Below are 143813 nucleotides of genomic sequence, written 5' to 3'. Positions count from 1 at the left end.
AAAGAACAGTAATATATATATATATATATATATATATTTATTTATTTATTTTGTGTGTGTATGTGTGGTGGTGGGTCTTTTGTTTTAGACAAACCGATTATATGCCATCACTTAATAGGTTTATCCATTTCATTGAATCGCTATTAAATATAATTATATTATGATGTATACATCAACGGAATATTTAAGAGACATTTATTGGTCAATTTATGTATGCATTGCTATAATTTAAAAATGGTGCTTTATCTTTTTTATATCTGTTTATTTTTAGTCTTTAACCTTCCTCCCTTGCTAAACACCTGTTTGAAAAGAATCCAAGAATGGAGATATTTAACTAAAGGGATTTAGAGCTGCATATTTCAATTATTATTATGCATGATTTATCACTTTTCTAACCAAAAGGTTTGATATTTATACTTGCTGCAATAAAAGTATGTGTTAGTACCTTTCGGTCCAACATATTCACAGTTTCATTCTTACACAATCTTGGTAATTTTGTTCTCAAATTTCAATGACTCCAATATCATACATAATATCATATATATATATATTTATATTTTCCGATCATGCAAATATGGTTGATATGATATATTATTGTATATTGATGAATATATTTTGAATTATATTATGATATCAAAATTATACTTTAAAAATTTGTTCATGAGAATATCGAACTACACTTATTATATTGTCCATTAATATCTACTTTCACTTTTGAAATATATATGTATCTGAACTTAAAATCTCATTTTAACTAAGAAATAATACAATTTCATATTATCAATTTTAATATATTTTATATTCATATTCTGTGATTAATACAATATTTATTTATCATGATATTGCAAGCATTTAAAAAATTAAATATTATTACAAATCGATCAGTAATTGATACATTTATATACATGTACATTCTTACGTAGAGAACTACTCCCTAAAACTATTTAATTATTACGAAAAATAAGTTATAATATACATGAACAGAGGATATATGAATTGTCAAAATAAATAAAAAATGCAGGTGGTTTATTTGTAGTAATAATGTTACTATTAATTAATTTATTTATAATATAGATTAATTGTGTCTAAAAAAGGCATTAAGTTGGAAGAAAATATAAAATAAAGAAGAAAAAAGTAGAATATAGAATGGAGGTGAAAATAAATAAAAAAGTGATCCATGTTGAGGAATTAAATATTGATAGTTGTATATAAAAAAAGAGTAGAATAAAAAGAGGGATGGATGGAGAGGCAAAGTTGGAGTTTGAAATAAAGAAAAAGGTATAATTGATAAAAGCCAAGTCCAAATTATAGAATTGAAATGCAACTTGATCATCCACTTGCATGCTCAGCCTGCGTAAGAGATCAATCACAGACAATAACAATAACAACAACAACCACAACCTTCTCTCTCTACTCATTCACTTCCAATCCCATCTCCAAAAGCAAGAAAGAAAGAAAACTCAAAATAAGAAAACTCGTTTCAACAACAAAACTAATGCAACTTGTACTACAAAATTATTAACGCTTTCCCTCTCCAACACCTTCTCACTCTCGTATATATCCTTTCCTTATTCTCATACTCACCACATAGTTCCAGACAAACCCACCAAGATATTTTTACCTTTTCTAATTATTATTATTATTATAAATTAAATAATAATAATAACACTTACAATGCCTTCTTCCCTTCAGTTCGAAAGGTTCAATCCTGTAACCGACGCCGCAACCACCTGTTCCGCTGCAATCGCCAACGGCGTAAACTGCCCCAAACAGTCTCAAGCTCCACCGCCCTCCGCCGCGCGTCGTCTCCTGCTGCCCTCTCTCCCCGACGCGGTGGCGCGGCACCACGCGCGCGTGGCGGGGCCCGACCAGTGCTGCTCCGCGGTGGTCCAAGCTATCAGCGCCCCCGTCTCCGCCGTGTGGGCGGTGGTGCGGCGCTTCGACCATCCGCAAGGCTACAAGAACTTCGTGAAGAGCTGCCACGTCATCACCGGCGACGGCATTCGTGTGGGCGCCGTCCGTGAGGTGAGGGTGGTGTCGGGGCTCCCCGCGGAGTCGAGCACGGAGCGTCTGGAGATCCTGGACGACGAGCGCCACGTCATGAGCTTCAGCGTGGTCGGCGGCAACCACCGGCTGCGAAATTACAGGTCGGTGACGACGCTTCACGCTAGCGGGAACGGAACGCTTGTTATCGAGTCGTATGTGGTGGACGTACCGCAGGGTAACACTAAGGAGGAAACGTGCGTGTTCGTGGACACCATTGTACGTTGCAACTTGCAGTCGCTGGCTCAGATCGCTGAAAATAGCACCCCAATCTCTGGAAACCGAAACTGTTGATCACCGTCATTCATTTCCTCTCTCTTTTATTTTCTTTCTAATTTAAAACGGGTTGTCTTCCGGTTTTTTGTTTCATATTCGGGTTGGAACTTCGATTCAAGCCCGTATTTGGAATTGATATGCATCATGCATGGATGGGTAGATCAGTAGGGTTTTTCGGACGGCAATGGCTGAATCGATCAGTATGATATGTATATGCATAATGATATATGTTAATGTTCATATGAACGATCGGACGATGTAGTTCTTCTTTGCTTTCTTTAATTTTCTCCTTCTGATCCTTCATTTCTTCCTACCCTTCTCTTTCTTCTGTATGTGTATATTCTCTTTCATTCGTAACACGTAAATAATTATTAATTGTCTAATTATCTGTTTTGTATATGCTTTTATTAAGGTTGTTTCCTTTCGTGTTTATTAGGTATATTTTCTCCATGTATGGAAAATTGATGAGCTGAACACTGACACTGGTACACTAATACTGGGGATTTGTCAGCTCCTACACACACTACTGACACACTTCAACGCCACACTATTTTTCTTATATTTATATATATTTTTTTCAAAAAAAGAAAACAACAATTTATTTCTGTTTTCTAAAATTACATAATAAAAAATACTCAATTATTTCTTTTGCTTAATAAATTCAAGTAATTTAAAAGTTGTTTCCCAAATACAGATCGGACACTCTTAACTTTTTACTGTCTCGATGTTTGGGTTATTCCTGTTTGTTATGTGTTAAAAAGGACTTGAACCCTTAGTGGTAGTAAAAAGGCATTCTGGTACATATTCTGATACATATGTCAGTAAGTGTAATGCAAACAAGATATTAAATATAATTATATATCAATGGACACAACTATTTAACTTATTATTTATATTATTTGTAATGGGTTTTCGCGTATTATTTTTTATCTAATTAAAATCCATCATTATTTAATATAATTATTTAATTTATTTGTGTTAAGTGGTTTTTAGACAGAAAAAAAAACTTAATAATTTAACCACGAGATTTTAATTATATATATCTGAAAAAAGCATTGCGGCAATCGGACCTCTATTTGTAAAATTAAGAGTGATAGAAAAATAAAATAACAGCCTCCAATGTAGTTGGCCCTTAAATCACCCCTAGTGATAACCAAAATATATAAGAAATGTACAAAAACGTATAATACGAAAGATTTCGTGTAATATACTTAATACTTGGAATACCCTATGTATTTATTACTGGATTCCATGAGTTTTAGTAAACAATATCAAAAAGAGTATTGTGGAAATATGTTGTTAAAATTTATCACATAAATAAAACACGTAAAATAGTTCTTATTATAATTGTTGTTGTTGTTAACAAGACAAGAAGTCCAAGAAAATAATTGAACAGATACATGCATCTACATAAACAGAATAGTTCGTTTCAATATTCTCCATTTTAGAGTCATATTCTAAGGTGTTTTCTTTTGATGTAAAGCAAAGCATTGGCATTATACAGTACTGGCCGTATAAGCCGCTGCAAAGTTAGAATAGGAAGTGCGAAAGAAGACGATGGATGTGTAATAAGTGACTGAAAAGTTAGCGCGAATATAGTTTACGAACAAGTGACGAGGTAAAGTGTGTTATGTATTTGATTCCGCATGTGGAAATGAGAACATTATCGATATATATGTCTGAAAATTTCTAGGGATCAATGTTTAACACGATGTTTAGATTTAGAGAACAATACCAAGTTGCTGCCATATATGTACTTCACGTGTTTTCGAAAGCTGTGCCTGATATGATTCATTGCTAGGGGTCTAAAGCCATCTTATCCACCGTTCTGACCTTTGCCTCAAAGCTTGAATTTTTCTACTTTCGAATGGCTACCAACTACCAGCCATTTGAATTTAGCTACTTTTTTTTTCTTTTTTATAATTAAAATCACATGCAAATTGATTTTATTTTATGTCGACAATGCATTTATTTTCATTTAATGTAGACTGTACCATAGTTTTGACTTATGGAAAATTATAAAAATAAATAGCTTCTTATTGAATTTAGTTATTTCTCGAGCAATGGGACTTGTACTTTAAGAAATAATGTATACTTTAATTTTTAAAGTCAACAAAATACACTTATAAAAAATGTTAATTAAAACCAAATATTAAGATTACAGTAAAGTGTATATCTATATATATATATAATATATATATATAATATATATATAATATACATATATAATATATATATATATACATATATATATATACATAATATATATAGACATATATATACATATATGTATATATATATATATATATTATATATATAGAGAGAGAGAGAGAGTTTTAGTTCATAAGAACTTTTCAAAATTTTGGCTTTTTCATCTTTGACTTTTTTTTATAACAAATAGTTATGTTGGCCTGTAACTAATGTTTTAAAAATCAAGATAAAAATCATAAAATCTTCGAGAACTGAAACTACTATTATTATAAATTATGAAATTATTAAAATGTTAATTGTTATTTTTTTATAATTAACTTGTTAAATTCATCTTTACTCGTTTATCTTTTAAGCTTTTGAAATTTAAAGAATTAAAGAGGCATTCTCATATTTTCTTTTTTACAAGTATGTAATGTCAGAGAATATTTGTGTCATGGTAAACACGAAATATGAAAAATTCTCACTACTACACTGACTGCATTACTCTTATTTTGGACAGAATGCATGTTAAATTATAAAACGGTTACATCTCATAATACTATTAAAAAATGATTTATCCAAATTATATTTTATATCAGTACAATTATATAAAGATAAGACTATAATGGTATAAAACATATATATCCTAAGCTTATACGATTCTATTCCAAAATATATTTAAAGGATTTATTATCATTTCATTATTAAGAGAGTTACTCATCATCTCTTTGATAAAAACTCTATGTATAATCGTATACTCATACCAATAAAGTGATCATTATAAAAAAAGATAAACATAACACATACAGACAAACAAACAAGAGATGATAAGTTAATGTCTAAAATGAATCCTCATACAGTATAAATAAAATTAATCTCACATACTTAGTCAATCATATAAATCATTGGTAAAAAAACATAGCACATATAAAGACTCAAACAATACTCAATTATCCACATACAAACATTGATGTGCAATCTCAGGAGTCTTACTTGTTGTGGTATGTTATTTTGTAGAGTCATTGCCAATATATTTTATCCTACCACACACAAGTTTAATCCTTTAATACTTTTGGTCAAAGTAAAACTCCTATATTAGAACCTCATACACCTCATCACGTATTTCATTATACTCTACTTGCACTTGAATGGTTATTAGAGTGACAATATAACCCTCTAAATCTAGACTTTAACATCAATACATACACTAAATAAAAGCCACTATAGAATCTTCTTACGAGATTCCTGGAATTACACCAAACACATATGCTGCTCAATAGACATGATTACACATCAAGTTCCTAATACAAACAAACACACCAAAATTAATTCACAATTCAAAACCTTAAATAATCAATCCTATTTAAAATCACCAAATTTAGCTTTTCTCACCTGACTAAACTGCTCAAAGAGCTCTGAGACAACTCAACTTCTCCAAACTCCCAAGATAATCTATCTACACTTAGAAACATTACAAGACTGATCAGAGCTTATCATTATGATTATTGATCAATAAAGATTCATGTAAAAGACTAAAACGATGTGAGTAGAAGAAAATTGACTTGCAAGAGAAAATAGATTGGGTTCAAGAAAATATAGTAGAAAATCAACTCACTCAAACAAAAAAAGTTAATCAGTCCAAATTGAAGAACTTGTCACTTAGATATTCAATCAGACGCACAGAGGTTAACAACTCTTATATAAAATACAGAAATTCTAAAAAAGGAATTTTTAGATAAATAATATGTTTTAAAATAATAAAATTTATTATTTATATAAACCTTTTTAATATTAAAACAACTAAGTTTCATTATTTTTAAATTATTATCAATTTTAAAATAGTATTTTTTAAATCAGTATAAACAAACATATTTTTTATTATCTTTTTAAAAATAATAATTATGACTATATAATAGCCGAAAGAAACAATTGTTATTTTAAGAAACTGTAGATATATACAAGCTTCTTTTTTTTCAACACAATTTGTTTCGGGTATGAGGTCGAGTTACTCCAAACTCTTACACAATTTCTCCAATGAAACTGTGTAGTGCCTTGCTCGAGCCTTCGTCTTCACTCCATCGTCCGGAGGTGTACCTGCCAAAGGTTCTTCGATACTAAAGTCAGTGAATTGTCCATACAGTAGTTCAATGCAATAGTAATAAATACACAGTAAAAATGTCCTCTCTACTACTTACCTTTAACCTGTATTTATAGTTTTCGTGATGGACTTAAGATTAGTGAGATTTTAACTATGGTCCAATCTCATCCCAATACCCTTAAATACTAATTACCTTAATATTTGCGTATGTGACAGAACGTCCTATCCACAGCTGTCCGGCTGATATATAGAGTCTTAGTTCAATTGAATTAGTGTATTCTTTTTACCGAAGGTATTCGATCTAGTTTGACTTCGTGTGATTGTTTGTTCGTTCTTGGCCTGTTGGCTCTCAGTACACAATTTATTTTAAATATTTTGACATTTCATCATGCAATCTTTATTTCTTTATCTATCACCGGACATTTTCCTAAATTATAGTAATTAAGTACCGGCCGAAAGTTTTACCGAAACAGATAAGATGATATTTGTTATCTTTCGAAAGTAAATTAGGATAATCAGCCAAAAGAAAGAAAGAGAACGTTAAGCGTGGAAATCGGTGTGAAACGGTGGGCATGGGCATTTACAAGTTGCATTTTTTTTTTCTTAAAATTTACAACTTGCTCTGAAGCTTCTTTTATGCTTTCTTTGGATAGAAAGTTTACAATATTTGATTATAAAAATATGATTAAATTAACAATAAAAAAACAATTGATAGTAAAGTAATTTAATCTTATAATGGAAGGATACCACATTTGACTATAAAATGTATTGATATACACGACTGATTTAATTAAATTAATGAAGATGTGTAGGTTGTTTTTAAGTATAATATTACAATGGTTTCAAGGTGTATCTTTTAAAATATAAATACTTTTTAAAAAAAATTACTTCAGTTGAGATAATAAAAAATATTTTATAAAATATTAATTTCTTATAATTATTAGAAAAAATTGAAGAAATATTAGACATAGAAATAATCTAGTAATCTACTAAACAATATCCACAAATTTCAACTTTCTATGTATCTCGTATTTTCTTTTTCTCTTTCAAAAATTTTCTTACAACAAATTACCTTATAAAAATTCCTTACGACTCATCTTAAATCAATAATACCCTTAAATTTCATACATAGTAGATAATGTGTACAAAACAAATCATTAATTTTGTCGGCCCCAAATTGTACTCATGTACGTATTAGCCAAAGATATACAAACATGATACTAAAAAAATATATAATTTTAAATAAATGAAAAAAGAGATTTGTCATGATATAGCCATGCACGTATAATGGAACATATAAAATTAACAAGTTATAGAATGAAGGTCTGAAGTGCAACTTGGCATGGATGAACTCAAGTTGTTTGAGAGACAATGCATGTCAAGTTGTTGTTGTTTACCATACCATAGCTATTATTCTGTCTGATTATGTTATTAATATATATATATATATATATATATATATATATATATAATATTATATATATATATATATATTATTTGTATATAAATGTAAGTTGAGGTTGGAAAGAATGGAAGGAATTACAAGTTGGGTTGCAAGTGGGAATTCAAAAACATTGTTTAATGTTTGGTGAACCTTACCTTGTTTCGTTCCATGTACATTATACTGTTACAAAAACTATTTTACTACACAAGGACTTGGTCAAATGTACAACTTCTATATGTACTGTTTCATTTACTCATCAAAAAGATTCCTCTTTCGGCTTTCACCCTTTACTGTGTCTCTTATAGACTGTCATGTTTGATTCCAAAGATATTGTTTGATTAAACGCGTGTTCTTTGGTCAAAAGTTACAGTTTTATTCCTGTGTTGTAATTTTTATTAATTGGTTGGTTTTACTTCACCCGTACTTCAGCTTTATCAAGAGATCGTGTTTATTAATCATTTCCATATACCAACATCCTCCACTAATTTTCATGCCTTTTTAGGTATCTTAGTGCTCATGTAATATGATAGGTTATTTATGGACACAATTTGACGGTCATAACAAAAATTTGTTATTAATTTCAATTTACAAATTGATAATAAAAAATTGTTAATATAGTGATAGTTGATAAATTTTAGTGAGAAGTGTGAAATTCATCACTAATTACTTATTGTTATAAGTTTATTCATAAATTTTTTTTTTTGTAAAATTCATCGATAAAATGTTTTTTTTTTATTTTTTTTTCATTTTCTTCCCTTTCTCCTCTCCTTCACACTATTTTTATTAGTGTCGCCTCCTCATCTTCAACGATGTTAACGATTTCAATCATCAAAATTTTTCGATCATCAATATTCAATTATTACTTAATATTTATATAATTATATTTTTTTTATATTTGACATTGGAAAAAAATGTATCACCTCTTATATTGAATCTTAGTAATATTCTTTATTTTGATAGTTTTTTACATTTTGAAAAAAGTATTTAATTAATATTTAATATAATAAATTGATGAGCACGGGTATACTCGATGGAGATTAAATGACACACAAATTTCATAAATAGTTTATGGAAACTTTGTATAATATAGGAAAATATTTTTTTCTCAAATCTAATGATCAGTTACAATTCATTGTTCATATTATTGCCTTAAAGATGTTTTTATAAAGATTATTATTATTTTTCATAACTTAGGATCGACTATATTTAAGGAATTAATGCGTAGTGATTTAAAACAAGTACAACATTATAGTTGAATAAGAAGAATAGGAATGTTATTGAGAAGGAACTTATAAGGAGCAAGTTTGATTAAATTTGATTCTAAGAATATTTATCATTGACATTTTCCTTATTCACAGTTTTCTCAAATATTGCCTTTGAATAATTTTGATCTGAAAAAGAAAAAAAAAAAGAAGAAGCATGAGTGTTATATAAATATTAGCTAACGTGAATAGGTATAAAAAAACATAACTTTTAAGTTTCTCTAGGCACAACATTGTGAATGAGTCTATTAAAAACAATTGAAGACTCTTTAAGTTAAGCACAGAGATTAGCTCAAATGAATGAAAATGGCTTGGAATTTTTATAGAAGATATTAATGATGTTCTTTTAACATTAAATTTTCTGAATACGAGAAATCACTAACAAATTCATTCTAATGTACATAGCTATACTCCCACTTTCAAATCAAATTTCAAAAAATTACTAGTTTTGGGTGTTTTTCCATCCCAATTCTGATTGGCAGATATATACATATCTGTTATCATTTTTCTTAACATGATACTTAAAAGCAAATAATCGAGATTTTTAAATATTTTCTTTTCGTTTGATGAATCTTTAAAGGTTTTATGATATATATGAATTGTTTCTAAAAATGTTTTAATTTAATCAATCTATTTTGATCTTACAGTAATCATTGAATACTTTCTATTGTCATGATAAAAAAACACACACATATTTTCCCTTTTATATTTGATTTCACACTATCAACAGTTCAATTAAACAATGTGTTAACATTGTGCTAGAATGTACAATCTGCTCTTTCTTCAATGTTAACTACTACTATTATACATAAATCCTCTCTTTTTTTCCTCTATCAATTTGTTCTCTTCTATCCTATTATTTTATATACTTAATTTATTAAGGAAAAAATAACTTAGCAAACAAAAGTTCGTTCCAAGTGTCTTGAAGTCCTGGCAAACACCAATGCACACAATCAGCGTAGCTAGCAGGGTTAGCCAGTTGCTCTGATGTCAATGGGTTCCATTGCTTCTTGTAAATTGATGTGTGTGCATCTTTTCGATAGTTGGAAAGTTGAGTAATGTTGAGAAAAGTTATAGGTACTTTCGATTTTCCAAACACTTCTCCAATTACTTGCATTATGGTTCTTTTAGAATCAGAACCCCAATATGTTGGATCATCGATTGGTGTTGTTTCATTGTAGCAATTCCCTTCTGATTCTCCTCTCCACTCTATGCTTCTGCAATTTATATCAATGTGAATAATAAGTTAAGTATATAACAAATTCTTATTAGTATATATTTTATGTGTCTGAACCATACTCACTTTGCATGAGAAGGTGACATGCTGGTGAAGAATACTCTTGTCTTGTTGAAGTCCATGTTCAACTTCACCCATCTAACCATACTTTTCATAGCCATACGATAAGCATCTTCTGTTGACATCTCGACAGTCTTCTTTACTTCATCATTAAAAGATCCAAGCCTGAAAGTTTGAGAAAACTTTAGGGAATATTTTGCAAAGAAAAGTAAATAATCGGTTGAATAAAGAAAGGTATAGAAGCATACAAGATCTTCATCTTGGATCCTGTAATCCACCAAAGATAAGTGTTGAATACGATAATGTCAGCACCTTTCCAGTGACGACCATGAGTGTTGATTGAACCCTTTCTCACTATTCTATCAGTTACCCTATGGATCACAGCATTATCGGAGTTTGATTCAAGTAGAAAAGGTGCCCAGTAAAACTCAATTGTGGCATTGTATTCCTGGTTAAATAACACGATGAAGACTGAGAAAAAAAGAAGAAAGACACATGATTATGAATTGTACAGAAGCAAAGAGTGAGAGATATAATTAAGTACCTTGGCTCTAAAGATAGTGAGGGAACCAAGGGTTTCCATGGATTTGGCATGTTCAGGAATGAGGTGATGGAGAAGACATACCAAAGAGACATATTGACCTCGGTTGAGAGAGTCTCCAACAAACATCATCCTCTTCCCACGAACCTTCTCCAGCATTAAACTTGCATTGAATCTGTTGTTCATCTTAAATTAATGAATTAAGATTACTTTGAGCTTTCAATGGATTTAAGTGTAAAATGTTAAATGTAAAAAAAATAAAACTGGCCAAACATGTCTTGCAAAAAATTTTGCATACTAAATTTTGGTGTAACCTACGATTTTAATGACTTTAAAGATAACTGATTCATTAATTGTTGCATTGGTATGAATATAATGTCTCCATATTTTCTCATTGGAAACTTTTCCAGTCTTATCTGACCAAATCCTTCTGTAATGTGTGTCTGATATGAATGACCATGCTGAATTTGCTTTGCTTTTAAGATGAAATAAAAGCTACATAGCCCTCTCCCTCGTTAACAAGCATCGCTTGATCACTGTGGAAAACATGTGGTAGTTGTTTGTTTGCATTATTAAACGTAAATTTAACTTCAAAGACCCTACCAAAGAAATCAACCCAACCAACGCTTTTAATTTTCTTTTAGTTTCCACCACAATTCACCAATCATTCTAGATTTATTAAGGAAAAACGTAGCCACAGCTTTAGAATTTTAATTTTCTGTTTCAAGTTACCAATAATTTTCAACCCCAAAGCAAGTCCAAAATAAGGGCTTAAAAAACCAACTTCTAAATTAATTAAATTAATATATAAAATATCACAACACATTTTCAAATCTGTGTAATTAGCTGGGCCATCCTCGATTAGGAATAAAAATTAAAACCTAATGCATTTTCGGACGATCGAGTTTTGGTTTTATCTCAAACTATATGTTTAAATTCATATTAAATATATATTAATTGTAATTATATTTTAGTTTTTCAATTTGATATAATAAGATTAATATATTTAGGTGACAAGATAAACTACATTAAGAAATATTTTAAACAATTATATATGACACAATTTCCACTAATTTATATATTACAAATTTAGTTTATAAATTAACGTGTATCTTTGAGCTTGAAATGTTGGTAAATCTCGATCCAATTGATTTGATGTTGGTAAAATAATTAAAAATTTTGGATTAGGATGGAGTTAAAGCTGTCCTTGCAACACATTTAGTCCCACTGTTAAAAAAACACAAAAGGTCCTACTGCAAAACAGAGCTATAACTACAAGTGTCCAACTCCATCATTGCATGGCTTAATAGGTACAAGATTGTTGGTGCCAACCATTCAATTGTCATTCAATAAATGGGCAGTTATATTACGACTTCAATATTCACAGCGTTCAACCACCACACCATGTCACACCGACAACTTGGACCCGACAAAAAACACAACACACATTTTTTAACATTCCTTTCTAGCTATTTCCAAATTACTAGAATAATAAAAAAAATGTTGAAAAAAATAGCGAAGCACTTACGTGGGAAGATCGCAACCGTGAGGTTGCCATCGCCATCGTTGATACTCCTTCTCAGGCCGACCGTGTTCTTGACATGTTAACTGGGGCTGTATGTAGGGACAATCCGATTCCTCGTACAGTGGGCGAGTCAACTCGTCGCGTACCCACCTTCCCTGGAACACGTCACACCCTCCTTCTTCTTCTCTTTTCGTTTCTGTCACCGTCGTCGTGTTTCCTTCATTCGAAGACCAAGAACATGAAATAAGAAGCGATAAAGATGGAGATGATAATAAGAAAAAGAAAGAAGGAGTGAAACTCACGGGGTGTAGAGAAGAAGAGGGTTTGCGTTTGATCCTTAGGGTGTGGATGAAAGATGAAGAGAAAGTCATGACCAGAGAAGATCGCAGCGAAGAGAATGAAAGCTAAGAGGGTGAAGAGGTAAGAAGAAGAGCGAGGCTTCACTCTCAGAAGTGAAGGGAAGAAGGAGGAAGAAGGTGCCTTCATCAAATTTTGCATCCATAAACTATGCTTTTCATTCTTCTATAACACCAACCATTTTAATTCAGAAGCCATGGTCTTGGAGTTCTATACCTAAAATATGCTACTTTCTAAGAGATCAGAACTTTCTATGTAAACCAATCATCCTCCGTGATCTCCGTCACATTTCAAAATTATTTTTTTAAACTATTTTGTTTTTATTTATCCCTCCTTTTCAAAGCATAAAATATATAATATTAATTCTTTTTTTCTCAACTCGATATTAATTTTCACGTAATCTTTGATTAAAATTGATGGTGTCAAATACGCATATACTCCGTTTGAACAATTATCATAGTTAAAGACTGTACTCAAATTAACCGAACCTTGGAAGAAAAAGTTGAAAAAATAATAGTTTTCTTTGCTAGTATTTCTGTTATTACTACTAAGTACATTTAAATCAAATAAACAAAATGGTGTCACCAAATATTTTTCTGAATTAGGGTTTGGTGGAGAATATTAGGTAGATGGTGATTAGATGTTAGGTTGCATTTCGAATTCACATGGACACCACAACAATGTTGGATCCTGCAGGCTATAATTCACATATTTACATATATATAAACCAATAATTGCTAACATGAGCATAAAAAAAGATGTTTTATTCGCTAGTTTGGTTGGTTTTGTGTTCAATTGAAGTGTTGATTACAAGCAAAGGGAACTTTGAGTTTTACAAATGGTCCTTTGGATTTGGTCTTGTTTGTTCTTCTATGTCTGAGCGATATAGCAAATATCAAAAGCCTCACATGGATCAACTAAAGTGCAATATATGAACAAAATGCATGGAGAGAATAATACAATAGAAAAAAAAACTTTTTTTTAATGAAAACATATCAATAAATAAAATCATAAATTTAAATAAAAGACAAGGGTAATTCTTCTATCTAGTAAATATGACAAATAATTACCAAGTAAATATGACACATAATTACCAAGTCTTTCACACACTAAAAAACTTATTGAGTTATAATGGCAAAACTCAAATTGCACGTATTCAAAACATAAAAACTGTATTCACAAAATACTTACTGTTTCGGTTGGAAAGATCCGATGATCGTTCGTCCTTCCTTGCTTTGTTCTGCTTCGATCGTCAATCCTCTTCAAAACACAATCCACACCAATCAGTTGTTGACCTGCAAAAGACACTCTGATGCTCAAGTCAGATATGTAAGTCTCTATTTGATTATAATAGAAAAAAAAAAGTGTTTTTGGACATTAATCGTATATTTATATTTATAGGACTTATAACAATCAAGTCCATTAATTAATCATTAATCTCGTATATTCATATTTGATATTGTAATGAAATCATTAATACCTACTAATATACCTACTAACTGTCCATAAATGACCGTTACACTCTTAATTAGACTTTAATTATCTAAAGTGGTTGTCTCAAGCGATTGGCTACCTTTATCGATAAGTTGATTCTCATTGTAATACCATCCGGTATATTTCTTGTAGTACACTTATTAAGAAAAATACAATTCTTCTTAATAAATATTGTAAATTTTTCATAACACACAATTATCTAAGTTTTTCACAATCCTAGAAAATTTAATTGAGTTGAAGTATAAAACTCAATTCAATTGAGAGTAAATAAATATGTTGAAAATCTCAATTTAATTAAAAAATATCTCCGTTGTGATCAGGTATATATATATGTGTCGTTTTTTTCATAAGAGGCATAAACTATTTAGTTGAAGTAATATTTTTCTCATATATCTCATGACGATAAGGGCTTCGTAATGCAAACTTAAGCTTCTTTGTATAAGATGAGAAATATTAAAGACATACACATCATTCAAACTTGGTAAATTATTGGGTGATGAGACCCGAATCAAACTTTGCTAATCTCAACGAGCCTTTTTTACAAGCACAAATTCAATCACACAATCAACAATCAAACTCAGTTCATTAAGACTATGTTTAGATATTTAATATAGAAGACAAATGAAATAAAAAGAAATAAAGTATTTGATTGATTGATTTTTTTTTTATGATACAATAGAAAAAGAAAAATCTTCCCAGTACAAGCATTGGCTTTCAAAGACTTCTTGGTTCGCTTGGTTGTTTATCGTTCCTACTCTATCGTAGTCAACAACAACAATGATCAGAAACTCTATAAATCTATGCACATCATCATGTGACGTAAGTACCCACAAGAAGGAAGAATTAGAGTTGCGTAAAATCAAAGGCAGGATGAGGATGGGTTTGCATTTATGATGATCGGCCTAATGTGGCGTATAATAGTTATCTTGCTGCCTTGTCCATTTCAAAAAACAAAAGCAAAACTGGAGGCTTGCTAGTTAAGTCGTCACTGTCACTCTCTGTTTGTTTTAGAATCTTTTGTTAAGAATTATCATAAGAAATATAAGTCACGTCCATTTGATGTGGCCACAAATTATGAAGTTCAAATAATAATGAGGTATCAATGAAGAAACTCATTGTATTTTAGTAGAGTGATAATAAAATATATTCATAGTATTTTTATTTAAATTAATCATTGGATCCTATCAACAAACACTGATTCACAACAAACTAACTGAATCGGTAACTAAGTCTAATAAAATTTTACTGTCAATTCTTCAAAAGTATATTGTTCTTGTAAGGGGAGAATGAACGAGTGCTATTATTTTTTATAATATTATTTAGTTTTTATTTTAATTTCATATAACAGATAACACTACAAGAAGTACTATTCAATCATTGTCATCAATTAGGTTGTATAACTGTTACTCTCAGGGCAACAATAAAATATCTGAACATGTTCGTTTCATCTTCCCACGGCTGCCTTATGGAAGTCTTAGGTTATCTATTGCAGCTAATATGCGTATCACACAAATAGTGCTAATAAGATATAACACACTTCATTTACTATTCTCTAGTTTTAGTCAAATTATTGTTGGAAAAATATAAAATTACGAGTACAAACGAAAACTGAGATCACAAAATTTAGTAAAGAATTTATTCAAAAGTGTTAGAAATTGTTATTAGTTCTTGTCAATAGGTAAACATAACGTGGTGGTATGTACAAAAACTCGAGTATTACAAAAGCCAGCAGCGGATAAATAACATGGGATGACTGAAGACAAGAGATTAATGCTGACCATTGAACTTACATTTACTTTGGATATATTAGGCCATCTTAGGCAGAAAGCTAACAGCATTATGGCACGCCCAATCCATATTAAATCAAGTAGAAATGCAAGAATGGTTACAATATGAGAAACAAAAAATAATTAATGGTCAAACTAACAAAATAAAAGTTACAATTTCATTCAATTATCTGATTATCAGCCAAAGAATGTCTACCAAAATTATTAGATTAGCTCCATTATAATCAATCCCTCCTTTCTTAAACAATTATCCCGACTTTCTTTTTTGTGTTATCTTTGTTTTCTTCTTCTTCCTCCTGCTCTTTCTCCTTGTCTTTCAAAGACGATAATGATAAATTCATGGAGGGACAATCAGAAAAATAATTACAGATTTCTGAGGAATGTTGCATATCAAGGAAGCTCAGAACTGACCAATAGGGTATCTGAAAATGGAATTTTCTGCATTTGTCTGCAGAATGTTTGCCTCGTGTTTGTAAGATTTTCCGTAAGAAATTCACCAGATATATCCAGAATCAAAAATATAATCTCAGAAGTTCACAGGTGAATAGGAGCTCCGGTAACTTTCAGACGGTCCCTTAAACCTCCTCACCAAAGAAGAACACAGACTCTGCAAAGAAAAAGTAGATGCTTAGACTAAAGACGTAACTCCCAACCGTTGAGCTAAAGTTTTAAAAACCCATTTTATCTTTCCCTACCGCCTGATTGGAAAAACTAAAATTGAAGCATTCATGTAGAACAATACCTGTATTCTCCTAGGCAAGCTGACCCAGAAGTCCAAGTTAGGGATAATCTGAAAAACAGAGTCAAAGGAAAAACATTTCAATCCAAAAAGCAGTGAAGACCCAAAAGGGTGGATTTAGTGCTTTAAAAGAGTGCTGTGAAGGATTTGACATGAAATTAACATTGTAAAACATCATAAACCAACTGGGTGTTATTAACAAGCAATTTCCCGCCATTGAAGGGACAGCAATGAATTTGAGTTTCAGTATGGGATGAGGAAAATTTAGCAATGACATTAAAGTTACCCATACATAAATACTAAAGCCGACCAAGAAAGGCAAACAGAAGTGTTACACTATGCAATGTTGATTAAAAATACCTCAGATAATAATTAAATTAAATCAATAGAAAAAAAAAGGCCAATAATAACTAACTGAAAAGGGTTTCTTTTTCTCTTTTCACTTTCTAGGGAGAAGAGCAAGTATAACGAAACAATTATGGACTAGTCAGTTCTTACAACCTACATTAAACGCTAAGTATGACATTTGCTATAATATCAACTCGTTTAAAATTTATCATTTTAAAAATTATAAAAAGTATGTGTTTTTGGTCCCCAATGAGATGCTGCAAACAAAACTTTTGCCAAAAGTAGAGACTAAACAAAAATAAAATTTAAATTGAAAAAACCATAATTTAGAATAACATATTTAAGTGCAAATAAAATGAGCATGGATGCACATAATAATAGGACTATGGGAAAGGGGACTTAGATACGACAGTTGCGTTATTGATAAGTTAGTTAGAGGGCTGACGAGTTAAATAATTAGGAGGACGTAAGAGAAGGGATTGATTCTAGTTTGTATCATTCGTAAATAGAGTATTAGGTCTTTGTGAAGAGGAAAACCTTGGAAGAGAAGAGATTGCTTGCCTATTCCTTGTTCTTTTCATCCTATACATTAAAGTTTTTCTTTTCTTTCCTATTCCTAATTATTGGTTCGTAACACATACCCTACAGGGAAGAGAGTAAAAGACAAGTAAACAACATAAAGGTAGCAGAGAGCGTACATCTACACCACGGATCCCGAGGAAGAAAAATCGGTAAACTATACCAGCCAGGAGATATGCAGCAAAAAGGCACAAAACACTGGAATGAGATAAGATGAAACAACTATTAGTAATTTAGCAAAATCACAGTCCCCCATGATAATTCACAGACCCAGGAAAGACAGTAAAACCCTTACATGATCATTAAGGTGCCAAACCACCCCAACCCTCCTCCATGAACATTTATAATGACGGCACAACCAGATGGGTGCTTCAGCTCTGTAACCTGTTTGAGAAAATTAAAACAGACAGTAAATAATAGCTGTCTTTGCTTTTAAATTAATATCACCTATTGCCCTATGTTTTCCACTTTTTCCCAGCCATCATTCATATTCTTCTGTTCCATTACTAGACGTATATCAATGCAGGGGAATAAGCGATTGGATTTCTGTCCAACTTTCTTCATTTTGAACAGCAAAAAATTTAAGACATAAGAAAAAGACTCATTATCTTGTGTATTAAAGCTGAGAGCTTGTTAGCTTAGCTCTGCTGCTTTTTTGCAAAGTCAATCAATTTTCCTTCCATCTATATTCAACATCTATGGCTTCGAAAAAAATGCATTTTGACTGGTAAGGTCTTTGATCTTTTAATTTCACAATTAAAACTCCATTCAACAATAATACAGAGATAAAATAATTTGAGCACATTACAAAACAATAAATGTTTTCACATCATTGAGGGACATGGCAGTTGGTGAAGAAAATAGCTGGAAAAGGAAAAATATAAGAAAATCTTTCTTGGTACACTTTCAACTGATAAACTAATTGATAGAAAAAGAGAAAGAATGATAGCATGTCTGCAATATACGATAATAGTAAATAAAAGGAAGCCAACAACAGAGAATATACCACATTCATGGACAGCAATATCATTTGATAATATTATGAAGATTCTACTAGACGAAAAGGAAAATCCAACAAATTCAATCACATCCGTTGCTGATTCAAGAGACCACAAACAATATTTCCTAGATTTTCAAAAATTGTCATTAATTTACATTTTCCAAGTAGACAAATTAAAAATATATACTGCAAGAGAACATAATAGAGCTATAATAAATCTGCCTCATGGTATATCATACAGTAACAGATAATATGCAAGGAAGCACTAATTATAAAAGATATGCAAAATGGGGAGTGCTGGCTTGGTGGTAAAAGTGGAAGGGAATGAGTGGTTTGAGTCCCTCCCGCTTAATAAAAACCTAACATTAACAATTAACATTTGCCCAATCAAAAAAATAAAGTTTAATCCTTTCGAACATCCCTATTTATGTAGGATCGTCTCAAGTAGGTCCTCGTATTATAAATGTTCTCGATTAGGTCCCTTATTATGAAAAATTGAATCAATTTAGGCCTTACCGTTAGTTCCATACTAACACCGTTAAAGGGGGTGACACGTGTCAGCTCGTGGTTTTTTTGAATTTTTTAATTATATTTTTTATTTTGTTAAAAGTAAAATTTAAAAATGTCACGTGTCAAATTGATAGTGCCACGTGGCAATGGCAATGTGACATGGCACTGACAGTGCCACATGTCATTGTCAAGCAACATGTCATTGCATTAGTCTCAATTTGGTCCCTGTATTTTTATTATGTTCCAATTTGATCCCTGTATTTTTATTTTGTCTCAATTTAGTCTTAATTTTAAAAATTAAACAATTTTTCCCTCCTCAAATTCAAACAAAGTTTAAATTGTATATATTTAAATAACATAACATAACACGAGCATGTTATGTCATTCTTTTTTTAAACCCTTATAGATATATTTAAATAACATAATTAACATTTCTATGATTAAGTAAATATAAATATAATTAAACTTAATCTTGTTAAAAATATTTATTAAAAATATTAATTTTAATAAAAATATTTGTTAAGATTTATATACAATTTAAATTTTGTTTGAATTTGAGAAGGGAAAAAATTGTTTAATTTTTAAAATTAAGACTAAATTGAGACAATAAAAATACAGGGATCAAATTGCAACATAATAAAAATACAGGGACCAAATTGAGACTAATGCAATGACACGTGGCCTGACAATGACATGTGGCACTGTCAGTGCCATGTCACACTGCCATTGCCATGTGGCACACTATCAGTTTGACACGTGGCATTTTTAAATTTTACTTTTAAAAAAATAAAAAATAAAATAAAAATAATAAAAATATAATTCAAAAATTCAAAAAAACCACGAACTGACACGTGTCACCCCCTTTAACGGTGTTAGTATGGAACTAACGGTAAGGCCTAAATTGATTCAATTTTTCATAATAAGAGACCTAATCGAGAACATTTACAATACGAGGACCTACTTGAGACGATCTACAGAAATAGGGATGTTCAAAAGGATTAAACCAAAAAATAAAAGATATAAAAAATAAAGTACTCACATAATCACAGGCACCTAATCTCTCCAGAGCTTGTGGTCCCTGTAAGTAGAAGATTGATAAATGACACTCCATCCAATCATTACCAGAGTCATAATATCTCTTTTAATCAATTAAAAACTTAAAATAATAAATAAGTAAATAAATAAAAAAGCCAACCTGCACTCCATTTGAATTGCAAATAACAGATACAGCTAGCGAACAGTTGAACTTGGGGCCACTGTTTGACATTTTAACAATGACACCAGTATGGGGATTTTTCTTATCTGCCATTGAAATAGCCTTAGAGTCATATTTTCTAGTTAAGTTCATACTTAGAAGCATTACTCAACCACTTAAATCAAAATAGTGCATAAAATACAAAACAGGTGAATAACTGAAGCACCACAAATTAGCAAAAGCAAACCATAGACTAAAGAAAATAAGGAAACAGAAACAGATAGGAAAATTGGGCTTACCAATTATATCAACATCTATTTTTGGGCCACGTCCTATGGCTGTGCATACATGATAACCTGCATTAATTACTCTGTTAGAAGATGAATATTCTATCCTACCAAAACTTCACTCTTAGATGTGTAAAATAACTGACTTCAATAGGATATAGTTTATGTCTGGAAGGCTTTTAAATGGTTGAGCAAAGTAGAAGGGTAGTGCCAAAATTAACTATTGACCTAAAGATGATGAAGGGGGAATATTATTTCAAGCCTCTACTAAAGAACATTTCAGCTCTACTAGTTGCATTCTACAAGCTAAAACAATGTTAATAATGAAAAAAACTAAGTAGTTCATACATGAACACATTTTTTTTTCAGATTTTAAGTGCAAGAGTGCTAATGAACAAGTAGAAGCAAATGAGTAAATAGTTAAAATCAGCGGCACAGTAGAGTATAGGTTGTTCACATACCAAAAGCAGTTTACAAAAAATGAGAAACAAATGAAAAAAATAAGACAAAATACAAGAAATATTAATTAGCAATAAAACTTGTAGAAAAAAGTGTGATAATTATTTACTTATGTGTATGTGTAATTAGCTGATACGAAAAAGTTCAATCATGCCATCCCTTAATATAATATAAGGTCCTATTAGGAGGTTGTAAGCTTAAATTTAAAAAAAAAAAATTGTTTGGATAAATATGGGTGAAATGGCTTTTAAATCAATTTTAATTCACTTTTGGAAGCAGTAATTAAAAAAGTTTCCTAATTCTACTTCTAAGGTTTTAGAAATCATCTCATCTGTCTTGGTATTTTCCTGTATCCTTCTCCAACTCTTGTTCAGAGTCTCTCTGCCTCCACTCACTCACCACCAACTCCTACACCCTAAACCATCGCGCTTCCCTTCCCATGCCTATCCATCACCTACACACAGCCCTCTCCTGGCAGCCCCACCCCTCACCCACATTTCTCCCACCCACAATTCCTCTGGTGGCAGTTCCTCCACCTGCACTGACCCCAAAACTTCTGTCATGTCCATTGACCATGACCCCAATGCCTTTATCCACCTCCCCCTCTTTCACCCCATGTTTCTAACTTTCCATTGAATAAAATTAACCGGGTACCATATTGGATGCAGACGGAATATTCTTTCCTGCTGTGCTTCACTCCAGATCCTCTCATCAACACCTCATTTGAACAGTCTCACATCTTTTCAGTTAACGTTTTAAAGAACTATAAGATTGACAACATTTTAAAACTGGGTAAAAAAAACAACTACAATAGAGGACAAACTAAAACCTGGTTTTAGTTTTGAAAAATTGAAAATCATCCCAAATGGGGCCTAAACTGTGTAACGGTGGTGGTAGAATCAATATTTTTCAGCAAAAGAGATTTAGTAAAAGAGACTACAAGCAAAACATGACCTGAACTGCGTTTTTACTTAATGACAATCTCAAAAGAATGCTTCAGAATAAGCAATTATTCTGCAATTGGAGAAATCACACCAAGGTCCAACACCTACTAATCGTATAATTCATTTCAAAACAAGGAACTGTCCATCTTAAAAGGCACAACAACTAAACAAAGCAGCAGAACTGTCCAGTTGTTACCGCCACTGCCATAGGCATAAGCAGTAGACAGTGGACTCATTTTATGTACAAAAACAAGTAAATGGGAAAAGACAGATATGACAGGAATTCTACCTCCAACTTTGTTTGCCACCAGTGCATTGCACTGAGTCCCACAATGATTTGGGCCTCCACAATCCTAAAGCATACAATAGGACAATCAAATAAGCAGAAAACATTGCATAATAATGGGATAATAAATAATTGAATATATTACATTATTTCCACAAATTCTTTAAATAATTTACTTCTTAGTAAATGAGTTTATACCTAACCTAATTCATAAAATAGACTTATAAGGTGAGGATTGCATGCCACCTATATATTATACTTTGACCTTATTCCTAATCAATGTAAGATTTCCAACATACAACTTCTCATATTGAGGAATTAACATCTCGAACATGGGATTGGATATTTGTGGATGATGTAATAGGAGGTGCCATAGTAGTCTCAAAGAACTTGAGTAAGGATAGACTTTGCATGACTTTGAAACTATCTTAGTAAATGGGTTTATGTCTAACTTAATCTTATAAAACCAATTCATAAATCACACGAAATCATGATTACTGTACGTCAATCAAAATAAAGAAAAATAGCATCAAAGAAAAGAGAGAAACTCACCCAGCAATCAGCACATAATGGAGGATCATGATTGAAAATCATTCCATCGCAAAGCTGCTCACACAACCAATGCACAAAATTCAATTATAGATCAACATGGCACAAACTTTAAGCTACTACAAGACCACTGTTGCCTATAAACGTATATGCAGCGTTTTGAAAGTTCGTCTATTCATAGCCAGTTCAACTAAAGTGATTGACCTTGCATAGTTACATACAACAAATACCAGTTCACAAGAGGACCAAAATGAAGCAAGTTTCTAACTATTAAACCCCTAAATTAACGTCAATATTATATGGGTTGAACATTTTAGTACCTGAGATTTAAAAAAACAAACTTTGTTAGTCCCCGATTTTACAAAAGGTCATTTTTATTATCCTCTTCTACAACAGATTTCACTGCCGTTTCTCGTAAAAAAACTAAAGAAAATGACAATTTTAAATTTCCAGCGACTAAAATGGAAGATGCATACAATCCCAACGACTAATTTAGAAATTCACTCGTTTCTTCAGAGAGTTAAGGTATCAAAGCCCAAAAAAGAATAACAGATAATATTCTGTGTTTATGAATTATGTCAATGACCATAGACAACTAAAAAACATTACTGATGGATGGAAACGCTACTAGCCAGAATCCAAAGAAATAAGTGTGACCTGATGGAGCCAACCTGAAACCAAAGTGTGGTCTCGTTTACTGCCACTTTGTAAAATCTACAAGCACCGAAATAAATATGAAAAGAAAACCTTCAGTCAGAACTGCATAACTGCCATATCCTTACAAAGTAATCAAGAGTAAAGACAGTAAATCCCCTTTTCTAGATCGTGATTTAAGAACCGACGATACCGCCATTGCCAAATTACAGCAAAAACCAGAGAATCCAGATACTAACAGATAAAACATTCCAGAACACTAAATTCCAAAAACTCTAGCTATAAAATTAACAAACTAATCCCCGAAACTACCATAATTTTGAATCAGGGAAGACCGAAAAATGATAGAACAACTAATGAAAAGAAACCGTATATACCTTAACAGGGAAAACGATATTAAATCGGATAAAACGAAGAAAAGACGGAAAATCGTTAAATCAACGCAACAGAAAAACAGATATAGAGAGGGTTAAGGCAAGATCAAGAAGAGAAAGAGAGAGAGAGAGAGTACCCGTTTTCGCTGAGGATGCCGTGAGGGAAGTTGCGGATGGGAGAAGAGAGGGTGTAATTGTAAAGATGGTCTCCGTCGGGAAAAGAGAATCGGCAAGGTACGGAGGCGGTGGCGGAGGTGAGGGGTAGAAGAAGCATGAAGATGATGATGATGATGCGTTGATGCAGCATTGACATTGCGAAGGTTGAAGGTTGAAGAGACATTTTATTTCATTTCATGCTGCTCGCTGCATCGTATTGAGTTGGTTGAGCAGAAGAGAGTGAAGATTGGTTTGGAGAAGCGTGGAATGTGGGGGCGAAAGAAAGAACTATTGGCTATTGGGACCATCTTTAACCCACCCCACCCTTCTCCCCGATTTTACAACTGCTTCCTTTACCCTCTTACAAATAAAAATATATATATATATATATATATATATATTAGACTAAATTATGTAATTATTTTGTATCCTTTTCTGCTTCATTTTAAAGAGTTTGATTTTTTGTAAAACTTTTTCCCTTCTTATTCTTCATTTGACCTTATAATGCAACTCCAAAAGCTTAACAAAAGGTTAATGAAGGAAGACAAAATTGTATTATTCTTTAACACGTGCAGGTCATCAATTTTCTCAATTTATTTTGAACCTCAGCTCTTTCTTTATTCAACGTTGAGATATATGCCTCTTTGTTGAGTTTTTGTTTTTGTTATATTAGGATAACAAATAAGCTTTCTTAAATATTCAAAATTTCATTTTTGCGTGTTTTAATATTTATAGAATGTCAAGATATATTTTCTCTTATGGATAATGACCAACAAGAATAATTTACAAGATTCAAATCATAAATTCAATTCTAGGTAAAATTGAAAGTGTAACTCCAATGTTAATTCAAGAATATTACATATGTTTAGAATCAATTTAAGAAATAAAAGATAAATGAAAAATGAAAAAAAATGTGTAACTATACTATCAAAAGGCAAGATACATTACATTTGAAAATTCATTTCAACTTCTAACAACACCATGCATCAAACAATTAATTCTAAAAACTCATGAAGAAGGTGATGAAATCGTAATTGTTGGGCAATTATGTATTCAATTAACAAACAGTTAGAAATGCACTCAGTAAGATGATAATTTTACATGAATATCCAATGTTAATGGTTGATCATATAGGCTTTAAAGAAATTTGTGTTCTTGTATCACCTCTATCTAAGGTGATTTATTCAAACACCTTAAAAAGAATATTATGAAAAACTACTACACAAAAAAAAGTGAAACTAGTTGTTAAGAATTGAGGCGAGACAACATGACTATAACAACTCACTTTGTTGATTATTTATGTAGGTTACAAAATCAACTTGTGAGGTAATAACACTATACTATATTTTAATTGCAATTTTTATATTAAGTTTGTTATTCTTGACTAAATTAATAAAATTTGTTTTTAGTTTTATATATGTGTTTGCTCCTTATACCAGTGAAGTTCTTGCTAAATGGTTGAATGTTTAATGGATTGGAATTTAGATATAATTTTTTTTAATTTGATAATTGCACTATAAATGATGTTATGACTGATCATATTTCAGATAAGATTTCACTTAGGTTTCTTAATTTTGGGTGGCCAATTATTTTACATGAAATGTTGTGAACATATATTGAATTTGAGTGTGAATGATGATTTGTTAATAATTGCTAACATGGTTGAAAAGGTTAGAGAAATTGTTAATTTTTAGAAAGCTACACCTAACTAAGAAAATAGATTTATAAAAACAAATGCTTAATTAGTGATGGATTGCTTACTCTACATAACAGTAAATTATACTAAGATACTTTAAAGGCATTGACGTGTGTTCAAAAGTTGACTATGAACTAATATAAAAGGTAATTAAATGAACACTCCCAATTATACTTTTATATTCATTCAAATTATTAGTTATAACAAATGAATTAATTTTTTTTTCAAATTCTTCAAAATAAAAATAGACAAGATGAAACTTAATATAATTGTTAGAAAAGATAATTAATAATTTTAGTAGTTTTGTTAATATTTTATTTTAATTTTATTACGTAACTATGTTACTTATTAGTGACTTTATTTGGTATATTATTTGTTTCCGAAATTAAGTTGTCAATAAAATAATATTGAAAAAGAATCATTTGAAAGAATTATTTTTTATATTATTTATATTTGGATATATGTTTTAGTTATTATTAATTTAAATTTATATTTTAATTTTTTATTGAGTTGTTCAGGTACTTGAATTTAAGTTTTAATATTATTTGTTTTTTTACCGTTTAATTTAAATTTCATTTAAAAACTTATAAAAATATTTTCTTTTTAAAAAATATCTACACATATCCAACTAGTACATGTGAATTTAAAAATACACTCTTAATGTAGTGTAACTATCATATAAGAATGTAATATAAAATTATTTAAAATTATTTTAAAAAACTGAAACTTAATTTAAAGATAATGATAAAACAATAACTTAAAAATATTTCTAAAACTCTCTCCTTTCTTTAAAAGGGAAAACTCTTCAAATGTTCTAAAATCAAAGAACACATTCTCTCAACATGTTTTAAATGGAATATAACTATAAGATAAAGAAGAATTTGAAAAGTAATAATAAGAAACCGTTTTCATGTCTGATGTATAAGCAACAAAATACTGAAAATATAAATGAGAAAAAAAATGTAATTTTCCCATCCAAATTATGAATTATTGTAATCATAGTTACAATGATAAACATAAGATAAAATTAAAACATAAAACAAAAATATATTGTACTTTTATTTTGATAAACCCCTGAAATCACCCTAGACAACAAAAAAAAAAAAGGAAATTGAACAGAGGCAACGAAAACACACTGCACGGCGCAGCCATGGATTCCGACTTCCCGAACAAAGCGTTGACGAGCACGCGTTTTTCCGACCTAAATCCGCCCCTTTCCGACCCCGTTCTCCAAGCCCTATCACAATCTGGCTTCGACTTCTGCACGCCGGTCCAAGCCGCCACCATTCCTTTGCTCTGCAGCTTCAAAGACGTTGCCGTTGACGCCGCCACCGGTTCTGGAAAAACCCTAGCCTTTGTCATCCCTCTCGTTGAGATTCTGCGCCGGTCCTGCTCTCATTCCAAGCCTCACCAGGTTCCTATATACTCTTATTTCGTCGAGCAATATCCACTGTGTCCTATTATCACTTGATAATATGTCCATACCTGAATACTAGTTTATTTGGTTTTCATTGTTGTGGACTAATTGTTGTAGAAAATGTTAAATAGAGTGCTGGATTTTAGTGATTGGTGTTTTAGTTCCAATCAAGCTTTCAAACTGGGGTTGCATTAGTGATTTTATCGCTATCAGTGATGTTTTGAGAAATTGCAGACAAATGTGGTCAATGCGGTTGCACACTCAGGTTCTAGAAACCTTGACGTTGTGGCCGAAATAGGGGACCTTTTTTTAAAACCTTGGTTTCAGTTTATTTTGTTGGGCTACTATAATTGGGTTAATGGCAACAAATAATTAAAATCATCATTATTATGTGCGCATTGGTGTAGGTGCTAGGGATAATTATATCTCCTACAAGGGAGCTTTCAACCCAAATATATAATGTGGCACAACCATTCATTTCGACATTGGTGAATGTTAAGTCCATACTCCTCGTTGGTGGAGCGGAAGTAAAAGCAGACATAAAGAAAATAGAGGAGGAAGGAGCAAACATATTGATCGGCACGCCTGGGCGGTTATATGACATAATGAATCGGATGGATGTCTTGGATTTTAAAAACTTCGAGGTATGTGTTTCATTCTTAATTTTCATGGATATTTGTTTTATATACATAGGATAGGATACAATGTTTCACTGTAAAACAATGTTCAAGATTTCTTTGGTCGTGCTGACAAAATAATATTTAATTGATTCGTTCTGATGTTTTATGTATGCATTGGCAGGGACCACTGATTACTTACTTCATGCTTTAGAGTCATAATCTAGCTGAAGTTTGAAAAATTGACTGAATAGAATATTTGATTTTATGTCCCCGTAAATATTTTAGCTGGTTGACATTATTGTGACTACGCTCACAGATTTTGATTTTGGATGAGGCTGATAGACTCCTAGATATGGGATTCCAGAACCAGATAACTTCTATTATATCTCAATTGCCTAAGCTTCGTAGAACTGGTCTATTTTCTGCTACTCAAACTGAGGCTATTGAAGAGCTTTCTAAGGCAGGACTGAGAAACCCTGTGAGGGTTGAAGTTCGAGCAGAAACTAAATCAGAAAATGATCTTGTGTCATCAGAACAGCCAGAATCTTCAAAAACACCTTCAGGACTTCACATTGAGGTAAAGCTTGTGTGGTATTCACTAGTGCTGTTGATTAGATGGAACTTTACTATCCAATGATTTCGTTTTCTCACCTTACTAGCGGAGTCACTTGAATGTTTTTGTAATTTAGTAGTGGTTCTCTCTTAAATTATTACTTGAATCCATGTAATAAATATCTTGTTATTAGATGCATACAAGTTTATGTTTATCCTTTGGTTATATTCATCCTCTCATCCTTTTGAGTATGCAGTACTTGGAATGCGAGGAAGATAAGAAGCCATCACAGCTAATAGATATTCTTATTAAAAACCGCTCAAGAAAAATTATAATGTAAGATACGTTTGGTAATTAATGATGTGATTTATGCAGTAGATGAGTATTTAATCGTACTCAACATCATTCTGACTCTGATGCAGATATTTCATGACTTGTGCTTGCGTTGATTATTGGGGAACTGTCCTTCCTTGTCTTTCTGTTTTGAAAGGTTTCTCCTTGATTCCCCTACATGGAAAGATGAAGCAGGTATGATTTTAGGTGTTATCATTTTTCAATATTGAAACATAATATTATAGAAGTCGGCATTGTTTTTCTTATTTCCCATTATGTACTCAATGTTTTAGTGTTTATTACTTAATTTTTTTATTTATTTTGCTATCTAGTCTTCAAGGGAGAAAGCACTGGCTACATTTACATCCCTTTCAAATGGAATTCTGCTATGTACGGATGTTGCTGCGCGAGGACTAGACATACCAGGCGTTGATTGTATAGTGCAGGTAGCTATACGTGTCTATGACCTTGTGTGGATGATACTGTCTATTGACTGACGTGTTTCATTTCATCTTTTTTAGTTCTGCCTTTCTCTCTGTTGCTTAAGTAAACCATACACTGGTCGAAATGTTTTCTTGTGCAGTATGATCCCCCTCAAGATCCAAATGTTTTTGTACATAGAGTCGGTCGAACTGCTCGGCTGGGAAAACAGGGTCATGCTGTTGTCTTCTTATTACCAAAGGTTTGGTCACAAGTATATTCATGTTGTAATTTTTTTGATAACCCATACAGGATTCTTCAAAATTATTCATTTCACTGTAATGGAATCTATTTTCTATACAAATGTGTAGGAGGAATCTTATGTAGAATTCTTGCGTATAAGAAGAATCCCTCTCCATGAGAGAATATGTTCTGATGGTGCATTGGATGTTGTTCCTCAGGTTTGCTCTTGGCTTTTATACTATTTATTTTTGTTTTGCCATAATATTTGTGTCAACATAACAATGGCTAGTGATTAATTATTTCTTCTGACTTCTAATAGAGTTAACAAAAATAATTAGTGGAAATAAAATCCCCCTGTACAACAGCATACCAAAGTCCTGAATGCTACCTAGGCTGATGTTGATTTTCCCCATTCACTTGTAAAAGTTTTATTTTGATTGGTTGTTTTGGTAAACATGGTTACCAGTCCTATATTTATCAAATTGCAAATTATACATGTAAAAAATAAATAAATAACATTTTCCAATAAAACACTATTAATTAAACTTTCTTCAGATTCGTTCTGCTGCAAAAAAAGATCGTGATATCATGGAGAAAGGAATTAAGGCTTTTGTCTCTTACATCCGTGCTTATAAAGAGCATCACTGCTCTTATATTTTTAGGTGAGTAACATTAATTTATAATGTTGCTTTCACTTCATTGTGAAACATGATCTGTATCAAACTAGTTATTCTCACTTTTACAGGTGGAAAGAACTTGAAATTGGCAAATTGGCCATGGGATATGGCTTATTACAACTTCCTTCAATGCCAGAGGTAAAACATCACTCACTTTCCACTGACGGATTTGAACCAGTTAAAGATATCAATTTCGAGGACATTAAGTACAGGTAAAAATATTTTCAAAATTCATGGCATAACTTTTCAGGTTCTTGGATAAAATCATTGTGAAGAATCATTTATCCCCAAAAAAGCGTCAACTGTTAGGTGAAAACTTCTGAACGGCTTAACCATGTCTAACATGCCACATAAGCTTTTTGGGCTTCAAGCAAAGGGCCAGGTTGCCTGACCTTGTGCTGAAATTTATCATTTTTATTTTGAAGAATGGAGATAGCATGTGTCAAACTCTAGTTCCCGGACTCTTGGTCAAGAGTCTCTAATACCATGCCAAGAACCTTTTTCCCGAAAGGATCAAGTCGATAGGTTAAACTTATGAATGGTTGCACATCTAATAATAAGAAATGATTGTACCAAAGCTATCGTAGGGAATGAAACCATCATATAGATCTTACTTTATTGTAATACTTTTATGTTGTGGTAATTGAATGAGTACCTTAATGTGGTTTATATTGTTTGAAGCTTTCTAATGTGGAAGACTGGAGTTGGAACAGTATAAAATTTCATTAGTTTTGTCAAGATAGAATAATCATATGTTTTATAAAATCATGGTATGATGAACTTCGTTGTATAATTATAGTTTAATCTTTTATTATATAATCAAATTGAGCCTGAGCTTTGATGTTCTTTAAGCTTCTTCCTAATTTTTATTTGAATTATTAGTGGAAATTGAAAACTCATTGTAATCTACTTTTTAAGACGAGAGGGATCTAGAAGCCATTCTTTTGTTTACTTATTTTCATGTTCCTGTATACTAAGGGATTATCCAATTCCCCTTTTATGATGATAGAATACTACAAATTAATTGTCTTGTAAGATTTACAGTTTACTTTTAATATGTAGGTCTTGGATTCATATTGACTTTTTATGGTCCTAAATTTACTTTCCCTTTGTCCTTTTGAAACCAATCCTGATGGCTTAACTTGAATAATATAGGGATAAATCACGGGAGAAACAAAGAAAGAAGAACCTACAAGCAAAGAAAGAAGCCAAAGAGAAAGAACCAAAACCTCAAAAATCAAAGAAAACCCCAGATGCTGTCATGCGGAAGAAAACAGCTCGACAGAGACGTGCTCAGCAGACAATAGAAGACGAGGAGGAGTTGATGCAAGAATACCGCTTGTTGAAGAAATTGAAGAAAGGGACCATAGACGAGAATGAATATGCCAAGTTGACAGGCACTGAGGAATTACTTTGAAAGCAAAGTGTGCATGCCTGGCTGTGCTGTTCTGGGTATCATGGTTGGTGTTGTAAAGGTCCTTCATTCAGTACTGAATGACAGTTCCGATCACCACGATTTTGACTAGTAAATTACGACATCCTTGCCTTGTGGTTCTGTTGGCATCCTTTGAAAAATCTGAAGACAAATACATCTTTCACTAGAAATGGAGTTTGAAGAGTTCCGAAGACTTTGGTTGAGCCATGAATCCTTCAACAGTGAACTGAAATGCATTTACAGATTATCATACATGGCAAGGTTGTGAAAAGCATGAAGATTAATATTATACAGAATCGTTTGCCCTAATTAGTCTTTAGTATTTACATACACTGATAATGTGATTTTGATTAGTCTGATAATTTTGCAAGAGCTTCAGAGTAGAAAAATGTTTTAGGTGTTTGTAAGACTAAAAACTGGGTCATATATTAAAGAATCTTGCCGTGTCCTCTTTTAGTGAATGTTGATCTATCAAGTCCATTTTGTTTCAGCCCAGAGGTAATTCTGTTATGTCCATGAAAATGTTAGAATTAAACTTGGAGCATGTTTGAACGAATTTCACCATGAACTTCTTTTTGGAAAAAAAAAAAAAATTAGAATTAGTTTCTCTCCAAAGTGAAATTAGTTTATGCATAAACTAATTTAGAAAAGTCTTTTTTATATGATTTCTCTTATCTTTTTATTTTAATTTGTAAAAAAGTTAATTTATTTATTTTTTCTTGTTTTTCTTTGCCAACTTATAAAGAAATACGTCTAGCCTCTTAGATTAGGGTTCTTCGCTAATAGAATGAACTTTTTTATCTTTGGAAATCCTTTGAAGCAAGAATACAAAGCACTAAAGAGGTGAAGCTGAGAGGCAAGTTTTCAAATGCAAGGTTGAAAGCAACTGAATGACAAAGTGACCGACTGCTTCATTAAAACTTCAAAGTAACATCATAAATATCTCTCTATCCATTGAACTTTTTTGCCCCGTCTAAATCACGTTGATGATAATCAAAGTGAAGTACCTCGGTCGTGGCCCCACCAAGATTATGCCATAGATAGCACCATCGTCTTCCGTAACATGAAATTGCTTGGAAGCTGGGGCGTGGCAACCAGTATCTGGCACTGTCATTTTCACATGTCGAATAAATTAAACTTCTGAATTGATTTACGCTTAATGTTCTCCTCTAACGTGCCTAAAGTGAATGGTAACCATCTTAATTTTGCTTTAAACTTCCCCATTTGATATCAGATTTTCATCTAATCTTACTCAACAAAATCTCCAAAGAAAGTTACATGCACAAACTCGCAGTCGCACGTTGCATGATATTATATAACTTTTTGCTATACGATGAACTGGAGTTCACGTGAACGATCTTTTCTTTACAAAAAGAAAAAGATTTTTTTTGTCTGTAAATTTGTTTTTATTCCATATTCATAATTAATGTAACTAGCTGAGATCTTTGAATCACGATACGTTGGTGATACAACTATTCTTACAAAAATTTTCTAAAACTTGAGTTTATAAACTATTTTGATCAAAATGTTTGGTTCACTGATCAATAAAAAGATGTTTACAGTTGCGGAGGAAGAAAATCCACTTTCTTTTGAGGCCCTTAAACTCTAGCTAAACTTTAGCAATATAAAAGATTGCTTGGGAGAATAAATCCCAAACAAAAGAGAAAAAGAAAAGAATTTGTGAGAGAAATGGAACAAATTGAAGCACTGGCTGGAAACACATATTTTTTCTTTTATTCATTCTGAAAACGTAGATTAGAAACAAATAAGTTGCATGGAATTAAGATTACTCGAAATGTAAAGTGAAAGCAAGTGAATTGCATTGAATAAAAAAATGAGAGCAATTTAAGTACTTCGAATTTAAAATGAAGCAAACAAATGAAATGAAATGAGTGGTGCATGTGATGAATTTAAATGCCACAACAATAACCCAGGCAAATAATTAAATAAGAAGAAGTAAAGAACTTTAAATGTAAAATGCTTAGTGCTAAAAGGTAAAAACCCTTCAAAAAGTAAAATGCTCGAATATAGATGAAGCATTGAAAGATGCATAAGTTTCAATATTGATTACATGGTGTGAGTTGATATTAATCATAAATTAAAAATATTTTAAGGATCTTCATATTTGAGAATAAATTATTATAAAGAAATAATTTGCTTGAAAATTCGATAAAGAAACAAATCTGTTAACGCAATCTAGCAATAGGCAATTCTTGTTCACCATTTATTGGCATTACATTGAAATATTTACCAGTAATATACAGTAACAATATTTTCTTTCTACGATCAAAGAGATAAACGTAAAGTGAATGCTTGAGTTTAAGCATTTTCTTTTTCTAGAAAAAAGTGAAGTGAAGGTCAATGCTTAAGCTTAATCAGCGTAGGTTTGGATCGTGTAATGATTCCTCGGCTTCTGGGTGTCTATATAAACCGCCAATTCTTAATCAACGTTCGACATATCCTACGTTCCTTTGTTGCAGCGATTCAGACATCATACGATTTCTTTGTCATGTCCAATCCCAAATCAGAGACAGTGTCAGAATCCTCCGTTTCAGAGCCTCCACCGACGCAACCCTCTGTGCCCATTTCCTACCCAATCAAAACACTTGAGGAGTTGGAGTCTCGCTCGTATTTCGACTCCTTTCACTACCCTTTCAACAGGGCTTCGGTTCCCATTCTCAATGGAGGTTCTTCTTCATTGCCCCAGAGGCGAAGATTGCTTGTGTGCCATGACATGGCTGGGGGTTACTTGGATGACAAGTGGATTCAAGGTGGCACTAACCCTGATGCTTATGCCATTTGGCATTGGCACTTGATCGATGTTTTTGTCTACTTTTCACACAGTCTCGTTACTCTTCCTCCTCCCTCCTGGACTAACACTGCTCATCGCCACGGCGTTAAGGTTCTTGCTTCAACGGTTTTCTTGCTTTGCTTGAACAGAAGTGTTACGTTTTTAGCTTTCTGTGGCCTTAGAATTTGCTTGAGCTTAACTCAGCTCATTATACGACCCAAGTAGCCCGCCATATAGGCCCAAAACTATCATCACTGGAATAGGTTCTAATACTTTTTAAGAATTTGAGATAGTGTTTAACTCAATTCATGATACTCTCCAATAACACGTGGCCTTATAGGTCTGTCATGGATAGTCGGTATAGGCTTTGATGCTATCTTCGAATTTTGCCTTTGATGAACAAAACTGATAACGTTTTTATGTTTGATGCAACTCTTCGAATTTGGATTTTGGTCTAACTCTTCATTATGTGAACTGATAATAGGTGTAATATCTGTGTCTACGATAAGTTCTGATATAACATTAGAAAATGAGTTTGTACATGGAGTTACCTAATAGGTCTATAGAAATCATTAGAAAGCTGTAATACCATATTCAAATTTGAATTAAATTTAACTCATTCCTGAAAACAACTAGCTCATGCAATGAGTGCAAACCCCGCCTATGTTTCTACTCAACGTGGGATTTCCAACGGTGGTCACATAAAAGTTTGATCAATAATATATCCTCACATATAGATTTTAAAGTATTGAAAAACTATTTTCTTTTTTCTTTAGTTGCAATCAGTTTTTATGGTCATTCATTTGCTTATATAGAGGATTTAGTTCAAATGTTCAAGTGATCGACGATCGTTTGATAACTTTAAACTTCTTTTCTGGTTCTTTCATTGGAGCTCAGATTTTTGGTATTTTTAGTTTATTTCTTGCTTGGAGATGTTTTTGACATTATTTCATATGCTTTGATTAGTAAATAGGTTATTCTTTGGCTGTACTTGTTACTTAAATATTTCAGGTGTTGGGGACTTTCATTACTGAATGGGATGAGGGAAGGACTGCCTGTAATACATTGCTTTCAACAAAGGAAACTGCACATATGTATGCAGAACGTCTGGCAGAGCTTGCCGCTGATTTAGGTTTCGATGGGTGGCTAGTAAGTAATTCATTAATCACTGTGTGCTTATTAGTTTCATGTTCATGTCAAAGGTTCTATTTGAATTTTGTATAATTTAATTAAATAGATATTTGATTTATTCACTTCCTTTTATGAGTGATGAGTGAACTTTTGACCTGCACTGCCAGTGCATAAGATGCTCCAAATATATGTACAGTCTAAATTTAATAGACCAGAATGATTTAGTTCAGGCTCTTAAGTTGAAGGTGCATGGTGTTTCATGTTAATACTGCTCTGAATGTAGGAATAATTCTCCAAGAAAATAATGGTGGATAGTAATATTGGAGATATTTTTCTTGAACACCTGTGATTTTTTTAAGACTCAATTTTCTAACATCTACAGTTTTTAGAAGAGAAACGGAACACTGGGAGTATTATAAGTAGCCTCATAACAAATACATATTTAGACATTTACTTAATATTCTCAATGAATTGACATTAAGAAGTAAATCGTAGTTAGTTGTTCTATGCCTATTTATACTAAAAGGCAAACCGATACGTAACATTTTTCTCAAGCTTTACAGCCTTGTAATTCTCATATTCCTCTCAATTTTTCAAACTAGTATCATTTAAATGCAGATAAATATGGAAGTGAATTTGGATCCGGGTCAAATTCCTAATTTGATAGAGTTTGTAGACCATTTATCACTAACAATGCATTCTTCTGTTCCTGGATCGTTAGTGCTATGGTGAGTATTATTAGATAAGTCAGTAACTTTTTTATCGCAGTTGATTGTGCCAAAAGTTTACTTTGATGTGTTTTCTTGGTTCTGTAGGTATGACAGTGTTACAGTTGAGGGTAAATTGAATTGGCAAGATCAACTAAATGAACATAATAAGCCATTCTTTGATATATGTGATGGAATATTTGTGAACTATACATGGAAGGTATTGTTTATCTTCCCCTGGCATGCTGGTGCAACACTATTGTTCGATCAATTGTCATTTTCCTTGTTTAATTTTAATGTGTACCATGTAGGAAGACTATCCAAGGCTCTCTGCAGCTGTTGCCAATGAGCGGAAGTTCGATGTGTACATGGGAATCGATGTATTTGGAAGGAACACATATGGTGGTGGACAGTGGAATGTAAGTGGTTTGTGATATGCAATCTGCTGTCCCAAATTTGAACTTGTTAGGGATTAAATTTTTAGTTGTCCTGGGTGGAACTTATGTCAGAAACTGAGCTGAACATGCTAATTTGACATTTAATGGAATGTCATAGGTGACCTGCATGTTTTATTTCACTTTAAGCATAGTAACAAGGTCTTTCTCCAGTGTTCAAACATGCTAAAAAGCCCATCTTCAAATAAGAAAAAGAAAAAGTATTGCAAACAACAGCAACAACCAAAAACTTGTTCATCTCAACAGATTTAATCACTTCTCATTTTGGCTGCCAGACTATGGAATACATCATGTTCTTCAAATTCAATTTCATTACTAGGATTAAAATTATGATTAAATATGGTTTTGCACAATATTGTAGACATTTCAACCATCAGAATGCTTTGATTTCATTTGGTTATTGCAGAATATATATAGCAGATGCACTTTAATCTTAAAGTAATAACTTCCTTCAGAGAAGCTTCTTGCTACATGCTGAACCCCTTCCCTTGGTGAAGCAGGCAAATTTCCTTTCAACAGATATTATTTACTAAAAAGATAATCATGATTTATTTTTGTTTTCATACTGCGTTTTCATATTGCATGGTATTTTAAATCTATTTATGACAACAGTTGCTGTTGAATTTTTTTCGTGGGACATAAAGTTGTACAAATTGAGCTGCCAAATAAGTTTGGACAAGTGACATATGTAATTGGTGAAGTGAATATGATATCTGTGTTACTTCCCTTTTCTTGGTAATCATTTCAATTTTGCCTCTGGTCCTTTTTTTATTCTCATGGATATCTCAGGTAGATGTTGCTCTTGATTTACTAAGAAAGAATGATGTCTCTGCTGCAATATTTGCTCCTGGATGGGTCTATGAGACAAAGCAAGCACCAGATTTTGAGACTGCTCAGAATAGGTAATTTAGGTACCGATTTTGCAATACCCAAAAAATTATTGCTCCTTTTCTTTACAAGGTCAGCTGAGTCAATAATTTTGAAAAAAAGAATTTAGTGGCACAAGTGGCCAACATTGTATATATAGAAAGAACATGAAGCAGAGGATGCCACAAAGGCTGGAGATCCAATAAAAAATAATGATAAATTCAATCCATCTCTACAATTCTAAATATCTATAAGAAGGATCTTTTTGAAGAATGAGAAAATAAATTATGGTTGATCCAGAATTTGCACTTCAAAGGTTTTGATTTCATTCTGATAAGCTTAAAAATTATGTACTAATTACAGACAAAACCTTCCTTGGGTTGTTCTATTCTCTTTGTGATTTTCTTTGCTAAAATTTATCATATGACTAGTTTGGTATTTTGTAACACTCTCTAAATTATATTTCTCGCTGATCACTCTTAGAAAGCAAATATAAAATTTTATGTTTTGTTAATTTTAGAATTCAAGATTCACAATATGTTTTTGTCATTTGAAACAACCATAAACTATAATTTTTAGTAACTTCGGTTACAAGTTTATTAGTTCATTGATTCCCCGAGACAACCTTAATTTACAAAATCGGCACTTGTCTGATAATATTTATTTTTTTTTAACTCGCTGAAGTCACGTATACAAAATTCATGAAAGCAGAAATATTTAAGAAACTTCATTGTTTAATTCTATAATTCCCATCGCCAAAGAAATTCTAAAATATATCATGCATTTTCAAATGGGGTTTGGTGGTGGGTGCAAATTACATGGTCAAACTTTCTCTTTGTATTAACGATGGAGATCAAGTCAAACTTAAATTTCTTACTCAGATACCAGTATTATTGCTCTGCTCTGTTGTTGCAGTTGGTGGGGTCAGGTGGAAAAGTCATGGGGAGCACTGCGAAATTTTCCCGCACCATTACCATTCTACACTAATTTTGATCAGGTTAACAATTGCAATTCTTGCACCTTCGTAGTTTTTCTTTCCTTGTCTAAGGAAGTATTCTTTTTCCTTTGTGCATTTGGAATGTGCTTTTTCCCGTACATTCTGAATATAACTTTGAAGATATTTTTTTGCACATTTTATACCACCGGATTTATTTTTAATTTAATTTCAGTGAAACTGATTCTAAGACTAATTTGTGAATTGCAAGAGGCTGATGGTGGGTAGATTATTTTTTCCTTAAAGACAAATTTTAGCTCAGTGCAGATAAAACTGGCAAGGAAGAGGTGAACTGGTGAACAACCCAAATCTAGAGTGGAACCTTCATTAAAGAAGACCTCAGCAATCTTCTAAAATAATTAAATAACCTTACCAATTCCCCTTCTGAGCAATCTTACTTTAAATCAAATACTTGTTTAACCTTGTATTTCAAATGTTGGCATTCTGTCTCTAAAATGTATAATGTCTTTGTTACTTCCAGGGACGAGGTTACCATATTTCAGTCGATGGTGACAATGTATCAGATAGTACTTGGTGCAACATTTCTTGCCAAGGTTTCCAGGTATGAGTCTGTCGGGTGATCATTCTTATTGTTGGCTCAACTATTAACTGTATAGATCGTTGATTAGATGACCAATGAAAGATTATATGCCCCTTTTTTAAATTTTATTTTCATTTCTAATATTAGGGACTAATTTTAAATTACATCGATATATTAACTGGAAAACAAAGTTTAGTTTAACATTTTGAATTTGTGATACTTGGTTAAGAGCTCTATTGGAATCTAACTCAAATATTTGCGTGCAGCCACAACTTATGCTTGTTGATCCTTCAAATTCTATTCAAGTTTCTGTAGAGTAAGTGATGGTACATATCTAACATTTTAATATGTTCCTGTAACTGGGAGCTGTAATAGAATGCATTGTCACATATTACATCTGTTAAAAGTAAATATTCTATAACAGTGTGTGGCTTAACTGAACAGTTTGGGTGTGAAAGTGCCTGTAAAGAAAATTTCATCATAAGAATACTTTTACTTATTGAATCATTGCATTTTAGTTGTAGTTCTGACATGATCTGATATATGTATTTATTGACTTGCCGTCAAATTGCAGCTTGAAGGAAGCATCATATAGTGGAGGGGGAAACATTAAATTCAAAGGATCCCTCGAAGAGAAAATTTACCTTGAGAGAAAAATATTTCAAGTAGGGTTTCTTTTGAGCGAGTTGCCTGTCCACTTTATCTATACTGTAAGCCATAACTTCTTTATCACTATTGCTGAATAAACTGCACTTTAAAGAATGTCATCATACTCATAACCTGGAATAACCACCAATGCGTCAGTTTCATTCAATTCTTAGTGCAAATCACTGTCTTCGTTTGTGAACTGAACCTGGTCATGAATTTGAGGCAAGGAGAATTAGAGTATATTATCTTGATAATGGTTAAATGTGCATTCAGTCAAATTGACTGAAATTATATGTATGTATGTACTATCCCATATGAGTCTTCTTTTTCACACATGAAGTTAATGATTAATGCAGGTGAAATCGGATAGCAATTCTTCATTAGGACTTAAGCTCGAGTTCACCTCCACTGGCGATGGCAGAAGAGCATCTATGCTTCTTGCATCCCGGGCAGTGAATCACTTTTCAGACAAGTTCAGCAAAGTAATCATGACTCGTGAACGCAAGGGATTTTCTTCTGGATGGGTTATAAATGAAGGTGTAGTTGCAATGAGTGGATACACTTTAACAGAAATCCATGCAGTGTGCTATAGATCAGATTCAAATGACAATGATGGAATTGTGGCTTCCCCATCAGATTATTTTGCACTTCTTGGTCACATCACAATCAAGACTGTGGACTATAAGTCAGATTTTCCTCTGTCTTCTTCCTGGCTAGTTGATGGCACCTGCATAAAATGGACATCAGACCCTCTGGGTTCAAAGAACGTTGATGTTAAGATTTCTTGGAAATTAAAACATGAGAATAGTTATCTATTTCTGAAGTTCAACGTTTACTTGGTAAAATTATCAAAACAAGCAGGTGGCAATCCAGTTACAACATTGGAGGATGTAAAAGAGTACCTTGGAGTAGCACAAGTAAGCTGTTTCTATGTTTCTGACCTCAAAGTTCCTTCAGACACTTCTACTCTCAAATTTATAATACAAGTCTGCAGTGTAGATGGGACAATTCAGGAATTGGACGAGTCTCCATATTATGAATTGGAGGTTGAAGGTCCTTAAATTGTCATTAAAATGTAACACTATTTCTCCAATAAAAGAAAGCCTATATCGCCATTAGAATGTAATATTGTAACATTATTTCCTCAACATAAGACCCCAAATTGTCATTAGAATCTATCGTTGTAAAATTATTTATTCAATAATGAAAGACCCAAAATTGTCATTCAAATGTTGCATTGGAGTTCAACAATTCAATTAAAACTTCTCTATGAAGATGTTTTACCTAATAAAACCCTTCCTTCTTAGATAACATACAAGTAACTTGACCAGAATAGAACCTTAATTTGTACGAATGAAACTATTTCGAATCACTTTTGGACATCCTATAATAATGTAAAGTTAAATGTTACCTTTTTTATGGTATAAAATGAATATTATCCTCTTATTGAATATTTGTATGTTGTATCAACCTTACAAATTTTCATTTCAGAGTTACTTCCCTACGAGTTATTCTGACATAAGGTTTGGTCTTCTTTTTCTTAAAGTGTTTTTAAATTTTAAAAAATTGCTTATAATTTTTATAGTAATTGGATAAGTTTCAAATATTGTATTAAAAATTAGTGTTTGTTCATAAGTTACAAAAGCTTGTTTCTGAAACCATACTCTATCAAACAATGTATGATCAAAAGGCTATTTTCTCACCAATAATTAGAGATTTTTTTCTTGAGTAAAATGTAAATTTCATGTTTATCATCTTGTTTAAAGTACTTATTTATTTGCTCTTATCAAAATATTGAATAAATTATCATCAATGGTTATTCAATGAAATGACTATGCATATGCATAGCCAATAATTGAACACTGCAACATTATCTGGTGCAACATTATCTGGTAATTAACTTTAAAATGTTTCAGCTTTTTTAACAAAGCAGCTTTGACCGTGTTCACACTTTTTTAACAAGTTCAATTTTTTTATCATTAAATAAATCGACTTTTTTGTACATTATTGTTTTCGGTGAATATAAATATTAAATATTTAAAATCATAAATACGCTTGTAATTTTTGTTTATTTAGAATATCATGTTCTACCACTTTTAATTTATATTCTTAAGATTTTTATAGAATTAAAATAATAAAGCCAATATAAAACACTATTTCATTGTTCCAGAATCAAAGTTTATGTTTATAATTATAAGAGAATCGGCGTTTAAATTAAAGAAACGTACGTAAAACTTAATACACGGTTGGTACATTTTAGCAATGTGTACCAGGTTTTAGTAGACAAAAATATCCTTATATAAGGTTAAGGGTATTTTAATAATTTTCATTTTCAAAACTAAAAAAAAAAAAACCCCAAAACCGTTACTCAACTCTCTCATTTCTCTCAACTCTTTGTCTTTTCTCTTTCTCCAATCTTTTCTCTGTCATCCCTACTATAATCCCAATTGAAAAAAATCAGAAACGCTTGCCGTTAAACAATCTTACAAAAAAAATGATTTTATAATGAGTTTTCATCTTATAATTTTGTTTTATCTAATTCTCACAAGCATAAAGGAATTGGTAATTGACCTGAAAAAAATCAGAAATACTCGCTGTTAAATAATTTCTTACAAAAAAATGATTTTATAATGAGTTTTTATTTTATAATTTTTGTCTTATCTAATTTTCACAAGTATAATGAAATTATATAAAATTATATAAGACAAAAATTATAAAATGAAAAACTCATTATAAAATCATTTTTTTTGTAAGAAATTGTTTAAGAGCGAGTGTTTTTTTATTTTTTCAAGGCCAATTACCAATTCCTTCATATGTCATTATGCTTGTGAAAATTAGATAAAATTAGATAAGACAAAAATTATAAAACGAAAACTCATTATAAAATCATTTTTTGTAAGAAATTATTTAATCGCGAGTGTTTCTGATTTTTTTTTCAGTTAGGGCTACGGCAGAGAAAATGTTGGAATGAGAGAGATGAAAAAGAAAGGATTAAGAGGAATGAGAGAGGTAAGTAAGGGTTTGGGAGTTTCTTTTTTTTTATAATTTTAAAAATGAAAATTATTAAAAATCTTGAAACTTAGAATCCATGACATATAAGGGTATTTTTGTCTACTAAAACCCGATACACATTGCTAAATTGTACCAACTGAAAAACAGGCGTACGTTAGCAAACCCATATATATATATATATATATATATATATATATATATATATATATATATATATATATATATATATATATATATATATTATATATATATATATATATATATATATATATAACTGAAATCACTAGTATTTTCAACTGTTTATTACATGTGTGATTTAACCATATTGATGTTTCAATGTTATAATATTTAAATATTTTTCAATAAGTAATTTCTTCTTCTCATGTTTTATCAATTACTTTTGTTAACGATAATACTTTGAATAAGGAATCCAAATTCACTATTAGATTAATACCCTATCATTTATTTTTTCATCAGTGATACTTCTATATGGTTTTTTTCATCTATTTCTATTGAAACATGGAGAAACACTATTAATACCCGATGTTTCATATTTTATAGAATGTTAATATGAAAATTTTGAACAAAACATTCTCACATTTATTACAATTTACATTCCCCAAAAGTACTTCTCTTGCATGTTTTCTTTTACCAAATAATAAAGGTATAGCTTAAATAATTATGAGTCTGAATTATTAATACTATTTTTAATCTAAAATCTTATATTAAAATTATAACATTTAACTTTAATTCAGAATTTTAAAATAATAAATTTATAAATCTTGATCAGATTCAACTTTTTGATATATATATATATATATATATATATATATATATATATATATATATATATATATATATTATCTTTAGAACAAAAAATGTATTAAAAATTTTATATTAATTAAAATAAAATTAATAAAAAAATTTATAAGTGAATTTTATAAATTTAAGTTAAATTTAAATTTAATATCTTAATATCTTTGTTCATGTCATGCAGTGTGATAAGAATTTTGACAAAAATAGCTTTGTTTATGAGAGCATTTATCTAAATTCGAAAACCAGTTTCCTCGAGCCCTCAAAAGGAAAACTGGGTTCCCACTATCACTTTCTTTGTCTACACAAAATTACAGAATTTCAGATTCATTAACATTACTTTTGTCTTGTTATGTATTTTAACTTATTATCAATATCAGTGTTCTCGTTTTCCATCTTTTGACTTACCACAACTTTCTTTGTCCCACTGAACTCTCAAGAACATGAAGATGAGACATCCATAGTTTACTTTCGTAACAACTAATAAAATCATATATTATTTTTAATCTAAATAAAAAATTTAACGATAATATATATTTTCATGCAAAATTTTCTTTCTTTCAATTTTTACATAACTATTTTTCATTCACTTCTTTTCTTTCACATATTCTCCGTCAATATTTTTGTTGACTCCATCATTCACTATAATTTTTTTCAATTTTTTGTTGTATTTTATATTGTTGAAGATATATATATTATATGATTTTTTTAACCACTGTACATCAAATTAATATAATATTAAACATATTTTATTTAATGTTTTGTTTAATCAACGTTAAAGTGTTTTTATTTTATAATTTATTTAATTTAATTAATGACCAATACTGAATTATTCTAAAGGCCAACTTAAAAATTAATAATACCAAATATTACTTAGAATCAGACTTTTAAGAGTAGACATAGATGATTACATGATTTTAGAGACACCCATATATGTGATGTTATTAATTAATATCAATTTTTACTTATTAGTATTAATTTTTTAATTCACACTGAATATTTATTTTCTGAAAAAAAAAAGTTAAATATCTTTATTGTTGCACCATGCACGTTAAAATGACATTAATATTTCTTCTCACACACATAAACTTTAATTGTCTCTTTCAAATAATGCCTTCATGATCAGACTTTCAAAATGAAAAGCATTTTTCATACAATCATTTACTTTTATTTAGAAGTTGTTAGGTCAATCTCTCAAAAACATCAACCTTGTTTTAATATCTGGATATTTTAATGTAAAATTTAGATATTTTAGTATTAGGTGTGGTCTCCAAGTTAACATATCATGATATGATGAATTCATTACTTTCAATGGAGAGAAGGGTATTCCAGTATATTACATAAACGCAATGAATACATTTCTTATAATTATTTCTAGAAGAAGAAATTAAAAATAATACCTTTTTATAAACTAAAATTAATTTGTGCATATATATATTTTGTATTAATTCTCTAAAAATTAATTTACATCTAACTTTTTTTTATTGTTATATTTACAAAAATAAATTCAAACATAATTGTACCGTCCGGTCCTCCCGAGTCATAAATCGAGTGTCTACCCAGGTCGGTCATCCAGACCGAGCATCCAACTAACGCTATCCGACCACACATGGACCGAACGTCCACCCAGGTAGACCATCTGGACCGAACGTCCAAGCGGACGCTGTCCGACCAGACATGGACCGAACGTCCACCCAGGTCGGCCATCCAGACCGAGCGTCAGTGTGATCGATCAGCAAAACCGAGTGGCCGCCCACCCAGGTTGACATCCCTGTCTGACGACCTTCTGACCGATCGTCCCGACCGACCCTCACTCGGTCGACTACACGGTTAAACGCTAATGGCTCATTAAAGCCCTTAATGAAGATTAAGGTATGATTGGGCCGTTATCAGGCCCATGAAAGGTAAAAGTCCATTACAATCAGTATAAATAAAGGTTCCAGGTATGATTTCTGGACAGATTGCTTACGATGCAATATATACATGCATTACAGACCACTCGGTCTTGTTACTGACTTAAGCATCGGAGTGCCTTTGACAGGTGCCCCGACCGTCCGGCTTGGAGAACGAGGAGAGAACGGATATTACAACCAGGACTTGAAGACAGAAGAGTCCCTTCGGCCCTTCGCAGTGCGTCCAACCCTTAGAAGAGGTAACCGTCCGGTTTTCGCTAGCTTCTAGTGTCATCCTTCTCGCACCAGAACCGCTCAGTCTGCTTCGGCTCGTGGGATGTAGGAACGTCTGCCCGATCTTCTGCAAACTCACATGTTTTAACAGGATCATCTAGATCCGATGATCCGACCGAAACAATAATCATGCTCGTGTGCTTAAAATACATTATTCTAACAAAAAGAAACCTCCCTCTTAAGTTTTAATAATAGAATAAATTTTAATGCATGGACCATGGTTGATGCAACAAGTCTTCAAATCAACTTATACCAAAAAAAAAAAAAGAAGTTAAAAATTTGAAAAGAATATACAATTAAAATCACACGAAACTTTGGAGGGACCCTTCAAAAGAAGGTTCGTCACTGATTAGTTTAGAATTTAGGATAGAAAGACAAGAACTGGGTGGATTCATTTACTTATAAATGGATGAAAAATCATGTTTGACCACAAAATGTTTCACATTAAACAAAGCTGATGAGGAATCTTTCAAGTTTAAGTCAGTTCTTAATTACAGCATTATTTTTTTCTGAGTTAATTAAGAAACAGTACTTGGTTGTCCCCCACCATTAATTAAGGTTTTTCTGGTTTTCTCTTGAGCAATTAAGATAATGCTTTGATTTTGACGTAAATCTGTTGGGAGAGATGGATTTAGAAACCCTACATGTAATAGCTCTTATATTATATGTTCTGCAAGTCCCATAAATCAACCACTTTCTTCCACAGCCCCTACACGTGAACCAGCTAGAACAAACTCATCCAAATTAATCTCTAAACCTTTTAACTTTTATTTTAACGTTTTTCTATTATGATAAGAACATTGTGGTATATGTGCGAAGAAATTGACAGCTGTGTATGGAAGTGAAAGCGAGAAACATGAACTTTCTTTTTTATAAATTTTGGACCAAAAGGAATACTAACGTGGCTGGAAGTAACATGCCAAGCTATAGAAGAAACACAAAGCAAGCATTTTGATGAATACTTACAAAAATATGAAAATATCCTAGGAAAGGATGTAGAAGTTAGGCGTTAAATTCAACATCTCTTACAAACTTCTTAATCCTAACTTCATTTTAAACTTAAATTTTTCATTGTTTGATGTTTATTTGTAATCTTTAAAAACATGAGTTGTGTATATGTTTTTAATAACGTATGTATTTGCACGTGCATGTGCTGTTCTTTTTATTTTTAGTTTGTACATGTGTGTCTATTATTCATATTTAATGTGTGTGGTGTGAGTTTACTATTTTCACTTTTTTAAATTTTAGAAAAGTTAGCTTAAAATATTAAAAAAATAATGTTTTTTTTTTCTTTTTAGAGACATGTTAACAACATAGCAAATTTGGTTGATGAGGAATACTATTTATAATTGAATAAATCTGAGTATTTCCACCTATCAAGATCAACCAATAATATTAACTAATCATCACAATTACACAATAATACACACCTAATTAATCGATAATCACATAAAAAAATTAAATTAAAATTAAATGAAATGTGAGTTCATGATGATGGTAAAATTTTATAACAAGAAATATAGTTAGATAATCATCAATGTACAATATATTGATAATTGTATATTTGTCCACTCATTTATTACCTCTTTTTTAAATATAAGAGTGTCTTTTTTTGATACCTCTCATGTAATAAACACGTAAAAATAAATAAAAATACTACCTAAACTCTTAAAAAGTGAAAACGACGGATGTAACTAGAAAGTTAATCTTAAATAAATAATAATAACATTAATTTCAGTGTCTATTAATTTTAAATTTTAATTAAAAAATATGTTATGAATGGGCATGTGAGTTTGTGTTATGTAAGTTGATGCTTGTTAGGTATTTTTAGTTTTTAAGAAAATTAGTTTTGTTTGTGTTTTTTTTTAGAAAATTCGTCCTAAGTGTGTATATGCTATTCAACTTTTAGTCTTTAGAAAAAAAATTATAATTTATTTATTTATTATGTATTATTAAACATTGTTTCATTTTTATAATTAAATTTTTAACAATATCATATTTTTTATTTAATTTCTTAAGTATTATTTAAGTATTAATAGAAAAATAATTTATTAAATTAAAACGTGTCATTTACATAAAGTGGTAAGTATATATAACAATATAACATATTAATAATCTAAATATTAAATAAACATAATAACTTATTATATATGTATCATATTTATAATATCTAAGTATCAAAATTAAATAATAAATTATGTATAATATCTAATAGCATTTTTTCTTCCGTCGAAGAATAAAACAATTAAAGGCGTTAGAATATTTAGACTTCTACTCCTCGACTATATTAATATTGGTCTCAACCTAGGACGATATGACACACAACACAACTGAATATGTCTTAAGTACCTACACCCAAACATGTCCAACTTCTATATAGTGACTACAACTAAGCACCCTGAACGATTACTTGTCGGTCTACTAGAACCGATGACATACTGACTACTCTATTACTAGAGAATATGATCAAACATTGACTCAGACAAGGTAAATGGATCATTGGACCCAAGCTTAGGCCCATACATGTAAGATTACACAAACATAATAAATTATATTATAAATAGCATAATCGTCGAGGTATTTCATTTATGTTTTCATTAATTACACACTAATATTTTGTTGATATTTGAGGTTGATTTGAATGTCGAGGTGTCTTTTACATACACAACCCTCATTCATGAAGGACAAGTATTGAAGAGCAGGAGGACAGACACTTTGGAAAATGAAGGTTGAATTTGTGGAGTTGAAATTTTTTCATGGTGCCTTTTCACTTTATAAGAACAATGAGAGAGATTATAAATAAGGTGCACAACAATTTTTTTTTATGACAAAAGAGCATAACTGAAAGTTCAAAATATTTGAGTAATTGTTATAGTCAAAATTTTCACTAGCCATTGAAGATAAAACATGATACTATGAAGATTTGGAAAATGTATGATAAACTTCCACGAAAATAAGGAATCATTAAGGAAAACATAAAATCAATTATTGATTTTTCGGTATGTAAACAACTATCATAGGCTCCATCATCATATGCTAAGAGATGAAAGTTGTTGTTGAGAGAGAAAACGAGACCTTAACCTATAGTGGACTTCAAGTATTTCAGCAAGTGATGGATTATAATTCAATGTGTGGTTAATGGATTTTGCATGTATTGATTAAGCTTGTAAACTACAAAAGTAATGTCTAGTATGGAAATAGTCAACATACCTTCTAAATAATCTTTTGTACACAAGGGATTCTCAATAAAGTCACCATCATTAAGGCTAAACTTTAAATTGAGATCCATAGGTAATGCAGCTATTTTGCTACCTAAAAAGAATTATCATCAAACAAAGATAAATTATACTTTTTTTACACAAAGAAATATCCTTATAGATTTGACAATTTCAAGCTTAAGAAATATACAAGAAGACAAAGAGTATTTAGTTTAAATAAAGAACTCAATTTCAATTATACCTTACCAACACAAGAAATTCAGGACCTACTACGATGATGTCATCCACACACACCAACAAAATGAAAAATAAAGAATGAAACCATGAATAAACATGGAGTAATCATTTTTAGACTATGTAAAATCATGTTGCAATAAGGTTGAAGGGAGTTTGTAGAATCATTGTCTAAAGGATTGTCTCAGTTCATATATAAAGTTATTCAACTTACAAACTAATCTTTTTGTTTTTGTTTTGTAGTCTAGGAGAATATTCATATATACTTTCTTAAATAACTTGTCATTTTTGCACTAGCAACTACTAACACCCTTACAAAAGATTATGTCAATTGAGTCATCACCATTTTATTTCAATTTAAAATTTCATCTGCACCTATGTAATGTTTGCCTTATGGTAAAGAGACTAGAGATCAAGTGACATTATCTTCCAAAGCATTAATTTCTTGATGATAGAATTCAAACTCATAAGTGATAAAAATTTGATTAATGAAAGTTTTATACATTGGATTGAATTTATTCACATGATACAAATTCTGAATAGGATAAGGGTTTGAGGTGCCATAAGACATATAGTCAAACAAATAAGGTTAATTAGATAACTTAAATAATCTTTAAACAAAGGATTTGAAATCATCATTATTACTAGACATTGATTTTTCATGTGTATCATGGTACTTATTAGAGCGATGTACATGAGAAATGAGAAGTATCTAAAGACAAATAATCTTAAGGCAAATTGTCAATAAGAGACAAAATTTATTATATCATTAATGAAAAAAAAAATGTATAAGTCATGTCTTTGAAATAAAAAATGTTTCGTGAAAGAGAGCATCCCTTAAAATAAAAAATTGTTTGATAACTAAGTTGTACAATTTTTATCCTTGTAGCTTATATAGTAACCAACAAAAAATGTGTGGAATGGCATGAAGAATAAATTTGTTTATCGAAAAGAACAAAATTGTTATATGAGCCAAACATCTAAAAGTTTTCAATGAATAATAATTAGAATTAAAGCTATACAAAAACCTGATAAAGTCAATATGTTAAAATGTCCAAGAGTTAACTTGAAAGAAATAATGAATATACACTCTCCCAAGATTAAATAAACGAGTTGGATTGAAAAAAATATATTAACTTTTAGTCTCAAATAAATGTTTTTTATATATTAAAAACTTGAAATTTATGTGTGAAAAAAATATTCAAATAAAATAATTATGATCGTACATTAAAAACACGAAAAGAACTTTTGTCATCATAAATATATTTACAACAAGACCTTCAAATATCACAATATAATATATCAAATAATATCTAAAACATTTTATTGGATTAAATTAAAAATAACCTTCTAAATTTAGTAAAAAGACAATTTAAATAAACACGAATACGAATGCAATATATCAAAACTAAAAACCAAATACAATAAACATAGACAAATATGCTTTTAACCAAAGAAAAGATTAAACAATATAACGAAACCCACATCCAAATTTTCTTTTAGCACCCTTATAGTATGAAATCCACTGTACGTTGATTCAGAGTTTTGTACCATAAAATATTTTCCAAAAATGAAGTAACTAACCCCCATTCAGTATATAAAAAACACGGCTTAGTAATAGAACGTGTCTTTTATGGTGTGATGCATTAATTAGAAAACGTGGAGCCACATGCACTCATTAAATTTTATTCTTTTTGATATTTGAGTGTTGTAGGATGAACATAGCTTAAATATAAGATGTAAGATGCACAATTATTATTTTTTATTTAATTAGAGTTTTTTTAATAAAAAAATATTAAAAAAAGTGGATTTTAAATTTAATCAATCTTATAAGACTTTAGATTTATAAAATAACATTTACATTTACATATATATTTTTTAATTTACCCTATTTATATAATCTATGAAAGAAAGAAAAAATTAAGATAATAAAAAACATCAAATCTTAATAGATCGAACCTCATTTTTAGATCAATAATGTTTCACTTTTTTTTATAATAAAAAACATTAATGTTATCACTAATTAAAAACAATATATTTTTTTACATATTATGTTAACATATAAATTTAAATATATATATATATATATATATATATATATATATATATATATATATATATATATATATATATATAAAGAGAGAAATACAAATAGATTGGATATCCGATGTTCAAACAACAATAAAAGAAGAATTCATTAATTACTCCGTGTTATTCGTCGAATACTTGTTTAAGGAATATGTGTAAATATTTTAAAACTAGTAAGTATTTGTGATACCCATAAATATTAAAAAAAAATATTTTATAAATTTTTAAAATAAAATTTAAAATATAAATAAAATATAATATAAATTAAAAATTAATTTTAATTAAATTTAATCTAATAAAATATAAATTAATTTTAGTTAAATTTAATTTAAAAAATATACATTATTTTTTATTTTATTTTTTTTAATAATAAATAATTATAAATACAAACACAATCCTTTTATAAATAAATATTAAAATATCCCCAATAAATTAACGGTACATTCAATTATCTTCGCAAATTTTATCAATAAATATCACATATATAAATATTTTTGTCATTTATATTAAATAATAATTAATAAGTCAATAAATAGAAGACAGGAACACACAATGGACCGTTTCCTACACAGGCCACGCTTCCTCTCCTCACGTGGTGGTGCCAGAATGCTCATACCAAACCTTAACTTTTTGTTTCTATGCATAACATATCCATCACCATACCAAACCAAACCTTCATCATCTTCCATTTCAAATTTCTCAAATAAAACTCTATTAAAATTTTCACCTCCAATCATCAAAACTTTTCCATAACGCTAATTTAATCCTTAAAAATGTATTATCATCCTAATATATCTCTAACATAGTTCTTCATATTTTCTTTATCATTAATTTCTTTTTTCATTATCCCTTTAACACAATCCGAAAATATAAAAATATAAAAAGACAATGATACTTTGACAATAATTTTTTTACAACATTTTAATACTGTTTACGTGTCATTCTGTGATTGGTCCAAAATTATTCTACAATTAATAATAATAATCATAAACATCAATATAGACCAATCACAGAATGACATGTAGACAGTATTAAAATGTTATCAAAAAATGTTGTTAAAGTATCATTATCCAATATAAAATGTTGTGAAAGAAGAATGGCACGATTTTTAGGATGGTCTCGAAAGAAAAAACCCAAGAGGTCCACACACAAAAAGAGTTTCAACACTTATTCCTACTTGCAAACAACAAAAATAATTTTAGTCGTAGTGGAAAAAACAAAATCATTTTATTTGTTTCAATTACTCCATGGGATGCTAAATTTATAATTAATCATCAGAATGTTTGCCATTTTAAAAAAGACCACCGACCCTCGTCTGAATGCATTAATGTTCAAGCATCACGATTATTAGTTTATTGGGTTAATTAATGTTACTATTCCTCAACGCTTTCATTACTTGATCGCATGCCACCTATACTTCACTATCAAACTGCACTCCCCTGTCTTAACTTCAAAAAATACTAAAATACTTCACAGAACTTTCAACGCTTCAACTATGCAAATCAAAAAATAATTCAGCAACAATAATGAACATTATTAATAATCTTTAAAATAGACTAATACAATTTTAGTATGTAACTTTACATCCACTTCAATATTATAATTTTTTTAATAAACTAAGATGATACTGAAGTTATATACTATAGCTTAATTATATATTTAATTTATAGCCGAGTCTCCAACACTTTTAGAAATTTATTTTATATTGTCTTAACTTAAAAAATCACAAGACTATACACTTTGAGCGATTAAAACAGTGAAAAACAATGTTTGTAAGGAAGAAAGAGCAGCAAAAGCTTTTGAATTCAGGAAACCATATCATGTCCATAAATGTTGTCTCTTGAGACAGCATCATAAATTACATTGCTAGAAGAGGCATAGTTGAGAAACTGAGGGAGTTCATTCTGGAGAAGGTAAGATTTCTGATCTGGGTTTTCCATTTCTGGATTTGGCATCACTGGCTCCTGTTGCATCTGGATGCAGAGTATCTCTGCTTGAGCCACTGCAAGCTGCATTTGAAGCTCAGAAACCTGGTTTTGTAAATAGGATATGGCCCCAACACAGCCATACACAGGGTCCCGAACTCTTGCATGTGCTTCGTACACCAAACTACTCACAGCATCTGCTCTCTGCTCAATAGGAAGTTCCTGAACCATTAACATACATTTCAGAATCTGACAATGAATTTAATTCCACTTCAAAAGCTAACACATACTATTTTGATTATATCACATGTGGGTATGATATTTTCAACTGTACAAGAAGAAAAAAAACTAACTTGAACCAAAAAGTTATCAAACACAAGAAGCTAAAGTCGAATCCAAATATCTCCCTTTTTCATAATGATAATAAGAAAAAGTGAGGAGGCATAGGTACTGTGTGAGATACCTGCAGCATTTTGCTAACATTGCTAGCGCCAAAAACCTTGTGAACTAAGGCGAACTTTTGAGGGTCATTGGAAGGGAAATAAGGAGCAAAGATGCAGTCCTTGGTACACCTGCGTCTGAGAAGCTTGCATGAAGCACATGGAGAATTCCCAGCCATTTGATTACGGGAGAAAAAGGGTAGCTGCAAAATTTCTTGTTTGGTTTGGGAGTAAAAGCTTAAAAGCATAATAAAGAAGAGGAAAAGAAAGTTAGGAACAGAGCTTGACAGAATGAAAGAGAGGGAGGGTGTATTTATAATGGCCAACACCGTTTGAGGTCAGTCCCTAGCTTTTTGTGCAACAGTTTGAGTATCACTTTCAAGTATCAATCAGACTCAGCTCCTAAGCATTACTCTTTTTTTATCAGATAAACTAATGGGTTGGGTTATTTAATTTCCTCAGGCAAGGTTACGTGTAATTTTAACTCCAAAGAATTCATTTCTCATTCTTCCCAGCTTCATCATGCATTGCACTTATATCTCTGATGTGGGCAATTTGGAAAAAAAAAAGGGTACTTTGTGGATGTTTTTTCACAAAGGACCAAGTGGTATACAAGTGGGCAATTTGATTAAGAGGTACATATTATATGGTGATTGGTAAATAGGATTCTAAAGAGAAATTCTGCATCACACAGTGTCACAAGTTGGTTATTTCAGATTTTCAAAAGGGTCCAAAAAGGCCTTCAGCGTCCAGATCGTTCTGAAACAAAAGCTGATGACATAGGCTTTAACTGTAGTCTTACCACACTTTTCTTTAAGCCTTAAATAATACAGGTGTGCTTTGATTTTGGACTCTGTTTTTCTTTTGGTTTTTGTCTCTACTAAACTTTCTTTTAATCATCATAACCATCAGTTGATTTAATGGTTAAATGTAATACAAAGTTACACCAAAATTTAAAATTACAAAGACAAGAAATTTAAGGGGAAAAAATTTACACGAAAACACCATTTCACTAAATGAAAAAAAATTGATTTTTATTTCTTTATATCGTTAGTTTAATACAATGCTTCGAACTGAAGGACTTGGCTGTTGGCAGCAAATGAGGTGAGCAAGAGATTATCGTCATGGCACTGAATCCATTTTTAACAATTTCAAGAATAGTGAAACAGCTGCATGATAAATTTTATATCTTTTTAGAATTGTTGCACTATTAAAACAAATGTTGAAATTGTTAGTCTCATACGAGATTATAGATTTTATGAGAAGAGAGTTAAGCAACTCTATCATCGATAGTTGAAGGAGTGGAAACGGTGGAGAGCAAAACAATTGCCATAGTCAATTTTTTCTTAAAGAAATATCTACCTATATGTTATTTATTGATATTTCTAAAGTATAATTAATTTCACTTAAACATATTTATAATTTTAGAAAAAGGTTGTTAAAACAAATTTGCTTCTTCTTTTATTTTTTTTCTTTGAGAATGGACTCATTAAGTGGACAATCACACATTATTTTTAACCTTGCAAAGCTTTTTTCTGTCTCTTCTTGTTGGAAATCCTACATCGACTAGAGATAAGACGAATTTATAATTTATAAGTGGGTACAAATCTCACCCTACAAACCGATTTTGTGAGATTGAGTTAGGCTTAAAATCCACTTCTAACACTTCTATTTGAATGTTATGAGCAAAGGTTTCTTCACCACTATTTTAACATATTTTTCTTCTCTTGACATTAGTCGATTTCTCTTTAGGATTTTTTATTTTAATTCTTTGAATCTCTCTTAGGTATTCTATTAATTACTTATTTATATTTTTATGAATTATATTATTTGTTTATTGTTGGACAATCATATATAAGGTGATTTTTTTATCCATAAACATCTAATTTTTAGAATATTTTATTTTCATAACTACCGTTAAATTTAGTTCAACCAACTTTTCTATCTGAAAATAATTATTTTTTAAAAAAGCAAACTATATATATATATATATATATATATATATATATATATATATATATATATATATATATAAATTTAGTTTAGTACAAATAGGGTTGATTTTTTTAGTGCTTGGTTTGATACGAAGGTGATAAAATATGAAACTATTCTGTCAGAGCCTGCAGATATAATAGATGACGTTGAGAAGAACCACCTTTTTGAGATATTGATTCGAATGCGACAGATGAAGCTCACTCATCAGCACAATAATCTATCATAAGTTGCTTCTATAATAGCAGCTTTTGGGACATGCATGTTTTCCCTCTAATTTTTTTTTCTTTCTATTTTTCTAAATTTTATATTTTAGTTATTTTGACCGAAAATCTAATTAATGACTCAACTTGAACTGGTAAGTTAAAATTGTAAAAGAACAAAAAATAAAGAGAGATTAATTATATTAAATTAGAATTGAAAAATAGAAATTCATGTGCAAGCACAAAATCTATGGGCACTATCCGAGAGCCTAGTGTTGAAGTTGAAACCCCAAGAAATGGAAGAGAAAACAAAATTATGACACTATAAAAAAAAGGGAAAGGTTATCGCCGGCGCCGCCAAAGGTTATGGTGGTTGTTTGACGCTAATTTAGTTAAGTAAGAGTTAGAGGAGTAGGGTTTATGAGAAGCAGGTGAATACGAAGAAATTGATGAAGCTAAACGTGGATGTTTGTTGGACATACAAACATTCACGTGAATGCACGTTAATATTAATTTCTCTTTCTCAACTTCTGTGCATATTTTGACTCTTTTCAATAAACGCCTTCTGCACACAACACAACAACATAAAACTTCTACATCAAAAACTAAACATGATTTCAGACTAGAACACTTCCTCTCTTTTTACATGTGTATTACAAAGTTATTTCATAACAATCATACATAATATTACTAAAATTCCAAGTACTATTATTTCTATTGAATCTTAAATTATTTCATTACTTTTCTTCTTTAATTATTTATAATTGTTTTTCATATATTATTGTAGTGTAATAAATAAATTGACTGTTATGACTATAGTTATTATGAAATTAATGAATAAAAATCATTCTTCGTGTTTATATTATAACTAGTTGAAAAATAGTAATATATATATATATACATATATATATATATTCGATTAAAAATTTTTGATCAATTGTCCTTCCTTGTTATACTCTCTTTCGATCGTTCAATTCTTTTCGAGAACACAATCCACTTCGATGGGTTGTTGACCTGCATAAGACACTCTGACGCTCAAGTCAGATATATTTTTCAAAGAGATTTTTATCTTATTAGGATAGATGAAGGTTATTTTACCTAGATATCAATAGTATATTTATAGGGCTTGTGACAGCTAAATACATTGATTAACCATTAACACAATATATTTTTAGGCGATATAACCTATTAATTACTTATTAATATCATATACTTGTACTTGATATGACTATTAATTAGCCATTAATGTTTTCCACCTTACCTGGTAACACTGTTGCCACATAACCAATCGGTTGGTTGCTTCAATCATGAGCCAGTCAATTGTTCATAAAGAATCATAAACTTCTCATGTGTCCCGACCGATAGATACCATATATATATATATATATATATTTCTCCAATTGACGTACGTATTTTACATTTCTATTTTCTTCTAGTTATATATTTTTATGTTTTCTAATTAGTTAAAATAATAATTAATTAATTTAATAGTAACTTCCTAAATCTTCAATTTAAAAAAATAAACCTATCATCTCCTTTTATCTTTACAAATTTATTTACCTTGTATATTTTTAAAAATTATTACATTTTAATATGATAGAAATGTGGACCCACACGGACGAAAATCTATATTTTGACTATGAATATATATTAATACATATAAAGCAACATCTACTAAAATAGCGATACTTAAAAAGTTAAGGGAAAAAGAAGACGTAATTGACATGCAGTTAAGTTTAAAAGGGGAGATAAGAATTAGGTAATTAATGATATGATTATTTTAATTTGAAGGGATTTATATGTAAATTAGTTTGGTTCTTAATTAGCGAGAAAATGGAGTTCATTGAATTAATGTAGGGTAGTCCTGGCGCCCGTGGTTTAGCATGATTAGTGAACGGTTTTGGTTTACTTTGTTTTCTTGTATCTTTCTTATCAAAGAAAATTCTACCCTATACAAAACAGATACATCACAATCTCATCATCCAATACATAATATCTTTTTCACAACTTGAAACGTAGAGAAGACTAATCTCGTGAGCTATCATTTTATAGCTCTCTTTTTTTTTCAAGTATTATTTTTTAGCTAATACAGCATAATTAAAAAATTAAACATAAGTAATTCGTTGTCTTATAGGAAATTAAGAAAATGGTTTATAGAATAATTCTAAAATATCACAATTTGTTAAAAACTTCTAGCAAAGCACTTTCTCTTTAGATTACACTTTTGATCTTTAATTAGTTTTTGTTTACTGTTTAGTTTTTCCGTCAGTTTAGTCTTTAGATTTTAGAAATTATACAATTGTAGTTTAATTATTAATTATATATAAATTCAACTTAATTATTGTAAGATAAAGTTTGTATATTTATATACGATAAATTTTTTATGTTGAAATATACACATTTTGAATGAGACTAAATATTTATAAATAGTCTAATAACATGTGATAAAAGAATATAACAAATAATAAATTTTTTTAAAATAAATTTTTAAATGATTCTAATATTATTTTAAGAAAGAAAATTTATCTTTAATTCATCATATAATATCATATTAAAAACTAAATTTTAACCTAATTTAAATCAAATTTGTAAGTTAAGTTATGTTTTAATTTCATAAATCACTTTTTATAGGATTTTATAATTTATATATTTTTTTAGAATTTTGGATCAAAATGATATTCTTTTTAATCTAAAAAACACACAAATTTTGAAAAACAAAAATAAACTAATATTACAATTTTATTGTTTTAAACTATGACCCATTTTTTCCCACCTTTCACAAATAAGGTTCTAAATTAAGAGAAATTAAGATGAAGAGCATTGGTACGTAGGTATTAGGAAGTAAATACACCCCCTCTCACGGAATATTATCGTTATTCACTATTGATTAATTTTTATTTATATTTAATTGCTTCTTTAAATATAATTAATCAATTCCATGCATGCATTTGTATTAATTAGGGCTGGCCATAGGCGACCCCTACTAATGGTGATTAAACTTCACATCCTACAATTTTAGAAGAGTCTTGATTTCACTTAATTGGTCACAAATGGATATGTAAAATGATTCCATTATTCTATTCTATTAAGCAACTACACGAGGTTAGTTTCATTTCTCTATTTTGTATCAATAAATGACCCATTCTATCTTCTTCATACACATACTATATTATCCCTTCTAACTTCTTCATACATATATTTTGTTTCAAACTTAGGGTTTAGGTCAATAATATGAAAATAATATCCAACTCCAAACTATTCAGTAGTTGTTCGGTAAATTAAAAAATTATTTGCAGAAGATCCTTCAATATCAAAAGTCAATAAAGATTTGAGTATTTAAATATCAATGTTGTATTAAATGCAATCATTTTTATCTTCTATATATCTTATATTTATAAATTTCAGAATTAAAATTTTATTAATCAGAGTTTAATTATAATCCAATCGATGATAATTACAGTTTATCTTAAACTAAATTAATCATAATTTTTCTCCTTTCAGTCGTACGATACAAAGGAAATTCATGTAAAAATACTTATATAATTTAGTTAAGTTAGGGAGTTCATATAGCATTTTTATGAAAAACAGATGAATAATTAGTTCTCAAGTGTTCATTACATTCAACCTAATGTCTTATAAATTCTTACCAATTTCCCATAAATAAATTGAAACTCGTGATATACATTTTATCAAACTATCTTTTCTATTTATTAACTTAAATCGAATTAATAGTAATTGAGTCAAGTATGCTTTTTTATTATCTTAATTCTTTGTCTATTTCTGCTTTTAATCTTTCAACATTTTGTTTATTAATGCTACGCTCTTAACCATTGTTTCAAAAATGTTTCTAGATTTTTTTAAAAATATTAATGTTGAGTGATAATGTTTGGTAAATTTTAATGTTAGAACTTGTGTATTGACACATTTTATTAAAGTCGCATATAATGAAAAAACTTATAATACATTTTTTCTAAGTTTCTTTTTCAATGTTTTTAACTAATTTTAATAGGTCCCATAATATAATATATTTTTATATACTACTTGTTAGTTTCCAATTAACAGCAATGTTTTCGAAGTTTTTATACAATAATTGATTGTGTTGATGCAAGTCATATATATATATATATATATATATATATATATATATATATATATATATATATATTATATATATATATATATATATATATCTTTATTCGTGGATATAAATAATAAAAGAGAAATAATTATAATAAAAGACCTAAAGAAGAATAATTATAATTTATTATACGTGGATATAAATAATAAAAGAGGAATAATTATAATAAAAGAGCTTTAGAGGAACAATCATAATTTATTCATATACAGTATTCAAAACAAACTAAATAACTAAGAAAACATTATATTACCTAGTTTTGATATCTAAAGAACAAAATTTTAAAGAATACCTAAAGAACATATCTACATCCCTAATTAATACACCTCCTTATTTATCCTGAGATGCAAAAATTCTAACAACAATCTTATTATTTATACACTCCAAGTAATTGCAACAGTCTAACATCTTTCAAGACCAACAAAGAAACTTCACATTCGGAGTTTCTCAATCTTCATCGGAAACATTATTTTAGAACCCCAATCTATGTTATTAATTTTTTTTTATATTTTGTGAGATCTTTTTATATATATTTCTTCAAACTTTACAAAAATAAAATAAAAAATCAATATAAAAAACTCATGAAATATGAAAAATTATATATACAAGGACTCAAATAAAATAATATACATATTCGAAAAGTCATATAAAAAGGTAGGTTGAGAATTTAATCAATATATATTTTTTGGACAGTTTCACTTTTTTTTTTCTTTTTCATACCATAGCTTGCATTCTTTCTCTTTTACTAATGCCTTTCTTACTTTATAATTTTTGTAATCAATAACAAAAAATGTTGTAAATGAATAAGATAATTTTTTTCTATAATTAAAACAAATAAACAACTCGTATCAATTAATTATCTGAAGAATAAATGGGACTTTTCAGTTAGTAATTTTTAAAGCCAATTTTTCTGTCAAGCAATCTCCCTGTTGTTGTTTTTTTTTTTCTTTCTAAAGTTACATTTTGTTATGCAAATTATTATATAAAATAGTTATTGAAAGGTTATGATCCTCTGCCTAGCTAATGTCAATGTAGGGATCCATTCCCTTCTTAATTACATATTAATCAAATTTCCAAATTCTTTTAAATTCTCCCAGTAACAGTATACTTTATGTTGAGCATTATTTAAAAATTAATTTTATTGTTGCTTGAAATTAAAGCAAAGAAATCATAGGTAACTCCACCAAGCTATTAATAAGATTCCTGACATGTAATTAAGTTGTAGGGATTATTATAAACGAAGCTCGTTTCAATGGAGATTACCATTGAAATTTGTAAGAGTTGGAGTTGGTGTGGTAGAAAACCCAAGCTTTCATTGCATTAATTGCATCACATGATTCAAAGTTATATTCAATTTATTTCCAGGCGATGTAGTATCAGTGTTAGAGATTATGATACTGTATGGTAATTTAAATTAAACTAAATTTCAGTTTATTATCCTAAAGTAAAATCCATTAATTTAATCTAGCAAGCAACACTTTCAACGTAAAATATTAAAATTAAAAATTGGAACAGCCTTAACAGTTAAATATCAGTGTTAAAAGAAGAATCCTTAACATGAGACACAAACATGAGTTTCAAGGCTTCTATCCTCTTATAGAGACAACAGTCCCAATACACACAAAAAAGTCTTACATTACTGAGAAATTGAAAGTCAAAGATATTTTATAGGCACTTTTAGGTTGAAGCAAAAAGATATTCTTAAATTAAAAATAATTAAAGAAAGTGAAAAGTTTTAGAAGTTCAACCCCTCGAAAGGTGAGACCATGGACATGGAAGCTGAGACAGAAACTTGTCTGTGAGGTTTATTGCGAACGTTGAAGACAATAAAAAATGGCTCAAGAAACAGACATCTCACCACGTTGTAAGGAAAAAAAACATGAGACCTCCAAGGCAGACATTAAATGAGCATCGTGGTTCTCAAGATTCATTTTCGAGATGCATGATGTTTTCTTCCCATTATATGGTGAATGATTTATGACAGATAATTTTTTTATATTTTTTAACAATGTTTTTGGAATGCTCGTTAAAAACTGAAAAATAATAAATTTGTTCAACATTTTGGAAGTTATTGTATCTACAATTATAAAGAAGTAAGTATTACTAATTAAGTCATAATTAAATTTTAAACCACTGCTTTCACTCGCTCAAGTTTTGAAGTTGGTGAAATCCTAACTAAGATTTGGATAAAAATTTCCACCAATATGAGAGGTTGTGCGATATGTTGCAAGGTCATGTATTTCACTTCCATATGCACTTTTTTATTCTGATTACTAGGCCGTGTTTTTTATCCGTTGGTCATCATCTCTTTTGGAGCTGACACAGTTTCAAAGCCCATTGAGCAGATTGCGGCAAAACATGACGGGTACAAATTCTATGAGCTGATGGGCTGATGCCTTTCATTTTAATGGGGCTTTGCTACTCTCATCATACTGTAACTTCTTCCTGTACCTCCATACATTTCAACCTGCACCCTATAGAATTATGAAATGTCTAATTTATTCATATTTTCTTCCTCCTCTTTCACTTCCACCAACATACCTTCATCCATTTCCATTAACTTCCATTAGTGTCCTTTCATTCACCTCCATTGGTGTCATTTCTTTTTCTTTCACCTCAATCCTTTCCTCTTCGACCTCCACCACTCATCACCTTCTTCTACCAGTCTCTCCTTCCACTTTTCACTTTTTTTTTTTCAGAAAGACAAATTGTATAGTTTAAAATATAAAATTTAGATTTTAAATTGAATATTTCAAAATACATATTCAAAACATATGATTCAAAATACAATTTTTGCATTTCCAAAATGTCTCTAAATTTTGTATTTTGGAACTCAAAATAAAAAAAGGATTAATTGTCATTTTCAAGAGATGCAAAAAGCAATTTTAGAGGTGCGGGAAAGAAGCTCTTTCTCCCAACTTGTACCCAATAAAAATGTAGTTATATTAAAAGGGGCTTTCTTCATGCACTCCACATTTTTCTTATTGTACCCCTAAATTTTTCTAAATACCTTAATATCCCTTGACTTTTGACTAGGGTTAAACCGTAATTTGAAGGTGCAGGAATAAAGCCCAGTTAAAAAAAGGTTTGAGGAATGATTGAAACATGGTCCCAACAGAAAGGAACAAAAAATGAAGAAAAACAATAGCCACTTAAAAGGTGAAAGAAACACGGAGCACTCATTGGAGGGAAGAACAGAAGAGTGTAGATATTGGAGCGAATGGTGATGCAGGAGAGGAGCACCCCACGCGCCAATTCCAACGTGTGCATATACCACCATGCAGCATCATGCTTCATCATGTATCTACCTCACACTAAGAACCTCATTGCTCAACTAACATAACACGTTCGTTTATCCTCTTCTATGCAACCATGCTTCTCAGAACCGCTTCTTCTTTCTCTCTGGTCAACGCCAACGCCAACGCCGACGCCGACCATATACTCCCTCTGATAAACCCTTCTTCTGCTATTCGCTGCTATTCTCATGCCAAAAGCTTCGTTCCCTGCGCCACCAAGGGCTCAAACAACCGTCCCTTAACCGGCGTCGTTTTTGAACCCTTTGAAGAGGTCAAGAAGGAGCTCGACCTTGTTCCCACACTTCCAGAAGCTTCCCTTGCTCGCCAGAAGTACACCAATGAGAGTGAAGCTGTTGTCAACGAACAGATCAAGTGCGTTGGGCACCCTGCTTCGATTTCTTCTTACTTCAAAATTAAAATTCTCTTTTTAGTTATATTCACCAACGATAACCCCTTATAAATTTCACTCTATTTTTATTCTTCGGAGTTGATTAAGGCTTTTGATTCTTTCTGGGTCTATGCTGTTTGATTCTCTTTGATATTTTTGTTTTTCCTTTTTGCAGTGTGGAGTACAATGTTTCGTATGTTTATCATGCGATGTTTGCCTACTTCGACAGGGATAATGTTGCGCTAAAGGGTCTTGCCAAGTAATGATTTGGTTATAATTATTAACGGTTTCTGCTTTCTGGTGTTTTAATTTACCTTGTGGGGAGTTGTTAATTAATGATTTCCATCGTTGCAGATTTTTTAAGGAGTCAAGTGAGGAGGAAAGGGAGCATGCTGAGAAATTGATGGAATATCAGGTATAAATTAGTACGGCTTTTAGTCTATACAAAGATTCAGCCTCAAATTTCAGATGCTAACTTTAAGAATTGTTTTCTAGAAAGCAATACTGAGAAATTTGTTATGTTAATGTAATTTTCAGAACAAACGTGGTGGAAAAGTGAAGTTGCAATCTATTGTGATGCCTCTTTCTGAGTTTGACCATGAGGAAAAGGGAGATGCCCTGTATGGTTAGTGTGCATGACCCTCTCTTGTTCTGTTTTTTTTTTCCATATAATTTATAACCAAACCGTTCTCTTTTTGCTGCACCGTGTGCATTTATTATAACAAGATATGGGTTGAACATTTAAAGATTGTGTATAAGTATAACAAACATAGAACAAAAGCTGAAATAATTAAGATTCACAGCAATTCTTAATTGTATGATTTGAAATTGCATTTATTACTATATTTCTAATGATAAACACTATTGTCTATAAAGTCGAAATGAATTCTGATTGCACTTTACGTTTAACCTGTTTCTATGCACACGTTGAGTTAATTTTGTAAGATTATAAAATTTCTTACCAGAATCGTTTCATATGTAACAAATGATGTAAGACAACTTGTTCAAAGTTTTCGCTTTGCCTGATGAACTTCCCCTGTAAATTTGTAAGTATGACACTAAATGTGTTTGTGCTTTTTACTTGTTGCAGCAATGGAACTTGCTCTGTCTTTGGAGAAGCTGACAAATGAGAAGCTTCTTAACTTGCACGGTGTAAGATGAGTTTTTTGTTTGTCTCATTTATGTCCAATTCAATGTTATTAAAATGCGGATTCCTTTCTCTGAATTTATTGCATGTTGTTTGACAGGTTGCCTCAAAGAACAATGATGTGCAATTGACAGATTTTATTGAAAGCGAATTTTTAGGTGAACAGGTAATGTGGAGTTGCAAATTACGGGAGCTTTTTTTGTCTTATAGTTTATTAGAGAAATTATTAAGTGACTTTGATCAATATTTAATTGACATACTTTAAATTTTAAATTGACCAAACAAAAATAATTTGTTTCTATTTGGGTAGGTCGAAGCCATTAAAAAAATCTCCGAGTACGTTGCTCAGCTCAGAAGAGTTGGCAAAGGACATGGTAAAAAACTATTTGTTCAGCTGCATCCTACTCTGCTGAATATGTCATTCCCAAATGCTTTCAAAGAAAAAAAAAATCTAATTGCTTTGTTTTCTTTGATGTGAATTTTCAGGTGTGTGGCACTTTGATCAAATGCTGCTCCGTGAGGAGGGAGTTAATGCTTGATTACACTTTTGTTTTCACTATCTAGTTAGTTCTTATCTGGTTCTTCCAAATGGTATTTTAAGGTTTTGGCTAGAGATGAAGAAATGAGGATATGGAATGATATGGAATTGGAACTCAAATTATAATTATAATATTATGCTTATATGTTTTCATAACTTAAAAGTATAAATAATATTAATTTTATAAGTACTGTTTATCATATTGGTTTTTTATTTGGTATTTCATGGTAATACATATATCAGGTGAAAAGCTCGATTATTTTGAGCTTCATATACACTGTCATATGATGTCTGGGAAGTTTTAATTCAAGGCCTTTTTGAAAGTCAATGTTCAACAATGAGTAGAGAGAGCTTTTTGGTCTATATCTCTAGCTTATGTGGTTCTTATACTTCTCATGGATGTATTCACTAAAAACAAAAATTTAATTTATTCTAGAAAAAGGAATGAATTTTTAGTTTATCTCACTGTGATTTCATATGTTTTATTTTCAGGAAAATATTTAATATTTTTAATCGCTGTTTTCATTTTTTTTATCTTTAATTATAGATGGATTAATATTGAGAATGAAAATTATTAATTAATATAATGAGGATAATATATAATATTTCAATTTAAGATGATTAAACTTTTTAAACATTTAATTTAATTAAATAATATATTTATATTTTTATATAGAATTTGATTGTAATTTTTCAATAATTTAGTTTTAACGTTGTATTTTTATTAAAAGTAATTATAATTTAATTAGAGCTTAAAACGTGTTCTCTACAAATTCATTTCGATATTTTATTATAAAATATTTATATCTTGAATAGAAGTTTTATTTATGAAGACAAAAATAATGAAAGATGGTTTATTTTAAAATTATTAATTTTAACATATTAAAAGTACGCATGATATGAAACAATACACATTATTTTTTGTTTTTACTCAGTTTAAAATTAATATAAATTAATATTCAAATATTTTTTAAATACTTGTAATGTAGAAACGAAAATAAAAATTAAAATATAGGGGGGCTCCAATCCTTACTTAAAAAATTCGAACTTAAATATTTATATTACTATAACATAAAAATAAAATTAAAAAAATACCCGTGACGGATTATGATGCTTCCATTGTCGATAATTGATGTTGAAATATATATTTATTAAAAATTTAAATATAGCCCAAATACGATAGTAAACAGGAATAAAAATGTTAAGGAATATATAAAAATATAAATAAAATTCATTCACTTGTCTAGTTATGGTTTTAGGTTAGACTATAAGTCTATTCCTTACGGGTATTGAACTCAAATGCATGTTGTTTTAAGAGATTCGTGAATTGTATCAAAATCAAAGATTAAAAAAAAAACAGTAAATAAAAAAAATCGAAAAATAAATTTTATTTTTTTAACATAAATCATTTTATTAATTTTATTGGGATAGAAGCGGATCAATGTTTGGGCTTATATTGAGTCAATTAAGAGCCCATGAACATGGAACATATGAAGCTTTAGGATTTGTTCAGATGCTGTCTGTTTGAATTTGCTCTCCTACACAACTGAAAGAAACGAACCGAAGTAAGCATGGGTCCGAACCTGGAATGTCGTATGTACGAGGCGAAGTACCCGGAGGTGGACATGGCGGTGATGATACAGGTGAAGAACATCGCTGACATGGGTGCCTACGTGTCGCTTCTGGAGTACAACAACATCGAGGGCATGATCTTGTTCTCAGAGCTCTCCCGCCGTCGGATTCGGAGCGTCAGCAGCCTCATCAAGGTGGGGCGCATCGAACCGGTCATGGTCCTCCGTGTCGACAAGGAAAAGGGCTACATCGATCTCAGCAAGCGCAGGGTCTCCGAAGAGGACATTCAGGCCTGCGAGGAGAGGTACAACAAGAGCAAGCTCGTCCATTCCATCATGCGCCACGTCGCCGAAACCCTAAACATCGATTTGGAGGACCTCTACATTCACATTGCATGGCCGTTGTATCGCAAATATGGTCATGCTTTTGAGGTCCCCATTGTTCTCTCTTTTGTAATTCTTTTATGCTTTTTTTTTATCACTCTTTTATTAGTCGTAGTTGCTGATTAAAATTCACTCTTTGCAGGCTTTCAAAATAATTGTGACTGATCCTGATTCTGTTTTGAATACTCTCACCCGTGAGGTCAAGGAAGTTGGCCCTGATGGGCAGGAGGTAAACGTTTTTATCAGAGTAAAACTTACTCACCACGTTTTCTTATGTCTTGTTGTTGGATAAATGTATTTTCTGTTGCTGGCCATAGGTAACTAAGGTAGTGCGAGCTGTTTCTGAAGAAGTGAAGGATTCTCTTGTGAAGAATATTAGAAGACGGATGACCCCCCAGCCCTTGAAAATTAGGGCGGATATTGAAATGAAATGTTTTCAATTTGATGGCGTTCTTCACATTAAGGTCTTATTTATTTCTATTCCTCCTTTTCTTATTTGGATAAAAGATCTTCTTTTTCCTTCAAGCATCTATCTGCTATTTTGATTCGTTGCTGCCTATAACTTATCTACAATAGTATTCTCAGGTTTTACGATTATTTTCTTATGTAGGAGGCAATGCGTAAAGCTGAAGCTGCTGGAAACGACGACTGCCCTGTCAAAATTAAACTTGTTGCTCCCCCACTTTATGTTCTTACCACTCAGACACTGGACAAGGTTACTGCAACCTTCACATATATTTTGATATGATTATTGGCTTTTTGACCAGAATTGAGCGCATATTCTTCCCTTGAAGATTTTTGCTTCAGTATACAAATTTTTTGATATGTGAAGTATGAGTTTGTCACTATTGTTGTATTTTAGATAGTGTTTGAGGGTATTGGGGTTGTAGAACTAGGTTGGTGAATTTTTAACCTACTATGATTGCCAAACAGCCAAATAGAATTCGCCCTGAAAGGCCTGAACATGCTCTTGCAATATGTTGTGTATCTTTCGTTACCCGATGAAAATTAATTTCTCTTAGACATTTTTTTTTTATATTGATACCTGTGTCAATAAATCTAGAAGTAGCTTTATTCATGGCTTGAGATTATTAAAATCACATCTGCTAGGCAATATCATGTGTGGTATTTAATATACATATACAAGAGACAATTGTAGATTTGTGTAATAAATTCCAATTGATAAACTTACCCGTCGAAAATAATTTGCGTATTTTGTGACGATCTGGATAGGAGCAAGGAATATTGGTTTTAAACAATGCCATTACCGCTTGCACTCAAGCAATAGAGCAACACAAGGGTAAACTTGTGGTTAAGGAAGGAGCTAGAGCAGTGAGTGTCACTTCCTCTTTTTGTTTTTTGATTATCATCTATATATTTTATGCATACAAAATATGTTTTCATCTGCCTTTGGATCCTGTTCTCTAGCACTTTTGACACTGCATTTTGTTTCAGGTGAGTGAACGTGATGATAAATTGCTTGCTGAGCACATGGCCAAGTTACGCCAAGATAATGAGGAGGTAAGTGGTGATGAAGACAGTGAAGAGGAAGAAGATACAGGAATGGGTGAGGTTGATGTGGATAACGGTTCTGGGATAACAGAGTGAAAAACAAAAAACAAAAACTTGTGGGTATTGTAAGGCATCGATAGCAGAGTATCGATAGCAGAATACGGCTTTACTAATTGTGTCTTCTTTATCATTCTTTATGAACTGCTTTCAAATGCTGTTGTATAATACAATTTTGAATTACTATTTGTTGAGTTGAGTCATGTATATTGCGAAGCGAGATTGGAGTTTATTGATGAGGATGTTCAACCCAAACTAAGAAGTTTATCGGCCCTCTCTTTCTCTTCCCATTTTCTCACTGGTTTTTGCTATTGATTAGTAGATGCTTGCCAAGGCAATTCTCTTAGATAACACTAATTGCTTGCAGTTTCTATTTGAAGTTGTATTAATTTTTACTCGATTATCTATCCACATTTATAAATATCCGTCCATAGTATCCTTTACGTGCAAAATATAGTTGCAGAAATTGGATTTGGAAATCATATATTTCGCTGCTTTCTTTTCATTTTCTCAATATTTTCATCACATAGAAATATATGTAGATACACTTGATACATCTTATATATAATCTTAAGTGGAACATATTTAATCATTATGTTGGTTTTCGGTGAAATTATCTATTAGATACAATTTATACGATTTGAATCTTAGACTTTCGCATATGTTAATTCTAAATTACTAAGTCATGGGTGAGATTTATTAAATAAAAAAAATACGGTTTTCACAGTTTTTGTTATTTAAAATAATTTTTAACTAATAGTAAAAATACTTTAAAATATAGTATTAGTATATATATATATATATATTTACACAGTATAATATACAATTAGTTAATTATAATTAAGATAAAATCGTGTGAAAAGTTGAATTATGATATGCCAACATGTGAATAATTTTTAAAATTTCACAATCGAGAATCAATTTTTTTGTGAGTATTGATTCACATTAAACATTACATTACACGACCTCTTGTTAAATTTTATCTTACAAGTAATTAGTTGTCACTAAATTATTCCCTCCCGAAAACATTACTCACATGTCAATAATAATATACAATTATGTTCGTTTACTTTTAGTCACTTATCAAATCAAATCAAATATATATTATATATATATATATATATATATATATATATATATATTACATACTTGTTTTTTCTTTTTATCTATTTTCTTATTACATCATATAACCTACAAAATTATATTTTTATTTTCTCACTATATGTATATTAAGTACTAATAATAATTTTTTTATTACTAAGTCGTATTTGGATAGGCACCTGTTATGTTTCTCTGTTTCCTTATGTTTCTTACACGGTCATATTTCACACTGTACAATGTATAAAATTGCTAGTGAAGCATTACGTAGAGTTGTACTTAGAATTGAGTTGTACTCAGAATTTTTTAATGTAACAACTTTACCTAAAGAAGAGAGAGAGAGAGAGAGAAAGTGTATGTTGGTGCATTATATTTACATGGCGATAAATAGTAGAAGGTTTCAAATGTGATGACGTGTCATTCTGAATTGCGTATCCTATGGAAAGTCAAGATCTGATATTGGGTCTTTAGCCTTTGACTGACACAACACCTACCTTTCTAACTTTCACGTTCATTCCTAAAGCCCCACTGTCACATCTTCTCTGTCGCACGATTTCAGTTCGTTAACCATGAAAACATTGCACAAATGCTAACCCAATCTGTACAAAGACAGTTATTTCTGTGTCTGTGTCAGGTGGTAAGAAATTGTTAATATCAAGAAATGGGAATTTGGGTCGAAAGGCTGTTGAGAGAGAGAAAATGCCCTTTCTTTCTCACCCTCTTGGTCTTTGTGGTTTGTGTGAGCATCCTCACGTTCACGAAAAACGCAGCCTCTAACTTGGATCCCATTGGCTTCTATCTTGATGTGAAAGCGCAACCTCTGGCACATTTTTCTTCGCCTGCTCCCAAACGCCAAAGATTGCCACTCAAGGGAGAGCCTTTCTTGGATGATGCAAACATTGATTGGAAGCTTTGTAAGGGTCACTTCGCTTTCGACTATGTGCCCTGTTTGGATAACCTTAAGGTCATTAAAGCTCTCAGGACAAGGAGGCACATGGAACACAGGGAAAGACACTGTCCTCATTCTCCTCTCCACTGTCTGGTGCCCCTTCCCAGAGGCTACAAACTCCCCCTTCCGTGGCCTAAGAGCAGGGACATGGTGAGATTGATACTTCGGTGGTAAGATTTTTTTTCTTCTATGTGTTTGATGCATGGCTTCTTTCAACCTCTTCACCACGCAAAGGTTATTGCCAGTCCTGGTTCTACATTGTCTGTCTATGGTTCTTGTCAATCTTGACGTCCATGCATTCAAAATTTTCAATTTACAGGAAAAATTAATTATACTTCATTGCATGTTATTCAAATATTAATTAGTTGGCCCGTCGTGATCGCCAACTACCTAGTAGTAGTGTTGTATATATGCATTGGATGGAAGAATCTTGCTAGATGTTTCTGTGATGGATTAGTTTTGGTTTCCAGATTTGGTATGATAATGTCCCTCATCCGAAGCTGGTTGAATACAAGAAGGAGCAAAACTGGGTGGTGAAGTCCGGAGATTATCTCGTCTTTCCCGGAGGTGGTACTCAGTTCAAAGAAGGTGTTAACCATTATACTGAATACATAGAGAAGGTATATATCTCGTCACTTCGCCTTTCATCATTTGCCTAAACTTTCGTATGTCACGAGCGTTATTTTCCCCTGTACATGTTAAAAAGTTATATATACGGGGGAAATAACAAATTGGAGAAACTGTGAAATTTAGATATATACAATTCCCTTGATGCTTTTGAAATTGTTTCCAATCAAAATTTGAGCACACTTCAGTATTGTGTATCATAAAAGTTTGGATTAGAGATCAATATAGATCATAGAACTGAAATTCCAATTCATATGAGAGAACAATACAAAAAATATTAAAAGAACTGCATCCACGTAAACTCTTCAAGATTATGAGACAGAGGTTTGGGAGGAAAGGGATAAGGATGAAGGTGGATTCTTTTCTTCTGTTTTATTTACATGCATTCTTTTTTTTTTTTTGAATTAACCTCATAAAATGATAAATGGTTTTAGTATAAGAAACAAGATATTTGAATCTAGGCCACAACTATATCTTAACAAAATTATTCTTCTTTTCCTACGGATTAATATTTTCCCAATTGATAAAGCTTTGGGCTTATAATTGGCCGTATAAGGAAGGAGCTATTGAAAACGACAGAATTTGTTCTTACTCGTTTTCATGAGTTCGTCCAAGCATTTTTTTCAGCTTTTTGTTTATGCATGACTAAGTTAGTGTCTTACATGTTCTGTTTATATAACTGTATGTTGTAGATTTCTGAATCTCTGCTGTTTTATGCCAGACACTACCGACAATCCAATGGGGAAAGAATATCAGGGTTGTTCTTGATGTTGGTTGTGGAGTTGCTAGCTTTGGTGGCTATCTTCTGGACAAAAATGTTATTACTATGTCATTTGCACCAAAGGATGAGCATGAAGCTCAGATACAGTTTGCATTGGAACGAGGAATTCCTGCAACTCATTCTGTCATTGGAACTCAAAAGTTGACATTTCCTGACAATGGATTTGATTTGGTACACTGTGCAAGATGCAGGGTGCATTGGGATGCTGACGGTACTTCTTACTTCTGAGTTGTGATTTGTCCATAAGAGGACAAGCTTCTATAATCCATTTCCAATTTCTATTTGTACTATGTTTATGTTTATGAGAAGAGTGTTTGTTCACAAATTTGTAGGTGGGAAACCGTTGTTTGAGCTGAACAGGATTCTTAGACCTGGTGGTTTCTTTGCATGGTCTGCCACACCAGTTTATCGCGATGATGAAAGAGATCGCAAAGTATGGAATGGTTTGTCCCTCACCCCATGCACATACCTCTTTTCTCATTTGAAAATAAATATTATTTTCAACCTCTTTTGGGAGATGGGAAGGAAGAAAGATACATAAAAGATGTGATCAATGATTTCATAAGAGAAAAAATGGAAAAAGTTTAAAGAACAACGGAATTTAAGAAAACGGTGTGTAAGAATGTGAGTTATTGTCTCTGAATGGATGCCATGAGAAAGGAAAGAAAGGAATAGAAAAAAAAGTAAAATGTGAAAATCTTTTGATTGAAAGAAAAAAAAATTGAGGTAAATTTCTAAGAAAAAAAAGTTCAAATTTATTGTTGTTAACTAAATAATTTTTTGAATGAGTATACATTACTTATTTATGTGTTATATATCAAAAAATATTTTTTGGTTGTACACGAAAAAATTAAGAAACATTTAACTCAAAATTTCTTGTAGCAAGGAAACCTTTTGTAAGGAACCCTTTTCAAGAAGAACAATTATTTTTTACCATCCTTAGAAAATAAAACATCAGCTTTACAATTCATTTTAATTATAATATATATATATATATATATATATATATATATATATATATATATATATATATATATATATGCATTAAAATACCAACATTTTATTTTTTAAGCGGATACCTTTTTATTGGAGGAGTCTCCCCTCTCTTTCAAGAAAATAATTATGGGTTTCTAATTTAAAATTACTGATTAAGAAAAAAATTATTTTTCATTTTATCTTTTCATGCATGTTTTGTTTTTTCATTTATTGAAGGATGTTACAAAACATTACAATCGTTTTAATGTTTTCTGCAGCCATGGTGACAGTAACAAAAGCAATGTGCTGGAGTGTTGTGGCTAAGACTCTGGACTCATCTGGTATTGGGCTTGTTATATACCAGAAGCCTACCTCATCTTCTTGTTATCAGGAACGCAAAGAGAATACTCCTCCTTTATGTGAATATAGCGACAAGAAAAGTATCTCATCCTGGTATATATTTGTCAGTTTTTGGTTGAACTTCTTTCACATTTATATTTCGACCAACTTTCTTTTCTCTGCAATACCATGAATGGAAACCAAATGAGTAAACTTTATGCTACTGTTTGCATCATATGTTTTAGCCTTTTGATATGCAATATGTTTAGCACATGTTGTTCAAACAGAGACCATAGAAAATGTTCACAAGCCAACCATAGCAAACAATGCTAAGCATATTACTGTTACTGTTAGTTTAACTTCTATCCCTTCTGATTTTATTTGTATGATTAGGTATGCCAAACTCAGTAGTTGCCTCATTCCTCTTCCAGTTGATTGTGAGGGTAACATTCAGAGCTGGCCAAAGTCTTGGCCCCAAAGGCTTACTGGTATACCTCCAAGCTTATCGAGTGAATCAGATGTCACTGAGAAATTCTTGAATGACACCAAGCAATGGTCTGAACTAGTTTCAGACGTTTATATAGATGGTCTGTCTATAAACTGGTCAAGTGTTCGAAATGTAATGGACATGAATGCTGGTTATGCAGGGTAAACTATATTCAATCACAAAAATTGCTTCTTTACCTTTCAAGTTTTCTTTGAACTTGACACCATGCATGCATGTTCTTTTCTCTCTTTCTCTCCAGATTTGCCGCGTCACTCATTCATCTACCAGTGTGGGTGATGAATGTAGTACCCATTGACATGCCAGATACTCTTACTACTATATTTGACCGAGGGCTAATAGGATTATATCATGACTGGTGCGAGTCCTTGAGTACATACCCTCGCACCTATGATCTTGTTCATGCAAGCTTTCTTTTCAAACATCTTGAACAAAGGTATGCATATAGAGGAAACTAAAGCCAAGAACTTCTGTTATATGTTTATAGTGCTTACTCGTTAGTACATATGCTATGTTGCAGAAAACACAAACAAAAAATACTGCTAATTATGATGTTTGTGTTGTGAGATGTGAGATTGTAGATGTGGTTGTGGAGATAGATCGCATACTGAGACCAGATGGGTATGTACTGGTTCAGGACACTGTGGAAATGATGAACAAGCTTGGTCCGGTTCTGCATTCACTTCATTGGTCTGTAACATTGTATCAAAATCGGTTTCTTGTTGGTAAGAAGAGTTTCTGGCGTCCAAGACCTTAGAATTAGTTAATGTATATTTAAAATATTTCAGACGATGAAGGCAGCATTGAAAACATCGAAGAGGATGAAATCCTTCCCAGCCCCACAGATCAAAGAGAGGCAAATGAAGAAATCATTTATCCTCTCAACTTCTGAACTTTATTTTCTTGTCTTTTACTTTTGTTTTTTTTTTTGTGATTTGATTCGATATTACCGACCCAACCTCTTTACATGTATCCTTTTATTTAAGCAATTTTCAATTCTATACTTGTGTTTATTTTTCTAATTTTGCCTTTGTAGCAATTGATTTGTTATACTTTGGTGTAAATTATTTATAACTTAGCACGTTTTGTTGATAAGTGTTTGGTGGGAGTTCTTTTGGAACTTGTTATTAACCTATCGATTTGTATAAATATTAATTGTACATTTATTTAGTGATCTTTAAACCATTTAGAGAAGATCATACTTAGGGTTCCTTTAAAACTCTTCTTTAATCGTTTGTGTGCGCTTGTTAAACGTTCATTAAATGAACAAAACCATTTTTAATGCTTTCGATAATTGATTGTGTAGCACTCTTTCTTGACCAATCGACTAATGGGTATGCAGCAGTATTCAAGGGGTAAACTCGTCCTTAATCGATTGATTCAAAGAGCTTTGTTTGAGAAGATAGATTGATACTTTTATTTGCATAATTTTTTATTTTATTAATTACGTCGTCCTTCTTAAAACCTTTTCGACTAAAACCTTTCAAATTTTATTAAACCTGATTATTTATTTATTTAAATAATTTAAATTATTAGTTGATTTTAATTGTCACAAATTATATATTAGAATAATTCGACCAATATATGTCAACAAGTTATAATAATAAGATAAAATGTGAATAGAGAGTAAAGAGATTAAGAGATTTTAAGATTATCATATATGGATATATATGATAATTAAAATTGTTGATGCTTATAAACTTACTTTTAAGGTGTATTTAAAATTCGTTTTAACTATTTAAAACGTACTTTTCTTAAACAATATCAAAAGTTAGAGCAGTTTTTAACGATTTGAAGAAAATCTAAAAATTGTAAATATAACAATTTAATGAGAAAGTTATAAATTTTAACTACTTTTGGAAAAAAAAATAAGTACCGGACTTAAAAGAGAAATTGTCTAACAAGGAGATTTATGAAATAAAATCAAACAAATTTAAATACCATATCTAAAAACCAGATTTTAGCAAATTATTGAGTTTCAAATAGCCTCAATTGTAGTTTTGCCTATCAGGTAATAATAAGATATGAAAGAATCATCCTATGAAATAGTTATAATATGATATGTTACTATCACGAATAATGTTATATTTTTCTTATCCTCTTTTCATATTTGAGAAGAAAGTATTAAATGAAAAATTAAATATATTTAATGTTTTATGAATTTAAAAGTGATCAATATTTGTCAATTTTCTAAGTACAAGGATTTTTTGTAAAATTTATTTGGTATATAATTAATATATTTTTGACTGAAATGACGGTTACATGTTTAATGTAGCAATGGAACTATGTATAATATGTATAATAGGAGTGTCGTTTTTCTTTTTCATATTGTACCAAAAAAAATGACAAGAGTTCAATGAATTGCATTTTTATAATTCAATATATTTTTACTTATATTCTATTTGAATCAATTATACCAATTTTTAAAATTTTTGAGTTTTATAGATTTAAATTTTTAAATTTATAATGCAAATATTGTTTCATACTTTTTCATCTTTTTAATTTCTGTTTCATTTTATTTTTTTCTTATCATATCCAATAATTTTACATAATTTAAGATTCATGATATAAAATATATATTTTTATTATATCCTCTAAAACTCCTTTTAAAGCAAAAGAAATTTCACTTTTCATAACAGATAATATATGGATGAATGCTAATTAAAACAATTTTCTTTGTCATTTTCTTTTTCTTTTTATATTTTTTTCATCTTATTTCTTTGTTTTATTTTTCTCAAATTTTTTAATTTGTTTTGTAAATTTTAAGTGTTTTCACTAATTTTATTTATTACGACTAATTATTTTTTGATATATCTAAATTTTTTACGTTACTATTTTTATTTATTTTTTATTCTCTTTTATATTTTATACTTATATTATGTGACATTTACTAATTTAATAAACATGCAAAATACAAAATCATCAATAGCGATGGCCCTTCCCTTTTGTATCTATTTACCAATTCAATCCCGCTCACTCCACACACTAAATACATCACTCCATAAAATAAACCACATCAACAAAGAGAAACAAGACAACCTGCTTCACCTCTGTTTCAATGTGGTTACCATGGCGTGTCCGAACTACAGCTTCGCGTCCCAACCGATCCCGATCCCGAGCCTCCACCGTCTCCTGCACTTCCTTCAAAGACATTCAAACCCTCCTCGCTTCCGAACCCGAACCTAGCTCTCCCAAATCTCCCTCCCTTTTCCGCCGCCTCTCCGTCTCCCCCTCCCTCCTCCGTTCCCTCAGCGACTCCCGCGCCGCCGCCGCCCCTTCCTCCTTCGCACCGCCGCCGGAATCCGACTGTTCATCCGTCGTCCTCTACTACACCAGCCTCCGCGTCGTCCGCCGCACCCACGACGACTGCCGCGCCGTCAGGTCCATCCTCCGCGGCTTCGCCGTCGCCGTCGACGAGCGCGACGTCAGTGTCGACGAACGCTTCCGCGAGGAGCTGCAGCAGATTCTCGGCCGCCGCACCGTGCCTCTTCCGAGCGTTTTCATAGCCGGAACCTACATTGGCGGCGCAGACGAAGTTCGGCGACTCTACGACAGCGGCGAGTTGCATGAGCTGATCGAAAGGCTGCCGTTGTCGCGGAGCATCGCGTGCGGTCTCTGCGGAGGGCTGAGATTCGTTGTGTGCGACAAATGCGATGGAAGCCATAAAGTGTTCGTTGAAAAGAGTGGCGCCTTCAGGATCTGTTCTTCCTGCAATTCCAACGGTTTGATCAGGTGCTCTTCCTGTTTCGTGGTGCACCAGCGACACAGCAAATAATAATAATCCCTTCTCTTAGATTTCCTTTTTCAATGTTGATCATGATATCTCTCAGTGAATCATTCATCTTAGATTCCTGAAGTTTTCGATTATACCTTTGCTACGTTACTCTAACCAGTAACCAGCGAATGGTATTCGATTCAAGCCTTGTGGATACACCAACCAACTTAGGTTAAATTATGTAATTTTAGAAAATTATAATTTCATGAAACAATAGTTTTAATATATAGTTTTTATGTTTAAATACTTGAGTAGTTTTAAACTCTCGTTTTCCCTCCAGAGTGAAAAGTAACGTGTTTTCAATTTTTTGGGAGTTTAGAACGTTGTCTTTGTCAATCTTTGTCATCTATTTAGCCGTTTGAACATCACATTGGTTTCTACGTGTCTATTTTGAATCTGAGTCTTCAACTTCTATCCATTCGACTACACCTGAATAGATCGAGCAAGAAATAAGAAATTATAAAACATAAAAAATGAAAAAAAAATGAATTATTGGATTTTAGATCAAACTTAAAGAGTTAGTAAAGATAGTATATCACTTCCTATTGATTTCCTACTTGTTTAGTAGTATAAATATTAATTATTTTAACACATTAAATGTATTCGATTTTTATTTAATAATTTATTTATTGAAAAGATTTTCGAGATAACATTCCATTATAAGCAATTCTCGAGGAAAATGTTGACAAAGAAATGGTGAAATCCACAGGAAATGACATGTTTCTGTGGGTGGCTCTAAAAATTTACTTTTCCTCTCAAGTTCAATATAATATTACTAACACATCAATATCTATCATATATCAATTATGTCCTGTATCAGTAAAATAAATAATACAAATTATAGATTAACAGGGTTATTTGTAAGTTTTAATATATTTTTCTATGATATTATTTAGTATTCATCATCATTATTACTCTAACACGTTATTACTTTAAAAAAGTTAAACAGTAATTAGTATTTTCAATAAATATTTTAATGTCTTTATATTACTTATCCCCTAATATTTAATTGTTTCACAGCTACAATCTAACTCTTTAAATGTTTTTTTTCAATTTATTTTGATAATTAATGTAATTAATATTTTTTAAGATATGTGGACCTTCTCTTCAAAACACATACATACATACATATACAACATTTATATATATATATAACAAGTAATCACTCGTTATAAATTAATGGCTATAGTTAATTTTAGATTTATTAAATGTATATTTAAAATAAAATAAACAATTTACAATAAGTATTGTCATGTTTTGGTTTTAGTATAATAAGAAAAAAAGTATAATTTTAGTACAAATAACTTGTGTGATATCTGTTAATTATTATTATAACTAAATATGCCTTTGATCTTTAATAATGATCATATATTTTTTATTAAAATAAAAATTAACATTAATATATAATTATATTTTTATCATTTATTTTTTGTTTTAAACGCTAAATTTTGTTAATAACTTCTTTAAGATTAATTACATATTAATATTACTTTTTCAATAAATGCACATAATAACTATTAAAAACCACTTTTAAATATTAACAAATTAAAAAAAATATTAAGAAAATTTAAATTTCTATATTAAAAATGTAACCTTTTATTAATAGAGCAGGAAAGAAAAAAAGCCCAAAACCAAAGACACGAAAACCGGCCTAAGATAAGACCATCATTCAGCATGCTAGAAAAAACCAGTATCTAATATACATTTATAAAAATAAACGTGACTTTAATCCTTATATGCTTGATCAAACTTGATTTTAATTTTTTTATTAAAAACTAAAAATTTATTTTTTAATTTATAGAAATATGTGATTTTTGTCTCTAATATATGATTTTTATGTTAACTGAATTCAGTTAATTATCGATTTATATATATGTAGAATAAATTATTTTAGCTGAAAGAAATACAAGAGTTCAATAAAGCATGAAGTTTTAATTCAGTAATATACTATGGGCCTGTAACCTGATGCTAATACAACTTCTTATTTTAACCGCTTTTCTGGTTTTTCACCAACTCTTCCTGTTTTTTAATTTGTTTAAAAAATAATTTTCTTAATACGGTTAGACTCTGATATGTGATGGGAAATTAATTTTGCTGATGTAGTGCTCTATTACATTACAAAACATAAATTCAAATAAGAAAAGCATAACATTTTAATTTATGTGTCATGTGAATGACACATTAATTTTAATTTCATTTCTGTTCTGTCAGTCACTCTCGTCTTCTCCGAAGAATTTTACAAGCCAGTTTATTTAGTTATGGTCAACTTCTTAATGGAAACTGTTCTGATCATGATCAAGGGATGTTCAGATATAACTGAAACATTTTAAATATTACAAGACACTAGCATTTTGTATTAATTATTAATACTAGCTCTTTTACACCATTCACACACACACACACATATATATTCTATATTATCTTCGTCCTTTTACACTATAGCATCTTAAGATTTTACTTTATATATATGGCAATGAACTTTGGACAATTATGTATAGTTATTGGATAAAATATCTTAGATATTTTAAGCGGTTAAGATATTTATGAGTAACTAACCAGATTTTTAGGTAAGATTATTTTTATTGGCTTATAAATACAATGACAGGACAAAAGTCCAGGTATGTTCCCTCTAAGTTCTAGAGACTCTAGATAATATTCTAGGGTGATATTATAATCACTTTCTTGATAGTTGAGGCTTCATAACTCACATCTGTGAGCGTCGGAGTATCTTCGCAGGTACCTCCCCTCCTTTGGCGAAAGTAGACTAGCGATACTAGCTGAAGGAGCATGAAAGACAACAATTGAGGAAAAGCGAGTGTCCCAGACATTTAGAAGCAACAAAGACACACTGGAAAACATCCATACCGAAACAAAAATTATCACAAAACACTAGTTTTGTTCATTTTCGTGTTTCTTGAATTCAGAATTTGTGAAAATTTGGAATTGTAATCGATAAAATCTTGTTTGTTATCATTTCTGTTTGTTGTTATTATGTTTATATAATTGATAAATTAGATAGAATTATAACTAATTTTGTTATAATCTTTATGTATAAATATTTTTATTTGCATTATGTAGGATCGAATATAATGCACAAACTATATTTGTTTTTCTATTTTTCTTTCTTTTCATTACAATTTCAATATTTAGTCTGAATGATGATTTTCATTATTTAAAAATTAATATATATATATATATTAAAAAATGAACTTTTAATATGGAGTTTTAGTTTATAATTCATTTTATTTTTTATGTGACAAACTTTATTTTGGATTATTGTTTGTATTTTCTGCAATTGGTTCATAGTAATATATGATGTGTAATTAAGCTCTGGATTATCTTATCTTTTAGCTTCTTAAAATATTGTTTTGATTTATATGGCAATTTATGTCTCATCGGTTATTAATTATCATAGAGGAAATTTGCATTGAATTTTCAGACAATATTGTATTTAGCAGAAAGAGAAAAAGTATACTGAGAAAGAGATCGAAGACTTGCCCATGGATTTTGACGACAAAGTTGAGAAAGGAGAGTGAAAAATAAAAGACGATGTCAGCAACGTGACTACGGTGATATTGTTCCGGAAATCAATGTGATTTCTTATATCGCTTTCTTTTTCTTATTTAATTTTTTTCTTGGTATCCGTAAGACTCAGAGATCAGTTTTTTTGAAAAACAAGTGCATGATCACAAAAAGCGAAAGCCCAACCACCACCACCGTCCGCTTGCTTGTCCCCATCACAAATTTTTAAATACTTATTCTATTATTATTATCGTCATGAAATAAATAGTTGGAAAATTACATTATTATTATCCTTTCATATTCAAATTTCAAACACTTTTAATAAGAAATCATTTTCTGCCCATTTAATGGTTTTTTATATCGCATCTATATTTAAAATATAATATATTAATCCTGACACATGGACAAATCTATTATTTTGTTCATACCAATATATATATATATATATATATATATATATAAATATCCTTATATATTATGGATTCCAAGTTTTAAGGTTAAGGGTATTTTAATAATTTTCATTTTCAAAACTTAAAAAAAAAAAAAAACCCCAAACCCTTACTCACCTCTCTCATTTCTCTCAATCCTTTCTCTTTCATCTCTCTCACTCTAACCTTTTCTCTGTCATCCCTATTGTAGCCCCAATTGAAAAAAATCAGAAACACATGTCTTTAAAAAAATTTCCTTTGTAAAGAGTTGAGTCATTGACATTCAAGGCAAAGGTTCATTCAATATCTCTTCAATTTCACCGTCTTCACTAGCCTCTCTAATTTCATCATCTGTATTTGTTGAATCATCATCTCTAAAAAAACCCTTCAGGCCAATTACCAATTCTTTCTGATGTCATTATGCTTGTGAAAATTAGATAAAATTATATACGACAAAAATTATAAAATGAAAACTCATTATAAAGTCATTTTTTTGTAAGATTGTTTAACAGCAAGTGTTTCTGATTTTTTCAATTGGGGCTACACTAGGGATGAGAGGAAAGAGAAAGGGTTTCCAGGCCAATTACCAATTCCTTTGATGTCATTATGCTTGTGAAAATTATATAAAATTAGATAAGACAAAAATTATAAAATAAAAACTGATTATAAAATCATTTTTTGTAAGAAATTGTTTAACAGCGAATATTTCTGAATTTTTTTCAGGTCAATTACCAATTCCTTTATGCTTGTGAAAATTGGATAAAATTAGATAAGACAAAAATTATAAGATGAAAACTCATTATAAAATCATTTTTTTTGTAAGATTGTTTAACAGCAAGTGTTTCTGATTTTTTCAATTGGGGCTACACTAGGGATGAGAGGAAAGAGAAAGGGTTGAGAGGAATGAGAGAGGTGAGTAAGGGTTTAGGGGGTTTCTTTTTTTTTTTAGTTTTGAGAATGAAAATTATTAAAATACCCTTAACCTTAAAACTTAGAATCCATGATATATAAGGATATTTTTGTCTACTAAAACCCGGTATATGATTTTTATAGATTATTGTGGTGATAAGTTTTTTATTATATTAATATGTCCAAGTCTGATTATAAAAATATAGTGAAAATTTTGAATAATAAATGTTTAGGTGTTATCTCATTAAAAAGGTTAATTAGACATAATGTTTTTATAAATATGTAATCCATTTGAATAAGTAAGAAATGAAAGACTTTATTAATAATATATATGAATTGTTGGATTAATTTACAATCAAGATATTAAGATAGTCATGTCTCATCTTATTAAACTACAAGTAAGATGATTATATATTATTCGATCAAACTATAATTAAGATGGTCATATATCATTCACTCAATCTATAAATCACCAAGTTAAGCTATATTAGTGTAATTTTAAAGTATTTTGATTAAGAGAAATTAAGTTTAGTATTAAGTAGTTACATTGATGTTACTAATGTATATACTAAAAAATAACAATTGTTAAATTTATGGAAATTAAATATTTAATTATTAAAAGTAAGTGCTTAATGGTTTTTTAATATTTGATCATTTTTTCAAATCGCCATTGATAAACTAAAGACGGATACTCACCATAACAAAAACATGGGTAAAAAATTATAATCTATTTTGCCAAATGAAATGCCAAGAAGCTAATAGTTTGCTTTGCTACTTTTTTTCTCTGTTTCTTATTATCCTTAACCTTTTTATCTTTATTTTTTGTTATATTTTTTTCAATTTTATATTTTAAAAAAATTACTTATAGATTTTATTTATATATACAATTAAATATTTAAAACATATTAAATTGCATAAACATTTTTAATTATTTATTTGATTAATTAATGACTTTAATTGAATATTAATATGTTAAATTATTCTATGATTTGTATTGAAATTTAATTTGTAAATATTAGTGATTTAAATTGTAATATTATTTTATATTTAACAAAATATAATATAAAATAGTTAATATTTTAATTTTTAATTTAAAAATTAAAAGAAATTAAATTTTAATTTAATCCATCTCAATCTGTCCTCAGTCTATACTAACTTCATACACTGATAAGTCTAACCCAAACAGGGTTGTGAATTGAAATTTTTAATCTAACCTGCAGGCCATTTCTACATTTTTAAATTTGTTATAGTCTGTGGGAATATAATGTGGTTGCAACTCCAAATTTAAAAAAAGTAAAAAAAAATTTAAAAAAGTAAAAAAAATTAAAAAAAATCAACCGCTGAACATATAGGAAAACTTATTCTAATTAAAACTTACATCTATTTAACTAAGTCGGACTTATAACTCCTTCCCATTTAGTTCTAAAATAAAAAGAAAAGAGAATGAGAATCTAGTTTCCAAAATATTAAAAAGAAGTTATAAAATTTTGTTTTAGAAAAATTAAAATCTATAAACAAAAATGAGAAATGTTTACTCTTCTATTTTATCATTATAAACTTTAATTAAAACATTAACTCTTCATTAATTTTAAATGTTTTTTTCGTTACAATCCATAGAAAACAGGTTCTCAGAATAATTATATCACCTTGTAATCCATTTAAACATTTTTTTTTAGTGAACTTTACTCAAATAAGTTGTTTTTAATTTTTTTCTATCAATATTACGCCACAAACTCGCATATAATAAAAATTATTAAATAGATACTTATCCAAATAATTCAATGACCCTCTCTTTGTCAGAAAATCTCAAATATTCACACCTATATTTCCTCCTTTACAAACTTAATTCGCTTGTCTAGCTTCTATGGGTAAAAAGTTTAATTTTCAGAAAAATACAATAAAATAATATAATTTTATTGGATCAACAGTTATATTAAATAGTAATGATATAGTAACATATATTAACATCCATTTAAACTGTAAAAATAAAATAATTATAAAAAGTAAACTTTTATATTTGTAAAAAATAAAAAAAATAACATTGGACAAAAATATAAAAAAAATTCATATTAAAAAGTATTATTATTCTATATTAAAAATACTCCGAAGAGAACAAAAGACTTTGGACTAATAATAATTTATGTTTCTTCCCAGACCTTTTAGGAGTGATTAACGAATGTTAATTTTGATAATTATTTTCCTATACATGTGATAATGTATAAACAATTTGAACAAACCTAAAGCTGAGAATTCACAGAAAAAAACTTGTAATATTTGTTATAATAAATTTATCACCGTTAATGCAAATTGTAACCAATTTTAACTACTCTTTCTTATCCAAGCATCTAACTATCCACTATCATTGTATACATTTTTTTTATTATGATAAATAATCTAATGTAATTATAAAAAAAATTACGATAATATTATACTCAATAAAATAATTCACAATTAATTCAAACATTTAATGTAACCCTAATCACATGTTTTGAATAACAAATTGGGAATAAATAGTTATTTTGTATTTGATTGAAGACAGAAGACGACTTTAAGAAATAAAAATAAAAAAAAAGCCCGAGGGACAAAGATGCTTCGTTTTTTCTTTGTTTTTTTTAATCACTAAGATTTTATCAATAAAAAACACATTATCTATTATTAAAAAATTGGTCATTGAATGTTTTACCAAGTCTCAAGAGGTAGACAGAAACCCTAGAAATTGATATTATCAGAATTTACTCAAGTCAGCGGCGCACGATAGCCTGCAAAACCCCCTATTTTGTCTCATCTCATATCATATGAAAAAAATTGATCCAAAATATACAACAATGATACTTCCCCATCATATTATTTATTATATTTCATTTTCTACTGTATACATGTTCTAAAAATGTTAAATCATGTCTATGAAATATCACAGCAATTTTAAGAAATAAGAAATTAAAAACGGTTTTCAAATTATAAAATTAATAAATTTTAAAAAATTAGGAATTAACAATTTTCAATCTTTTAGGAATCATAGCAATCTTTATTTCAAACACAAATTTTTCTCATAATCATAGTTTTATAATCTTAAACCAGTTTTAGAAAATTCAAAATCACCTCTAAAATTATGGTTTTACCGTCTTAGACCATTTTTAGAAAGAGGAGAAAAATTCAAAATCACCTCTAAAATTATTAAATACGCATAACATTTGTTATGAATGTATTCTAAGAAGTACAGGTATTTTTAAAGAACAACGTAAAAAGGACTTTTTTTTTATGTGAAGCTTCCTGGTATTTCAGAACCGAAATCCTGGCTCTTTTTCATCTAATATTTAAAAAACAAGTGTAGTTTTTGGCATTTTAGTATTTATGTTTTCCTTTATTACATCATTAGAAGTTTACCGAGATGTTGTTTGTTTGAATTTAATGTAATGTAGTATTGAATGTTCATTTGATTAAATGATTAAACTACTATCACCAAATAATTTTAAGTGATTTAAGCAGTTTGACTTTTGAAATAATAGTTTAACTATGTGCATTAATTATGATAAACACGCAACAATAAAGTTAAAAAGAAAATTTGATTACAGCTATGGACATAGTAATTCTGATAACAGACCAGCTAATAATCTATTTGCTTAAATCAGATCTAATTCACTGTTTCTGTTATTATCTTCATACTCACCACTCTGCACTGTTCCTCGTCCCTACTTAGTCGGCGGCAACTCTCATCTTTGACCTATTCCATGCTGTACAATGTGTAATGTCGCATGTTGCTGATAAGAATTTTTTATTTTGCTTCTTTAACAATTGTGTCCATGTAGATGTTTAAAAATTAAATAAATCAAAACAATTTATTAAATAATTAACAAGTTTAATTTTGAACAAATCTATATTCATAACATAATTTACAGGTTGAAAGAAATGCTATTTATATACTTACATTGCTTTTATAAGAACTTTTAATATCAAAGATGAAATAATTTTTACACTATCATTATTTGTCTAAAATACAGTGATTTTTTATAACTTGTATAATAATTATTTTAAAAGTCACACTTATTATTGTTTATCATTGGTTGTTATTAGTATACCCTAATTTTTACCACCTAATCTAATGAAAAATAATTCATACCTTAATAATGTAAATTTGATTTTGTACTATTATTTAATCATATATATATATATATATAAATTGATTGACTGGTTTTATAATAAATATTTTAAAAACTATATTTGTTTTTCTTTCCAGATCAATTAATATTTAAAACTTTTACATTATGTTTTATCATTAGATCGAATAATAGTTTGTGCCTTGATATTATATATGGACCATTTTCATTAGTAGTTAATAAAATAAGAACATACGTAATAGTTTGATTAAGTTTTACAATAACTTAAAAGAAAAACATACTTATCATATTTTTCCTATATTACACTTTTTTACACTATTGCAAATAAACCAATAGTTTGTATATAGTATTATTTTGGAAATACAATTTTATTACAGGGTGAATAACGTGCGTGTTGGTGACAATTTTTATTTTTATAGAATGGGTGTTGAAGTTGCGTTTAGATTTGGAAGTATTTTTAATAATATTAAAATAATATAAATGGAAAATTCTATTGTGAGGGAACGCGTTTTCAAATATTTTTGTAATGTGTTGTATGGGTCCAAACTGGTTTCCTTGGTCTAAGAACATGGTTTGGAGATTCACCCCTTTGCCATATATGACAATGTTTTAGAAATTTCATATTTTTCTATACTTTCGAAGACTGATCCTTTTGGGAATCAACTTCCTTCAATTTCGTTTCTTTGAAGAAAAATTCAATCTGGATCGTGCTTTTTTTGCCCCACAGTTGAGGTTTGCACGCAGCAAGAATGAACAAAAACTGGAAATCCAGCTGCTTCAGGGATCCTTTGTTCCTTCTAGCGTTGTGTTTGTTCTTTCAGAACTTTAGTTCCTGTTGCTCTTTGAATGAAGAAGGTATTGAGCTTTTGCTTTGTGGAATCTTCTATTTTAGTGAAGTTATTTGTGTATATCCGAGGGGGAAAATAAAGCTGAGAAGTGAGTTCTATGTGCAGGTAAAGCTCTTCTGAAGTTCAAGCAGGGAATAGTAAGAGACCCTTTTGGTGCTTTGTCAAATTGGGTTAACGATGAAGTAGCAGTTAACCATTGTAATTGGTTTGGAGTTGAGTGCTCTGCTGGAAGAGTGGTAGTCTTGTAAGTTCTGATTTTGTGATCTGTTTTTGAGAAATTGAATTTATGTATTTTTCTGTTCAATTTAATTTATGGCCACAGAAAGAATATATAATTTTTTTTTTCAAATTTTATTCATTTGGGTCCTCAGATCAGAAACCCAAGTTTCAAATTTATACTTTATTTTTCTTTGTTATCAGCAAAACTGTTTGATTCGTAATTTTTTAGACTGCTATAAAAGTCTATCATGTTTTTTTTTTATTGTAGTCTAACATCTCCTCAATCGAAATGTACCTTGGTCTTGAATCAACTGATCCATAGAAGCTTGATATTGTCATTACAAAATTTTAAGACCAGTTTCCTGTTCAATAAAAATGACTTTTGTTAACATTTTTGGTTAGATAGAATTGGCAGTATTCTGATCTATAGAATATATTTTTGTTTGGCAGGAATTTGAAAGACCTTTGTCTTGAAGGAAATCTGGTACCTGAGCTCGCGAACCTTGTTCACATAAAGTCCATGTATGTTATCAATTTTTGTTGTTTGCTGCAACTAATTCCTTGATAAGTTCAGTTTTCAAATGTTTTCAACTGTCTAGTAATCGTATGATGAACATGTTGCAGAATTTTGCGGAACAATTCTTTTTATGGAATCATCCCTGAAGGAATTGCACACTTGGATGAATTGGAGGTTTTGGATTTGGGCTACAACAACTTCAGTGGACATCTACCTACAGATCTTGGGAATAATATTTCGCTAACAATCCTGTAGGATAAAGCTCTCTGAACATTTCAAATCTCATTTTTTAAACTTATTTTCCTACTTTGTTCTTAGTTTCTTCTTATTGCAGTTTGTTGGACAACAATGAACATCTCTGTGGTTTCTCTCCTGAAATTAATAAATTGATGTTGATTTCTGAATATCAAGTAGACGAAAGACAACTGAGTCTGGCAGCAAAAGTGCCAGCTTGTACAAGAAGATTCATCAAACGGTATGTCATTAAGCTTTCAAAAGGGCTCATCTCTAGTTTAGAGTTACAAGCCACGCCATTCTTTCGTGTATTTCTGGTTCACTGGTTCTATATATTCAGGTTGTGTCCATCTATTTCGCAATCTTACTCTATCATTCTTTTTTCTGAAGGCACATTGGCAAAAATAAGAAAGGTTTAAGGAGGCTACTGCAATCTTCTCGTGATAGCAATTCTTTTAACCGTGCTGCTAGGTTTCCTGATAGTCCTCCTCCATCTTCTTCAGCTCCCTCACCGGCCCCAGCAACACCGCCACCGGTTGAGGAACCAACTTTCACTGACCGAAATGATTCTGCTTCTCCTTCTCCTTCTCTGCCTGAACCGCGCTCTGGCTCATCAGATAGCAGTGGTTCATCAGATAGCAATGTTGTTGCTATTTTGGCTGGAGTTATAGGTGGTGTTGTATTTCTTGTCATTTCAATCATTGGCATATATCTCTGCAAAACAAACAAGGTAGCTACTGTAAAACCTTGGGCGACAGGATTAAGTGGACAGCTTCAGAAGGCATTCATAACAGGTGAATCTTAGCTGTCTATAACTAGTGATGTGGAGCAATGACTGAAAACAGTAGATAACTTGCACACAACCACTAATTCATGAGTCATGAAATGTCACCGTGAGAAAAAAGAAATACTTAACTTTTCAATTTGTCCTCAGTCATCTAATAGATCTAGCTTGATGTTATTTATGTATTGCTTTTACTATTTCTGCCTCTTTACATGAATGACAGATTTCAACATTTTCAGGTGTGCCAAAGCTGAAGAGATCAGAGCTTGAAGCAGCATGTGAAGATTTTAGTAATGTAATTGGCACTTCTTCCATTGGTACAGTGTACAAAGGGACTTTGTCCACTGGTGTTGAAATAGCCGTGGCCTCTGTTGCAGCGACATCATCAAAAGATTGGTCAAAGACTTTAGAAGCCCAATTTAGGAAGAAGGTACTGCCACCTTAAAAGTTAAACGAAATTATTTGTAAACTTGCAACTTAGCAGCTATCCTAACTGACATTTTAAGTAATTGCGGTTTCAGATAGATACATTATCAAAAGTGAACCACAAGAATTTTGTAAATCTTCTTGGACATTGTGAAGAAGACGAGCCTTTCACCAGAATGGTGGTTTTTGAGTATGCCCCAAATGGAACACTCTTTGAGCATTTGCACAGTGAGTACCTATCATTTTGGTCTTATTATTACATAGAAAGTAAATTAATGGTTGAGCATCCCTATCTATGACAATTTTGGTTTTACATACTTCGACATTCTGTTTAACAAGTTTTCATCTGTTGATACTTCATACATTCAGTTGATAGAAGGTTGTTCTCTTGTCCTCTAATCTGATGTTACCCCGTAGTTGGTTAAATTAGGACTAGTATTCTCTCATGCAACATAGCTTGTTAGTTTCTATTTTTTTTCTTTGCTTCCTCAACCAAACAAAGTCACCCTTCCATCCTTCCTCATCTGTCTATCAAGAAAGCCCAAGCATAAGAAACTGTTAATGTTAATCAATGTATTTTATAATGCTTAACACGTCCCCACCCTATTTTCTAGGAATGATCAGAACACTGTTGGTGTAAAGTAGGCTAACCTAGGTTGCTCGATCAGTAACCCTGTAAATAGGTTTAGGTTTTGAATTATATATGTGGGGAATTGAGCTAACAATGCATTGTTATTTATTTGCTTTATGTCTCTCTAGTCTCTACTCCCCGAGTTTACTTCTCTTTCAGAAGCAAGAATAGTTTCTTTTATGGACTTCATTTTGGCATATTCTATTGGTTTTGGAGTAGGAAACTGGCTGATGTATTTAATATTCCTGTGAATTCCAGTAAAAGAAGCTGAGCACTTGGATTGGGAAACAAGACTCAGAGTTGCCATGGGTATGGCTTACTGCCTACAACATGTGCACCAGTTGGAGCCTCCTTTGGTTATTGGCAACCTGAATTCTTCAGCGGTTCAACTCACGGATGATTGTGCTGCCAAAATCTCTGATTTGAGTTTCTTAACTGAAATAGCTTCAGCTGTGATGAAATCTTCTGCTAGACAACACCCTGACATGACCCCAGCAAGTAACATTTACAGTTTTGGTGTTATATTATTTGAAATGGTGTCAGGCAGGCTCCCTTATTCAGTGGACAATGATGGCTCACTTGATGACTGGGCTTCACAATATTTACATGGGGATCAGCCCCTCAAAGAAATGGTGGATCCATCTCTGGCGTCCTTCCAACAAGAACAGCTGGAACAAGTTGATGCTTTGATCAAATCTTGTGTCCACCCTGATCCAAAGCAAAGACCAACTATGAAAGAAATTTGTGTGAGATTAAGAGAGATAACAAAAATAACACCCGAGGCAGCTGTTCCAAAACTTTCTCCACTTTGGTGGGCGGAGCTTGAGATTGCCTCGGTAAATGGAAACTGAAATCAGTTAATCAGGTTGTAAGTATGAAGTTCTTATCCTCATCCTTTTTCAATCGGTGAAGGCACAAAAATGTATTCACCTGTACATTAATACATCCCGTGTTTCATCATAGAAGAGTGGCAAATCACATGTACATAAGGGAGAGATAAAAATGTGATTTTTTCTTTCTTTGGGTGCTCTGTTTGGTTATGGTTTATGGAATTAAACTAACAAAAAAAGCTTCAAATATCAGTTAGTTTCATTTTCGCAGTTTGTTTATTTCGTGACTTACAAATGTTTTCGGTTATATTTCTTATCAGTTACAACCATTGCTCATTCTCTCCTTGCTTCCATATTTTCAATTTTCAAAAGCAATATAATCTAATTTGTTCTGATCAGAAAAATGGTTAATATAATGTCATATAGTTGACAAAATGATATTTTATTTGAAAATATGAATAAGGATTCAATTATTAATGTTTAAGTCATGATATAAAAATGTTAATAATCATAATCCTACCCATGTGTGTTGATTACATGTGATGACAGTTACATGTGAAGAATAAGGTTGTGATAGTTGAAGTTTTGATAACATTGATGGACAAGGTCAAAGTCTATGGGATTTTTTGTTAATATTCTATGGTGAAGTATGAGGAAAGTTTGGTAGCAAATGACACCTACAAAGTACAAATTTCCGAGCTGTAGCCTGCCAAATAGAATAATGGGTAGCTGAAAATTTCAATGTCAGCTGCATGAATGACTGGTTCGAGATGACTTGGAAACAGTGTTCCTTTTGCTATACGACAGCTGTTAATTGAAGATAAAAACATACTTGACCTTAACCTATGCATTGCTCATCATGCTACAATTTTCAACCACGAAAGAAACTGTATACGAATTTAGAATAAAAAAAGATGATGGTGTCAATATCATTGCTAACTTTAATTGAGGAAGAGTATATAGGTGTACCGAATTTTGAATTTTTTTATTAACTGACATCATGGATTTTGAAAATTTCTTATTTAGAGCTTAAATTGTGATAGTTTATCAATGGGAAATTTTCTCTTATTACCGTCGATGCTGTAATGAATTTATAAAGTGGAACAATCTTATTGTCATTTATTTATATGACATCTACTCCGAAGTTGTTAATTAAAATGTTCAAATAAGCTACATTTAGACTCTTAGATTCATGTACAGTTTCATTACATCTCTAGATAATAGATATGAACAAGAACCAGCAGGAGACTCAAGCACGAACACCTAAAGCATAAAAGTGAGCTATAGAAGCTAAATGGTCAGTCACAATGTTAGCTTGACAAAAAGAATATCTCAATTCCATTTAACCAACTTCTGATAAACCAGATCATTCGTCATTCATGATGGGTCTTCTGTAAAATATGTAATATCCTTGCTTTTGGATATCACGTACCTGAATTTCGTCATAAAGCTCCCATCTGTTATAATATCATTGAAGAATTTTGAGAGGAAGATTATGTCTTTCATTCTGAGAAGAAAATTCCCATACTAATTGTAATTTTGAAACTTATTCTGATCTAAATAAGATAGTGTCCGTTTTAAAATCTAACACTTTTTTCATAATTTTGTTAATAAAAGATATCTAGAAAATTTGAAATTAGATATACATCTAAGTATATTTAATTTTGATGTGATCGTAGCAAGACTCATTTATACTAGCTTTTTGGATAGTCAAGAGATCAGAATTTTCAGCAAAAAAAAAACAAGACTATTCCTTGGTTTCCATGTTACAGTTACATTAATAGGAAAGAATATGCCCCACGATGCTCTGTCATGTAGAGAAGTAACGCAGACATTCTGTTACAATTAAAGAAAGTCAGGAGGTAGATTAGAATTCACCTTTGTCCAGACACACTGAACAAAGGAGCAATCTTTTAAATTAAGCAACTCCTTCTCCACTTGTTCATGCAAAGAATGCATAGCTGACTTTGCCATGCTTTCAAATAAACATCTTCTCTCAAGTGGGATTGTGTCTTTCTTTTATATATATATACACATATATATATTAATGCTTAACAAAAGAAATAAAGAATAAGTCTTCAATTTTGTTTTATACAACTGTATAAATTTTCTAAAAAAGAAAAAAAAAATCCTAACTACCAGTCTCAAATTTTAAAACTATCTTACTATTAGATGGTCACTCTTTTAATCTTTCAAAGATTTTTTTTATCACTAAATCCCTCCCTCCTCAATTTAAAATGGAGCACAAATGTTGATGAAATGGTTTGTTATGAACTAATTTTGTGATAAATGAAATCTTTTTGGAATTAAATTAGTGATCATAGTTTTGGAAAATAAATGTGGAGGAAAATAGTTGAGATTAATTTGGTGACCAAAATTTTGGGATACTTTTTGCGGCAACACATGAAATTGTAGAGGACTAAATGAACAAATTTGGAAATGATTATATAATATATAACGGGGATAATAAAATATAATAATTAAAAGAATACTAGAATATATATATATATATATATATATATATATATATATATATACTCTTTTTTTAGTTGGTACATTTTAGGAATGTGTACCGGGTTTTAGTAGACAAATATATTATGGATTTTAAGTTTTAAGGTCATGGATGTTTGAATAATTTTCATCTCCCGCATTCCTCTCGACCCTTTCTCTTTCATCTCTCTTACTCCAACATTTTCTTTATAATTTCTATCGTAGCTCCAACTGAAAAAAAATAAGAAACACTCACCTAATCCTAATCCACCTTTCTCACTTATCCAATTTGTTTCTCTCTCATCTCCATACAATCTCTCACCCACACAATTCCAATTGAAGTGAATTTAAATAAATTAATGCAATTAGGAGGATTTGATGAAATGACATCAATTCAAATCCTGGATTTTCGAATTGAGAGAAATCAAGAATTCTTGTTATTTCTTAAATTAATGGATAAGTTGGGGCAACAATATCATAAAAAATACTTAAAAAGAACTAAAATACTGGAAATTTGAAATGAAATATAGTTCCAGATCCATGTATTCTTTTTGTACTAGATTCAATTAAATTGGAACAAAATCTTTCATCATTTTTTGAATTCTTTTGTTTTATCTTAGTTATTTTTATATTTTTCTTAGATTTGAATTCGAGAAGAGTTATAGGTTAATTAAAAGCAACCCATGACACCATAACCATAATTTGTTTGCTCTGTTCGTTATTTTGTTTTTCACTTAAATAACAAAATAATTTTGATTATTTTGTTATTAAAGTAGAAAACAAATGAACGAACAGAGCAAGAGCAACCAATTAAGGTGTTACGGGTTACTTTGTGTGTGTGAGAGAGTGTGGAGATGAGAGAGAAACAAATTGGATAAGTGAGGAAGGTGAATTAGGGTTAGGTAGATGTTCTGATTTTTTTAGTTAGGGTTTTCAGTTGGGACTACAGTAGGGATGACAAAGAAAAGGTTGGACTGAGAGAGATGAAAGAGAAAGAGTTGAGAGGAATGAGGGAGGTGAGTAAGGTTCGAGGATTTTGAGAATGAAAATTATTCAAATACCCTTGACCTTAAAACTTAGAATACATAATACATGAGGATATTCTTGTCTACTAAAATCCGGTACATATTGCTAAAATATACCACCTGAGAAAAGAACAAAGTTAACAAACCCCATATATATATATATATATATATATATATATATATATATATATATATATATATATTTCTTTTAAATTAAATTTTTCCATCAATTATTTAATAGTTCTCACATGTTAAATAAACAAGTAACTCAGTTAATAAATGCTCAGTGGAAATTATTTAACTATATAATTATATTAAACTCAATGTCAAACTAAACATATCTGTGTTAAATAATCACTTGTAAGTTGAGTTAATGTTTCTTACATTATAGATATTTTAAGAGTTTAAATAAATCTACTAATAAATTGAAAATATCCATAGGCCAGTATTTCTTTTTTATACTAAACGCATATATAAAGAGCAGTGATATATGTTGACACTATTACAGAAGAAAAAAACACATACATTATAATTTAAAATAATAATATTTTAATTATATTTATTTTATTATTTAATTTAAAATTCTAATATTCATTATCATATAGCTAGAAGGAATTGTGAATAGGCTATATTTCTTTAGAGGAGTGTGAAACTATTATTTTTCTTCATAGAACATGAAAACATGTAGATGGCAAAAGATGGCCTTCACGTATAAATGAGATTTATTGGCAACAAAGTGGATGGCACGTTGATATGCTTTGTTATTATCACTTCAATGAAATTCCTCCCAGTAGTGCATTGCATTACCAATGAGCTATCAGCTATATATACATATATGTATATCGATCAATTGGTAGTGAGCCTTAGCCTCTGAACTCTTCCTAGTCACTTCAGTTCAACCCTAAAAGGACTCAAAGGAAATGGCTGGCAGACACTTCAGTTCCCTTTCTTTGTTACTTCTTCTGGTGGCTTTCTCTTACACACAAGCCACTCCAGATGTTCCAAAAACAGCAGAGAAGAAAATAGAAGTGGTGGTGGAAGCTATGGTCTATTGTCAGAGCTGTGATCATTTTGGAACATGGTCTATGATAGGTGCCAAGCCCATTCCTTCAGCCAAAGTAAGTGTTACCTGCAAAAGCTACAATGGTCATGTGAGCTACTATAAGGTCTTTGAGACAGACAAAAATGGTTACCTTTATGCACCACTCGAAGGGTTCAAGATGCAGCATTCTGTACTTGACCACCCCCTCCATGCTTGCTACGTGAAGCCTGTTTGGTCTCCTCTTGAAAGTTGCAGCCTTCTCTCCAATGTCAATTATGGTATAAATGGGGCGCCTCTTCGTTATGAGAAGAAGAGATTGCACGGAAGCAAGTATGAAGCTGTCATTTATGCTGCTGGTCCCTTAGCTTTTCGTCCCTCTGAATGCTCACAGACTCACCACTGATGTCTCAAACAATTACCCTTAACCATGCATTCAGATTCCCTTGATAATGATTTTATTGTTTCCTATTATTTGTGTCTACATACTATTCAATATGGAGATGTTTTCTTTTTATATTTTTTTTGGTGTATTCCTTTCTGTATTTTGCTGTAATAAACTAAATTGTAATGTTGCTGTGGGTATTGATTTTAATTCTTTGAAAAAGGGAAAATTGTTTTCTACATTCCAAGCTTTGAGTTCCATACGCATAGAAAGTATCATAAAAGTTATAAAAATCAGTACAACAACTGAAACCTTTCACTCAAATACTTCAAACAGAATCAAATTCTGCTTACATATTAGAAATCAGAATTGACACTAAAAAATGACCTTATTACTAAAAATTCAGGGGCGTGTTAAACATTTTGTTTATATCGTCCATGGCTTCCTTTGTGAGGAGAGTTGGCTCAAACAAATCACATTCCTTGGACTTTCCAGGCAATTTTGGGGGTGGTGGTGGAACTTGTTGTTCCAGATGGTCGTCGTCAGCAAGGATTGAAAACCCACCAAAGTCATTTCCCCTGTTGCTCTGGGGTGCTTTCTCCTGTTTGGTGGTTCTTCTTTTTCGAACAAAATCTATTGGTTTCCCAAACATGTTATTTATATCATCCATAGCTTCCTTCAAGTTGATGGTGGGGTCTACTAAACCATGGTGGCAAACATTTTCCACCTCTGGTTCATCCAAAATAGTGGAACCAACAAATTTGCAAACGACTGTATCCTCTCTGAACTTTGAATTACGACAGCTGTCAGCATCCATGTCACTAGATTTTTCGGAAGTAATATCCCTGGGGCGGAGAAAAACAAAGCCATTTGATTGCGAAGTCGATGAAGCAGAACCACCTTCAGACAAATTCGTATTACTGGTCTCAGAATGTTCTTCACCATCAATGTATATCTGGAGCGGTTCTTGGTGAGGTTGGCTGGCTTCAGTCCTTTTCTGAAGTGATAAAGAACCGGATGGTTTGATTCCATGATCCAAGTTTTCATCAACAAAAACCTCAAACTCGTTCTTTGTACTACGATTTTCTTTTGAATGGTTTTTATGAGATTTCCTGCCTAATGGAACAGTCTCCAATGGCTCCCGGAACATGCTGTTGATGGCATTCATGGCCTCCTTCATATTTATTGTAGGATCCACCAATCCATGATGACATGCATCTTCTGCTTCAGACTTTCCAACCATGGCAGTGTCAACAAATTTTACTACAACTGTGTCATCACCACGAAATTTTTTGCTCTCATCCTTCTTAGTCTTTAAGTTTTTATCACTAGCTACAGCTTGAGCTGCATAACTCTGAATTTCGGGCTCCTTCTTTTCACCCTCGAGGCAACATGCTCCATTGCTTTTGCTTCCCTCTGTCTTCTTGTCATCAGAACTCTTTAAAGACAGAGGCCTCCTGGCAGCTTTTGCTTCCTGGTGCTGCAGGAGATCCTGCTAAATTAGCTAACTGAATGCTATTAACAAAAACAACAAAATGCCTAAAACAACACAGATAAGATCACATGAATATAAACGGATGTCACTACCTGGGCTCTCTTATTATTTTTTCGCTGCTCCATGCGTTGAAGAAATTGTTCATATGATTTCTGCAATTTATCTAGAGGCTCTGCAAGCCTGTTCAGAAAAGGCATCGTCTCAAAATTTCTTCGATAGAGGGGCATATTATTCTAATACCAATTGAAATACTAAGTAGTAATTTGCTGAACTAATATACTAATTTGAAATTATGAGAAGGGAAAATTCATCGAAATTTATGTATGCACCAAGTTTCATGCATAATCTAACGGGAACTTCATGTGAATTTTCTGTGCAAATCTCTCCAAAGCACAGAACATTACAATAAAATTGAATACGAAACTTGATCTAGTCAAACGTTAGAATGTTAAGCTAAATGGTTAAAAATAGTTAGTGTCGCATCTCAATCGTATCTGCAAGGGAAAGATTATAAAGTAGGGATATGTGTCTTGGCACTTGGCAACAATCGAGGAACCATGTCAACTCATTGCACGCTAAGTTTTATCCCCACTAATCTACTCAACACAACGATAAAAACAATTACACTCCACAACTTACTTCTTCACTCCCACATGGTACATTCTCTCTGCTTCATCGTACTTCTTGCACTTTTCGTAGTAAAGAGCATACGCTAGGTAGAATTCACTACGATTTGTCCCAATGCGATTAACCTCCATGGTACTCAACAGTGTTTTTGGATCACTCACAAAATCCATCTATATGGGAGAAAATCATTAACCATGACATTATCCCTTTGTTTGAACTTAATACATGTTTTTAATGTCGAAAAATCAAATAATAATATAAAAAATAAAACTTTAGGCTTCATTTTCCAAACCCATTTCCGCAAAAAAGGAAAGGGGAGGATGTGGTGATTGGGGTACCAGATGGAGCCACACTCGAATATAGCGCATGTCGTTTCTGTAACGTCGATCGAGCTCGAAGGTGTGAACGCATTTCTGCAAGAACGCCGGTAGTTTTTCCTTTAGGATTTTTGGAGGAAGAGTGTCCTTTATCTTTCGGATCGCGCTGCCATTAAGGTTGGGAATGAATGAGTAAACAGGAAAGTGAAGTGGAAAACAGAGAAAGAGAATGGGAATTGAGGAATACCGAAGCCATGGGAGAAGAGGGTCTTTGTCGGTGTATGAATGGATGTCTGAGATTAACGAAGATAAGAGTTCGTCCACGTTTTCCATTTCGAAATAGAATCTGCAACGGCGGTAGCGGTGGTTGTCGTGAACTGGTCGTGGTCCTCGTTTGAATTTGAGACTGAGCGGCAATGAAATGCTCGAGATGAACTTTATTTGTTTGAGTGTAGGTGGTGGGCCGGACCAATTCAGGTTCAAAAGAATTGGGCCCAAGTTCCTTAAAAGATCACCAATTTTGGGCTATTGCTTTCGTCCTGCACCCCATAAATATTTTTTCATTTTGCTCGATTTATATTATGTGAAAGTCATCAGATATTTAAGAGTATTTTTGACTTCTAAATTATACTATCTAAATATATTTTTGAAAAAAGGATTGTACAGTTTAAATTTTAAATAACATAATTTATAAATAAAAAAATAATTTCCAAATTATATTATTTATAAAAAAGATATATGGAGGTGCAGAATTAACTAAGGTGCAAGAAGTAACTGCCCCAATTTTGTTGGGTTTGAATTAATGCACTCCAAAAATAATTTAAAAAGAATACATGTGCCATTATTGTTAAAATGCATAAACAACATACTTTTTTTTTTATCGTGATTAACTTTTATTGCGAACAATAACTTCCGCATATTTTTCCTAATTACATACATGGGCACACACGACTTTAAACGAAAAAGTTGGGTAAGAATGCATGACTTTTGCACTGTTACAATGAAAAAAACGAATTGTACACTTTTTATATGTTTTTATTCTAATAATTGATTACACAATATTAAAATTATATAGGTAGTGCACGACTTTAATCGTGTAGAGAATGCACGATTTTTCTACAACAAATGAAATTCAAATTATAAGTCTTTGTAATTGATTACAATTAATTATATAAATACCATATAATCATAATCAGTTATATCTTAATTACAATTAAAACTTAAATCATAATTAATTATATTTTAATTTTCTCATTCTTTTTCTTTTTGTAATCGACTAGATAGGCCTATAATTAAAATTTCATTTGGTGCATAAAAGTTGTGTATTCCCTACACAATTTTAACAACATGTAATCAATTACGAATGCTTATAATAAATTATCAGGAACAGAAAATATGGCGGATATACACGACTTTACTTTTCTTTACTTTTTTACTGTGATAGTGCATAAGTCGTGTAAGAGTTTCACAGCTTGTCCATATATATAAAAAGATTGTCTAAAACGATAATATCCATGATATCTTTACTGGAACGTAAAAAGAATTGATTAACTTATGTCAATTAAATAATTAAATAAAACAAGAATAATTTTGTTTGATTATAAAAAGATGATTTTATTTGGATTTATCAAACTCTCCTGAATCAAAAGTTCAATTCCCAAAGTAAAACTACTATAAAATTTAATGGATTTATTTCATATGCAATTAGACTAAAAATAAAAATTAATTTAATTACCCGGAGTTGACATATTTAAGAAATTAAAAATGTATGGCATATTTAGTTTAATATATTTTTTAGCTAAAATAACATTTTTATTATTGATTTTAAACTACTCGTTGATAAAATTTTAATTCATAAAAATTGAAGTTAAATTTTATGACATTCATTTTACTACAAGATTAGTTCTATCCTATTTGGAATTTTAAAATGACAAACACTGATTATTGAAAAGAGAAAGAAAAAAATGCAAAAAAAACTTGATTTGGCGTTGCCTTTGTTCACTCACTAACACAACAGAACCCAACTCACTCTTCAATCTCTCCAACTCACGTAAACTGCCTCCGAATCCCATCGATGGAAAACTCGGACGAAAGAAACGAATCACTTCCTTTCTCTCCAAACCCTAACAATGCCGACGACAATGAAATCGACGAACAAGAAGACGAAGAGGAAGAGGAAGAAGATGACGGTCACGACGACGTCGTTTCACACGAGCCGTACAATCGGAACGACCGATCATCATTGTCCAGTTTGCGCGAGCAGCGTTTAAAGCTGGAAGCCCTCTCCCGGCGATTGGCTTCGGAGCTGGTCCCTATCCGCGTCCACGATGTGCTGATTCGAGGCAACACCAAGACCAAGGATTGGGTGATTGAGGCGGAGCTCAAGCTTCTCCAGGACGCCGCCACCGTGCAGGAGCTCATTCGCGCCTCCGAAACCGCCCTCGCCAGGCTCCGCAGCCTCGAGATTTTCGAGTCCACCGAGCTCACGCTCCAGGCTGGGCCGCCGGAGCTGCCTCACACCGCCAATGTCATCGTCGACGTTGTCGAGACCGCCAACAAAGTTTCCGGCGAATTTGGCGTTTACACCAAACCCTCGGTACAATCTTGCTCTCTATTATCGTTTCGTGTGTGATGTTTTAATTGCTCAAGTTTGAATTGATTCAATGTGAGTCTGAGGGATGATTGCGTTATTTGAAGCATTCAAAGAATTTGTGATTGATAATAATTTTTATGAGAATGCATTTCTTATTAGGTCGGAGGTTGTATCTTTTCATTTCAGATGCTTGTACTATAGCGCAACACCAAAGAGCAAATCTGTAATCAATTTACAAAAAATAAGAACAAAATATTTGGGTATCCTTGGACTGGGTTTACCTTTGTAGTAAAAGTGTCATTTCCTGATCTTCTGATCTTCCATAAACTGTTGGTTTGGTTTAATCGTAAAGAAATCACACACTCTTCCTGCTCTTAGGAGATCAATGTCATCTTCTAGTATGATCTTTGACTATTATCAACGGAGGCATTAGACACATACTGACCTGCTTGTCCCAGATTATAGTATCAGGGATTTAAGGGAAGTTGATTTTTCTGTTTATTGCCCCCACAATAATATGAAAGCCTTTACGCAACAAAACAAACAGCTATGTTCCCTTGTTTTATTTCTTGGCTAATGTTATTATGCTTATGGATGAGCAGGAGTTATTTTGAATAGTGACAACTATCTGAAAGGGTATAGTTATGGGTATAAACACGGAAGAAACTCCAAATTCTTTGACTTCCAACTTGAATTTTCTTTCCATGGGTGGAGTGGGCTGTGTCTTTAGGACCATTAGAATGGTGATCTCAATTTCTAATGGTTCCTTCTGGTACTTGTTTCAATAAGAAAATCAAGATACAATGTACATGTAATTGCATTATATAATAATTGTTGGGATTTTTAAAACGTTATCAGGTTGGGACAAAGATATGATTCATTTCCTGTTGATAAAATATAAGGTTATGATCGTGACTATGAGTTTTCAGCTATAATCTTTTACTTGTGGGGGAGTAGAACATTTCTGTTTCATCCTTGCTTTATTGGAAGCTGTATATTGGTCTGATGAGTATTTATTGGTCTTAATAAGCTAATATATATGTTTTCGTTTTGGATATGTTGCAACACTGTTGTAGACAAGTTCGTGGACTGCTGAAGGTGGTCTTAAGTACAAAAACTTGTTAGGTTATGGCGATCTATGGGATGCCTCTTTGGCCTACGGTGGCAACCAAGCAACAGAGGTGAGTGTAGGAGTGTTTGCTCCAAGACTGAAAGGGTTGTTAACTCCTCTTGTAGCACGACTTTCCATGCTTTCCCAAGATTGGCAAGAGTTTTCTTCATACAAAGAGCAGCTGTTAGGATTGTCTCTTGGCTTAATCTCAACCAGGCACCATGACTTAGTCTACACTCTTGGATGGCGTACCTTGACTGATCCATCTCAAATGTCATCCAGGTCTATAAGGAGGCAGCTTGGGCATGGTTTATTATCATCTTTGAAGTATACATTTAAAATTGACAGGAGAAACTCGCCAATTAGGCCTACAAGTGGATATGCTTTTCTTTCCACTACTCACTTTGGTGGCCTTACACCAGATCATCGGAGCTTGAGATTCCTGCGCCAGGTGCAATTAGATCAATTTCTTGTCCATTAATTAATAAGCTAAAAGGCAATTGTATATCTCATGAATAAAACTTTATAATCTCTATCAAGTGATGGATACCAGTGTAGTAATTGTTAAAATTATTTTAGGGTGTTATACTTTCTAATTTGATGAAGATAAGAACTTTTAAAAGAATTGATTGTTATAACCATATTTGTAATTAGTTGATTAGTTACTGCAATTAGGAGGATTTGATTTTGCATAAATTTTTATTCCCGAATTTACTTTCCTGTAACTCCTATTTGGGATATTCTAATTAGAGTCCAAATGTTTGTAGCAATCTATGTATTCGTTGGAGCAATAGAAAATAATTTCTCATTCTTTATACCCTTTAAATATTCCAATGTGTTTGATTTAAGTTAAGGATTTGGAAACCGGGTTTAAAATGTCCTATTCTTTTGGGTATGAGCTGAGTTCATCTTCTTGGACATTTTGAAAAATACAGAACCTGGGATCTGTAATAACATGCTTCTTTTCCAGTATGCATTTACATCATTCAGTTTTAATTTTGCCAGTTGTGTAGACAGTGCATGGGGTGCTTGTTTGACCAAGTGTTTCCTTTCCACACAATGAAGAATGCCCATACTTTGTTTTAGTAAGATGATGCTCGTACAAGTTGAAGAACAACCTATTTGGTTATACCCACTAATTGAAAAATATTGGCACTAGTACATGGTTGGCTGCATATGGCCTTATGCTTCTTTAGTGGCTGCTATATATGTTGTGTGATTGAGAAGTCACATTTTAAGAATTTGATTGTTCAAATTGCAATTTCTGACCATCTGCCTGGAAATTCTTTTGAAATTGTGGTAAATAATATATAGAGGGGTGTAAAATTTCTGCACATTTTTTTAAAATGTTGGGAATGGGGCAATCTTAACATTAACACATGTATAACATATGGTAATCCCTCTATTACCCAACATATTTCTTTTTTATTTTTTCTCATTTTAGATATATTTCTTTTCTTAACTGGTTGGATTCTCTTAATGCAGGAATTTGATGTTCGCTGTGCCATCCCCCTTCCGTTTTATAACACAGCTCTTAACCTTGGGATTTCAGCTGGTGCCATTTTTCCATGGGGGCATGACTTCATGAACAAGCCATCTCCTCTTCCTGAAAGGTTTTATTTGGGTGGTGATTTCTCTCCAGTTTGCACTCTGGGAGGGCCAATAACATTGTGGGGATTTAAAACTAGGGGACTAGGTCCTACTGAACCACGAAGGAGAATTAGAAACGAAATTATTGATGACAATGACGATTCCTCTAAACGGGACTTCATTGGAGGAGATGTTGCTGTTACGGCATTTGCAGACCTTTCTTTTGATCTCCCAATTAGGTGGTTGAGAAATCATGGAATCCATGGTCATCTTTTTGCTGGTGCTGGGAATACGGCAAAATTGACTCAGAATGAATATAGGCGATTTTCACCTCGGAGGTTCTTAGAATCATTCCGAACATCTGTTGGATGTGGTTTTGTTGTTCCTACTAAACTTTTTCGCCTAGAGGTTAGTTAATGTTTCAGTTACTCCTGCATATAATTGAGCAGATGGTCAAACTATCCAATCATATTTTTTGGGAAGGGCAGAGAAAACACGATTTTGATGGAAAAAGTCTTTGGGATAGTTAGTCTTGTTTGTTATATTTGAACTTTGGGCAAGTTGTGTAGTTTTTCTTTTTATTTTCCTTGAAATATGACTCTGAACATAACACTTGATATTTTTGCTTATAAAATTATCTCGGGCAACATTTTATCCATGTTTTGATATTGTTGCAAATCCCCTGAATTTTTTTGGACTATTTCAACTGCTGGTAATATAATTTAGGGAAACGGACAGTTTCAGTTACAAGATTGACAAAGTCCGGCAGTTATTTAATCTATTTTTTTATGCGCCCCTGCCCCCTCTCCTGGCCTTCTTCCTAATTCTGTATTTTATTGTTATTTATCAAATGAAAATTTCATCTTCACATTTACCATTGTTTCAGGGTAACTTCTACCACGTGCTCAAGCAGGATGAATATGACCGTGGGAAGACAGGATTTAGGTTCAGCTTCTCAGCTCCTTCTTAGAGACAGAGTTCGAACTTGAGATTCTTTTTCTTTTTACTTTACTCTCAATCACTAAACATTTGTGCTGTCTGTCAATGGATGGCTAGTACTATTCTCTGTCGTTTAAAATCCAGACTGAAAATCGAGAAAGGACACTGTTTCAGCGTAGAGGATTTATAGGATCAGTTTTTGGAGTAGACATTCCCTTGAGGGTCGTAGCATATAAGCTGATGCTCATTGCATGGCGATGGTGTATGAAATTCTGAATTATGCAACTTTGGAAGACCTTGATTGGCACTGAGAATTCTCATACTTTGTTCAACTTAAATAAATCGCTAACACTGGTTGAGATCATTCTTGTGGATATTTGTCTTGTCTTCGAAATTGTGAGACTGCAATTTGGTTTTGTTCTAGTGTACTTGAATATTTGTTGGTTATACAGGGTTTGAGTTAGATTTTTATTTTTTATCAATGTTATTTATACTAACAATAAATGAGTCACGCCCTCAAAGGCATCCCTAACATCTACATAATAAATGGGCATAGTAGTCTATTTATCTCAGAAAGATTAAATAGAGTTTATTTGTCTTTATCATTCGTTAAAAATGTTTGAATTAGTGGGTGAATTTGAGAGAAGAAAAAATAATATAAATGAAGGAAAAAAAAAGTGGGAGGTGAAGTTCCTTAGAATAGAAAGTTTGGAAATGATTTGATTGGTATTTATATTTATTTTAATTTAAATTGATTAATTTAATTTATTATTTTAACATGAAAGATATGTTAATGAAATATTAAATTTATTTTATTAATTACTTAATGTTTTCGTTTTGATTATTAATTTTATTATAATAGTAAAATGTATTTATAAATATCTAATTATTATTTTTATTTATACAATTATGTTATATATCAATTTAAATTAATATATTTTATTTTATTATAATAGAAAGTATAGCTATAATTATATTTAAAAATAATTATTTATATAAAAAATAACTGATTTAATTTTTTATTGTAATTTACATCAATATTTTATTATATTTATATATAACTTTGAAACTTTCTTTGTCTTTGTTCGCATTTTTAAATAAAAAGTAAAAATGCATATTATTTTTCCATTTCAATATTTATTCTTCTTATTTATTTTTATTTTTTTGTAATTTCTTCTTGATTCTTTATTATTAGTAGTTCATAGTGGAATTCCAATCAGTAGAAACAAAGAGACCGAAATTTCTTTGATTTGTGATGAACGGTGACGGCCATCTACATAATAACGGGAATAGCCAGTTGCTTTGAAACGGTGCTTAGAGGAGTTGAACCCTAGGATTTAACTCTATAAATTTGTTCAAATATACATTTTTTTTACTTGGTTTTAAGATGATCACAGCAAAACATGTTTTAGGGTTTGGCCAATGCAATTTCAAAATGGACACTGAGATGTCCATCACTCGTGACTGTCTTTATGTACGTTTGAGTCTACCTGCTCAAAAATACTTTTATCACAAATACATGCCTTACCTAAACAAAATCATTGATACTTAACAAAACTGATAAATCAAAAAGATTTAATTATCACATAATGTAGTAGCTACTATCTATTTCTTATATATGAGAACTGAAATTGTGAATCATTTAACCAAGGAACATAAATTAGTTTATATTTACATGAATGTTGGTGATATAAAGCATCATAAAAAATAACATGTTATATAATATTGTAAACCCAAATAAAGAGATGTATTTGTGGACTGTAAGGTATGTGAGAGAAAGAAGATAGTGAAATCCTGAGAGCCAGTCCGAAAAGGAAGACGAGGATAGAGGTATATATAATGGGCACATGCAACTACTTGATGGACGGTTAAGAAACCACTTGATTTCCCTCCTTCTTATTATGCTCTTTCCTTTCTGGTATATTCTTCTAGCGTCTTCCCTTTATCCTACACAACTTTAAATTCATCCTTAATCAATTGCGTATTCCAACTCAAAACACAACACAGCCTTCAAAAATGCTTCACTCCACTTCTCTTCTTCCTCATAATAAGCGTTTCGTCTTCTCCTTCCGCTCCAAACCTTCTCACTCTCATTCTTTTTCCCATTCTCTCTCTTTCTCCAAATTTATCTCTCTTCCCTCTTCTCTCTCTACATGTTGTCCAGTCGCTCGAATTTCCACCGAGACCCTGGAGGTCTCGCCGCCACCGCCGGGCGACTTCAACTTCTACCGCGAAATCGCTCGCCTTGCCGCGCTCCGCGACAGGATTGCGGCGTGCGCCACTCTCGTCGAGAAGCTCCGAGTGCTCAACGCCGATTCCAGAGTGAAGCGCTTCTTCAGTTCGGGTCGCGGCCTTGCTAGGGTTTTGGCCTCGCTCCGGTTGAGTTCCGACCAACTATTCCTGCTCAAATGCGTGGTTGCTGCCGGGCAGGAGCATGTACTGTGTTTGGACGGAACCGAATCGCTAGAATCCGCCGCGGCCGCCGCGGCTACCGCGAGCGCCGTGAAGAGCGCGCTCTACGCTATTGCGGAGATGATTGAGAATTTGAATTCCTTTGATGGCAATGGTGGTGTGGGTTCGAGGATGGCGTTGGGGGATTACGAGATTATTGATTTGAACAAGTTGTTAGAAACTTTGGCGGAAATTGAGCAATTCTATGACTGTATTGGAGGAATTATTGGGTCAGTTCTTCGTTTTCCTACTTTTACCATTCGCTTAGTATGGAACAATTGGGGAATAGATGGAATAAAATTAACCTACCTTGTTTTTGTTTCTTTAATATATTAACAAGCGAAGAAAAAACAGTTATACTAAGATTGACTTTGGTGACTTACGTAGTAGTAAAATTGTGAAACGGAACTATTGTGCTTCTTAGTTGGTTTAACATTTTTAGTTCTCCCATTTTGTTGGAACAGACATCGGGTTTATGAGATGGGCAGAAAGGGAATAAATCTCCTGTACTTTTTTTTTTCTCTTTTTTTTTTATAAACTCTTAAGCATAAGGAACTTTCTCACCTTTCCATCATTACTTGTCGTCCCAACCAACGTAATGCAGTTCCAGTTTCTTGATAGAGTGAGAAACTGTAGAATGTGGCTTATACAGCCATAATTGTAGTCGCAGTCTGATAGCAACTCCGGTATTATGGGGGTGTCTATGTTCAATTATTATGAGATGTTTGGTGGAATATTTAAATATTTAGTTCTCCCCTATATAGGTAGCTTGAGGGTGGATTCACAAATGTTTCGGTGCTTATCACAGTCACCCCATAAAACTTGACGCTGCAGCTGAAATTGCAGTTGCAGACCCTCTTTTAAAACCTTGATCCCAACACCATCAAGTTTTTGTTTTTCGGTTTTGCTTGGTATAAATTTGGTTTAATAGGAGTGTATGTTGTTTGGGAATAATTCAATTTGCATATATTTGTTTCTTTGTTAACACTGATACAATGCAGATATCAGATAACAGTTCTGGAACTTATTGTCCAGAAGTCATTTGAGAGGCAGAGTATGAAGTGGTCACATCAGATGCATGAAGCGAAAGAATGCCAAATTTTAGGAATTAATGCACCTAATGGGCATAACCTTTCTGAAGACACAGAGTATGCTTCTCAAGCAGCTCTATGGGGTATAGAGGTTAGTCTAATTACATTACCTTGTTTGTAAATCGTAACTTGAATTTAGGTTAGATGCTTCGTAGCTACATGGAATAATAAGATCTTGTCGTTCTAGGGTTTGCCAGACCTAGGTGAAATTTATCCTTTGGGAGGTTCTGCCGACAGGCTTGGTTTGGTTGATCCTAAGTCAGGTGAATGCCTGCCTGCTGCAATGCTACCATATTGTGGAAGGACTTTGTTGGAAGGTCTTATAAGAGATCTTCAGGTATTAGATCTCCAACTATCAAACACAGTCATACTTGCTATGCCCATTTTTTTCTTATGATAAAACCAAGATTAAGTTTTTATGTTGGGCGCTGAAATATATAATTCTTCAATTTCACATTTGAAGGCTAGAGAATTCTTGTACTTCAAGTTATACAATAAACAATGTATCACACCCGTTGCAATAATGACTAGTGCCGCAAAGAACAACCACAAACACGTCACTTCTCTGTGTGAAAGACTTTCATGGTTTGGGAGAGGTCGATCAACTTTCCAACTTTTTGAGCAGGTTTTATATAAATCTATACTATGGATTCTGGGAAGGGGTCATCTTATTTTAAAAGTCTCTAAATATATAATTTGTAAATTGGCAGCCTCTTGTTCCAGTTGTTGGTGCAGAAGAAGGCCAGTGGCTGGTCACCAAACCATTGAGTCCCTTGAGCAAGCCTGGTGGTCATGGTGTCATATGGAAACTTGCACATGACAAAGGCATCTTCAAATGGTTTTATTCTCAAGGAAGAAAAGGTGCAACTCTGCGCCAAGTCAGGTCTGTTGTTATGATTGATATTTCTTGGGTTTGCTTTCCTTAGTACGAGAAACTTGCATTTACAATACAGGTGACCTTGCAGTAACGTTGTGGCAGCTACAGATTTAACCCTCCTAGCCTTAGCAGGGATTGGTTTACGACATGGAAAGGTAGGTAGCGGTTGTTTTAATTGGTAATCTCAGCCTTTTTTGGCACTACATGTGGACAAAGGCTAAAACATGTTATGATAAAAGGGTAAATAATATTTTATCGTGTATAGTTCCTTACCAAGTCTAAAGTTTCTGGTGTATAAGGTTTTGGTAAATCAACTAATGTCAGATAATTGCACTGTTTATCCTATAAATGCACTGGAAAAAAAAAAACTAGATACCGCAGTCCAACTGTTTATCCTATAAATGCACTGTTTGCTTGGAGCATTGTCCCTATTTAATAATTTATCTTGCCTGAAGATCTTTAAGAAAAAAAGAAAGGCGCTGTTCTCAGTAATATTTATTCAGCTAAACAGTCTCAAATTTCAAGTAGAATATTGTTTGCAGTTTCTGAGCTGTGTTCTTTAACAGAAACTGGGATTTGCATCTTGTGAGCGGATATCAGGCGCTACAGAAGGAGTTAATGTGCTGATGGAGAAGAAAAGTATTGATGGTAAATGCGAATACGGAATTTCTTGTATTGAGTACACTGAGTTTGACAAGTTTGGAATTACTACTGGACCTCTTGCTCCAAAAAGGTATGTGATTTTCCTGGTATGTTCGAATTTGGTTTCCAGATTCTGTGATACATTTTGCAGCTTTAAATTATTTGCCCATGCTTAGCCTATGTATTCTTCTAGTCTGGCATATTATTTATTACATACGAATGACTTCGATGATTAAGAACACATTATCCCCAAATTTGTATGAATAATGAGAATGACAAGCATTTTATAAACCTACATCCACAGGAGACCCATGCCCTTCAAATTTAAAATGAATGCATTTGATATTATAAATTTATTTTCTTCTGGAGATTATAAAACAGTTCAATAGTTATTCTTTTGGGAATCTTTACTCTTTTTGTCTGTTATGCCTTCTAATTTGGAATGCATACCCAAATATCGACTTCATTCTGTATAATGAAGTTTGCAGGCAGAGTTCCCAGCCAATACAAACATCTTATATGTTGATTTACCTTCCGCGGAGTTAATTGGATCAAGTAAGAGTGGAAATAGTTTACCTGGAATGGTGCTAAATACCAAAAAGCCAATAGTTTACACAGATCAGTTTGGTAAATGTCATAGGTATGTCTCTTCCTTGTGAATTTATCAATGCAGTTTTGATTACTTTCCTTTGTTTTATACATTAAATTGAAAATGAAGCTTAGCACAACTGTGAGTTGCTGCTTGTGACTTAATAAAGGTTACAGGTACAAATCTTTGAAAAAAGTTCTCTGTTTATGGGGGTAAGGCTGTGTATATCTACTTTATTCAAACCATAGTTAGTGGTAGCTTCGTACATTGACTACTGAAACATCTGTAATATATATTCTTTATCTGACACTAGTTTATATCCATGTATTATCTAGAAATTGAAAATTTCGATTTTGAAATGCATGAGGACCACAAGTTGAAATTGATGGGTTTCCTTTCCTGGCTTTAAAATAATTTCATTTTTTCTACAGTGATTGTTTGTTTCTTATTATTACTTCTCTAAGTTAATTTTTGATTAAATTACTCAGTTGGTGTCTAAACTATTTGTGAATTTTAAAAGTAGGTCCTTACAGTAAAAAAAAACGTAATTAGGTTCCTAAACTAAAAAGGTAGGTCCTTGGGGTTAGTTTATGGCATCTTGAAATTGCCATAATCAATGACTATTTTTAAAACCCTAAGAACTAAATTTAAAAACTACTAAATTTAGGACCCATTTAGTTTTTTTTAGTAGTTTAGTGACCTGCTTGAAAATTTCCAGATAGTTCAGAGGCCAAATAAGTAATTTTACCTTAATTTTCCTTGTGATTAAATATTTTCACGGTTTGTATATTGTGGATTCTTTTGTTGCATTTACAACTTACTCTTCCCCCTTTCCTTGTGATTCACTAGCGTCTCTGGTGGTAGACTTGAGTGCACAATGCAAAATATTGCTGACAATTATTTCAATTCGTACTCTTCTAGATGTTATTATGATGTTGAAGGTACGTCCTGCATGTGCTTGTCTGATCTGACAAACCATATACAATAATTCCCATTTAGTTGAGCTTGACAAAACTCTTATTTGTGAGCAGATGAGCTAGATACTTTTATAGTATATAATGAAAGAAGGAGAGTTACCTCCTCTGCCAAGAAAAAAAGAAGGCATGGAGACAAGTCTTTACACCAGGTTCAATTTACTGCATTGATGAAATAGCATTTTTTTGTCTAGATTGGGTTGAGTAAACAAAGTACGTGTGATATTCCATTATGTTGATTCCATTTCCAAGTTTTTGACAGTTATAGTATTCTTGCAATCCCTTCCTTATGAGGTCTGTTCCTAATATTTCCTTATATACTTGGATAGTGCTCGGCTTCACTTAGCAGTTAATATTACCTGAATATCTTACTATCGTGTTTTTGAACAACGGTGAAAGCTTAAGAACTAAACTACGGGTTCTTTGGATGGCTAGGATTATCTTTATATTTCTCTTATAATATGTTTTGCAGTTTTATGTGTTGGAGTTGTAATGATGGTTGCTCTTAAATATCTATAATATGTTTTGCATTTTTATGCAGACACCTGATGGTGCTCTTTTGGATATCTTACGAAATGCTCACGATCTTCTTTCACAGTGTGATATAAGACTTCCTGAGGTATATACATGCATGCTAGCATGTTTTATGCTTATTGATTCATTTTCATTTAGTTTGGTCAAGTACAATTTCATATTATACTAGTATGCTACTGCAAAACCTTTTTTTTTGGTCATTTGGTAATACATGTAAGTTTGTAAAGGGAGGATTACTGTCCTTTCTAGGTACTTACAGTTATTTTGTTATGTTTGTTCTCTCCTGCAGATTGAAGCTAATGAGAACTATGTTGATTCGGGACCACCATTTCTCATCCTTTTGCATCCTGCTCTTGGTCCTCTTTGGGAAGTCACTAAGCAAAAGGTAACCCTGTATTATTATGTTATTTTAAGTATTATTTCATCAATAACTGTCAATTTTATGTTATATTGTCTGTATAAATTTTAAACTATGGAAGTTTAATTGAATTCTATCAGTAAATGGCTGTGTGTTCTAAACATATTGGTCTCAAGTGTTCCCTTAAATAGGTCAATTTTTCAGTTTCGTGTCCACCAGTGTTCTTAACACATGATAAGACATGAACATAAACCTTTTTACACAATTTTTTCTTCCTATTGTTTGGGTGTAACCTTTTCTTCAAAGCAATTTGCTTGGAACATGATAGTTCTACGGCTTTACGAGGGTGAATTGTGTTGATTATCATTTACATATAAAGGTTTTGATTATTTTGTCATTCTTTTCTGTGATCAGTTTTACGGTGGTTCCGTATCGGAGGGCTCTGAGTTACAAATAGAGGTTGCAGAGTTTTTTTGGAGGAATGTACAGGTACTAAGCAATACATTTGGTTAACTTATGTGGCGTGAAGTTCTAAGATATTAGGCTGATATTTGTGATTTGTCCCTTTACACCAGCTCAATGGAAGCCTGATCATAATAGCTGAGAATGTTATGGGCTCAATGAAGATTAATGAGAGCGGTGAATACATACTACATTATGGCCAAAGGTATTGTTCTTTCTGTATTAATAAGTTGAATTGTGATTTCTTATCAACCGCATCGTACCTGAAGATCCCAAGATCTAAGGCATATAAAATTACTTTAGATTGCAAGCATCTAACATTATACACATTTATCTTATCATCATGCCAGGTGTGGAAAATGTAAGTTGCAAAATGTCAAGGTGTTGAACAAGGGAATTGATTGGAACTGTGATCGAAACATATACTGGAAACATGATGTGCAGCGATCTGAGGTGCTGCAAATCATACTTCATGGAAATGCTGAATTTGAGGCTACTGATGTTGTCTTACAGGTTAATGTTTAAATGTAGATTTTATTCTCTCTAAACTACTTTTGCAAAAAGTCCCGCTTGCAATAGTGCCCACTCCTTGGATTTGAGCCCGTGATTTCTCATACTTTGTAAGTTAGAGCTTTCATCGAATCCAAACCAATTTGCCTTGATGTGAACGTGGATGTGCATGGTAGGATACCCACAACGGCCTAGAATTGCTTGACAAAGCAGGATTTATTCCCTTCATGGATACCCAACCCACATTGTTCCAAACAATATTAGCTTGGGACACTTTTTCTAACCACCGACATAAAGGATTCATTTCGAGTTTAGAATTTATTGAGTCACTTTTTCTTAACTACTAAGCTGACCCTGTAGTCATTTGTATTTGAATGTCAAAAAGAACCAGAGCCTCATAACAAAGCCTCCAATTACTGTTGTCATTATAGCCTAAAAATTAAGTAAAATAAAATTACTCTTTCGTTAATTCTGGTGGATATTTGATACCTATAAGCTAATGCCTAACAAGCTTATTCTTCTGTTATTAACTGATATAGGGAAATCATGTGTTCGAAGTTCCAGATGGCCACAGACTCAAAATCATGCCGGGAAACCCAGGTCTATTCAACTTCAGAAATTTATTTTGCTTGGTTCCTCTCCTTATTGCTTTGCTTGCCTGAAGTAATATATGCTGTTATCATGATTATTTTGAGAATGTTACTGTTGTTATCCTTAGTCAAATTATTTGTTCTGTCCAATGTTGCTGATTTAGGTTCATAATTGCGTTTCAGGTTTAGCAATCCAGTTAGATCCAATTGATCAAGATATGATGGAGAGGGGAAGCTGGCACTGGAATTACAGGGTAGAAGGTTCTCACATTCAGCTAGATTTAGTAGAATCATAAACCACTAACCCATTTTAGATGTCTGCTGCGTGAATCATGGTTCACAGCTGCCATTTGAGTTCATAATAATTTAGGTTACTAAATGACAGGGTTGAACAGAAGTTAAGCCTTTGTCATTTTTGGTTATTTAAGACTTTGTTGTAATATGTTGATAGGTTTGTATAATCCGTGTCACTTCCCTCATTTTTCTTTCTTCTATTTTTCCACTCATCTCCCCCTTTATTATTGGGATGACGTCGATGTAACCAACATTATCAAACTAAGATGAATTCAAGCAATGTATATTTGTCTACTTCAGTAATTGCAGACCGCGTTTATATTGTAAACGTACGCTTTCCCTTCTAGATTTTGACGTGTTCAGGCCACACCCAATCTCTTTTTCTGCTTTCTGTGGAGAATCCATTATGCATAGTTCCAAGTTATTGGGCTTTTGAATATCATTATTGTAATTGTGGTCATCCACTTTGCGATCGTATTAAACGGGCCATGTTCATTCTTCTGTTCCTCAATGTACCTGCAATGAACGGTATATGTTTGTGAAGAGGATATCTTATATATTTGAGCGTAATAACTTTTTATTTGTCACCTTTCTAGGACCCCTTTGATTTTATCCACTAGATTTCTTTATTTTATTTTATTTTTAGATTTCAGCACCATTCTTTCACTTTTTCGTGAGCTAAATGCTATTTGATCTGATTTAACTAAATTGCCTATTGACAAGTGAATTAATTCATGAGCTAATTCACCTAATTTTAAGGAATAAAAAAACGCAAGTGTAATTACAAAAGTCCAGCAATATACTAGTTTATTACGATAACAAATTCAAAATCAATACATTAAAATACAATATCAAGCAAATTTGTAACACCACGGGGTAAAAAAATGCAAATCTCAATTAGATAATACTACCAAAAAAAAAAGCAATTTCAAAATTTCAGTAAATAGAAAACATGAACAATAGGCTATCCCCACCACGCCAATTTGACCGAACTAGTATTGTATTTTCAGTTTTCTATTTATTCATTTTTTTATTTCTAATTTTCTATTCATTTTTATTTTAGTTTATGTAAAATAAAAATGATAAAATGCTATGTAAGAGATAAACTAATCTTACCTAAAAATAAAAGATAAATTACATATCTAATCACAAATAAAGCCTTGTTATTTATTAATCCTTTAATTTAGATGTCTACTATTTTTCATTCTTTCCTGTATTTTCCATACTGATAATTTTTAACATGAATGTTTTGCAACATTATTTTACTAAATAGTTTTTAATCAAACATTCTAATCAAAACTGCTGCTCTCCATTATATATCTATTATAGGAAGTAGCCAAGTCATTATTGAAGTTCTTCTAAAACTCTTATTCAATGATAATATGTCTTTAAAGAGAAACATGGATCTTTTACAAGCTACATGGATGATAGTAAAAATGGACACATTAAATGTAGTCAAATTGCATTACTTTTGCATTTTTTGGTACATTTGTTTATTTGGCTTGTGATTAAGCAGTTGATGGATTTCAGATTAAGACAAATGCGGGAAGACAAGCATAATTTGATCGATCATCCTGCTTCTACACCTACAGCTAGAATCCAAGCAGGTCACTTCTGAGTTCTAACGAAACCCCTCTTGTTGTTTTTCAATTGGAGGAACAATTATTTTGTCCCATTTTGGAAATACACAAAAATCCCACAAAATCTTGAGCAGGAAGAACGTACATCATTGTAAAATGCATCATCCTCCAGGCCCAGCACAGAAAGATTCATCTGGGACTTCAAAATTTGTAAAAAATTTAATAATGTTGTACTATTGAGACAAAACCTTCCTCCATTTGAATAGCAGTAGAAGCAACTAAGTGCTTGCCCTCCCAATTGTCCATTGATGTACAAAATGTAGGCTCTATAGCACCATCATCACTCATTAATATTGCACTACCAACAACAAAGTCTTTCATATTGTACTGTGAATTCTGTCACAAGAGACAAATCACCATCCACCACATTTCATAGTACTCACCATTCCATTACCTTTCTTTCATTTCAATCCACACTTCTCATCTATCAATTTCCACCCTTGTCTTTTCACTTCCTTAGATACCATACCACCACTCTACTCTTTAAGTTTCCACCACGACTACGTCCCATCAAAACTTCAAAACTATACAAAAACTATAATCATTATTTAAAATATATAAACAACTTTCTTATGTCTTTTAATTCCAAATACATTCATATTATTTAAAATAAAAATTCAATCCAAATCTTATAACACTATTAAAAGAGTATAAAAAATAAGAAAGTCAAATAAAAATAAAAATAAAAAATCAAATACAATCTTAAATATCTTTGACTTAGATTATTAAAATCATGAATTTAAAATTCATTATATAATCACTTTTTTACCTACGTATATAGAAGTTTTTAAAACGTATTATTCTTACTAGGTCAACAAGGTCATAAGCTGCTTTTGACCTTTCCATTATGACATCCTTAATTGTGTTCCTGAATGAATACGAGTGCTTGCTTCACATGTTTGAACATATTTTGAAAACATCATCAGCACATTTCTTATACGAAGTCTGATCTGTCTTTTTATCAACTATCAATGTTTCCACGTACCCGTGTCGCAGTGTTCAAGCTCGAATACCAGACTTATTATTCATATAAAAAATTTCATATTATATATATGTTAGTTTACTATGTTGGTGTAGGCATTTAATTTTTGCTGATATTATTTTAGTCGAAGATTCCTTCCAATCTTATCTTGAAGCACCCAAAGGATTATTTAGTGTAACATCAAATGGAATTGAAGAAAAGATTTGCAAAAAAAGAGAATAATTGTAGAAAGATGTAGTATATATTTTCCGTACCCATATGGTCATTATAAATATATTTTGTAACAGTGGTTGCAGTTACATAACTATGGAAGACATGATTACGGAGAGAGTCAAATGATTTGTGTAATTTATAAACAAGATTGTTCATTAATTAATGACGCCACCTGTACTATTTGTCTGCATACCACCCTCTTATATCAATGCATCCACTTCTGTTTAAAGTTTTCGAATATGCTTTTTTCGATTTTTATTTTTCAAAAAATTCTATACCATACGTCATGCATATCTTCTTCAAAACCAAACCGACATAATCCACTTTTTAATGCAAAATTTCATACACAACTTTTCATATATATGATGTGAGTTATAAACTAAAACGCTAATTATTTTTTCTTACAGACAACATCATTACAATGACATCTCTCTAATTAAAATAAAACATGTTTAACAACATCATAATAATAATTTCATAGGACCCACCATTTTAACACTAACTTACTATTATAAACAACAGCTAACTAATTATTCCATGTACATACCCTCAAAACCAGCAGGAACAACAACTAATCATACATGTTACTTTTTTGTTCTTCTCATTATAAAATTATCAATAGGTCTACACAACTTTTAATACTTTTAGGTCAAGTTATTTGGTCTTTTAGTATTTTTCATTTTAGTTTAATTTGATTCAAATTTTTTTAAGTATAAAAAATTATGAGACGAAAATAGAAAACTTTAATAGTAAAAAAGCCACTCCGTTTGCAGAATAGACTAAATTAAAAATAAGCAAAAAATAGTAAAAGACAGTTTTAATAAAATAAAAGTATTTAGGAAAAAAAATCACTGAATCTCGTTACTTGTTTGATTAAATAATAAAGCTAGCAGGTTTTTGTTATGTTTTGAATTGTTTACTTAAGGTAAAATAAATTTTAATAGTAATAAATCAGATCTTATAAAAATTAACACACACTAAAAAATTGAACTAAAAGTACTGATATCTAGCTCGATTAAAAATTGATGTTTCTATAGTATACCTCTTCATGAACATATTTAAAAAATCATATAATACTAAATTTCCTGAACAAATAAACACTAAATCATTTTATGCACTCTGATGTTTTTCTTTTGACAAACATTTTGTCTTCTACTTCCTATCGTGCGTTCCATTAGATGATGCCAGAAAAAGTGATTTTATATATACATGCTGGTTTAATATTACTTAGACATGCTCTCATAATTGCAAAAACATTATAAACAACTGCCCATACCTAGGTCTACAATGGTTTGACAAGGAAAAATCAATAAATATTGTCTAATCTTATATTCTTCTTCTTTTCTTTCAAAGTTTTATTAATACATCTTCTAGTCAAAACATATTACTTAAAATACCATATAAGTTTTATAAATTCATCTATCAAACTTCACGATCTTCGAACCCATAATTTCACACCCTACAAAATCCTCAAAATTATTGAAATTTCGAGCTTTTAGTCTTTTGATTATTTTTTCCAAATTCCTTTCAAACTTTAAATTATTTGAGGAAGAAAATAATGATATCGAAATTTTATATTGATAAAACGTGGCGATGATTAACTGTAATAATATAAAAGTGGAAAGATTAGATTTAAGAAAAAGAAAGCGGTGAGATTAAAATCTGAGATGAGACGTGGCATGCTATTAAAGGAAAAAGTTTAGTTAATTGAATAAGAAAAGATTAATTAATATTAAGTGGGGAAATCCGCCCTTCTATTTATAGAAATATAGAGATAACCTTGAATCAGGTTGTTAATCCTAATCTTGTGTGTTTGTCTTTTACACAGGTGTCAAGCTGTGTTGAATTCATATAAAGGGTGAAAGATTTTTATGGGACTTCATCGTGAAACAGTCTAACATGATCTCAAAAGTTAAGGGATCAGTTTCAGAGAGTGGGAATGGCATCAAATAAATTTTAATTCCATAACCGTAAATAGTAACACTATGCCAATCTTTCATTCACTCATCTGATTGATTGATGAGACCCATAAACAATATATATAAAATTATTCCTTAATCTCAAAGTCTTGTTATTATATAATAATAGTTAAATTATTAACCATTTTAATAAAAGATTTTATTTAGAAAGGAAAAGTGGAAATTTATTTATTTTTGTAAAACATAATAATTACAGAGGTCAACGTAACACAGGAAGTTGTGGTTGGGTCAAGAATTGGATTCCCGGAGGAAGCGATGGAAATTGCCAACGGCGGCGCTGGGGACGGCCACCATCACCTTCACGCTGTGGCGTTCACCGGTAACCGGAAGAAACAAACAGTACCTATCGCAGCAAATGGGTCCCACATGCAGAGGCTTTCCCATTCCTAGTTCAACCCTCTCCAAACCCAGTCTCGACCACTGCGACAGAATCAGCACCCCCACCGAGTCAGGACTCGCCCTTGACTCGGAAACCAACTCAACGACCCTCCGCACGTGCTCGCTATCCACCCTCTCTTTCGCACGCTTCACCGCACTCCACACGTGAGCCACCCCTCTCTCCCCCAACTCCCACGCGCTGCTCTGCGCGCACCCCAACACAAACGCGTTCCCATAGTACCCCTCCGGCAAACCCGGCTTCACGCGCTTCCGCACGTTCACGCTGAACAAAAGCTTCAGCGTCTGGTTCTTCGGAAACCCTAACGCCCGAGCCCAGCTCCTCCACACGTGCGCGGCCACTACCTCGAAGGACGTGCACGACTCTCCTCCGCACGCGCGCTTCAGCGCCTCGATGCGTCTCTCGTCCAACACAATGCAAGTAGGTTTCAGCCTGCTCGTCACACGGTTCATAAACCCGCACAAATCAGGAACTCCACAAAACTCAGCATGCATCGCTGGATTCGCCTCGCCTCGCTTATCCGGAGTCAGAAGATGTCTATCCCAAACCGGTTTCGGCTTCGGATCCACACTCACACCGAGACCCAGACCCTGACATTTCTCCGAGGCTAAATCGGAGAAATAATTCAGAAACTCAGCGCTGCCGATGCCGTCGCAGATGCAGTGGTTGATTCCGACGCCGACGGCGGCGCCTCCGTCGGCGAGCCAGGTGAGCTGGACGACGAGAATAGGCGAGCCTTTGAGGACGTCAGTGACGTAGAGGGATAAGAGCTTTCTCCATTGGGCCACTGTTTTGGGGGCCTTTTGGAAATCATTGACACTGTAGCGTTCGGAAGAGGCTTCGATGAAGACAGCGCCCTGGGCCCGACAAACGACCTCGAGGCCCAGCCCCTGGGGATGGGGCCGGACTCTTCCAGCAAATGGATAATAAGGAACGAGGGCTTTAGCTAATGCGGTTTTTAAACGAGTGGCGGTTGAAGGGCGGTCGAGGCCCTGGCCGGGCCTGTAAACAAGGAGATACTCGATTGTGAAGCGCAAGAAGAGTTGCGAGTCGAGTGCTGAGAGTGCAAGAACAGTGTCGGGTGTGGGGTCTGACGGTGTGACAACATGAGCTTCTTTGACACGCACCATTTTTGGCAACTGAGAATTGGGTAGTTTGAAGTTTGAAGCATATGTTAGGTTTGTGTTGTGAATGGATGTGGGAGAGGGTGGTATTTATTTGTTGTTTGCGGCTGATGAATGAGTGAGTCAGTGAGTAACTGTGAAAGATTTGTGTGAAGATTCTGGGGGCATCGCTTTACGGAAGAAAAATTAATATGAAAAACAAAAATAGTAAAACAGCTGTGCTGGCTTTGCTTTCTGTCTGTTGGGTGAAGTGATGACCAGTCATTTCCGTTTCCACCATCTCATCCAAATTCCTCCATAAATCTTTTCTCTTGTTTTTTTCTTTATGTTTTCTTCACATTTCCTTCATTTCATATACCTGTCTCTCCCATTCATCTCCCTATACCTAGTATACTTATCACTCCTTTTTTTTCATTAAATAACATTACTTTTTATTCCTTTCCCTCCACATCATCACCACCAACTTCCCCCTCCACCATCCATTTTAACTAAACCATTCTATTATATACTTTTTTCACATTAATCGTCTCCTCAACTATTTCAATTTTCTGTACTCTTTATCTCACACTAGCTAACCTTCTTCAATCAATGGATTTCCTTTCCTGGCTTAAAAACAGAACTCGTCATTACATTCTTCACTGATTAACTGTTATCCTATTTATTACCATTCCTCATTGTGCTTGTAACATTTAGGCTTTCTTCTTTTTTTCTGCAGAGGTCATGATACTCTTTAACATGACTTTTCCTCTCATGACTTTGGCTGGGACGACTAACACTAATGCATTGTGATAATTCAATTTCATGCTCCACGCAGTACCGTCCTTTTTACTATTTTTTTCTCTCGTCCTTTTAGCATCTTATGATGAAGTTTTTGGTCCTAATATTTCCAAGGATATATTAGTTTCTATCTTTCAAATGATCTGCCGCGAAGACAATGAAAATCAAAAGAACCACACCAGACTTATTCCAAGTATATGTTCTTTTGAAGTTCATCATGACATTCACCATGACGCATTCATAAGAGTTGCCTCTTTGTTGGTTAAATATATTACTAAATGCATCTTCAACTTCTTTTACTGTGATGTAAGACCTGTTGAGGTATATCGTACGCATATACTGAAGTGTTTTGTTTTGTAATTGACTCATCTTCATATGATTGGGTTGAATACATATTTTATATTGTAGTGCTGGTATAAAGCTTTTTCTTATTTGTATAAGTTCATTTGGTAAAGCATATGTAGCTTTGTCAACGGCGGATAACTGCCTTTTTTACCGACTTTGAATTATTTTATGTTACATGTTCTTTCGGCTGCAGATTGAAGTTAATGAGAACTGCGTTGATTTGGGATTCTCATCCTTTTGCATCATCCTGTGTTCTTGGTCTTTCGAAACTCAATAATTCATCAATAATTCTTTTGACACTTTTGCATTTTCTTAGATTGAATTTTATCAGTAAATGGGTGAAAAAAGAATTTTCACTTACTTAGTAAATAGCAGCCTAACACATTTTCCTTTTAAACTTACAACCCTACGTTGAGGTGCATTGCAACGTTTCCTAAAACACAACTCAACTTTTTTACTATTATTATTATTCCGCTCTCCAATGACAGAAAATCCAGTCCAAAGGTTTTGTTTTCTTTTTTCAGATTCTTCTGTTTATTACAATCCATATTTTGTGGTTCATGCCTAATTTGAAAAGGTAGGAGAATGTAATTATGATGGTTTTGGATTGTTGCTTGGTAAGATGATGGAGGAATTATTATTCAGGAAAAATGGTAGAAATGATGACAGAAATATATGCGAATTTATATCAAAGTGGAAATGGTGATAAATGAATTATTGCAATGCCATAGACCATAGTGAATATTGGAATTAAAATCCATGAGGACATGTTGAAATCTCATGCTCCAATGAACCTATATAACTAGGGGTGGTCCTACAACCATGAATTAAGACCAAAGTGTTGATCCACGTTATTAAGCATGGGAAGATATGGTTGGTTTTCTTATTACTGGTAGCAGTTGTGTGACAATAATCATAGCAGATATGAGTATAATTGGGAAGGATCGTTGGTCAAGTGCAATAAAGTGAGTAATGAATATAGCAACATGGTGTACGTAATGAGAATTTACTGTCATTTAACTCACGCACAGTAAGAAGCTATAGCAAATGGTGAAATGGGGTATGTCAGAGTCTGTAAGGAAGAAAAAAAACAACGTATCCATTGCTTGAAGCTAAAGTTAGCATTTTTCCTGACATAAAAAAGGACACATGGCAAGACATGAATGAAGCCTCTTTCTAGCAAAAATGGCATCGAGTTGAGGCTATTGATGTTGTCTTACATGTTAATATTCTGTCTTTAAAACATTAGTTAAAAGTCTGGCCGACAAGCACCAACTCGTTGAACTGGAGTACAACATTTCTCATTCCTCGCTACACTCATCGTTTTGATATTGGTTCACACAGTCAGACACTTTCTCTTCAAAGTAGTTACACATTTTGTTTTCTTCATTTGTGGTCCTATCTTACGACAGAAATATTTCATCTTAATTACTGTTACTATATTTCTTGTATTTAGGTGTATTTACAAGTAAAATCCCAATATACACCTACCAGACGAGTTTTGAAATTAAATCAGATCTAGAAAATAGAATTTTATTTTGTTTAAACTTACTTTAATGTTGTTAACATAAAGCAATTTTCTGTGATATAAAAAAGTTGGAAGAGGGCCCTGTTTAGTTTATTCAAACCTCGAGTGGTACGTGTAATTTACTCTTGATTGTTTTGTACCTCAAAATGTACCAGAAAAAAAAAAGTTAACGTTTACCAAAAACTGACCAACAATATTTTAAAATTTTAAAAGACAAAGTAGCTAATGAAGTTAATATTTGACTCAAACAGCTTTTTTGTTTGGCACTCTTTTTCCAGGATTTACTTTATTTTTTCCGTTAAATTCGGTTTTTCTTTTTTCAGATTTCAGCACAAAAAAATTTATTCTTTTTTTCCCTTTAACAACCTTTTGAAGTTTTCTATTGAAAATGCGACTTTGAAACTTAGGAGTCTATTTTATTTGTGCTACTAATGCAATTGAATGTGCGAATTCTCTGAAAGGTGAAAGTGGAATCCAAAGTGAAAAGGTTAAGAGTCTCGTTTATGAAAAATAAAACATGTTGAATTCTTCAATCCACAAAAGTTGAAAAAGTAATATATTGCGAAAAAAAGGTTTAGAATTAAGCCACCTTTTCTTTCGCCAAACACTGCACTCAAGTTCTCTTCTCACTTCTGTTTCCCTCTCAAAGTGAATATGAATAAGAATCCAACTCCCACGTAATACTGTAATATACCAAATAGATGTTTTAAAGAATTCCATCCAAGGTTCATTAGGTTATTCATAAAACAGTTCAAATAAAATCTATTAAAAATAAATATTCATAGTAAGAATAATAACTTAAATTATTTTTTTATTTAACATAAATATGTAACACTAAAATAAAAATTGATGTTCACTACACTTTCATGATTTCTATTACAAGTTGAAAACTTTATTCTAATAATAGTAATTTCCCAATTGGAGAAGGGAATATTTTCCCATTTAAAGAAGAAGAATTTTTAGGATAAGTATGAGTATTCATAGTATTTGCTATTTAAATTCAACTCTACGGTGGATTTGAGGGAGAGTAATTGAAGGGATTTGAGAGGATTTGAAAATAAATTTTTTTGTTGATTATTTGAGTGAATTTGGAGGTAAATGAGATTGGATTTGGAAGTAAATTTTTTTAATCTGTCACGTCAATCAAATCCTACACTAATTCTCACAAACTTTACTTCCCTACTAAGTATCATCAAAGGACTTTTCTGCTTCTCACTTTTTCTTTATAAAATAGCATTCTGAAATTCCTTGTATTTACAACATTCTTTTACCTTTTTTTTCTTTCTAAATCTCGCCTGTTGGAACCATTGAACCAGTTTAAAGTTAAAACCAATCTAAAAACCAGTTCTTAGTGGATAAATAAAAAATAATTTTTCAAAAACAATAATTAAAAAATCGGTAATATATATTTTAAAAAAATACTTAGACATAAGCCTAAGTATTATGGCATATTTGATTTAGTTTTCTATGTATACTTTATTTTTTTTAAGACTGTATACTTTAAGTATAAAATATGATACTTTAGGTTTTAGCATTACTATATTTTATTTCTCCAATATTATTTAATTATTATTATTATCAATTTCACTACGATTGAAATATTAACTTTGAATTAGTTTTTCTGAGTCTAATCACAGAAAATCCGTATATCGGGATGGTCCTTTGTTGTTTCTATTGGGCTTGATGTTGGCCCAACATCTATGGGTTTTGATGGTTTAGACAAAAGCCCGTGGCGTAGGATCGTTAAACTTGGACCTTGTTTTCATGCCACTGGATCACACAATCAGAGGGTCTCTCATTATTTCAAGTGAGCCGTGCTTTCTTCATGCATCTTCATGGAAATGTTACAAAAGTTTAAATTTTCATACTTTAGATTTTTGGATTATAGAATTTGTAAGAATATTCTTCATTATATAATTCAAAATATATTTTTCATCTGAAAATATATTATATATTATGTAATTTTGATAACGTAATTTCAAATTAAGAAAAATATTCTAGATTTTCAAATCATATAATCTGTAATGTATTGTCAAATTGTATAACCGAAAAGACTATACTTCATAAATTCTACCTTTTAGAATAACTTTTAGATTATGTAATTTATAAACGTATTTCTAATTGTAAAATTTAATATACATTTTTAAACTATGCAATCTAAAAGTAAATTCCAAATTGTATATTTTTTAATATATTTCTATATTGTGAAATTTAAAATACCTTTTCTAAATTGAAAAATTTTCAAATTACATCATTAAAAATATTTTTTACCTATGCACAATTTGAACCTTTACTTTTTTCAAACTTAAGAGTGTGCACAAAGAAAGCACGTCAGTACTCGAAGGAATTGCCTAATTCAAGTGAGCTATATGATTCTTTGGACCAGTTTTCTTGAAAGCCCATGTGCCTCATCCTAAGCCCAAAACTTTATTAAAGCGTTTGATTTCCAACGCATTTTTGAGTGTTTCATCCTACACCTCCAACATCTCATCCTGCACCTCCAAAAATTCCATTTTTAACCTTCTGACATATGCACCTCCAACTTTTCAAAAATTTTATTTTTTAATAAATATATTTTTATTTTCTTCTCTCTCTTATTAAAGACACTTTAATAAATACATTTTTATTTTTTTCTCTTTCTTATTAAAGTTCCTCTCCACCATTTTAATTATAATCTAATTTAATTTAAAATTTAAATATTATTTAATATAATTTTATATTTTAATAATTATTAAAATATGATTTATATCATAATAATAGTTATATTAAATATATAAAAATCAAATAACTAAAATAAAAATAATAATGATAAAAATAAAAAATAAAATAATAATAACAATAATATAATATTTGCTTTAATATATTCAAATATATTAAATTATATTAAAATATTACAATAAATTAAAGAGTTATTAAATTTTAAATAAAAACAAAATTTTTAAAAACTTATTTATTAGATAGTTTTTTATTGAAAATATAATATATATTTTTATAATAGTTTTATTAAAATTACTAAAAGTAATAATAATAAAAATAATAATAATAATAATAATATTTAAAATGACATTTAATATATTTAAATATGTTAAATTATATTAAATTATTAAATTAAATTAAATAATTATTAAAATTAAATAAAAAACAAAATTTTGAAAACTTCGGATACCCATATCCGATTCATATGTTATCGGATTTCTATATCCGATTAACAAATTTTAAATTTATTTTCTATTTAAACTTTAATAATTATTTAATTAAATTAACATTTTAATATAATATAATATATTTAAATATCTTTTATGTGATTTTCAATACTATTTTTATTTTCATTATTATTAACTTTATTTTAGTTATTTTATTTTACTTTTTTAATAAAATTATTATAAAATATAAATAATATTTTAATAATATTAAATTAGAAAAATATAATAAATAATATTATTATTTTTAATTAAATTAAATATTTAGTAAATTTAAAAAAAAACTATTAACATATTTTACGGTATCCAATAAATAAGTTTTTGAAAATTTTTGTTTTTATTCAAAATTTAATAACTGTTTAATTTATTGTAATATTTTAATATAATTTAATATATTTAAATATATTAAAGCAAATTTTATATTATTGTTATTATTATTTTATTTTTTATTTTTATCATTATTACTTTTATTTTAGTTATTTGATTTTTATATATTTAATATAACTATTATTATGATATAAATCATATTTTAATAATTATTAAAATATAAAATTATATTAAATAATATTTAAATTTTAAATTAAATTAGATTATTATTAAAATGGTGCAGAGAAACTTTAATAAGAAAGAGAAAAAAATAAAAATGTATTTATTAAAGTGTCTTTAATAAGAGAGAGAAGAAAATAAAAATATATTTATTAAAAAATAAAATTTTTGAAAAGTTGGAGGTACATATGTCAGAAGGTTAAAAATGAAATTTTTAGAGGTGCAGGATGAGACGTTAGAGGTGTAGGATGAAACACTCCGCATTTTTTTCATCTTCGTATTCTCGTCTTTCCCAGTCCCAAAATTTCAAGCTTTCTATACAGATCGCAAGTTTTATTCTATGTTATTTATTAAAACCTGTGAAAACTGAGCTGTGTTTAATTTCTTTATGATAACAAAAATTAATAACATTATTATTATTATTATTATAAAATTAATTTTAAATATGTTTTACAATTTTGTGATAAGTAAATTGTAGGTTTTTCTAGATAATTTTTTTAATTATAAATAGTTATTTTAGTTTTAAAAAACAGTTAAATTTAAAAACACTATTAAATTTAAAAAATATCATTTAAAAGATAAAATTAATAAATTAAATATTTTGATTTAAAAATATATTTAAAGAATAAAAATTGGAAAAAATATATACTAAAAGAAGAGCTCTTATATAATAGTATAGATAAAAAAAATCAGAAACAAATAATTCGTTCAATATCGTGTTTTACATAAGTTGTTTCGATCCTTTTTAGAAAAAGAAACTTTTAGATATTATTTATGGGTCTTAGGAGGAGGTTTACTAAGACACGTTGTAAATGAGATGAATTCAATATAATTGATATTACTTTCGAGTCAAAATATTAACATTTTTTTAATATGTTTTTTTTTATGTTTTTTTTAAAAGGCGGTTGTTGTCAAGAGCTAATTTTTTTTAGTTTGTTAAACATAAATGTTAAACTCACGCCTAAATGTCTAAATAGTAAAATTTTATGATTAACATTAAAATAAAAAATCATTAATTAATTAATTACAATTGACTATGCGCTTAATATACGAATTTTCCAATTAAATATAGATGTTTTATTTCTATTTTCGAAAACTACATCACATAGATTTTGATTACGTCACAGAATATTCACCAATAAAATTTACTGCTTTCAGTAGGTCCAAATTAAAACAAAAGAATAGACTTTTTTGACGTCTTGATGACAAATATTTTTTACATTTTTATTAAATATTTATAATTTAGAAAGTTAAAATTAAAATAAAAATTTTAGAAATGAGAACTAACATCAATTAAATTTTTTAAAAAATATTAAGCTTAAATTGAAAAATCGAAAATAAAAACTAAATTAATATCTAAACTTTTTTTTTCTCTGATTGTGTGAACCGAATAAAGCAGAAGGCTTGGGTGTGGTGATGACTATTCCCTCCCTAGCTTTCGGCATTTCCCCAAGAGTGGGAAAAATAAAATAATTAAAGAAAAGAAAAGAATTGAAAGAATTAAAGAAATGGGTCTATTTTCACTGTGGAGTTGGATGCTGAATTATCTTCTTCCACACCCTTTTCAATCTTCCATCTATTTGAAGTGACAATCACTCATTTGTTCCCCCTTTTATAATCACTATTCTCATTCTCTTCTTTTCTCACAAGCTCCCAGAAACAAAAAAACACATAAATTCATGTATTTCTCTTTAATTACAGATCAAATGCTAAAATCAATTACAAAATTTTATTTACCCTTCCAGTTTCAACCCAGAACATGAGTAAAAAATAGCTATAATTCATTCTAAATTTGAAAATGTTGTACTGTCAATTTTGCATATTATTCATATAATTCTTCAATCACAAGTTTCGACATTTCCAACCAACGGTGGTTTGCATTATGCTAAAGATAGAGGGTCATTTTATGTTTGTTATTCTTAAAAAAGCATCAGGTCCTCTTCACCTAGTGCTCGATACTTTACTGATGAATCTTCCCATTCTTTACATTTCAAGCAAATATTTTGGTGAAAGGTTACCGACAAAAGATAAAATGTCAATTTTTGGTGCATCATCATTGTTTTCCATGTTAAAAGAATTTTTTAATTTTCACTTTTCAGCATAAACCTATAACCATTTAATCTTGTTCTAAAGTCTGTTTTGCAGAAAATGGAAACTGTCTGCACTTATCAATCATGCTAAACATAGTCGTTCCAAAGCCTACAATGATAGATGTATGGAAAGTTTTAAAGATGAATCTTTCTATATTTAATGTTCGTGATCCAAGTTTATCGATATTTAATAATAATGGTAACATCACTTTCTACTCACATTCATGTAAACTAAATTCTCACCACTTTATTTTTTCTGGAGGGGGATAAGGTTATCCCACTTGGTTTTGGTATGCTTGAAAAGTTTATGCAAGTACCTTTTATAGCATGAATAATTCATTATTATTATATTATATTGAATAAGACAACCTAAACTACTTTTTCATTTTTGAGGGAACACGTAAGATGGAGTACAGAAAATGGATTATAACGGGTGATTTGAAACGTTTATCTTGAACAGGAAAAAAAAAAGGTTAACAAACCAAAGTACTCCCTGGTAATGAATGAATTGACACTTAAAAAAGAAAAAGAAGTTCAACAGAGTTAAGGAAACAAAAATAATCAACATCAAGGAACAGATATATAACGGCGAGACCATAAACGAAAAAGGGTGAGTGATCTTAGGTGGTTTACCTGGCTCGTAGATGATTTTCATGTGGTTAAATTTGGCAGGCAGTGATTTTGTTTCCATGTGTTTCACCTTAAATTTGGAGTTGGTGTGTTGGAATTGAACTAGGAAATGGAAAAGAAATCACAACTGAAAAAACTAAACATGTTATGATAGAGGGCACAAAACAATACAGAAAACAAGTTGATTTAATGGTTTTTGGCTGCACTCATGCTATACAGCCAAACCAGTTCATTTCAAAGTACTCATTTTGATCCCATCAATTTGCTTCTTGCGACCATACCTCTTTGGTTTACCTCTCTCTCTCTCTCTCTCTCTCTCTGTCTGCAAAAGCATGATTTAAAAAATTTATGGAATGGATTATTTCCTTCCTTCAATCAATCAAAATATTCCATCTTTATTCATGAACTATCATGTCTGACTTGAAAACTACCAACACATCGCACCCATTGTCTGAATGAATCAATTATTTGGACCTACTTTTGCACTCCCAGTTTGAATGAATGGTATAAATGAGAAATTGAATATGAATACTGCCTAGAAAAACCAAAATGGCAAATGAATTTTCTTTTGTAAAAAAGCAAATGGAAAATGAAATGAGAAGACAGCAATGGCCCATGCAGGTCCCAAACCTGCTACTACTACCTTCTTGTTACTGGCACGGTGATCAATCCAGCCGAGCTAATAGGCGATGACACGTAATTGCTCACAAAATAGACCATTGGGAAAGAGATATTAATGCTGTATATATACAAATTTTTAAACAAAATATCGCTTTTTTTTTTCTAAATAGAATTATGATTATGTTAATTTAAAATATTAAAATTCCAAGAGAGGAAATAGAAATAGGCACACAAAGGACCACATATTTATGAGCGCAAAGGATAGAGGATAGAGTATAGAGTTTAGAGTAACACAGGAAGAAAGTGAGAGGCATGAAGGGTTATGAGCCCCGTTCAAGCTCTTCATGTGCAGCTTGCAAGTTATTGAAGAGAAGATGCGTACCCAATTGTATTTTTGCACCTTACTTTAGGTCTGATGAGTGCAAGAAGTTTGCCAAGGTGCACAAGGTTTTTGGAGCCAGCAATGTCAGCAAGATCTTGATCGAAGTGTCGGAAGAGCAGAGAGAGGACACCGTCAATTCTCTCGCGTATGAGGCCGAGGCAAGGCTCAGAGACCCCGTTTATGGATGCATTGGTGCCATAGCTCTGTTGCAGAGGAAGATGGTCGAGCTTCAACATGATCTCGCCATTGCTAAGGACCGTCTTGCACGATGTCACGCTGCTGCTACTGTTCTCCCTTCTCCTGATATCTTGCATGCCCATGTTAGCCTCCCTCCATTCCCTGACTTTTGCACTTCCTCCAATGATTTCAATGATATCTTCTGCCACAGTTCGTCATCTCAATTATTCAGCCGCCACGAAACGGTCGATGATTTCAACCAAATCCCATATATATTTTAATCTTATGTATGCATGTTATGGTCCCCTTTTCCATGTAATTGTTGTTATCAGTCTTTCTAATCAATCATGAGCAGCTACGGTCTGATGTATGTGCTAATGAATAAGAACTCCAGGAGAATGAATAGGGCTGAATTGAAAACTCTCAACCAAAATGTATTATTGCTTTGTGTTGTTGATTTGCTAAATTTCACGGTTTCTACGCTGCTATGGCAGCTAGCAACTGCTGGAAAATGATGGGTATCTTGGCCTTTTTAGGTTCACTTTTGTAACAGCATATCAGTAATAGGATTTTCGTTGTTCCTGCTTTCCAACTTTTCAAAGTGACCATAAATTTTACCTCAAAAACTCCTGTTCTCATCAATCTATTTTCTACCAATTCCGATTATTTCAGACAACTTTTGTTTGGTTGGTAATAGTAAGACACGATTTTCCAGGCTTTGAGTTGAGAGGCATACAAATAAAATAAATTAGAAAAAAAAAAAGAAAGTCTCTTGCAAGTGTGAACTCAGATCACCACCTTCTAGTCTGGATGAAACGGTGATAGAGACCAGAGCAGCCAGAGCATTGATTGGCATTACCTACAGTAACGAGACACAGAATTGAGCACAAGGAAAGCAACACTACCAATTGATTCTTGCTTATCTTCGAACACTTGGTGGCCAATACAGTGGGTCCAACTGTACTGTTTGAATGCAGCATGGAGCTCCCATTATGATTTTCCCCAAGGTCACAAACCCCACAAGTGGCCCTCCAGTTTATCATAATGGGAATCCAAAGAGTAACTCCAAGACCGAAAGTTTTAGTTTCTTTGAGGGATGTACATTTCTGATAGTAACAGGATATGCCTCAAGAAAATGCCTACCATTCAAACTACATCAATTATCTATTACATTACACCCAATCACTTGCGCCACATACTTCCAAACGCACCGCAAAGCAACTTTCTACTGCCCTCATTAATTCATATCACATCTCATGTTTGGTTAACAATTTCGGAATAAATATACGATCATTCTCGAACACACCAACACGTATCATGCTCTGCTAATCTCAGCTCTTGTGACTTACAAAGACCGTAACATGTGCCCTTGTTGCTTTTCATGTGAATTCTCAAAAACTTGTTTCATGATGTGAATCTAGTTGGTTTAAAGCTCTATCCAGTGGGTCTCACTCTCACATCACATGAAATTAAATTCACCCAATGATCAAATGTGTTAATGGTACAAAAATATAAATATGGATATATTGTACACCCACAACGGTTTCAAAATCTACGAATTTCAAACAAATCTATCAATGATCAATCTGTCCGGGAGGAAATTCATTTCAGCGTGGGATCCGAGTATGGCCTTCACACAGATTAAACATGCCTCAAACCACATCGTCATCCTGTCACTGCTACAGTAGTTCACCCATCAGCTCTCAGATTATGCCTTTTACCCTATTTCAACAAAAGCAAAGCACAAATCTATGAGAAAGAAATTGAAAAGTGAATTAATTTTAGATTTTAATCATGATCTACAGCAATTCAACACACATCTCTCTCTCTCTCTCTCTCTCTCTCTCTCTCTCTATATATATATATATATATAATTATAAACTCGTGGTTGAACTAAAAGCTTGCCATATAACAGTTTGTTCGTACATTATTATAAATGCTGAAGGACAGGGTACACGAGTGAATGCAATTCTGATGAATGATTAGGTTGAAGTCTGATCTGACGGTAAGATATATATATTTACATTCATTTAATATATATTATAAAGGTAAAATTGTTATAAAAAAAAGTAAATTTTATATATTTAGGAAAAAAAATTAAAGACAAATAAAGATAGTGTTAAAATAAAGGTGAAAGATATAATTTGAAATGGAATCAAAAGTGAGAAACACAGTAAAAAAATTGATAAAAGGGAGTTGAATAATGAAAAGGAAGAAAAGTCGGAAACAGTGATTTTTCCTTGAAACGAAGCAGACCAAATCCCAAAAAGAAAAAAAATAAAGGCAGAAGATCATGCAGAACCCTGATATCATGGATAGCACCATTATATACTGGCTTGCTCAGCAAAAACACTTCCAATGTACTGCGCCGTTATATTGTACATGGGCCTGTAGTAAAAAATAGTGCTGACAAGACATTGCACAGTAAATACAATGTTGTGTCAACATACAGTGCCATTCCAAAGGTCACCACCATCACATTTCCACATTGCCACCGCATACTTAAATGCACATAAAAAACAGGACCATGTTTGGATTATATCGGTTGAAATTCGTTGTTTTTACAAACAAATGCTGATTTTGCAAAAACCAACTTATAAACCTAGCAAAAATTAGCTCAATCGAATCTGCTAATAGCTCCTTTGCAATGGATGAAAGAAAATAATAATTAATTAATTAATTAATTAATTAACCGGTAGGGTTATCCATTTTTTTTCCGCCAGTAACAAAGTAATATAGAATAAAAAAACAATATAACCCTTCTCCTTGTATTGTGCTGCAAAAATATCCTTATCATAACATTAAATATCAATTTCACTCAAAGACTAGACTTTGCATTACAGTTTATATCTATTATTCCCAGTAGCACATCTAGAAGTGAAGTGGATCCTACATATATCTATTCTGATATTGCAAAGATCCGTATTCTCTTACATCCCTCAAAATGATATGTTACATTAATTGTCCGTGGTTTTCGTTTAGACTTTTCCAAATGATAACTTCTATCGATAAAATAAAAATGTACTTGGTGATCCCACACCAAACAAACCATAATGACATACCAATATTTACTATCTAAATCTTTTGCTAAAAAAATGTACGAATATATATTGTATCTATAATCTTTGGTAAATTTCAGATAAAATATAGTTATAAATCAATCAGTTTGTCATAATTTAATTTATTTAACGAGTTATCATTGAATTCGATGGCTACCAAGCAAACTAATCGATATATATCAAATCAAGTGCATTATTTTTTATGTTCATCAATTTAAGAGTAAATTATAATTACACACAATTTGATTGTAATTAAATTGATGTTAATAAAAAAATCATTCAAAAATCTATAAATAATAATTTGAGGTAAAGAGACAGGTCATATTCATTTACTACTACATTAAAAATTCATGATCAAAAGTATAACCAACTTCGACAACACAATATCTTTTGAAAGTATCTTCAAACCATTCAGACAAATGATTCGATACAAACATTTGGATTTATTGACAATCTTTAGACTTCAAACGACATAACACCACGAGGATCGTTGCCTTCGATCCCATATCCAATATGATGGAGATTTCCATCTTGCCAAAATAAAGATATATGCTTTAGGGTGGTTTTAAAAACTCAATAAAACTTCTAAATAATTAATGAACTAGAAAAATGAAAAAAAAACTTCCAAAAACAAAACCCCCAATTTTTCTTTCACTTCAATTTAAATTGGTAACTTTTCTTATTTTTTTCTTATCCAATCAAACACAATAATAAAAAATCGTTTTTTTTGCTCAAAAACACTCTGGAATAAGTTGTTTTTACCGTAAGTTGTTTTTTTGTGCTTGTTTAAAAAAATGAAACACGCACTGCAACCAAATAGCAAGACGAGTTTCACTGAAATCAACTGAGTAGTTGCGAAAACTCAGACATGTAGAGAAATTAAATATAAGAATAAAGGGTGACAAGTACACTCCAATGACTTCTCATCTTCATGAATGTTCGAGAATAAAGCCCGAATGTATCATCCAGGCTGAAACGGGCTAACGTTTCAACACACATTTTCTTAAGGTGAAGTCATTTAAAATTTGCTTGATGCACCTCCTCAAATTTCAACTTGCACCAATCAAATAGGTAAAATATCACAAGTAACCTAATGGATTTCAATCTAAACTTAATTATTTTATCCTCATCTTCTTCACTGGACACTGCAGCTGCATGTGTGTTCTCCCATTCACTCACCCTCACAAATTGTTCTACACTCTCAAATCAACATTCATGAAATTCTATTCTCTCCCAAGAGCAAGATCCAAATTCAAGGGAAAGAGTAATAGATACCCAAAAAGAATTGCAGATGCAGAGAGATAAGAAAGTATAGAGATAATAGGTTAAAACCTTAAGTTTGTTTATCTTTCTTAATTTAAGCGTTATCGTCCTTATTTATACGTTGACTACTCAATCCTTTTCTAATATAGTGATTAGTTTAAGATCTCCGTTTCTTATCCTCTAAATTCATATTAGATGAAGTCTCCATCACACATTAAATTTATATATCATCTTAATTGTTAATGAATGATTTGTTCATTAAATCAGCATAATTATGCGAACTCACTTTTTAAAGGACTGTATAAATCTAATATTCATATCGAAAACATCTCATCTCTAATTTGATTGAATACAAATAATAATAAAAAAAAAACAATTCCCTAACTTTAATCCTTGGATTATAAAGCTAAATGTAAGTTGGAAACGAACATATTGTCACAACACTCGCTACACATTTTCAAAGTACATAAAAATATACAGTTTTTTTACAGAGGTGTTTAAATAGAAAATTGTATTATGACTTATTCTAAATAGTATAGTAATCAAAGAGGTGTCTCTTTATTTTCTTCTGTATCAAAGGAAAATAAACATCAAGAATTTAATATATTATATTCCCCATTTTTGTGTTTGCCTATTATCTGTAAAATTCAATAACGGTGTTTGTTCTTATGATGAAAAATGGATTCTTTTTAGGATCTTAATTTGAATGTGTTTGGCTTATTTTTGCAGTAAATAAAATTATCTAGAAACAGTATTATTTAAACATAACTATAACTATATTTTTCACGTAATTATTCTTAAAGAAAGGTAGAAATATATTTTCCATTTTTTTAAAAATTATTATAGAAGAACGTCACACAATTCTCGTTAAATTATTGAATATGATATAATCAAAGTGTATAGCGAAAATCAAACACCTTTATATTTTAGTCCTTACGTGTACATGCTAAGTTATTGTTGTAAAAAATGTTTTGATACATATCTAAATGTGCTAGAAATAAAGAGAATGGTAAGAGGAAAATGTAGTTTTAAACGTCATTTTCATGGTAAAACAATAACGCATTAATTTTCTTAATCTTTTAATAAATAGCAATGAGAGTTAGAAGAAAGAGGTTAAAAGAAATGTGAGGCATAAATAAGTAGAGGAATTTGAGATGGTGAGAAGAGGCTAAACCTAATTGGTGATGTTCGTTAGATCACTCTCTAAAGAAAAGGAAAAGGTTGAGAAGTGATATTGTGAGTCAGGAATGAGAGAAAGAACCGTGAAGAAACCGACACTGGATATTGTGGGGCTTACCACAATTTTTGTTTTGGGTCGTTGTGTTGGTCGGTTTAGTTGTTTTTCGAGTCATTGCCAAATGTGCCACCAATGCCATGTCTCTCCCACATCCGTTGCAAACCTGCTTTTTTTTATTTTCCGTGTCCTTATCAATTTTTTTGGGATAGCTAAGTTGGCCTAAATTTCGTTGAATTTGGGCTTCAAATGGGCCCTTTTCTGTGTTGGAAAGTTTTGCTCAGTCATACCCAACCTTGACATTCTCTTAAAAACTACCCAAAAAAAGAGTCTTTGCTGACCAAAACGAAAACAAAGGAAAAAATAATAACACCTGGCTTGTCCTCGTCGTCACACTCATTCGCGGGAAGCTTCGTGCGACCAAACATCACCTTTGATATTTGTTTCATGTGTTTCCATCAACGCATTAACACTTAGAAAGTGATTCTGATTTATATTACAAGACAGAAATACAAGACAATAAATTAACATGTCCTTGTGAAGCTCCTGCATCTATTTCTTTCTTTCCTATATGAAAGGCTTAATAAAATAGCAGTGATAATTATTCAGGTCTCCTCATCAAGTTTTGGACCTAGTTATAAACCTTTATTTCTGTATTATGGTATCTTCTATATTTTGAAAAAGAAAAAATTGATTGAGAATGTAAAAGATATAAAATTTATATTTATTTATATATTTTAAACTAGTCTTATTTTTTAATATATCATCTTTACATGCGACATTTAGACTCTGATTATGATATCATGTTAAGAATTGAATTTTAAATTTAACTCAATTTTATAAAATCGGTTTGTAAAATAATATTTGTAACTACTTGTATATTTTAAATTGACCTTATTATTAGTCGACAACTTGATATGGAATTAGTGTGAACTTATTGATCCCTAACCTTCACATCAATTAGCTATTGTTGAAATTTTATTCTCAAAGAGACACCAAAACCAAAAACATCACAAATATCAATAAGCGACCAAAATAAGATTATGAACTTCACCACACTAACCAAAAACCATAAGTGTGGAAGAAAAGAGATATAATAGTCCTTCTTCACTCCTTTTCTTTTGTCACATCTCTACTCTTTATTTATCAGTATTTCTATGATTTCACAAGGTATGTATAATAGTTTATTGTTGATAAAAGATCATTAGACCAACAAACTACTAAACCTCCAAAGCAACAATTATTTTTCCCGAGCTAAGAGAATAAGCTGGAAAAAAAAAGTAATTACAAAGTATTATATAAATAATCAAATCGAAAAATGTGAAAATTAGGTAGCATTGGTGTAAAGACTTAGAAAATGAAAAAAGTGACGGTGTTTTAAAAATAGTGAGACTCAACTGTTTTAATATTGAAATACTTTAGTACAAATATTTTTGTTATTAATGAGTTTCATTATTTTCAAATACATTATATCACTAGAAATCACTTTTCTAGAGTTTTTTGACTTATCTCTAAAAGTTTTCCCCCTCTACTTATCTGATCGAACAACCAAGACCGTGGATTGATCATTGGGGCGAGCTCTTCAATTTGGACAAATTAGTTTCTTTGTTCGTGTAAATTGAGTTTCAACTATTTTCTTGTTTCTTTTTTCTGTTATCTATTATGTGTGAGTTTTCTTTCATCTGTATGCGTCTTTTTAGTAATCTATATGAGTCTTTGTTGATTAATGGTTTTAATTGTATGTCTTGATCGTGTTTGTGTTTTTTTTTTTGTAGATAGCACATCCAATGAGCTTGAAAGGGTTTTGAGTTTCTTTTGAGCAAATTTGTATCTTTTTCAAGGAAGGAAAACTAATTGTTTTATTTTTAAGCTGTAGATGTCATGAAAATTATATTTTCCATGATTGGGTGATATAATGGTGTTTGATGTGCTGAAATTTACAGTGGATGTTTGTATGTTGTTTACATTGATTGAATTAGTGTTGAATTGAGGAACTTAGGATCTGATCAAATAAGAAAGTTGGTATGTGCCCTGAACTAAAAGTTGTTTTGACCAAAGTATAAAGTAGCGAATAACAATTTGACCATTTGAACAAGCTCCCTTTTCCCCAAACCATATTTTTAAATGTGCTAATATTTGATACAACGCTTAACGATGGCAAATTGGCGTCAAGAACCGGTTCTTTATTCAGATCTAAGAGCATTTTAGCTTTAAGCCGTTAAGCGAAAATCTTGTACTGCTAAACACTTATAAATGTGAATGCTTTGACTCTGAGCGATAACAAGGCATCTTGAGCCCCATGTTTCATTGCAAATCTTGAGCATTTTTGTTCCAAGAAGTTGAACGACACGAGTGTGTTGCTAAGCGTGACTTTTTGTAATAAGTGTCATTGAGTGTCACCTTTTACAAAAGGTTTGGCGTTGAGCGTCAAGACTGTCGCTGGGCATCACTTTTGAACGTCAATATACATGTTTGAAATTTCTTATTCCATAGTTGTTTGTATATAATTTGCAATGCATTATATGCATGTCTATGAGTTTATGGTGGGTATTCATATATGTTATTGTGATGATGATGAGTTTGTTATTGTTTATGATCATGGTATATGTGTTTGGCGTAATTTCATGAATTTCTTAGGGAAATTCTATGGTGGTGTGTCATTAGTGTATGCATTGATGTGGGAGTACAAACGATAAAGGTTATTTTGTCGCTCTAATAATCATTCAAGCTCATGTATAATATAATGAGGTATGTAGTGAGAAGTGCATGATGTCTAGTCTATAGGTTTTACCTTGGTCTAGATATTAATGGACTAAGCTTATGTGTGGTAGAGTGAAACACATTATAGCAATGATTATGAAGAGCAGTAGAGACCATCACAGGTGTACCATCTCTCGAGATTTCACATCAATGCTTTATCTGAATATTTGAGTCTAAAATGTGTCATTATATGTGAGGATTGTTTAATGAATAAGTGATGTATGATGATTACTTCTATATTTTTTATAAAAACTTTGTTGTACATTAACTTACCTTTTCTTATGTGTTATTTTATTTGTGTTGTTTGTTTTTCTTTTACAATAATTATTTTTACTAATGTAAGCAAATGAGGAAATAGGAATTGATATATCTTAGAAAAGATATGTATTATTGTCCTTTTTTGGTTTTTCTTTCCTTCCTTAACTTCTTAAGAAAAACTATGATTATATCTTTGAAATAAATGTCATAACAATTTTTTATACTGTTTTTTTTTTCAAATTTTACTAATGAATGTTTTATTTTATTAATTTTATATTCCTAAAATAGGATTATACACGAAAATTTATTATGTGAATGAAATCAATTGATGGTGATAAAAAAATCCTAACTATATTAAGTCGAAAATAGAAAATGATTTTAGAGAACGAAAGTTGAGCGAACGCGAAAATAATTTTTGGAAAATTTGTGTGAACATAATCTTTTGAAGAAACTAAGGGTAAAATGAGATCGTTTCTAATTTTTTAAAAACGATTAAATATAAATACCGGAATACCACCAATATTCTTTAGATGTTGTAATGCCAGCTTTGACCTGGAAGCAATAATGCCAGTGACTGTTCATGAAGAAGCGCTAATAGCAGTGCTCTTAAAGAAGTTCTGAAATAGGTGGTAATGGCAGTGTTCTGAAAGAAGCAGTATTGAAAAAGATACATTATACTGTTTTATTTAAAGATAAAGCTAATCTAAATACAATTAATTTAAAATATAACTAAGTTTAAAATAAAAATAATAATAAAATTTGTGGCAATTAAAAAAAAAAGTTATCATAAACGTAATTATTTCTGGCGTTGTATTATATCCGCTAAAAGAATCGCCGATAAAAAATATTATTTTTTGTAGTGTACCTCTTACGAATATGAAATATCTAAATTTATCTTTTACAGTCAATAACAACAAGTCCAGTATGCATCAATATAGACTATCAAATACATAAAGTTATTCTTTAACAATATTATTTTTATAAGAAACAACAGTATTATTTTTAAAATGTGAGTTTAGACTTTAAATTTTTAATTTTTGTTGATTTTATTGAAATCAAACACAGAAACCTTTGATTTGTCTTGAAAGAAATTCCGTGGAAGAAAGAAGGCAGTATACAAAGGAGACACTATCGTATCCAGTGTGACCACGGTGTCTCCGAGGAAAAAGGACGTGTCGGCGAACTCCCTACCACCCTGCTGCATAATCATCTAATAATATCATAACCTTGATGTTTACTAACCGTAATCCATAACTTTACCTTTCTTCTTCTTCTTCTTCTTTTCCTTCTATTAGCTTCCCTTTTTCTTTTTTATATAAAATTAAATTCAGAACGAATCTTAATTATAAAGCAAACTAACACTTTCATCCACGCGCCGACTTTGGGAGTACACTTATCACCTAACTTAACCCTATATATACCCTTGGCCACTCGTGTCAGCTCTCACTTCGTAATCGTCAGTGATACTAACTACTACAGCTGCGAACAGTGTCACATGATACTGTTAGTTCTGATGCCCCACCGTCGCAGCCCTCCTCCGCTACCCGCCTCGTTTACTCACTACAATTCCTACACTGTGGAATCAGATCGCGATGGCCAGCCCAGATACCCGACCATTCACTTGGCACTACACAGAAATCGATGACAGAGACCTAGAGATCCGAGGAAGGACTTTGTTCTTCGTCATCGTACTCTTCTCCATTATCCTTCTCGTCACGGTTCTCTTCATATACACGCGCTGGGTTTGTCGCTACCAGGGGCTCCTTCCCACCACAGCGTTTTCCGCCGCTACCCACGCGCCGTCACTCCCGCAGTCTCAGGGACTGGACCCCGCAACCCTCAAGAAACTGCCCATAATCCTTCACCACGCGCCCTCGGATCGCGACGAAAGTTCGTGGGACGAAACGGAGTGTTGCATCTGCCTCGGCGAGTTCAGAGACGGCGAGAAAGTGAAGGTTTTGCCGGCGTGCGACCATTATTTCCATTGTGAATGTGTTGATAGGTGGCTCACTCACCACTCAAGTTGCCCTCTCTGCAGAGCTTCTCTCAAGGTTGAATCTTCTTTCCCAAAGATTTTGATTCAGGAACCACCTCTCAGAATTGATTTTCAGTTCTAGCTTTCTTTCATAGAATCAATCGGGTAAGATTGTTATTCTTGAAAAATAAATCTTGTATTTAAATAATCAGAGCTCAAAATTGAGATCATGATTAAGTTAAAACAGTATTTGTTTTCTTTGCTTAATCTTGTTTTCCAACCTGGAAGAAGAATCAGTTTGTTGTTTGTTTTGCGTCTTGTAAATCGTTGTAAAAAGAAGTCGTGCCAGATGTCTGCTAATTATATGTGGATATATACGATTTTGAATTTTCTTGGAACAATTTCGTACTGCTTGAGTTATTTAGGAGAATATTGTAAGACATTTGCACATGGCGTAGAGGGGGAGAATGTGAGGGTTGTCTGTGATATTGTTAAATTATGGTATGTTCCCACGTTGGATGATAGGCGACTGGGGTTCGGAAAGGTCATATAATTCTCCCCAGCGCCACTTGTTTGACAAAAGTCCTCAGAGACGTTGCTCTTCTGAGTCATCTATGTGGTCCTGCTTATAAGTTTCGATAATTGGATATGGCAAGATTTTTTTTACTTGGTATTGGGACCCCAAAAAGGTCATCCACGATGGGTGCTCTTCTCTTAATCTAAGGAACTTATTGCTCCGCATCTAAGTACAAGCCAATCAACTTCTTTAATCTTTTCTTTTTCTATATTTTGGTGTAAAGTAAGAATGTGGAGTTCCATGTTACGATTAAAGTGTGCAATTTTTTTTATTAAGAAATGCCGTGCATGAATTTTTGAAGTAGTTGAACCATGCTGCGTCGAGTAACTAGTTAAGTTGGAGGATAACTCGTCTCCTTGTCCCTCCTTATCCAATGGTTTCGCGCACCTATTTCTGTTTGAAAGCAATCGAACATGGCATAGGGACAATAATGTTGTGCAAGAAAATTAATCTCCCAACTTGCGTGATGTTCTTAGATAAACCAGCAGCATTCATTGCGGAAACTTGCCTGATATCAGAGATGAAGAGTGCAATTGGTGCATTTAACTTTCATCTTTTTATAAAGCAGTGATTGTATACAAACATTTTTATCATATCATATCATAGTTAAATTAGAAAACTGAAACGGCACATGTGAAGTGAATGATTGATTAGTGACATGACTGTTATGGGGTGGTGGTGCATCTTGTGATAGTTCCGTGAAGCAACTACTAACTAGATTTTTCACCTGATCCACTTGGCGTACTGTTTTCAAAAGAATGGCATCAGAAAAATGAAAAGCTATATTTGACTTGTGCCTCTGTACTTTGGAGTAATGTGTACATCGACTGTAAACCGAAAGTAAGGCATTATCCAATTGAATCTGGAAAAAAGGCAACAGCTTTAATTTTCTTCAAAAAAGTTTTCTTTTCTTTTTAAGATAACAACGCTTCCACGAGAATTATTAAATCCTCTTATTTCTAAGAAGTACGTACTATTTTAGTGAATTCAAGATCACATTGAAATTTACATTAAAATTGTTAAATATATTTTTAATTTTTAGTTTGAATATAAACTTCTTCAACCAGACTTTCTTTCTTATTTAGATAGGGATATTGAGCTGCTAAGAGTGATATGCAGTAAGTATTCGGATTCCATTAGCTAGAAACCCGAAAAACGATTTTGTTTTTATCAGAGTCGATTTGCAATTATGTATCTTGTTTTGGAGGAGGACAAAGGATTTGCACAATTATTTCTCCCTCTTTGTGATGATTTTTTAATATCGAGAAACTTTTAATTCAGTATCACTTTTTTTCACGTGACTTGTGTAAGCAGACTTTACAATTTGCATATCCTGGTTAAACTGAGTTGTTTTATGAAATATATTTTCATATGCATGTATGTACCTTCCACGTCTCTTGTTATTCACTTTAAAAGTTTTAGAAAGAAAATAATAAATAGACATTTGAGACGTGATAAAATTATTCAATGTGATTGGGTTTTAAATATAACATGAAACAG

At 31.4% G+C, this 143813-nt stretch overlaps 15 protein-coding genes and 3 pseudogenes across 17 annotated transcripts; 13 read left to right on the top strand and 5 right to left on the bottom strand.

Annotated features, from left to right (window-relative positions):
- Positions 1 to 1356: 1356 nt before the first annotated feature.
- Positions 1357 to 2618, top strand: LOC124823334 (abscisic acid receptor PYL4 pseudogene; annotated as a pseudogene).
- A 7368-nt stretch (positions 2619 to 9986) lies between these two features.
- LOC124823336 (protein trichome birefringence-like 33) lies at positions 9987 to 13324 on the bottom strand. The gene is made up of 6 exons (XM_047295526.2): positions 12979 to 13324; positions 12680 to 12893; positions 11155 to 11326; positions 10859 to 11058; positions 10617 to 10775; positions 9987 to 10530 (listed from the first exon to the last, which is right to left on the bottom strand). The coding sequence occupies exons 1-6, from the start codon at positions 13172 to 13174 to the stop codon at positions 10191 to 10193; spliced, it is 1281 nt and encodes a 426-aa protein (XP_047151482.1). The 5' UTR covers positions 13175 to 13324; the 3' UTR covers positions 9987 to 10190.
- Positions 13325 to 16301: 2977 nt separating this feature from the next.
- Positions 16302 to 24738, bottom strand: LOC124823337 (autophagy-like protein). The gene is made up of 11 exons (XM_047295527.2): positions 24376 to 24738; positions 23882 to 23924; positions 23214 to 23267; positions 22665 to 22728; positions 20985 to 21041; positions 20686 to 20792; positions 20530 to 20568; positions 18276 to 18364; positions 18100 to 18178; positions 17057 to 17104; positions 16302 to 16921 (listed from the first exon to the last, which is right to left on the bottom strand). The coding sequence occupies exons 1-11, from the start codon at positions 24576 to 24578 to the stop codon at positions 16841 to 16843; spliced, it is 864 nt and encodes a 287-aa protein (XP_047151483.1). The 5' UTR covers positions 24579 to 24738; the 3' UTR covers positions 16302 to 16840.
- A 2418-nt stretch (positions 24739 to 27156) lies between these two features.
- Positions 27157 to 32249, top strand: LOC124823338 (P-loop containing nucleoside triphosphate hydrolases superfamily protein). The gene is made up of 11 exons (XM_047295530.2): positions 27157 to 27504; positions 27915 to 28151; positions 28444 to 28704; positions 28937 to 29016; positions 29103 to 29208; positions 29346 to 29459; positions 29597 to 29695; positions 29805 to 29894; positions 30232 to 30338; positions 30422 to 30565; positions 31509 to 32249. Exons 1-11 carry the CDS (start codon positions 27241 to 27243, stop codon positions 31768 to 31770), a joined length of 1764 nt encoding a protein of 587 aa, XP_047151486.1. The 5' UTR covers positions 27157 to 27240; the 3' UTR covers positions 31771 to 32249.
- A 1820-nt stretch (positions 32250 to 34069) lies between these two features.
- ENGASE85A (Glycosyl hydrolase family 85) lies at positions 34070 to 41152 on the top strand. The gene is made up of 11 exons (XM_047295531.2): positions 34070 to 34690; positions 35591 to 35728; positions 36329 to 36438; positions 36526 to 36637; positions 36729 to 36836; positions 37662 to 37774; positions 38655 to 38736; positions 39215 to 39295; positions 39541 to 39590; positions 39849 to 39984; positions 40279 to 41152. The coding sequence occupies exons 1-11, from the start codon at positions 34187 to 34189 to the stop codon at positions 40981 to 40983; spliced, it is 2139 nt and encodes a 712-aa protein (XP_047151487.2). The 5' UTR covers positions 34070 to 34186; the 3' UTR covers positions 40984 to 41152.
- Positions 41153 to 53202: 12050 nt separating this feature from the next.
- Positions 53203 to 54180, bottom strand: LOC124823341 (LOB domain-containing protein 12-like). Its single transcript, XM_047295533.2, has 2 exons — positions 53862 to 54180; positions 53203 to 53620 (listed from the first exon to the last, which is right to left on the bottom strand). The coding sequence occupies exons 1-2, from the start codon at positions 54084 to 54086 to the stop codon at positions 53279 to 53281; spliced, it is 567 nt and encodes a 188-aa protein (XP_047151489.1). The 5' UTR covers positions 54087 to 54180; the 3' UTR covers positions 53203 to 53278.
- Positions 54181 to 63367: 9187 nt separating this feature from the next.
- Positions 63368 to 65724, top strand: LOC124823340 (ferritin-3, chloroplastic). Its single transcript, XM_047295532.2, has 8 exons — positions 63368 to 63836; positions 64028 to 64111; positions 64207 to 64267; positions 64390 to 64477; positions 64943 to 65004; positions 65100 to 65165; positions 65310 to 65373; positions 65486 to 65724. The coding sequence occupies exons 1-8, from the start codon at positions 63541 to 63543 to the stop codon at positions 65536 to 65538; spliced, it is 774 nt and encodes a 257-aa protein (XP_047151488.1). The 5' UTR covers positions 63368 to 63540; the 3' UTR covers positions 65539 to 65724.
- A 1304-nt stretch (positions 65725 to 67028) lies between these two features.
- On the top strand, positions 67029 to 69316 carry LOC124823344 (eukaryotic translation initiation factor 2 subunit alpha homolog). Its single transcript, XM_047295536.2, has 6 exons — positions 67029 to 67540; positions 67635 to 67721; positions 67810 to 67956; positions 68103 to 68207; positions 68726 to 68824; positions 68948 to 69316. Exons 1-6 carry the CDS (start codon positions 67109 to 67111, stop codon positions 69098 to 69100), a joined length of 1023 nt encoding a protein of 340 aa, XP_047151492.2. The 5' UTR covers positions 67029 to 67108; the 3' UTR covers positions 69101 to 69316.
- Positions 69317 to 70612: 1296 nt separating this feature from the next.
- On the top strand, positions 70613 to 75626 carry LOC124823343 (putative methyltransferase PMT23). Its single transcript, XM_047295535.2, has 8 exons — positions 70613 to 71258; positions 71579 to 71728; positions 72457 to 72727; positions 72849 to 72959; positions 73770 to 73944; positions 74224 to 74478; positions 74577 to 74771; positions 74903 to 75626. The coding sequence occupies exons 1-8, from the start codon at positions 70821 to 70823 to the stop codon at positions 75090 to 75092; spliced, it is 1785 nt and encodes a 594-aa protein (XP_047151491.1). The 5' UTR covers positions 70613 to 70820; the 3' UTR covers positions 75093 to 75626.
- A 1615-nt stretch (positions 75627 to 77241) lies between these two features.
- Positions 77242 to 78354, top strand: LOC124823317 (uncharacterized protein At3g28850-like). The gene has a single exon (XM_047295507.2). The coding sequence runs from the start codon at positions 77394 to 77396 to the stop codon at positions 78108 to 78110; it is 717 nt and encodes a 238-aa protein (XP_047151463.2). The 5' UTR covers positions 77242 to 77393; the 3' UTR covers positions 78111 to 78354.
- A 9247-nt stretch (positions 78355 to 87601) lies between these two features.
- LOC124823345 (putative inactive receptor-like protein kinase At3g56050) lies at positions 87602 to 91852 on the top strand. The gene is made up of 9 exons (XM_047295537.2): positions 87602 to 87939; positions 88038 to 88176; positions 88602 to 88673; positions 88776 to 88919; positions 89003 to 89143; positions 89293 to 89696; positions 89926 to 90116; positions 90208 to 90340; positions 91002 to 91852. Exons 1-9 carry the CDS (start codon positions 87834 to 87836, stop codon positions 91592 to 91594), a joined length of 1923 nt encoding a protein of 640 aa, XP_047151493.1. The 5' UTR covers positions 87602 to 87833; the 3' UTR covers positions 91595 to 91852.
- A 4079-nt stretch (positions 91853 to 95931) lies between these two features.
- MOP10 (Pollen Ole e 1 allergen and extensin family protein) lies at positions 95932 to 96759 on the top strand. Its single transcript, XM_047295539.2, has one exon. It carries the CDS (start codon positions 96009 to 96011, stop codon positions 96531 to 96533), a length of 525 nt encoding a protein of 174 aa, XP_047151495.1. The 5' UTR covers positions 95932 to 96008; the 3' UTR covers positions 96534 to 96759.
- A 37-nt stretch (positions 96760 to 96796) lies between these two features.
- LOC124823348 (Mad3/BUB1 homology region 1) lies at positions 96797 to 99350 on the bottom strand. 3 transcript variants are annotated; one of them, XM_088116144.1, is made up of 5 exons: positions 99199 to 99350; positions 98973 to 99117; positions 98647 to 98804; positions 98100 to 98187; positions 96797 to 98004 (listed from the first exon to the last, which is right to left on the bottom strand). In XM_088116144.1, exons 1-5 carry the CDS (start codon positions 99282 to 99284, stop codon positions 96907 to 96909), a joined length of 1575 nt encoding a protein of 524 aa, XP_087972270.1. In that variant the 5' UTR covers positions 99285 to 99350; the 3' UTR covers positions 96797 to 96906. The 3 variants fall into 3 exon arrangements, with proteins under 3 accessions (XP_087972270.1, XP_087972271.1, XP_087972272.1); XM_088116145.1 differs by having other exon boundaries at positions 96797 to 97992; XM_088116146.1 differs by having other exon boundaries at positions 96797 to 97986.
- A 1552-nt stretch (positions 99351 to 100902) lies between these two features.
- Positions 100903 to 105660, top strand: LOC124823350 (uncharacterized). The gene is made up of 4 exons (XM_047295543.2): positions 100903 to 101547; positions 102621 to 103106; positions 104141 to 104653; positions 105132 to 105660. Exons 1-4 carry the CDS (start codon positions 101026 to 101028, stop codon positions 105213 to 105215), a joined length of 1605 nt encoding a protein of 534 aa, XP_047151499.2. The 5' UTR covers positions 100903 to 101025; the 3' UTR covers positions 105216 to 105660.
- A 1379-nt stretch (positions 105661 to 107039) lies between these two features.
- On the top strand, positions 107040 to 114859 carry UGP3 (UDP-glucose pyrophosphorylase 3). The gene is made up of 17 exons (XM_047295544.2): positions 107040 to 107865; positions 108637 to 108817; positions 108914 to 109063; positions 109190 to 109351; positions 109437 to 109609; positions 109692 to 109758; positions 110170 to 110336; positions 110727 to 110885; positions 111684 to 111775; positions 111866 to 111960; positions 112350 to 112427; positions 112632 to 112727; positions 113115 to 113189; positions 113276 to 113367; positions 113513 to 113675; positions 114212 to 114272; positions 114446 to 114859. Exons 1-17 carry the CDS (start codon positions 107201 to 107203, stop codon positions 114556 to 114558), a joined length of 2589 nt encoding a protein of 862 aa, XP_047151500.2. The 5' UTR covers positions 107040 to 107200; the 3' UTR covers positions 114559 to 114859.
- A 4648-nt stretch (positions 114860 to 119507) lies between these two features.
- On the bottom strand, positions 119508 to 121861 carry LOC124823352 (alcohol acyltransferase 9 pseudogene; annotated as a pseudogene).
- Positions 121862 to 130863: 9002 nt separating this feature from the next.
- Positions 130864 to 131774, top strand: LOC124823353 (LOB domain-containing protein 21 pseudogene; annotated as a pseudogene).
- Positions 131775 to 140930: 9156 nt separating this feature from the next.
- LOC124823354 (RING-H2 finger protein ATL66-like) lies at positions 140931 to 142402 on the top strand. Its single transcript, XM_047295547.2, has one exon. The coding sequence runs from the start codon at positions 141354 to 141356 to the stop codon at positions 141876 to 141878; it is 525 nt and encodes a 174-aa protein (XP_047151503.1). The 5' UTR covers positions 140931 to 141353; the 3' UTR covers positions 141879 to 142402.
- The last annotated feature ends 1411 nt before the right edge of the window (positions 142403 to 143813 follow it).

The sequence above is a fragment of the Vigna umbellata genome, chromosome 5, assembly GCF_029865625.1.
Source record: "Vigna umbellata cultivar VRB3 chromosome 5, Vumbellata_1.0, whole genome shotgun sequence".
Lineage (NCBI taxonomy): Eukaryota > Viridiplantae > Streptophyta > Magnoliopsida > Fabales > Fabaceae > Vigna > Vigna umbellata.
Note: the sequence above shows the minus strand (reverse complement) of the source record. Positions and strands in the feature narration are given on the sequence as shown.

Bases quoted from the DNA above. Each gene is read 5' to 3' on its own strand.
- LOC124823345 (XM_047295537.2), top strand. From the start codon at position 87,834: ATGAACAAAAACTGGAAATCCAGCTGCTTCAGGGATCCTTTGTTCCTT. The intron at 88,674-88,775 runs GTATGTTATCAA...AACATGTTGCAG, and splicing joins CTTGTTCACATAAAGTCCAT to AATTTTGCGGAACAATTCTT. The intron at 89,144-89,292 runs GTATGTCATTAA...TTTTTTCTGAAG, and splicing joins ACAAGAAGATTCATCAAACG to GCACATTGGCAAAAATAAGA.
- ENGASE85A (XM_047295531.2), top strand. From the start codon at position 34,187: ATGATTCCTCGGCTTCTGGGTGTCTATATAAACCGCCAATTCTTAATC. The intron at 36,837-37,661 runs GTAAGTGGTTTG...TGGATATCTCAG, and splicing joins ATGGTGGTGGACAGTGGAAT to GTAGATGTTGCTCTTGATTT. The intron at 38,737-39,214 runs GTTAACAATTGC...TGTTACTTCCAG, and splicing joins TCTACACTAATTTTGATCAG to GGACGAGGTTACCATATTTC.
- LOC124823344 (XM_047295536.2), top strand. From the start codon at position 67,109: ATGGGTCCGAACCTGGAATGTCGTATGTACGAGGCGAAGTACCCGGAG. The intron at 67,722-67,809 runs GTAAACGTTTTT...TGCTGGCCATAG, and splicing joins TTGGCCCTGATGGGCAGGAG to GTAACTAAGGTAGTGCGAGC. The intron at 68,208-68,725 runs GTTACTGCAACC...CGATCTGGATAG, and splicing joins CCACTCAGACACTGGACAAG to GAGCAAGGAATATTGGTTTT.
- LOC124823317 (XM_047295507.2), top strand. From the start codon at position 77,394: ATGTGGTTACCATGGCGTGTCCGAACTACAGCTTCGCGTCCCAACCGA.
- LOC124823343 (XM_047295535.2), top strand. From the start codon at position 70,821: ATGGGAATTTGGGTCGAAAGGCTGTTGAGAGAGAGAAAATGCCCTTTC. The intron at 72,960-73,769 runs GTTTGTCCCTCA...TGTTTTCTGCAG, and splicing joins AGATCGCAAAGTATGGAATG to CCATGGTGACAGTAACAAAA. The intron at 74,772-74,902 runs GTATGCATATAG...TTGTGTTGTGAG, and splicing joins TTCAAACATCTTGAACAAAG to ATGTGAGATTGTAGATGTGG.
- LOC124823336 (XM_047295526.2), bottom strand. From the start codon at position 13,174: ATGCAAAATTTGATGAAGGCACCTTCTTCCTCCTTCTTCCCTTCACTT. The intron at 11,327-12,679 runs GTAAGTGCTTCG...GATGAACAACAG, and splicing joins CACGGTTGCGATCTTCCCAC to ATTCAATGCAAGTTTAATGC. The intron at 11,059-11,154 runs GTACTTAATTAT...TTATTTAACCAG, and splicing joins TCACTATCTTTAGAGCCAAG to GAATACAATGCCACAATTGA.
- LOC124823340 (XM_047295532.2), top strand. From the start codon at position 63,541: ATGCTTCTCAGAACCGCTTCTTCTTTCTCTCTGGTCAACGCCAACGCC. The intron at 63,837-64,027 runs GTGCGTTGGGCA...TCCTTTTTGCAG, and splicing joins GTTGTCAACGAACAGATCAA to TGTGGAGTACAATGTTTCGT. The intron at 65,005-65,099 runs GTAAGATGAGTT...GTTGTTTGACAG, and splicing joins AGCTTCTTAACTTGCACGGT to GTTGCCTCAAAGAACAATGA.
- LOC124823350 (XM_047295543.2), top strand. From the start codon at position 101,026: ATGGAAAACTCGGACGAAAGAAACGAATCACTTCCTTTCTCTCCAAAC. The intron at 101,548-102,620 runs GTACAATCTTGC...ACACTGTTGTAG, and splicing joins GCGTTTACACCAAACCCTCG to ACAAGTTCGTGGACTGCTGA. The intron at 103,107-104,140 runs GTGCAATTAGAT...CTCTTAATGCAG, and splicing joins GCTTGAGATTCCTGCGCCAG to GAATTTGATGTTCGCTGTGC.
- MOP10 (XM_047295539.2), top strand. From the start codon at position 96,009: ATGGCTGGCAGACACTTCAGTTCCCTTTCTTTGTTACTTCTTCTGGTG.
- LOC124823337 (XM_047295527.2), bottom strand. From the start codon at position 24,578: ATGTCTCTTCAACCTTCAACCTTCGCAATGTCAATGCTGCATCAACGC. The intron at 17,105-18,099 runs GTACGCTCTCTG...TCTGTTTTTCAG, and splicing joins TCGGGATCCGTGGTGTAGAT to ATTATCCCTAACTTGGACTT. The intron at 16,922-17,056 runs GTATTGTTCTAC...TTTTCTTTGCAG, and splicing joins GCTTGCCTAGGAGAATACAG to AGTCTGTGTTCTTCTTTGGT.
- LOC124823341 (XM_047295533.2), bottom strand. From the start codon at position 54,086: ATGCTTTTAAGCTTTTACTCCCAAACCAAACAAGAAATTTTGCAGCTA. The intron at 53,621-53,861 runs GTATCTCACACA...TTAATGGTTCAG, and splicing joins ATGTTAGCAAAATGCTGCAG to GAACTTCCTATTGAGCAGAG.
- LOC124823348 (XM_088116144.1), bottom strand. From the start codon at position 99,284: ATGGAAAACGTGGACGAACTCTTATCTTCGTTAATCTCAGACATCCAT. The intron at 99,118-99,198 runs GTATTCCTCAAT...CCTTAATGGCAG, and splicing joins CCTCTTCTCCCATGGCTTCG to CGCGATCCGAAAGATAAAGG. The intron at 98,805-98,972 runs GTACCCCAATCA...TCTCCCATATAG, and splicing joins TTCGAGTGTGGCTCCATCTG to ATGGATTTTGTGAGTGATCC.
- LOC124823338 (XM_047295530.2), top strand. From the start codon at position 27,241: ATGGATTCCGACTTCCCGAACAAAGCGTTGACGAGCACGCGTTTTTCC. The intron at 29,460-29,596 runs GTAGCTATACGT...TTTCTTGTGCAG, and splicing joins GCGTTGATTGTATAGTGCAG to TATGATCCCCCTCAAGATCC. The intron at 30,339-30,421 runs GTGAGTAACATT...TCACTTTTACAG, and splicing joins CACTGCTCTTATATTTTTAG to GTGGAAAGAACTTGAAATTG.
- UGP3 (XM_047295544.2), top strand. From the start codon at position 107,201: ATGCTTCACTCCACTTCTCTTCTTCCTCATAATAAGCGTTTCGTCTTC. The intron at 107,866-108,636 runs GTCAGTTCTTCG...GATACAATGCAG, and splicing joins TGTATTGGAGGAATTATTGG to ATATCAGATAACAGTTCTGG. The intron at 110,886-111,683 runs GTATGTCTCTTC...GTGATTCACTAG, and splicing joins CAGTTTGGTAAATGTCATAG to CGTCTCTGGTGGTAGACTTG.
- LOC124823354 (XM_047295547.2), top strand. From the start codon at position 141,354: ATGGCCAGCCCAGATACCCGACCATTCACTTGGCACTACACAGAAATC.